We start from the raw sequence: 144,179 nt of genomic DNA on the forward strand, positions 1-144,179 counted from the left end.
GCTCAAAATAGAATGTTAATCAGTATATAGTCTTTGGTGAGAGGGTTCCTTTAGTTTATGGACTGCTGTTGGCGAACCAGTTAAATTCGTGGTAGGCAGTTTGTTCAAACGCTCCAGCTATGAGGTTTGTTTACACACTGTAAGGTTTTTTTTTTTTTTTAATCCTAATTAGTTTTTTTACATATAATGATGATATTTAAGTAGCCTGAAAAGAACATTTTTTTTTATTTCTTATGTATTAGAGATGTTCAAATGTTTATGAATTTACAGACTTTCCCTTCATTAATCACTTTTCTTTACTTTTAGGAGCTAGGAACGCATGTAATATGTTTGGTATTTATATATATTTTTTATCATAATTATTTCTATGATAGTCATTATCATATTTATATTTTATGAGATAAGGCTGAGAATTTTGGGCTCATATTTGTTGATTTTATTAAAAAAGAAAAAGAAAAAAAAACAACTTCAAGTCAGAAGTCTAAAAAGAAACGTAGTAAATAGCAATAGATAGGTTGTGTATAACCCTGAAATTCCTTCTTATGATTTTTTTTTTATTAATATTATCAAAACAATGGCTTAAATGAAGAAGTGGTCTTATCAGTGGAGGAAAAAAAAAAAAAACATTCTGAATTTTGTTTTGCCACAACAGAAAGCCATTGGGATTATGCTTTTTGTTTTCTTTTTTTTTTCTTTTATAAACTGGAATCATTGAACTGTTAAGAAATAAAAACAACATCAGCAAAACTGCTTGTTGAATAGGCCTAAATGTAAAATTTTCAGTCTTTAACGCTCAATGTCTTAACCTAACCTAATAAAGTACACATCTCCTTTAAAAACTATTGATGGACAAATGGGTTGTAAATTAATTTCTTGATGTTGCGATAAGTTTACAGGTGTATGCCTACCCGATTATCAGGGTTAAAATCTTTTCTTGAGAATATCCAGTCAGACTGTACTGTATTGGGATGATAGGCTCAGCCACCTAACATTCTCAAAAAGTTTGATTTTCACAAATTTATGAATTTGAGATCTATAGCCTAGCATTGGGGTCTGTGAGGCCGTTCAAACCCAGGGAGACCAGACATCTTGTGTTATATAGGATGGTCCCATATTTGACATTTGCATTGTGTCCCATATCAACCCTCCCAAGTTAGTAGTTTGTCCTGTATTTTCAATACAATATATGAATTGATAGTGAAATTTTAGTTATAATATCCTTCAAAGCAGCAAAACATGCTTGATTGCAATATTGTAATGCTTTGACACATGTAATGAACAGCTGCTTGTAACAAAATCTACAATGAACATGCTTTAAAACAAAAGAAGTCAATGGAGTAGGTCCTGGAAAATCTGGATCCAGCTGAGGACTTCACTTCATCCAAGTTGTTTCTTTATTGTTCAACTACCTCTCCAATTTCGGTGTTCCCTATTTCAATTTTCAAAATCTGGTCACTGTTCTATCTGCAAGATCCTCGTTTGTTACCATTTGATTTGCGGCCTGCTGCAACCATTCCGTACCTGCTTTACTCCCTCATCTTTACCCCCACCACACTTGTCTGCCCATTAAGCAGTCCATTACCCATGGATATGTACTTGTTCTTCCTAAATGATTCTGTTCTTATTAACTGACCTAATACACAAATAGTTGCAGCATGTACACATACTTTACTGTTACAGTGGTGACCAAACCTCAAGCCCTGTCTGTGTATCTTCCTGTGACTGCACCTGCAGCGAAAACCTTACCTCAGCTTAAGCTAGAGAGTTGGGCTACAATGATAATACTATATATGTGGAGATCCCGTAATAACCAATTAATGGAGTCTTTAAAGTATATTAAAGAAGAATAAACCTGCCCTCACCAGAAGCTGCACTTCCAGATAACACAAGTGTCAGCTGATATATCCAGACACCAAGACAGAGACCACCATAGCAATGACCACTTGATATTCTACCTTCAGTTATAATAGCAAGGACCACACCAGTAATCAAGATACTGTACTGTAGTGAGCTACCATAACCAGTATATTGTTAGTGTTTGAAGTAGTGACTGTATTTTGTCTTTATTTACAAAAAGCAGTAGTTGTTCTTAAACCATAAACAGCATTTAGAGTAACAGCTCTAAGATTAATCTTAGAAGAGTTGAAAGTGATAAGCCAGACAATCACCCTCGTACAGACCCAGACCACAGACTTTTTGCTGTCAAGTTGAAGTTGGAGGGTAAAGAGCATAATATATACACAGCTTTCCCTCACTATCTGAACAAACTTAGAGGTTCTGTTGCACCCAGGGCTGTTCCTCACAAAATTTGGATTTAAATTTTTTATTTTGGACCATATAGCCCAGTGCTGGGTCTTGAAAGGCCACTTATTGCCAATGTGTAACTGGAGGAACTCCACAATTGCACTAGAAAGAGTTATAGGATGTTGAGTAATAAGATGCAAGACAGTAGGAACTGAGGTAAAGTAGCAAGCTAAAAGTGGGTGTAGTTAAGGGACAAAGGGATGTTGCAAAGGCCTTGTAATACCTACAATACATGGACTGCTCTAACTACTACTGGTTGTTCACTTTAAATACTTAGCTAGACTTCAGTTTTTCTCAATCCTAAAAACCTTCAGTGCGACTGAGGCTGCTTGGCAGAAAACTGGTTTAGTGTACCATCAGTAAATTTCAAGAGAGGACTTAAATCATTGAGAAATTTTGCCAAGTTGAGAAAGATCGTGTTGCCTGTCATGCATTAATTCTTCATGATAGAATGGTTTTCTTATTATTTAGATATGATAAAGTAGGAGGACATGATTGAGGAGCATCTAATTGTAGTCACTGGCTATGATGAACCGCTATAAGACGATGACATAACTATGAAGGATCTTTCTGAGCCATTTCTCTCAGATACTGAGGACTAAAATCTTTTAAACCATTGCTATTCCCAGAGAACTTCAATGAGAAGTTACCAACTTGACACTGAAAAGGGAAGCAACACTCAATTTGATCAGGGTGAGGTCCACAAGGCAGCAAGCTACTCCCAGCAGAATTTAACGAGGTTATATTTATTCCATAGACCAGATGGAAGAGGACACAAAGTGTTTCCAGATAATCCCAAAAGAGGCAGCTATTTCCTTTTCAGCCCAAGAAAGGAAGCTGACCTGTGAAATTCCATGGTATAAGGTAGTAGAAGAAAGTGGGGTGTTTTCCTCATTGACAGGGCTGTTGTCTCCAGAAATGCTTAAGATTGTAACTGAAGAAATAAGCAGAGATGTGGATGTTAAGACATTAGTCAATCACCAGCTTCCTTTCTCTGGACACAAGCTTGACTCTTGTTGCAACAAGTAGACCTCTTGCCAAAAAGAGAAGTTTAAGCATTGTATAAGGAGCCTTGGAACAGGTTGCCTGGATTCTCATCATGGATTTTGGTACTGAAGGCTGATAACCAACCACAGCCAATGAAACTAAATTTCACGGCATATGTTCCTTCAAGACAGGAATTTTAACAATGACCCTCCAGGAAGACTTTCAAGTATAACTTCTACACCTAAAGGTACATACTTTCACATCTTATTCTATCTGTCAATGACATTTTTTTACCTTATTTAGTCTAGGAAAATTTTTCAATTTCAAGTCATGCGCTAGTCTAGCACCTACAAGATTTTACCTGAATCTTGGCAATAATGACAGCATGGGTAAATCAAAATATCCCAAGACTTTGGAGACACTTGGACACCTGGGTTATGATAGCAACAACAGCAGAATGAAGACATCCATGCTTTATCAATTGTCTGCGCTAGGAACTCTGTATAGGAGGGGACACACCTAATGCCTTTGAGATACACACACTACAATCATGGACACTAATATGGAAGTATTAGTTTGCTTGCCAGAGGGCAGGATTGGAAGTGTCCTCCATGCTCCAGCAACATCTGGATATTTCATCCAAATTATAGCTATTCCTAAGCAGGAATTTTGATTCATGGGAGAATTGCTTCAATGCAGCTTCTTCAAACAATAGCCTTTTTTACAGCTTGTGAGGCAAGGGTTGGAAGTGTTTCAACTAGATGACTACAAGTTGTAGCATCAGAGGACAGCCAGATCTTCATTGTTGGCAAGATCTTGGTATTCTATTGGAAAGTTTTGCTGGTCCATTTACCTAGGAATATTGAGGTCCATTGAAATATTTTGTCATGTTTGGGAACATACTAGATTAAATCACAAAAACTGAACATGACATCACTTCCTAACAAAAAAAAAAAAAAAAATCTGGGCCCTACTTTTATTCTTCTAATGAAAGAAAAATTTGCAGATGTAGTGATAGATAACTGGGGAATATTGGATTAAATGTCAAAAAAGATTTATGGAAAAGACAACAGACTGTTTCCCAGAGAGCAAAATACTTATCAAAACCAAACACAATGGCCAAGCAGCAGTCAAGTTATGGTGGCAGACACATGTAGTGAGAGAAACAGAGTCACTGGGTAGGGTTCACAGCAATAAACAGTTGGTGGAGCCAGAACTATATGAAGAAAAGTCTGATAACAGGAAAGGTTGAGCAGTGGGCAGTGGCACACCAATGTCTTGATCTTAGCGTAAAAAATAGAAATAGGGTACAGTCATACCTCTCGACAAGAAAGATTCTGCTTACAAAATTTTCACGCAGTGAAACGAGATGCGAAGAATTTTACGACTCGCATCATGAAAAATGTTTCGGACAACAAAATGAGGTACGGTACGAGAGCCCGACCGTGTCAGAGACTGATTTTAAAATTTGCGCGCCACCAGCCCGTAAACTTGGCACCATCTTCCCGCACTCCCATTGGTTATCTCCCTACTCAGTTGCTAATTACCACCATAAGATCCTGCTCTCCTATTGGTCAGCATCTACTGTACTGTATCCCATTATGCATCTTCGCATTGGGGTTCCTATTTCTTTTCGTTTTAGTAGCAATATCGTACGCATTGACTTAGTGTTTGTGATTTTACTTTTGTAACTACTGTATTATACTGTATCGTGCGTGATATTACGTTACATTATTAGCCATGGTTCCCAAGAAAGTTTCTGATGTCCAGGAAAAGAAGAGGACGATGCTTTCTATGGAGATGAAGATGGAAATATCAAGAAATACGAGGCTAGCATGCGGTCAAGTGTGATCGCGAAGGAATATGGCCAAAATCCGTCTATGATAGGGATGATCCTGAAGCAGAAGGAAGCCATCAAAGCACCGACCACGTAAGGACGTGACTGTTTTCTCCAGCAAGAGGAGCCATGCCCACGATGAGATGGAGAGACTGCTGCTTGTCTGGATAAAGGACAAGGACATGGCTGTAGACACTATATATCACCGAAGCGATAATCTGCCAGAAGGCCAGCGCCATTTTTGGTGATCTCGTGGGTGCTCAGGCTGAAGCCGATGCAGGACAAGGAACATTGAAGCAGGCACCCCCAGAGTTCAAGGCTTTTCGTGGGTGGATGAGAAAGAGACGCTCTGGCATTCATTTGGTGGTGCATTATGAGGAGGCTGCAAGCACGGACAGGAATGCAGCCGAAGTGTTTAAGAAATTTGATGAGTTGCCTCTCCAGAAAGGCTAGTCCCCAGCAAGTTTTCAACTGCGACAAAACCGGAATTTTTTTGCCCCGTTGAACGTATATCATGACAGAAGAAAAGAGGCTACCCGGGCATAAGCCTATGAATAACAGGCTTACCCTTGCACTCTTTGCAAATGCCAGTGGGGATTGTAAGTTGAAACCCCTGCTAGTATATCACTTCAATACTCCTCGAGCCTTCAAGGCCCACAAAGTCATTAAGGAGAATCTTCAGGTGTTGTGAAGGGCTAATGCAAAAGCCTGGGTAACAAAAAAACTTGTTCACCGAGGGGGTAAAAGTTTGTTTCGGTTCAACTGTGAAAAGGTATTTGGAAGAGAAGCGCCTCCCTCTGAAATACCTGCTGGTGTTAGACAATGCCCCTTCTCATCCTCCTGCCCTCGAGGAAGATGTCCTAGCACAGTATTCCTTCATCAAGGTTCTCTTTCTTCCACCTTAAACCACCCCTCTCCTCCAGCCCATGGACCAGCAAGTGATTTCAAACTTTAAGCTTATACGAAATATCTTTTCAAGAGACGTTTCGAAATCACTGAGAGCACAAACCTCATCCCTTGTCAATTTTGGAAGAAGCATTTCGATATTGTGATATGCCTCAATCATCGATCAAGCTTGGCAGGAGGTTTCGAGGCGCACCTTGAACTCTGCATGAAAGAAACTGTGGCCTGATGCCGTCTCTGCATGAGATTTCAAGGGCTTCCACGAGGCCCAAGCTGAAGACGAAGCTGAAAATGTTGACAATCCTGAACCTGTTGCTCAATCTGTGGTTGCCGAGATCGTTACACTCGGGACGAACATGCGTCTGGAAGTTGATGAGGCTGACATCAACGAGCTTATCGAGGAGCACCAAGAGGAACTTACGATGACCTGGAGTTGGAGGCCATGCGACTGAATGTCGTTCAGGAAGAGTATTCTAGCGGCGAGGGGGAGGATGACCCACTGACAACGGCAGAAATTGAGGGGGTTCTAGATGACTACTATAAAATGGTGGCTCTTGTAGAAAAGACTCGCCCAGAAAAAAGTATCACATTTCCTGCACTTGAACACTGTAATGAATTTTGCCAGTCATTTCAAGAAAATTTTAAGCAGGCAGAAACAAGCTTCTTTGGACAATTTAAAAAAAAAATAGGCCTTCGGTAGAAGCAGACTAAGTGCTAGATGAAGAAAATATGTAATGTAGTTGAATTTAAAAAACAAAACGTAAACTAAAAAAAATTGGAAAAAGGCAAAAAAAAAAAAATTTATCGTAAAGTTTATCGTAAAGTTAAGTGATATTTCCTGCCATTTGTTAATGTTTCTTAAAATTAAATGTTAATGTTTTCTGTCATTTATTAATCTGTTTTGTAAAGTTGAGCGTTTACGTTTTCTGCCACGTGTTAACGTTATCCACCGTTTGTCGTCCTCCTCTACCGCCCCCACCACTTCGCTCTCGGACATCGCCTCACTCCAAAGGTAAGGTTCCACATTTTTGTTACTGTATTTTTACTGTTTGCTCTAATTATAGATTTCTTTTACAGGTAACCAATAGTCAAGCTATTATTGAATGATCCAAATAATTGTAGTCATACATAGAGTACTGTATAGTGGAGTATATCGTTTTCATTATCATTTAATGTGTTTTTGTAGGGTCTGGAAGAAATTAGGCAATTTACATGTAAAAGGCGACTCACAAGACGAAAAAATCAAGTTACGAAAGCCACTACGGAACTAATTAATTTTGTGATTTGAGGCATTACTGTAGTGGGGAAAATGCAACTTGAAAACAGGTCAAAACATCAACAGCAGAGTATACACCATTACTGGAGTAAAATGACCATTGGTTTGCAACACAGTTCCAGCAAACACTACTGGTAAAACTGGAAGAGAAAAGCATTGGCATGCCATGTCATAAGAGCAGATTAGGCTTGGTCTCCAAAGCAGTCACAAACATCTGTTGAAACCCAACCTGGCAAGGCTTGATAGACTTTGAATAATGCAAAACAGCATTGGAAAAAGATAAAATTTAATAAGGTGAGAAATAAACTGAAATATTTACATAGATCTGGCAATACAATCCAATTCAAATAAAGCTTACTAGTTAGTTAAAAAAATATTGTAGATTATTAATAAAAGGGATGAAAATGTTAATGAAATGAATGGACCCTAAGTCACAGCAGCAAAGCTGGGGAATATTATCTACATGAAAGTGCACAAGGAAACACCATATAATGAGCTCTGTAATTACTGTCAACCAATGGTTAACAATGTGCATGTACATACAATTACTTATAAATCTCTTGCTTCTGCCTTTAGACTTAATAATCAGCATGTCGGGACAACCATGCCTGCAACTTTGGATCAAGATGATAATCGAGAATGCCAAGAGCAAGAGCAAATAGTTTTGTGCTAATAAGCTTCTTCTTAGCACTTTTCACATATGAATTTACTTGATTTATAGGATTTGAGTCATAGGACTCAAAACTGGGCCCTTGGATAATTTCACATGAGTATTCTCCTCTATTTTAATTTGCTGTGCAAACTCTGCTAGTTCCCTGACTTATAAGAACTCCTTTTTTTTCACCAAGCAAACTAAAATACAAAAAGTATACCAAATTCTAGCTGACATACAAATATGCAAATAAACTTTTCATTTTCTGTTGCATACATTCAAAATGGAAACCCACAAGACTGAAAGCAGAGCTAATAACGAGATTTTCATACCTTCATTTCAAGGAAATTTCTGTAATTGGTTCAATATTCAACATACTAATTGTCATCAGTGAAAATGTTTGATATGACACAGACATATTGTTGGTAGATGAGTGGTGATTAAAATGAATCCTGTTAACTTATTTACTAATTGTCGCTCTCAATGCTTTTGTAGTTGTTACTCAAAATTTAGATCCTACAGCCAAACGTACTATTTGATGTAGAGTATTTCAAATGAGGCAAAACTATTACGGAAAAAAAAAAAAACATACTACGGTACAAGTATCTCATAAATTAGTATTGTAACCTAGTTGTTTGCCAACAGGATAGTAGTGTAGTAAGATATGTTAATGTAATTAACTTAGATTGAAAACATAATCTAGGAATTATAAAGATAGCATATTTTTCTAAAATCATTTCATAGGGTCTTCAATAAAAAATGCTTTAAATCCTTTTAATTACAGACTTTATCTATATAACAATAATATGGAATACCATAAAGTCTGATGATATTCTACAGCAGACCTGGTATATAATACAAATGTACCTTGGCAAAAAGGACATCTGTTAGTGTACTTTTTATCTTGTATCCCAACCAGGAAAAAAAAAATAAGTGCCTTTCTTCAGACAGCTAAAAATCTTCACTTATTAAATAGATCACATCTTTTAACTGCTGTACTAGTAGAAATTTATTATGAAAGGTAGGCCTTTACAAAATGTCAACTGGAAAAGCTTTGGCTATATTAAGGTAAAAGTTTTCTACCCTGAGAAGTGGAAAACTCTTGGTTATCTTACGGAGAAAATTTTCTACCCTTTCATAAAAACGGCTATATTAAGGTAAAAGTTTTCTACCCTGAGAAGTGGAAAACTCTTGGTTATCTTACGGAGAAAATTTTCTACCCTTTCATAAAAACAGTCTCATTTTATTCGTTTCTAAGATTTTCCAGTGAACCTTCATTTCATTAAACATAAAAGACTAGTTGTTGATATTAAAATTCTGAAATTCTCGAGTTCTGAGCTACTGCTTTCCAAAATACCCTTTTATGCAAAAACAATTAACTCTATATGCTCTTTCTCAACAATGGAGAGATTTTTTAGAATATTCTTTTTATGCAACAACCTTTCAATTGACCTATCCTCAGTCATTTACAGGGTTGGTTTAAAATGACATAGAAATGGGAGCATTCTTAAAATCTTTTCAGGAACATGGTAATTGCTCATTTCAAAGTTATTTTCATCTGTCTAGATAGATGGTCTTACCAATGAAGCTCAAGAACTCTACAGGAAAAAAAAAAGGGAATGCATATGTCCAAATTGAGACAAAAGGGCATTAGAAATCAAAATAATAATTTTCCTACAAAAATATCTAAGGATGGCACAAAACTCCCACTACTATATCTATATAAATTCCTAAGCCAAATAAAATATAAGAAAATGTGAAGAGCACATGTGAGCTAAATCTTTAAATAGGAATGTGAACTGTACCACATAATACTCTTGAGCTTCAAAAGTATATAGAAAAAACAATATAAGTACAGCAGCACAGATGAATATTACTCCTTACACCTTTTACAATAATATGAAGCCTTTTAAGGAAATAAAATTAATTCAATCCTAGTATGTTTCTCGTGTTTGAGGGAGAAACCAGATCTCATAATTTGTGACAGGAAAACTATGAACCTGAATGCATAGGTCTAGTCCTTTGAAATGTCAATTTAAGCAATTTCCATTAGTTAAAACTTCATCATATGCTTGTAAATTTTGTAAAAGTATTGACATAAAAACACAAACCCTACATGTGCTGTATCCATTCAGGACAAAATAAGCAAAAAATGGAATCCAAGCAGTCGGGATTTACTTCACAATACCCATGGTACTGTACCAAACACTATAAGTTCCCTTTCCACTGTCTTTTGCAAGATTACTTCATTTTGCATAGGTAACGAAGCTGTAACATCTTTACGTCAGCGTGATCCAACTTCACCACTCCTTCGTTATGATCAATAGAAAGCAGATTACCAGTCTGTTCTCTTTCCTCACCAAATATAACCTGCAAAAGAGAAAATTACATTTTGCAAATATTTCTAATAAAAAATGACAAGCCAGCATGAAAATGTTATTTTTATTAATAAAATAAATTTTTGAATATACTTACCCGATAATCATGTAGCTGTCAACTCCGTTGCCCGACAGAATTCTATGGAGGGATACGCCAGCTATCACAATACTAGAAGGGGGTGTACTTACCAGCGCCACCTGTGGCCAGGTACTCAAGTACTTCTTGTTGACACCTCCTCAATTATTCCTCGGTCCACTGGTTCTCTCTGGGGAGGAAGGGAGGGTCGATTAAATCATGATTATCGGGTAAGTATATTCAAAAATTTATTTTATTAATAAAAATAACATTTTTCAATATTAAACTTACCCGATAATCATGTAGCTGATCCACACCCAGGGAGGTGGGTGAAAACCAGTGTACAAGATTAAAGGATAGCTAAGTATCCCATATTTCATATAACAGTTATCTCAAATAACAATGAAATAATAAGTACCTGGTAAGGAAGTCGAATAGAACCGTTACTCTGCCTCTTTATTTAAAGTTCGTCTTCCTTACTGAGTGCAGCGTTCCTCTTGGAGGCTGAATCAACCCAAAGGTGCCAAAGTACACGGGGTTGCAACCCCTACTAAAGGACCTCTACCAAACCTTTAACCCAGGCGCTTCTCAAGAATGAATAGACCACCCGCCAAATCCAAGGATGCGGAAGGCTTCTTAGCCTACCGTAACAACCATAAAAACAACAATAAAAGTATTCAAGAGAAAGGTTAAAAAAGGTTATGGGATTAAGGGAATGTAGTGGCTGAGCCCTCACCTACTACTGCACTCGCTGCTACGAATGGTCCCAGGGTGTAGCAGTTCTCGTAAAGAGACTGGACATCTTTCAGATAAAATGATGCAAACACTGACTTGCTCCTCCAATAGGTTGCATCCATTATGCTCTGCAGAGAACGGTTTTTATTAAAGGCCATCGAAGTAGCTACAGCTCTTACTTCGTGGGTCCTTACCTTCAGCAATGCAAGGTCTTCCTCCTTTAAGTGAGAATGTGCTTCTCTGATCAGAAGCCTTATATAATACGAAAGCCCATTCTTGGACATGGGTCTCGAGGGTTCTTGATGGCACACCATAAGGCTTCTGACTGTCCTCGAATAGGTTTAGACCTCTTAAGATAAAATTTGAGAGCTCTGACAGGGCAAAGAACTCTCTCTAGTTCGTTACCTACCATGTTGGAGAGGCTAGGTATTTCGAACGATCTAGGCCAAGGACGTGAAGGAAGCTCGTTCTTTGCTAGGAATCCAAGCTGAAAAGAACATGTTGCAGATTCGGTTGTGAAACCAATGTTCTTGCTGAAGGCATGAACCTCACTGACTCTCTTAGCTGTTGCAAGGCAAACGAGAAAAAGAGTCTTGAGGGTAAGGTCCTTGAAGGAAGCTGACTGGAGAGGTTCGAACCTAGATGTCATAAGGAACCTTAAGACTACGTCTAGATTCCAGCCTGGAGTGGAAAGACGACGTTCTTTAGACGTCTCAAAAGACTTGAGAATGTCTTGAAGGTCCTTGTTGGAAGACAGGTCCAAACCTCTGTGGCGGAGAACTGAAGCCAACATGCTCCTATATCCTTTAATCGTAGGTGCTGAAAGGGATCTCTCATTCCTAAGATGTAGAAGGAAGTCAGCTATTTGGATCACAGAGGTATTGGTAGAGGATATAGAATTGGCTCTACACCAGCTTCGGAAGACCTCCCACTTAGACTGGTAGACTCTACGAGTGGAAACTCTTCTTGCTCTGGCAATCGCACTGGCTGCCTCCTTTGAAAAGCCTCTAGCTCTAGCGAATCTTTCGACAGTCTGAAGGCAGTCAGCCGAAGAGCGTGGAGGTTTGGGTGCAACCTGTCTACGTGAGGTTGACGTAGAAGGTCCACTCTTAGAGGTAGAGTCCTGGGGAAGTCGACTAGCCATTGAAGTACCTCTGTGAACCATTCTCTTGCAGGCCAAAGGGGAGCAACCAGCGTCAGCCGTGTCCCTTCGTGCGAGACAAATTTCTGCAGAACTTTGTTTATTATCTTGAACGGAGGGAATGCGTACAGGTCGAGATGGGACCAGTTCAGTAGAAAAGCATCCACATGAACTGCTGCAGGGTCTGGAACATGGGAACAATACAGCGGAAGTCTCTTGGTTATGGAGGTGGCAAACAGATCTATGGTAGGTTGACCCCACAAGGTCCAAAGTCTGTTGCACACACTCTTGTGGAGGGTCCATTCCGTGGGAATGACCTGATTCCTTCTGCTTAGGCGATCCGCTGAAACATTCATATCGCCCTGGATGAACCTCGTGACCAGAGTGAGGTTTAGACCTCTTGACCAAATGAGGAGGTCCCTTGCGATCTCGTAAAGGCTCCTCGAATGGGTCCCTCCTTGCTTGGAGATGTAAGCCAAGGCTGTGGTGTTGTCTGAGTTCACCTCCACCACTTTGCCTAGCAGGAGGGACTTGAAGTTCAACAGGGCTAGATGAACTGCTAGCAGTTCCTTGCAGTTGATGTGGAATAATCCTTGTTCCTCGTTCCATACTCCCGAGCATTCCCGTCCGTCCAAGGTTGCACCCCAGCCCGAGTCCGATGCATCTGAGAAGAGATGAAGATTGGGGGTCTGAATGGCCAATGATAGACCCTCCTTGAGAAGGAGATTGTGCTTCCACCACAGGAGAGTGGTCTTCATCTCTTGGTTGATAGGGATAGAGACTGCTTCTAGAGTCGAGCCCTTGTCCCAATGAGCTGCAAGATGGAATTGAAGAGGGCGGAGGTGGAGTCTTCCTAGCTCGACAAACAGGGCCAGTGATGAGAGGGTCCCTGTGAGACTCATCCACTGTCTCACTGAGCAATTGCTCCTCTTCAGCATGCTCATGATGCACTCTAGGGCTTGGCTTATCCTGGAGGCCGATGGAAAAGCCCGAAAATCCTGACTCCGAATCTCCATTCCCAGGTACACAATGGATTGGGAGGGAATGAGTTGAGATTTCTCTATATTGACTAATAGACCTAGGTCTCTGATTAAGTCTAAAGTCCAATTGAGGTTCTCCAGACAACGACGACTCGTGGAGGCTCTCAACAGCCAGTCGTCTAGGTAGAGGGAGGCTCTGATGTTCGACAAGTGTAGGAATTTTGCTACATTCCTCATCAGATGAGTAAAGACCATAGGAGCTGTGCTTAGGCCAAAACACAGGGCTTGGAACTGATAGACAACCTTTCCGAAAACGAATCTCAGGAAAGGTTGGGAGTCTGGATGAATGGGAACGTGAAAGTATGCATCTTTCAAGTCCAACGAGACCATCCAGTCCTCCTGTCTGACCGCTGCTAAGACCGACTTGGTCGTCTCCATCGTGAACGTCTGCTTGGTGACATACTCGTTGAGAGAGCTGACGTCCAGCACCGGTCTCCAACCTCCTGTCTTCTTGGCCACAAGAAAGAGACGGTTGTAGAAGCCCGGGGATTGATGGTCCCGGACTATAACCACTGCCTTCTTCTGCACAAGTAGCGACACCTCCTGTTGCAATGCCAGCCTCTTGTCCTCTTCTTTGTAGTTGGGAGAGAGGTTGATGGGCGATGTGGTCAGAAGTGGTTTGAGGCAGAATGGAATCCTGTAACCGTTCCTCAGCCAACTGACAGACTGTGCGTCTGCACCTCTCTTCTCCCAGGCTCGCCAGAAGATCTTGAGTCTGGCTCCTACTGTTGTCTGGAGAAACGTAGAGTCAGTTTTTTCCTTTAGATGTCCTGGATCCTTTCCTAGACTTGCTCCTGTGAGAGTCTGGACGGGAGCTTCCTCGGCTGGGGGCTCTACCACGAAAGGGCGGTATGAACCTCGTAGCAGGGGTATCAGCCACTGGGGAGCGATAAGTCTTGGGGACTGAGGTGGCAACCTTAGACTTACGAGCCGATGAGGCTACAAGATCGTGCGTATCTTTTTGTATCAGGGCAGCAGACAAGTCCTTAACTAGCTCTTCGGGAAAGAGGAACTTCGAGAGCGGAGCAAAAAGGAGTTGTGACCGTTGGCAAGGTGTAATGCTGGCGGAAAGGAAGGTACACAGTTGTTCCCTTTTCTTCAACACCCCTGATACAAACAACGACGCTAGCTCGCCCGATCCATCTCTGATGGCCTTATCCATGCAGGACATTAATAGCATGGCAGAATCTTTGTCCGCAGGAGAGGTTTTCTTGCTGAGGGCCCCCAGGCACCAGTCGAGAAAGTTGAACATTTCAAATGCTCTGAACATCCCTTTCAGTAAGTGATCCAGGTCTGAGAAGGTCCAACAAACCTTCGAGCGTCTCATAGCAGTTCTCCGAGGCGAGTCCACCAGACTTGAGAAGTCAGCCTGGGCAGAGGCAGGTACTCCCAAGCCTGGTGCTTCCCCTGTGTGGCATACCAAACGCTCGCTTTCGAAGTGAGCTTCGTTGGAGGGAACATGAAGGAAGTCTTGCCAAGGTGTTGTTTAGACTGCAGCCACTCCCCTAAGATCCTTAAAGCCCTCTTAGAGGATCTAGCTAGGACAAGCTTAGTATAGGAGGACTTAGCTTGTTGTACGCCCAGCGAAAACTCAGATGGCGGAGAGCGGGGAATAGCAGAGACAAAGTGGTCTGGGTAAATCTCCCTGAGTAGAGCCAAGACCTTACGAAAATCAATAGACAGTGGAGAAAGCTTGGATTCGTCCACGTCTGATGAGGGATCAAGGTGTGCCTCCTCATCATCCGACACCTCATCACCAGAGTGTAGCGAAGAGATCGGACAAGAATGCTGAACCGCAGAGTCAGAACGGGTAGGAACAATAACAGTGGTTTCCTCTTCCAGTAACTGTTGAGGGAAAACCTGAGGCTCAGACTGCAAAGGCTGAACAACAGACGAAGCAGAAGGAAGGCGCATGGGTGAAGGAGGTTGACTCCTAGCAAGAGAGGTTGAACCCAAGGATTGCGCTTGCTGAGCGGAGGACGGAGGCGGAGTAGCACGTTCCTGTTCCTGTGATATGAGCGGAGCATGATGAGGTTGAGGCTGCGCAGAACAAGGTAAAGTTCTCGCAAGCTGAGGCTCCTGAGGCGCAAGTCCAGGGTGTAGAGGAGCTTGCCTTGAGGAGGGTTGAGCTCGCTGCAGCGATGGTTGAGCAGACTGACTCATGGACGGGAGAGGTTGTTGTACCTCAACCGAGAGTTGCACCACTGGTGGAGCAGCAAGGGGAGGCGGAGGAAGAGTGGAATAACCCTCCTGATCCCAAAGTAAAGGTTGCCTTAAAGAAGGCTGAGGCTGAACACCACTGGGAACAGCGAACTCAGAAAGTGGCTCAACATCGTACGCCTGGCAGATGGTGCTGCGACCAGGCGGAGCGAGCGCAGGCGGGGCGAGCGCAGGCGGAGGGAGTGTAGGCGGAGGCGGAGGTGCAACACTCTCAGCCCGACACTCACGCATCAAGTCCGAAAGCTGTGCTTGCATGGACTGAAGCAGAGTCCACTTGGGATCGGCAGAAACGATAGTAGACTGAGGTAAAGCCTTAACAGTCGAGCTCTGTTGTGGCAGAACCTTACTCCTCTTGGGCGGAGTACAGTCGACAGATGACTGAGGCGAGTCAGAGCTGAGCCAATGACTGCAACCTGGCTGAGCACTCGCGGACTGGACTCTACGTTTAAGCGGTCTCGAGACCTGAGACCAACGTTTCTTCCCTGACAGTTGATCAGCGGACGAGAATAAGACGGGCTCAATCGTCTGCAGGTGGGAGTGACGGTCTTTGGAAGACACGCCCGCAACCACCGAGGATAGTTCTGTGCGCCTAACAAGGCCTGCCGAACCCTTATGCCCTTCGACATTGCTTCTCCCCTGGGCATGGGAGCTTGCAAGAGGTCCCGGACTGGGAGGACGACTGGCTCGCACAGAAAAATCCTCACGCACCACACTGGCACTAACACTAGCACTTGGCACTGCACCGACACTAGCACTCGTCACAGCACTGGCACTAACTCCACCCACTGCACTCTTGACCTTCAGTTCTTTAACTTCGGCCATCAGAGACTTATGGTCACTTACCACTGACTCTACTTTATCGCCTAAAGCCTGAATAGCACGCAAAACAACTGACATATCAGGCGGAGGGCACACAGTAGGTTCGGGGGTAGCCACTACAGGGGTAGGAAAAGGTAGGGGATCATGAGGTGAGGAAAACAGTGAAGAGTGAGAAGAACTCCTCCTAACTCTACCTCTCTCTAACTTAGTTGAATATTTTAAAAGACGGACAAATTCCAATTCCGAAAGTCCGGCGCATTCCTCACATCGGTTTTCTAACTGACAGGGCCTGTCCCTACAGTCAGAACAAGCGGTGTGAGGATCTACCGAGGCCTTCGGAATACGCCTATTGCAAGACCTACATCGTCTATGGGAGGGGGCTTGCGAAATGTCAGACATCTTGTAATCCAAAGTTAGCCAAAGGGGGTTCCAAAAACAAGCAAAAATCGTTAACCGTTATATCAGAACTATATAAAAGCTATCTAGCTAATATAAGAAGTTTTCCAGTAAAGCGACAGCCGTTAATCTGAGAGAATACTTCACCAAATATCCGTGAATAAACTCGAAGACCATAAGCGTATCCCAGAACGTCTTGCCGGAAGCACGACAGAGGAATAATTGAGGAGGTGTCAACAAGAAGTACTTGAGTACCTGGCCACAGGTGGCGCTGGTAAGTACACCCCCTTCTAGTATTGTGATAGCTGGCGTATCCCTCCATAGAATTCTGTTGGGCAACGGAGTTGACAGCTACATGATTATCGGGTAAGTTTAATATTGAAAAATCTACGATGATCATTACAGTAAAAATGTATTTCTTCTAACATGCATTATCATGATTTTACTTTAGCACTCATTAGATATATAACTTAGATTCTGTTGCACAGAGGCTGCAAATCAAACTAGACATAAAAAAAAGATGAGAACAAGTAACTGACTAAGACTTTGTTACAAGTCACATGCTAACCATTAGGATAACTCAAAATACAACTAGCATAGCAGATACACTGCATAAGAAATTATATGAAGTTCTGTAAAAGATGGGAAATAAAATTGAATACTTATCAGACATGAATGATAGTTATGGTTTAATTTGTATTTTTAAGGAATATTAATGAATGCATTTGTAAAAAATATTCAGTTAGCAATTCTCAAAGCTAAACTAGTTTTCACTACTGACTCCATTTTAAAGAGATTTTAATTTTTCTGTAACAAACTTTCAATCTCCTTTTTTGCGCCATATTTCCAGAAATATGTCCAGTTATTATTATTATTATTACTTGCTAAGCTACAACCCTAGTTGGAAAAGCAGGATTCTATAAGCAGGGGCTCCAACAGGGAAAATAGCCCAGTGAGGAAAGGAAAAAGGGAAAAATTAAATATTTTAAGAAGAGTAACATCACTAAAATAAATATCTGTATAAACTATATAAACTTCAACAAAACAAGAGGAAGAGAAATTAGATAGAATAGTATGCCCGAGTGTACCCTCAAGGAAGAGAACTCTAACCCAAAACAGCGGAAGACCATGGTACAGAGGCTATGGCACTACCCAAAACTAGAGAACAATGGTTTGTCCTTCTCCTAGAAGATTAATAGAAAATTATACAGGGGAAAATATGAATTCGCATTCCAGCAACTTCTATGAATAGACTTACTTTAACTCTGTCTCCTTGAGCTGGAGTAACTGGCTCAAGGTGAGGTCCTAGGATATTAACAACACGATCTTCTTTGGGAAGGTAAACGGAGCACATACCACCCTACAATGAAGAAATTGTCAGGTTAGAATAAAAGTTTAATCAAATCATGATTCTGTATCTGAAAATCAAGTTAATAATGATAAAAATATTGTCAAAAGCTCTATTCAATGACAGCTAGATTTAAAACTTATAAATACAAAATCAGTTATTTACCGGACAAAAATATTATATAACAGAGCACAAAATTATCTTACATTTTATGAAACTGTAACAACCCATCCCAAAGTAATACTTACAGATACACCACGAATTTCACCCGTTTGGCCGATAAGACCTGAATCATCATGGGTCTCCTTAATCCTAACTTCAATATCAGAAGCTTGCCAATCGGTCATACCTAGGGCATCCATGCCTGTAACGAGGGCATAAAAGTTTTAACTATAATCACACCACACAAAAATGGACTATGAACATTAATAAATTACAAAATAGATTTCAAAAGTATATTAATTTTTTAGCTACACATTCCTAGGTCCTTTAAAATAGGGAATGACTTGAATGGAGCTGGAGCGGTCACTGAAATTGTTGACATAGTACTGCAGTTAATACTAGGTGATGAATGCGGTCGAGTAGTCCTGCCTACTCTTCTTTCAAAGACTGCACTTTTGATCTTTGGTTCAGGACTGAAAGAAGTGGTTTCCTTGACATGTTATGGAATGCTAAAATGTACTTATGACATATTTTATGAAAACTAGATACATAATTAAGATTTCTTGTGATGTACAGTACGTAAGTGTTATTACTGTAAATGACTTAGAGACCAACATAAGATGGGATAAAACAACATGGATATTATCTTTGTATTGAATATTTAAGGAGAACAACAAAGTTGTAATTGACGTATGTTGAACCGACATATCAAGGGGTAATACTGCACAAGGAGTGTGAGAGTTACAGGTCCTAGAGTGACAGGCACAGGGATAAACAGCACTGAAGCTTTAAGTACTGGGGTGATAAGCACCTTGGAAACATGCACAGGTTTAACAGGCCCTTGTGCCTTCATAGGCTTTGGCATTTTCACTTCTACAAAGGCAGAAGCACTCTTAGCAATCTTTTACTACCATTCTTTGGCTTGAGCCCACGGAAGGGATCACCACTGGGGTCAACAATACTGCTAGCACTAGGATCACCACTGAGGTAAATAACACTGTTGGTGCTGGGATCACCACGAGTCACTTGGAACAAAGTAGCCATGGCTACCAACTCCCACAAAATATAACATCGAGGGCCTACCTGCAAGACCTAAATTTGCAAGGAAGAGATTCCAGGACTTGTTTGAGTGTGGTGATCACCTAACACACTACAAAAACTGGAAATATTAGACAAAGTAGATACCAGTTCCTCTGCTCATGAACCATACTCCCCATGACTAAAGAAGGGACATAGTATACACAGAAGCTTCTGTGATTGACGAATTTGATAAGGAGAGCAGTGCTTAAACAGTCTCTCTGGCTTTGACTTAGGCATTGCCAAGAATGACGCCTGAGATGACAACCTTCCTGCTCCTCAAAGGATACGCCTGCTAGTAACAGGGGGTCACGATCTAAACTAAGCATACAGTGATAATTACAAACCAGCTAATAAGTGCAGAGTGAGTGTATATCTATTGCAGATTTAGTAAAAAAACTGATAGGTGTCCATCCTTTGAACCGCATCCGAATTCCTGCTTCGTTTCATCATTAACATGATGCCAAAATCAACCATTCAAACTAAAAATTTTGAGGAAAAGATTAATCTGACTTGGAGAGGGGACAAGACTACAACTGTACTCATTGCAGCGAAAACAAATGTGAACAGTACAGTATTGACAGGAGAATAAATGGGTCCATTCGCTAGTATTCACCACCCATCATTAACTACCTTATTAAAGATTTCACCACCCATTCAAGCTCCACTGAAGACATTCCCTATTTCAAAGGACGAAAGGTTTATATACACATACTAACAAGTTACAACTTTATCCATTTATGAAAGTGTAATGCTTTACAGATTAAAAATAAGACAAGCGTTGCTTAACTTACCAGCACCAGGCGTTTGAGGGTTGTACGGTGATGGCGCACCTGGAGTCATGGGGCTATAAGAAGCAAGAGGCGACGGGGAAGCGTAACCTGAACCTGGAGACGGCGATCCCTGGTATCCAGTTCCAGGGCTTGGAGTGCCAACATATCCCGATGGGCTGCCTCCAGCTGTAAAAATAAAGATGCAAAGTCCTTAGTAAGAAAAAATTAAATTCTCATATGAATAAATCTTTATAATTATAAGGTATCTATAACTAATAAAGACCCTTGGTCCCATTTGCAGTACTTGTGAGTTCATAATACAGTACAGAAGTCATTTTAACAAGCTCTCAAAATAGACAAATCTGAACAGGTTTAAAAAGCAGCGTAAATATTGTGTATTCTATAATGAAACACAGATATTACATAAAAGAAAACCACGGTTGGAATGACTGACATGTGTTTGAAGATTTAAAAAGAAAGACTGAAAAGCATGGTTGAGGATATAATCAACTTGTCCGTCATCATCATCATCATCTCGAACGCCTACCAACACAAAAGGGCCTCAACTTATCCTTCACTAAAACAAAATTATGAATACTGTACACAAAATACAAATAGAATACATGTGAAAATTTCAACATATTTATTTCAAAATCCTTTATCAAAATGACTATGTAGATATCCCTACATAAATTACAATATTACCATACCCCCTCTGCTTAAACCCTTTTGGTGTTTTAGGCATAGTAATGAGCCAGTCACTCTTCCTTATTTACTGAAGTAAAAAATAGTAGAACTTTTCTGGAACTTACATTATGCAACTGCTATCTTGATGTTTACATGATACGCGCACTAAACCTTCTTCTTTCCCCCCTTATCCCTACATTAAGGTGTCAGTTGCCTGATGTGTCCTCTCCAATGCCTTTTATCAGACATCTTCTTCTCTCCATATCATTCTTCACTTTAGCTCGCCATCTACTTCTATGCCTCCCTCTCAACCTTCTGTCCCTAACAGGTTCTTCCCACGCCCTCTTCATTCCCTCCCCACCAGAAGTCAACACATGCCCACACCATCTCAGTCGTGACACTCTTATTGCCTCTGTAATCTTTACTATGCTTGTCATTCTTCTATTTCATCACTTTCCAATCTTTCAAGCAGAGATATTCCCATAACCCACCTCAACATTCTCATCTCTGTTCTCTCAATCATGAAAGAATTAAGATTATACTACTGAGAGATATTTGACAGTCGAATTTTAGAGCATGAAAAGGGGAGTTAAAATATGGCTAAACAGAGATAAAATATTAGAATAAGCATACAAATAGAACACTAGAAACACTGAGTGAGAAATTTAGTGGAAGTCAAGCTACAACCTTAATTGGAAAAGCCACATGATACAAGCCTTAGGCACCAACAGGGAAAGCAAACCAGTCAAAAAGAAATTATTATGAGAAAAATAAACTATTACAGAAATGAAAAGCTAGTGTGGTCAAGCTGTAAAAATTAGAACAAGCAATTGATTACAAGGAAAATTTAGCTTCATAGTTTATAAATGACTGATCTACTTTAACATTGTTACTAATCTTAAAAACTTTATATTTTTCTTATTCTGTATTTCACATATATAGTTTACTGTATTCGTCATTTCTCAATTCTTTTCCACACTGGGCTACTTTCCCTGTTGGAGTCCTTGGGCTTGTAGCATACTACTTTTCCAGCTAGGGTTGTACTGTAGATAGTCATAATAGTAATAAAGGAGAATACGGCAACAAGACACCATTAACAACACAGAGGGAACAGTAGTGAATGAAGATTAAAGATAAAAATAAAGATAAGGAGAAGGCAATATCTTCAGAATTCACCAGGCATCCTCGACCCTTTTATTAAAACTGTCCAAAAGACCATTTGAAATAAAAAACAAGAGAAAGAGCAAACGAAAAGAAAAGTGGCTGTACAAACTGTACTCAAGATATTTCAAAATGCCGTTTATACAGTTTTTATTGGAAATTTAGTTAATTTCCCTTCCCAAAGAGAATACTGAATGGATGGATCTAAAGAATTTGGGCCACAAGGTCTGTGACCCAATCATATAAAGTAGCATAACTTACCACTCTAAGTCCTTGACTATCATCATAACATATCTAACTTCTTATCTGCATTATAAACGTTGATAGAATCAGCAAAAGTGCTGTGGGTTTATTAATTATATAGATTAGCCTAAAATATAGTTGTAATGATATTTCACAGTGGTCTGAGCAATCAAAATTAGTTCACAGTTCTTCCAAACAATTTATAGAATTCCTCTTATCCTGAATTAGGTAATAAGGGGTTTACTGTAGTACAGTCAGCCCTCTTTGTTCGCGTGGTAGATAACAGAGACAGAGCAAAGACTGAGAATCCGCGAATACTCGCTGCCTGAGGATGGGGTAACTCCTAACCTTATTAACTCACTGCCCATTGCCTACTTGCAGTCGGCTAACACACTAAGTATTGCCTAATGTTGTTTTTACCTGGTTTCTATTACAGTATAAGCATGGTGTAAATTAAAGAATACATTTCAGTAGGTGTACAGTACATGTGCACACTACATACTATACATGGTAAAGCTATGGCTCACTACAGTATGTAACACTACAGTAGTCATCGGGACACTTATAACAACAAAACACTGTTGTTCCTACTTAATATAAAACTCACTGATACTGTAGCGTATACAGTATTACTGTAATATATTCACAATACTATCACTACAGTACAGCTTAACTGTTTTCGTTCGGACGAATCGCACTGTTTGACACCTCACCACACACGCAGTCTACATTCACATGATGTAGAGTACAGCAGTAATTTATGTACAGTACTGTACACTATAGTTAATAAACACTACTATACATTACTGCAATACTGTACTGTACAATACATGTATGTTTACAAGGATACTGTACTCAAGTTTAGCTAAAGTGTACATATTTTATACAAAGACCACTAACTATTTTTGTACAAAGTTCTACACAGTCTTGAAGGGCGACGCAACTCCTGATGCGTTGTCTCTTGCACAGTACTGTACAGTATAGTTTTTAACACTAATATACATTACTGTAATACTGTACTGTACAATATGTATACAATGATACAGTATTTAAGATTAACTAAGTACATATTTTATACAGACCACTAACTATTTCTGTACAAAGTTCTACGCAGTCTTGAAGCATGACGCAACTCTGAAGCATCGACTCTTGCGCAGTATTGTAGGGAATCGCACTATCGTACAATGTTTATATTTATCGGGTAATATACTGTAGATGTACGTACTACTGTGCACAAATACATCACTTTTTTACACGAAAAAGTTATTCTGCTCATAAAGGACTGAAGTGGGAGATGCACTTGTGAGAATAGACAATGCAAGACTGATGATGAGTTAGTTTTAAATGGGATGTTCTCCTGGGCGGAGAAAAAAGTGGCACGAAGCGATCCAGGTGCAAAGGAACACAGGCTGTTTGAAAATTGTAGCACTGTGAGAGTACTTCTCGCGAACCCACAAATATGTGATATTTTATTTAATAGGTTATACCATTCTACGTTTTGTGAAAAAGCAAAATCGTGAAGAAAGACCCCGTGGATATGGAGGGCTGACTTATATACAGAACATTGTGTATTATTATTAAAGAGATGAAGATTTACCAGCCTAACGTGAACACTGTGTAGAACGTAATGAAGGAAGAGTGTATCTAAATGGATTTTATTGATAGATCAACATGTACAGCAATTAGGAAGAAATACGGTACTCACGTTGATATCCAGTTGGTGATGGTTCAGGCTGATAAGGACTGTAGTTGTGATCCGAACTATAAACAGTGCCTGGAGTCTGTGGAGTGTATGGCCCTTGTCCTGCATCCGACTGATAACCTGGAGTTCCTGTTGCCAAAGGATAAATATATTAATCATGTGATACAATTATGAGCATGAAAAAATTTAGATATTTTTCTTGTTTTTTATTACTGCAACAGTCTAGATTACTATACATCAATGGTATGTTAAAGTTAATAAAAAAAAGTATATGTTTGCTTAATACAATTGAAAATCTGGTATAAAAAATTCCAGTATTACAGCAATGTAAAAAAGGACCCGATAGATACACAGCAATGGTAATGAATCTCCTAATTTATTACAATGCAAAAGACTTTCTCCAATCAAGTACTGAAGCTTCTGAGTAACCCATATCAAGACATTATACTGAACTACACATTAACATGATGCTGATTATGGAATGGTTAAACTTACTCATCATAAAATGCTACTAGAATGCTAATACATTCATCATTACTGATCTCAAGACAGATTATTCACTGGAAATCTAATTTTGAAAAATGTGCAATCAAAACTGAAGTATTTTTCCACCAATGTAAATGATAAAAAATAATGACTACATTCTCATTTTCTACAAATACTTACAAATAATGATTCAAGATAATTTTCCTTAACTTTGATAGAATAAAAGTAATTTCAAACTTTACTATACTGTAATAGATTCAAGGTAATTCCTAACTTTGCTAGATCGAAAGTAATGTACTTCTCAAAATTTGATGCAGTTTCATTATGGCAAAAACATTCTAAACTACAACAAAAATTAAAACAAACCTGGATTATATGCAGGGGATGGAGATGCTTCATCAAAGGAGTAATCATCAAACTCATTATGTCGTGCTGGTGTATTAGTAATTGTGGGATCCCAAGCCGACTGCCTGTCACATTGAAGAATGACAAACAATATTTTAGTCAGAAGTTTAATGTAATTGAATTTTACTAATGATATCAAACACTCCTAATAATTCACACTTGGAGAATAAAGATGAACCCAGACAAAGATACTGTATTTTACAGTAGCACTTTTTTTTTTTTAAATATTATTTTAAAATATACAAAATTCTTCTAAGAACACAGACCTTTATCATTTACCTAGTGAATAATATATACATAAACGAGAGGATATTTTACTGCAGTATTATATTCTTCAATCTGTCATTTTATAATGAGATATACTGACCTTCCAGGTGTAGCTGACCCATCATGGGAGGGTGTCATGCTACCATAATGAGGTGTTCGAGAACCATCGTACTGTGGTGTCTGAGAACCATACATTGGTGTGCGTGAGCCAGTGTTGCCATACATTGGTGTCTGTGACCCGCTCCAGGTAGGAGTACGAGTGACAGATGCCAAAGAGCCAGGCTTGGATGGTGCCCCTACTACGGCCACACGTGAACGATCCACAATAATAGTCTGGCATTTTGAATGTAATTCTACACGTACAGTTGAGTCTGTTGCATCCTTAACAATACCAACGTGACCTAAAAGAAAAATAACCGACTCATATAAATGACATTAGGAGGAATTAAAAACACAATGGATTATCCTCAAAGTAGTTTCTAAAATAATGAGGTTCACCAATAACACGAAATGTATTTCAGAAATTTATTACTGTGATTATAGATTTAAATTGAAACCCACCTTTATAGGGGCCTTGAGTAATCTTTATGGTCTGGCCAATAACACCACGATCTCGTCCAGCACCCCGTCCTCGACCTCTTCCCCGATTTCGTTCTCCGAAAGCACCCCGGTCTGCTCCGCGGTCGGCAGCCCCACCGCCACCACCTCCTCCTCCACCACCACCGCCAGGATGGGCAGGGGAATTCAGCCGAGGAGACATAAAGCCCATGGTCATACCCATACCACCTGAGACGGTCTGATGGAAAATGCCAAAAATAAGGTCAATAATGCAACTAAAAAAACTGCCTCTCCTACCAAAAATACTCAAGTCCTAATCAACATTCCGTGGATCCTTCAAGAACCATTTCTGCATGATACCGAGCCTTCTTGAAAGACAAAATTATCAACTTCATAAGTCATAAAATTCCAATAATAGTCACTATTGTTAGAGCAGATATAACTTAAAAGATTGTAAACATTTTACACAGGACTTTGGGTATATTTCTTTGTGACCTCTGCTGAAAGGCAATAGATTCTTCCATTTCACAAGCATTATTCATGTTAAATTTTCTTTTTCATTTTTTTCCAAGGGAACACTAACCTTTGCACCTCCTGCAAGGACCAAATGCCTTGTTTTGCATACAAAGATACCTCCATTTTCAATCATCATTTTAGAATGGAGGAAGGCAAAATTTCTGTACAAATGTCGGATTTCTCCCTGTCGACCCTGAAACACAATACAGAAATGTTAAAAAAGGCTAAAATTATTATTAATGCCAATTAAGAAAGGTACCTTGTATTCTTAATAACAGTTATTATTCAATCAACACGCTACGAACAATTTAAGACAAGAAACAATATACTTAGAACTGTTAAAACAATAATTTAGACATGATTTATAAAAATAGCTGCATAACAGCTTGAATAACTAGATCTTTCATTAATACAAACATGCTTGATACCTCCCATCTGATGAAAAATTTCCAAATAAAATTGTAATCTATTTCCCACTCTAAACATTGATCAATTTCAATTGCCCTGAACTATTAAACTGCATGGAAACTCAAGGTAATAAAAACCTAACTGAAGAGTTTTTATCAAAAACATTATACTTTGAGGTGAAAAAACAATTAGAACTTACAGAATGAGGTCCATCTATGACCTTCACAATGTCTTTTATCTGAAGTGTGTTCTGCTCAGAATCAAGAACCATGGCTCGTCTCTTCTCTTTTTTGTGTACAGCCTGTGGCTTGACCTGCACTAACTTCCCATGCATATTAAGGACTTGGAAGTTTTCCTTCTCCAGTCTAACTATCACAGCAACAGTCTGAGCACTTGAAAAGAAAAAAGAAAATCGATGAACAAAAAAGCCATACTTATAACATTCTTGCCATCCCTAATATAAAATATTGATCCCTATGAATTTAAAAAGCTATCTATATGAGTTTCACATGAAAACAAGAACAGTAGAAACGTACTCTAGTGACACAAGATCTCCCCACTGGAACTGACCGAGGGAATCAACACCAGTTGCTACGTCAGCACATAACTGCAAGTCTCTCGGTAAAACCTGAAATGAAATAAGAATTCTTCAGACATCTAAGAACTAAATTCTAGTCATTTTATAGATGCCATAAAAAGGATTAAAGTCATTAGTTTAGAAAATATTAAATACAGTACCCGGCTTTACGTCTGTTTGACATACAGTACAACAGTTCTGACTAAATTTATATAACTCATCCTTAAGTTTTAAATACAAAAATATAATCCCTGTTACTTTCATTTTCCTGACCATATATCAGATTCTACATCGCAATGATTAAGTTCTGTACTGTATAATAATGCATTTCACATAAAAGTTTATTAATAAAGATACAGTATCTGGTTTCTATAAAATGATAGCAGGTCACAAGTATTTTTTGTATTTAGTTCATGTATTGGGAATATATAAGTCAATAAGGATAAAATCCTACCTATCTCGAAAATTTCTTTACGTTAGGTCTCTTAGAATCAATTAACAACGTAGCGCAGGGTATTACTGTAAATATGATACAAAAAGGAGGAATTTTACTATTCATATATAAAACATAGCTTACCTAAGATAATATAAAACCTCTAAACAAGCAGTAAATAACAGTACTTTACAGCATAACAATTCTTGCAAACTGCATCAACTCAAAAAAGGAATAAAAGAATAACTGGAATATCAGAGCTAATAGAAATGAAGAGGAAATTTACCTTCAATTCGTGCATAGTAAGATCAGAGAATAGAACAATCATATTCTCCTCTACTCGAACAATCAGTCCAGTATCTCCTTCGTACCGTCCAGCAATAACCTTCACGTGGTCGCCTTGATTAAAGTACTTTCTCAATTCATGAGCCATGAACTCCAACTCGTCTTTCAAATCTTCGTGTTTAGGAAGAATTGTAATCTTGTTGCCATCTATTCTTGTTACACGACCCATTAAGTTCATCAATTCACCTTCATGTACTTCCACATTGTCTCCTGGGGCAAAGCTGTGAGCCTCTTCTTCACGTCCAGTTGTTGTCAGCTATTGTTAGGAAAACATAAGTATGAATAAACAAGAAAAAATATGGAAAACATGAGCTGAATGTTTTATAATATAGTATTGCACTGAAAAGTAATATGGTTGAAAAAATGAAACGCCCAAAACATACTTCCATGTCAGCCAAACTTTGCTCTTCAAACTTTTCAAGTTCACTGAGTGTTGGCTTAACACCATCTGCCATTATGGCAGACATGGCAAAGATCTTGTACAAGTAACCTTTGCGAGTGAAACGGTTTCCTTCAAAGATGAGGAAATCACCATCCTGTGAGACTTCGCCTCCAATGGCCCTGATGGCATCCATATCGAAGAGCTTCTGAGGTGGTCGACGGAACTTCTTCCTCTTCTCGTTTTCAGACTGAGTTCCTCTGTTGAAAAGAAAAAAGTATGAATAAGAAACTAACAAAAATGATCAAACAAGACATTCTATACACGTTATCAAACATTAATCAGGTAACTCATAATGAAGATATAAATTTTTCACAAACGGTTACAGAAATGAAATTTTAATAAAATCTATTTCCATACCTGTAATAACTTGATGTTCATATTACTTCTATCTCTGTAAGCTTGGTATGTTGATGTTATCCATTAAATATTTTAAAATTTCCCATCGACTTTTCTTACCATATACAGTATTATACTGATCCCCCTCAATTGCAGCATGGTTTGACTATGTTTTTATAATGTACTGAACTTTTTTTTTCTTTTTCTTTTTTTACCCTTAAATACCATTATGTATCCAAATACCCCTTCTTTTCTGGTTATTTTGTATTCAAATATCTCTTTCATCATCAAGAGCTGAAAATAACATGATTACCTTGAAATAAAGGTAATTTCTAGGGATGTCAATGACAAACTTACCTAAGCGCACCTCTCATACGAGTGTAGTCAATTCGAGGAATAAGTTTCAAGTGAACGTTATTGTGCGACGAGTCAACATAATCCACTTGAGCTAAATCATCTTTGAAGATACCTGAAACATAAAATGTGTCAATACTGATTATTTCTAAAGTTCACCCAGTTACAAAATAATGTTAGTCTGCTATTCAAAATCTCAATGAAAAGAATGGGAAGGGTATTGTAAAATTATGTGTAATTTAAAACATTTACTCAGCTCAAAATACTTTCAAAGTTCATAAACAATGTACAAAAAGATACAAATGCATCCAATTTCTTTAATCCACACTATCAATAGCATACCAAATGCATTATTGACTAAACAAGTAGAGTATGTATTGTGAACCAAGTTCTGATTTATGATTATGAACCATTAGAAAATGGCTAATTAATTTCAAGACGATGTTACGTATCCTTTTGGTAAGGTTATTTTATTACAGATTAAGCCATTATAAAGATAAAATCATCTAAATGTCATTTTAAAATTTAACTACTATTGTATTTTGCTGAATGGTCATTTTTGTTGTGTTTTGAACATGGTAACTAGCCATTGATAAATAATGTAGTAAAATAATAATAATAATGTACTATAATTGCTTTTTGGAATGATTAATCCTCACAAATACATTGATAGAACAAATTAAGGGGACACTATAATAAATCTAAGTTTGTCAATTGTGGTACAGTATCTGATTGTTTTGATGATAAGAGTATCTGCATAAAGGTATAGTACTTGTTAAGTGGTATTTTCTATCCTTTTTTTTTTTTTTTTTTACAAAGAATACCCAATATACTAAAGTAAACAAATAAAAAAAGTGTAGATATCAAAGAAGAGTAGAGATTTCTCACCTCTCTTTAGTCTGACCCAGGCACCACGCTTCAGTGTCGGAACTTCTTTTGAGACTCTCAAAACGTCTGTCATTTGATTAATGGGAACCATCTGTAAATTTCAAAATGCCATGGAATATCATCTACAGTAGAGAGTACAGTACTACCTTCATAATAATTCAACAAATTAATCAATAATACCAACAAAACTTAATAAACGGCAAATTGAGGAACTTACCGTCTGTTTCCATGTACCCAGCTTGAGGTTTGATATACCTTCCATGGCAGCTTTGACATGAGTCTGCTTGTACGACTCAATGTATACATAACCCTTGACACCTTCTGGAGCTACTACGGATTTGATTTGCAAAGGTTCTTCAGTGAACTGGTAAGCAATCATCTTTCTCATCAATTGCAGGGCAGTCATCTTCTCTTCACCAATGCGACACTTTACCATCCAAAGATTAGGATCCCTGGAAAGATTATTTTGATCATGTAGGATGTTTATAACAAAATATATGAGAGAGAGAGAGAGAGAGAGAGAGAGAGAGAGAGAGAGAGAGAGAGAGAGAGAGAGAGAGAGAGAGAGAGAGAGAGAGAGAGAGAGAGAGAGAGAGAGAGAGAGAGAGAGAGAGAGATATCCTTATAAAAAAATAAGCACAACATATTTCAAAAAAAAAATTGTCGGTAAAAATGACAAGTCGTTTGTAAAATCACCCAACTTACTTGACACCAGGAAGGAGAGTGAGTTGGGTAATTTCCTCACTCATTTCTTCGCCTCCCTCACCAAAACGCATGGCTGCAGATGTTTCCTCGGCATACTTGCGTCTGTAGTACTCTTCAATCTCTTCTTCCCGTTCATTACTGGAAAAAAATAAGTTTTGCTTCAACATCCAAAATAAAAATGAAAGATTAAAATTAAAAGCAAATTACAAATAAGCTATAATTACAAAGCATTACAGTACTACAATAAAAGATCAGATATCACTATATAAAAATGAGAAAAGGATCGCCACTAGAAGATTGGCCCCTCATAAAAAAATTTACTCTGCTACTATATCAGAAAATTCTTGAAAATTTTTAGAATCCTCTACTTACTCCCAAACACTATGTGCTCGACGGTTTGCTTCAATTTCTCTGGCAGTCACGCCTACCTCCTCTTTCTCATTTCCAAGCAAATCGTAGTCATCTCCCTGGAGACATTTATGGTAAATAAAATAACTCAATGTAGATACTGTAGTTTGTTATGCATACTAAATTTACCTCAAAGTCTAACAACATAAATCTAAGATATAAAAAATTCAATGTAGATAATCAATATAACAACAAACTACCAAAACCTGATACTGTAATGCTACCAATCAACCCTCCTTACCTCCTCATCTTCGTCGTCTTCCCCTTCATCATCGTCAACCTCGGCCTCATCTAAGAAGTAATCAGAGACGATGCCTCTTTTTTTCTTTTTCTTGTGGTGCATATCATCATCCTCCTCTTCTTCACTATCATACTCCTGATCAACGAAAAAGACTTAATAAATATAAACGGTATATTTAATTTTCTATAGCACCATCTAAATAACAATCAACAAGTTTTGTATTCTGAATAAAGCATGACCAGGTACAGTGAACCCTCGCTACTTCGCGGTTCGACCATCGCGGATTCACCACTTCGCGGATTTTTTCCATAACCCATATATATACAGTAATATATATATGTATATATGTATGCATGTATTTATGTATATATGTAGGTATGTATATGTGTATACATATAAATATATATATATATATACACACACACACACACACATATATATATATATATATATATATATACATATATATATATATATATATATATCTATATATATATATATATATCTATATATCTAAAGTAGGAAGATGTGATGTAGTTCTAAGGGAAAAGTATGGGAAATATGTCTGGGTAATAAGCAAAGCTCTACCTCCAGTTTGTTTCTACATTATGATCAGAGATAAATGTAAACAAAACATTGGTTGCCATTTTTTATCGTGCTTTTTAGCATGTTTAGGAAATGCATGATATAAAATCACCTTTAATATTTGTGCCTGTTTTAGTTTAGGGTACTGTAGTACATGCATTAAGTGTTCTGTACATTAAAGGGTAGTTTGTTAACAGTACTACGTACAAGGGAAGGTTTTAAAAGTCTGAATATACATGTTGAATAAATAGGTAAATATGTTATTTTTATTAATAAAATAAATTTTTGAATATACTTACCCGATAATCATGTAGCTGTCAACTCCGTTGCCCGACAGAATTCTATGGAGGGATACGCCAGCTATCACAATACTAGAAGGGGGTGTACTTACCAGCGCCACCTGTGGCCAGGTACTCAATCATTTGTTGTTGACACCTCCTCAATTATTCCTCGGTCCACTGGTTCTCTCTGGGGAGGAAAGGGAGGGTCGATTAAATCATGATTATCGGGTAAGTATATTCAAAAATTTATTTTATTAATAAAAATAACATTTTTCAATATTAAACTTACCCGATAATCATGTAGCTGATTCACACCCAGGGAGGTGGGTGAAAACCAGTGTACATGATTAAAGGATAGCTAAGTATCCCATATTTCATATAACAGTTATCTCAAATAACAATGAAATAATAAGTACCTGGTAAGGAAGTCGAATAGAACCGTTACTCTGCCTTTTATTTAAAGTTCGTCTTCCTTACTGAGCGCAGCGTTCCTCTTGGAGGCTGAATCAACCCAAAGGTGCCAAAGTACAAGGGGTTGCAACCCTACTAAAGGACCTCTACCAAACCTTTAACCCAGGCGCTTCTCAAGAATGAATAGACCACCCGCCAAATCCAAGGATGCGGAAGGCTTCTTAGCCTACCGTAACAACCATAAAAACAACAATAAAAGTATTCAAGAGAAAGGTTAAAAAGGTTATGGGATTAAGGGAATGTAGTGGCTGAGCCCTCACCTACTACTGCACTCGCTGCTACGAATGGTCCCAGGGTGTAGCAGTTCTCGTAAAGAGACTGGACATCTTTCAGATAAAATGATGCAAACACTGACTTGCTCCTCCAATAGGTTGCATCCATAATGCTCTGCAGAGAACGGTTTTTATTAAAGGCCAACGAAGTAGCTACAGCTCTTACTTCGTGGGTCCTTACCTTCAGCAATGCAAGGTCTTCCTCCTTTAAGTGAGAATGTGCTTCTCTGATCAGAAGCCTTATATAGTACGAAAGCCCATTCTTGGACATGGGTCTCGAGGGTTTCTTGATGGCACACCATAAGGCTTCTGACTGTCCTCGAATAGGTTTAGACCTCTTCAGATAATATTTGAGAGCTCTGACAGGGCAAAGAACTCTCTCTAGTTCGTTACCTACCATGTTGGAGAGGCTAGGTATTTCGAACGATCTAGGCCAAGGACGTGAAGGAAGCTCGTTCTTTGCTAGGAATCCAAGCTGAAAAGAACATGTTGCAGATTCGGTTGTGAAACCAATGTTCTTGCTGAAGGCATGAACCTCACTGACTCTCTTAGCTGTTGCAAGGCAAACGAGAAAAGCAGTCTTGAGGGTAAGATCCTTGAAGGAAGCTGACTGGAGAGGTTCGAACCTAGATGTCATAAGGAACCTTAAGACTACGTCTAGATTCCAGCCTGGAGTGGAAAGACGACGTTCTTTAGACGTCTCAAAAGACTTGAGAATGTCTTGAAGGTCCTTGTTGGAAGACAGGTCCAAACCCCTGTGGCGGAGAACTGAGGCCAACATGCTCCTATATCCCTTAATCGTAGGTGTTGAAAGGGATCTCTCATTCCTAAGATGAAGAAGGAAGTCAGCTATTTGGATCACAGAGGTATTGGTAGAGGATATTGAATTGGCTCTACACCAGCTTCGGAAGACCTCCCACTTAGACTGGTAGACTCTACGAGTGGAAATTCTTCTAGCTCTGGCAATCGCACTGGCTGCCTCCTTCGAAAAGCCTCTAGCTCTAGCGAATCTTTCGACAGTCTGAAGGCAGTCAGTCGAAGAGCGTGGAGGTTTGGGTGCAACCTGTCTACGTGTGGTTGACGTAGAAGGTCCACTCTTAGAGGTAGAGTCCTGGGGAAGTCGACTAGCCATTGAAGTACCTCTGTGTACCATTCTCTTGCAGGCCAAAGGGGAGCAACCAGCGTCAGCCGTGTCCCTTCGTGCGAGACGAATTTCTGCAGAACTTTGTTTATTATCTTGAACGGAGGGAATGCGTACAGGTCGAGATGGGACCAGTTCAGAAGAAAAGCATCCACATGAACCGCTGCAGGGTCTGGAACAGGGGAACAATAAAGCGGAAGTCTCTTGGTGATGGAGGTGGCAAACAGATCTATGGTAGGTTGACCCCACAAGGTCCAAAGTCTGTTGCACACACTCTTGTGGAGGGTCCATTCCGTGGGAATGACCTGATTCCTTCTGCTGAGGCGATCCGCTGAAACATTCATATCGCCTTGGATGAACCTCGTGACCAGTGTGAGGTTTAGACCTCTTGACCAAATGAGGAGGTCCCTTGCGATCTCGTAAAGGCTCCTCGAATGGGTCCCTCCTTGCTTGGAGATGTAAGCCAAGGCTGTGGTGTTGTCTGAATTCACCTCCACCACTTTGCCTAGCAGGAGGGACTTGAAGTTCAACAGGGCAAGATGAACTGCTAACAGTTCTTTGCAGTTGATGTGGAGTAATCCTTGTTCCTTGTTCCATACTCCTGAGCATTCCCGTCCGTCCAAGGTCGCACCCCAGCCCGAGTCCGATGCATCCGAGAAGAGATGAAGCTGGGGGGTCTGGATGGCCAATGATAGACCCTCCTTGAGAAGGAGATTGTGCTTCCACCACAGGAGAGTGGTCTTCATCTCTTGGTTGATAGGGATAGAGACTGCTTCTAGAGTCGAGCCCTTGTCCCAATGAGCCGCAAGATGGAATTGAAGAGGGCGGAGGTGGAGTCTCCCTAGCTCGACAAACAGGGCCAGTGATGAGAGGGTCCCTGTGAGACTCATCCACTGTCTCACTGAGCAATTGCTCCTCTTCAGCATGCTCATGATGCACTCTAGGGCTTGGTTTATCCTGGGGGCCGATGGAAAAGCCCGAAAATCCCGACTCTGAATCTCCATTCCCAGGTACACAATGGATTGGGAGGGAATGAGTTGAGATTTCTCTATATTGACTAATAGACCTAGGTCTCTGATTAGATCTAAAGTCCAAGAGAGGTTCTCCAGACAACGACGACTCGTGGAGGCTCTCAACAGCCAGTCGTCTAGGTAGAGGGAGGCTCTGATGTTCGATAAGTGCAGGAATTTCGCTACATTCCTCATCAGATGAGTAAAGACCATAGGAGCTGTGCTTAGGCCAAAACACAGGGCTTGGAACTGATAGACAACCTTTCCGAAAACGAATCTCAGGAAAGGTTGGGAGTCTGGATGAATGGGAACGTGAAAGTATGCATCTTTCAAGTCCAACGAGACCATCCAGTCCTCCTGTCTGACCGCTGCTAAGACCGACTTGGTCGTCTCCATTGTGAACGTCTGCTTGGTGACATACTCGTTGAGAGAGCTGACGTCCAGCACCGGTCTCCAACCTCCTGTCTTCTTGGCCACAAGAAAGAGACGGTTGTAGAAACCCGGGGATTGATGGTCCCGGACTATAACCACTGCCTTCTTCTGCACAAGTAGCGACACCTCCTGTTGCAATGCTAGCCTCTTGTCCTCTTCTTTGTAGTTGGGAGAGAGGTTGATGGGCGATGTGGTCAGAGGCGGTTTGAGGCAGAATGGAATCCTGTAACCGTACCTCAGCCAACTGACAGACTGTGCGTCTGCACCTCTCTTCTCCCAGGCTCGCCAGAAGATTTTGAGTCTGGCTCCTACTGTTGTCTGGAGAATCTGAGAGTCAGTTCTTTCCCTTAGATGTCCTGGGTCCTTTCCTAGACTTGCTCCTGTGAGAGTCTGGACGGGAGCTTCCTCGGCTGGGGGCTCTACCACGAAAGGGCGGTATGAACCTCGTAGCCGGGGTATCAGCCACTGGGGAGCGATAAGTCTTGGGGACAGAGGTGGTAACCTTAGACTTACGAGCCGATGAGGCTACAAGATCGTGCGTGTCCTTCTGTATCAGGGCAGCCGACAAGTCCTTAACTAGCTCCTCGGGAAAGAGGAACTTTGAGAGTGGAGCAAAAAGGAGTTGTGACCGTTGGCACGGTGTAATGCTGGCGGAGAGGAAGGTACACAGTTGTTCCCTTTTCTTCAACACCCCTGATACAAATAACGACGCTAGCTCACCCGATCCATCTCTGATGGCCTTATCCATGCAGGACATAATTAGCATGGCAGAATCTTTGTCCGCAGGAGAGGTTTTCTTGCTGAGGGCTCCCAGGCACCAGTCGAGAAAGTTGAACATTTCGAAAGCTCTGAACAACCCTTTCAGAAGATGATCCAGGTCTGAGAAGGTCCAACAAACCTTCGAGCGTCTCATCGCAGTCCTCCGAGGCGAGTCCACCAGACTTGAGAAGTCAGCCTGGGCAGAGGCAGGTACTCCCAAGCCTGGTGCTTCCCCTGTGGCATACCAAACGCAACCTTTCGAAGCGAGTTTCGTTGGAGGGAACATGAAGGAAGTCTTGCCAAGGTGTTGTTTAGACTGAAGCCACTCCCCTAAGATCCTTAAAGCCCTCTTGGAGGATCTAGCTAGGACAAGCTTAGTATAGTTGGACTTAGCTTGTTGTACGCCCAGCGAAAACTCAGATGGAGGAGAGCGGGGAATAGCAGAGACGAAGTGGTCTGGGTAAATCTCCCTGAGTAGAGCCAAGACCTTTCGAAAATCAATAGACAATGGAGAAAGCTTAGACTCTTCCACGTCTGATGAGGGATCAAGGTGTGCCTCCTCATCATCCGACACTTCATCAGCAGAGGGTAGCGAAGCGATAGGACCAGAATGCTGAACCGCAGAGTCAGAACGGGTAGGAACAATAACAGAGGTTTCCTCATCCTGAGGGAAAACCTGAGGCTCAGACTGCATAGGCTGAACAACAGACGAAGCAGAAGGCAGGCGCATGGGTGAAGGAGTTTGACTCCTAGCAAGAGTTGAACCCAAGGATTGCACAAGCTGAGCGGAGGACGGAGGCGGAGTAGTCCGTTCCTGTTCCTGTGAGATGAGTGGAGCATGAAGAGGTTGAGGCTGCGCAGAACAAGGTAAAGTTCTCGCAAGCTGAGGCTCCTGAGGCGCAAGTCCAGGGTGTAGAGGAGCTTGCCTAGAGGAGGGTTGAGCTCGCTGCAGCGATGGTTGAGCAGACAGACTCACGGAGGGGAGAGGTTGTTGTACCCCAACCGAGAGTTGCACCACTGGTGGAGCAGCAAGGGGAGGCGGAGGAAGAGTGGAATAACTCTCCTGATCCCAAAGCAAGGGTTGCCTTAAAGAAGGCTGAGGCTGAACAACACTGGGAACAGCAAACTCCGAAAGTGGCTCAACATCGTACGCCTGGCAGATGGTGCTGCGACCAGGCGGAGCAGGTGCAGGCTGGGCGAGCACAGGCGGAGCGAGAACAGGTGGAGGGAGTGTAGGCGGAGGAGGAGGTGCAACACTCTCAGCCCGACACTCACGCATCAAGTCCGAAAGCTGAGCTTGCATGGACTGAAGCAGGGTCCACTTGGGGTCGGCAGAAACGATAACAGACTGAGGTAAAGTCACAGTCGGGCTCTGTATAGGCAGAACCTTACTCCTCTTGGGCGGAGTACAGTCGACCGATGACTGAGGCGAGTCAGAGCTGAGCCAATGACTGCAACCTGGCTGAGCACTCGCTGACTGAACTCTACGTTTAAGCGGTCTCGAGACCTGAGACCAACGTTTCTTCCCTGCATGTTGATCAGCGGACGAGAAGACGGGCTCAATCGTCTGCAGGTGGGAGTGACGGTCTAAGGAAGACACGCCCGCAACCACCGAGGATAATTCTGTGCGCCTAACAAGGCCTGTCGAACCCTTAAGCCCTTCGACATTGCTTCTCCCCTGGGCATGGGAGCTTGCAAGAGGTCCCGGACTGGGAGGACGACTGGCTCGCACAGAAAAATCCTCACGCACCACACTGGCACCACTAGCACTTGGCACTGCACCGACACTAGCACTCGTCACAGCACTGGCACTATTTCCACCCACTGCACTCTTGACCTTCAGTTCTTTAACCTCGGCCATCAGAGACTTATGGTCACTTACCACTGATTCTACTTTATCTCCTAAAGCCTGAATAGCACGCAAAACAACTGACATATCAGGCGGAGGGCACACAGTAGGTTCGGGGGTAGCCACTACAGGGGTAGGAAAAGGTAGGGGATCATGAGGTGAGGAAAACATAGAAGAGTGAGAAGAACTTCTCCTAACTCTACCTCTCTCTAACTTAGATGAATATTTTAAAAGACGGACAAATTCCAATTCCGAAAGTCCGGCGCACTCCTCACATCGATTTTCTAATAGACAGGGCCTGTCCCTACAGTCAGAACAAGCGGTGTGAGGATCTACCGAGGCCTTCGGAATACGCCTATTGCAAGACCTACATCGTCTATGGGAGGGGGCTTGCGAAACGTCAGACATCTTGTTTCAAAGAGTTAGCCAAAGGGTGATCCAAAAACAAGCAAAAATTCATTAACCGTTAACCAGTATTATATAAAAGCTATCTAGCTAATATAAAAAGGATTCCAGTAAAGCGACAGCCGTTAATCTAAGAGAATACTTCACCAAATATCCATGAATAAACTCGAAGACCATAAGCGTATCCCAGAACGTCTAGCCGGAAGCACGACAGAGGAATAATTGAGGAGGTGTCAACAACAAATGATTGAGTACCTGGCCACAGGTGGCGCTGGTAAGTACACCCCCTTCTAGTATTGTGATAGCTGGCGTATCCCTCCATAGAATTCTGTCGGGCAACGGAGTTGACAGCTACATGATTATCGGGTAAGTTTAATATTGAAAAATGGTGTCACTACTTCGCGGATTTTCACCTATCGCGGCCGCGACTGGAACCTATCTACCGCGATAAACGAGGGTTCACTGTATACCAATCTCCATACTTTACAAAAACAATAACAATGGTAAATTCATTGCATACAATACCTCAAGGACTCTGTAATTTATTCAAAGAAAGCAATCATATGAATGTCTAGCAATACTAGTATTGATGAATATGAGCACAGTTACAGAGCAAATGAAGATAAGCTAAATAGTCTCTGTGCAGGGAATTCTAGAGTATCTCAACATTTGAGGGTCACAAAAGCCTGAGTTTATAAAAATTGACTGATGTATAAAAAGCACCTACTAACAAAAGGACATGAAATGGTGCAGTATAACATTGGGAAAATTTCAGCAGTTCTGTCTTAACTTTTATTTTAATCTCTGAACCTCAAATCTCTTGTCTACACTAATTCCTCTTATGTATTCTGGCCATGAACTTCAACATTAAGGTAACACCTTTTAAAAAATACTTAAATCTTTCTTGCTAATGTCCTTATTTTGGCTAATACATCAAAAGAAGCAAAAGATGGCCTACAGGAGTACCAATTCAATCGGAGAAGGCCTGTAATAATGGATTCAGACATAAAAGAAACCAAATCAATATAAGGGTAAAATACTAATTATCCACTTATCAGTTTCTGCTCTTTAGCTGACCAATAAACTCAATTAAAAAAAAGTTGGGAGCTGCAGAAGGAAATTAAGTCTGCATATACCGTACCTCTAAACACGGGACCTCACATCTAAGGCTGTGAAAGATTATAGAACACCTCAAGGTTTCAGATTATGTTACCATGAAGTGTGATTAAGATAGTTAAAGTCACTACCAAAACATCAAAGCTCTTTTAAAAAATATCAAAAGAACTGAATGTAAGGAATACAGTGATAGACAACCCCATCTACACTCAGGTTTTCTACAGCAATTTTTCTCGATCATCCATTATTTATCCTGTATCTAGAATTTCAGACTTATGCTTCCTTTAATAGGAAAATTCTTTGGAATAATTGCCTAGGAATAAGAGGTGAACCTTTCAGTAACACTTGGAGGACAGCTTTACCAAAGAATGTTACTTTTTCACATATAATTACAAGAGCAGCAACTGCCTATTAGGGTTTCATTGACTACATCAATATAGTACAAAAATACTTAAAGTACAGTACTGTATATCCCTCACCGAATTTGCAAGGTCTTCTCCATCAGCTGGTTCTTCATCTCCACTGACTTCCTCCTCTCCACTTCTAGCTTCCATCGCTTCATCTGACCTCACAGATCGGCTCCTGCTCCTACTCCTGCTTCGGCTTCTACTGCGGCTCCTACTCCTACTGCGACTTCCAGAACGGCTTCTGCTGCGACTTCCTGAACGACTTCTACTGCGGCTTCTGCTCCCACTTCCACTCCGGCTCCTACTTCTGCTCGGAGAACCCTGCCTGCTGCCACTACCACTACGGCTGCGACTACGACTTCTCCTTGTTTCTCCCTATTGCGTGGATGGAAATAAAAAATAGTCTTTGATTAGTAAAATCCTTCAACAATATGTCTTTCCTATGGTACAGGCATTAAATTATTGGTTCATAATCTTTAAAGGAAATCAACAATCCACTAACAGTCAAATCTTAAATGAATTTCAAAAAGAGGAATAAGCTTACTTCGCTGTCACTGCCTCCTCCGGATTTCTCCCCCTCGGAGTCCGAGTGGAAACTTCCATCACTGTCTGACATCCTAATAATAAAATAGAAAAAAAATCATCAACATAAGATCCTCATAGCATTAATTACAAAAACTGTTAAACTCAATTAAAAAAGACAGAACTATGGCAATACCATTACCCAACATTTCCACGAAAATGGCAAGTGGCAGCAACAAAGCTGTACAGTGTTAACAAATTACTAGAAATAATACAATGTAGTAACCACACTGGATTGAAAAATGCTGGCAACAAACAAACAATTTTTAACAATCAATTCAGTTTATATACATAACATAAAAGGATATTGGCATTAAAGTATATACTGTACATGGGTTTTGAATTCTTCATATGAAAATAAATTCTAAAACTTAAGAGAGGTTTTTATTGACATTTAAAAGTAACACTAGGGTCAACAACTTGATTCATTTTAATCCTCTTGTGATTGTAATAAAACAAAAACCATTTATAAATATGAAATACTGTATTCCCAATTATACAAACCTGAGTCTTTTACAAAGCACAGATAACAGCCAAGCAGGAATACACGGCTGTTAAAATTTAGAGCCTGTAATTACCAATCAGTAGTGGGGGGGAAGCACTGGCTCACTGACAAACCACTTTGAATGCCGCTGGGACTTCCTATGGGGTTGGTGATGGTGGGCCAATACTGTAATAGTAAAGGACTCAGGTTTTTATAGTTTAGAAAATTACAAATTACTTTCAAATTTGTCATTTGTTCCAGTACATATATAAACCCTCATCCTTAAGTGGAAGAAATTGGAAACTTTAACCCAGGAAACCCATCTTCAGATGCTATATAGCATACAGAGTGAAGGATCCTTACACCTTGTGTTCCAGTTTAAAGGTTTAAAGGCCACTCATGAATTGCAAAGGCAAGGGGCAGTGACATTGCCATAGAGACTAACCATATATAAATATGATCAGCACCCATGGCCCCTCCCCACCCAAGCTAGGACCAAGGGGGACCAGGCAATGGCTGCTGATGACTCAGCAGATAGACCTATATGCTACCCCAACCACCCACAACCTTAGCTCATAAGGATGGTGAGGTTGCATTGACCAAAGAAACTAACGAGTTTGAGCAGGCCTTGAAACCTCGAAACCCAGTCTGGCATTCACCAGTCAGGAACGTTACCACGTCGGCCATCACAACCCTTGTTCTAGTAATACCAGCAACAAAGGGTAATGAGCAGAATTACTCTGTTGTAACTTTATCTAGCATTAAGTAATGGGTTGGCATACTTTTAGCAGTTATAAATAGATGGGCTTGCCTAGTTACATCACACTCCCCTTCACAAGGAGTGTGAGGTCAGCACTCCTGTAACAATATATAGAATAACTATACGCCGAGCGGGGCTTATCTGCAGACAGATCAGATCTGGCTGACAGGGTATTAGATGCTATCCCACAAGAGAGGAAAGTGAAGGAAAATGACAGTCATTCTTACATTCACCCTAGACTAACATGTAACATCTGTCCTTGATCTGGCACTAATGGTAGAGTGAAAAGAGCTAAGGTAGCTATAGTACCTGCTGTGGTGCTACAACAAGGTTTATAGAGAGCGTAGCTGGGGACCTGTTGGTCTTTGTCACCTTTTTTACAATTCCCGTACTCACGAAGAGATGTTTAATGTGAGCAGAGCATGTTTGCTTGGCATAGAGCCTTAGTGCTCTCACAGGACACAAAAGCATCTGATCAGGATCATCAGTTAATTCTTTGACTAGTTATCTGAAAAGAAGAGAACCTAGACCAAGGAACCAATGGGTTTTGGGTCTTCACAATAAACTCGGGGACAAAGGAAAACGAGACCTGCACCATCTCCTTGAATGAGGGTTGTCAAAAGAGGGACCATACAACACGCCAACCCTCTTGGCCGACATGAGAGCAAGCAAAACAACCGTTTTCAAAGCGAGGTTTCTATCTGTAACAAGTCTTAACAATTCACAAGGAGCCCCTTTGACATATCCCAGGTTGGTGGTCTTCCTTCCGACACGGGGCAGAACTATTTGAGGCTTCATATAAACAAGAACAACTCCAATGAGGAGGAAACATCAACTCCTTTCCACCTAAAGACCTGGCTCAGGGCTGAGCGATAGCCTTTCACCACTGATACTAAGAAGAGGTTTTCTTTCCAGTGGTAAAGCAAAAATTTGGCTAACAAGAGTCCAGTATAGTGACTCCGAGAAGAGAGACACCTCTTCTAGGACACCAACCCCAGAGGATGGCCGATTTAGCCTGGTAGACAGAGGCCGATGATTACCCGAGGCATTCAGACATCTGTTTTGCAATTTTCAGCAAAAATCCTCTCTCCGAGAGGAAATGCTGGATAACCTCCAAGTGTGATAACATTAAAAGCTTTCACTGCGGTGAAAAATCTGGGCATATGGTTGGCATAGTAGGTCGGGAAGGGGAGGCAATTCCCTCGGAGGCTCCACGAGTAGCAGTAGAAGGTACCATTCTACCTGCAGCTACCTTGAAGCAATTAATGTCATGCTGAGGTTAGGAGTTACTTGTACCCTGTTGAGTACGCTCGTTATTAGGCAAAAGGGCAGAAAAGTACATATATGGAGGCCGTCCCAAGAATATTGAAAGGCGCTTTTAAATGCCACATCCAGATCCGGAACCGGGTAACAGTATACTGTACTGGTAGTTTCCTGTCGAATGAGGTCGCAAAATGAACAAGGTCGTGATCATGTTCGCTATCCGAGGATGCAAAGATCACTCAGCTCCAACTATTTGTATCTTCCTACTCAGCTTGTCTGACAGATTGTTCCTTTTGCCTGGAACGAAAAGGCCTGACAGAGTGACTGTATTGATCTCCGCCCATTCCAAGATTTCCACTGCCAGTTGGCAAAGCTGCTGGGAAATGTTACCGCCTAGATTGTTTATGTACAGTATAAACTATTTTTCCTGTTGGGGCCCCTGGGCTTATAGCATCCTGCTTTTCCAACTAGGGTTGTAGCTTAGCAAGTAATAATAACAATAATAATAATAATACCACCATGGTGGTGTTGACGCTCATCAACACCATTGAGTAGCTTTTCAGAAGAGGACAAAAGTGTTGCAAGGCTACCATCAAAGTGACTACACAGTGAATAAGCTGAGTGACGGGGCTTCCCCAGCCCCAGCCAGGTAATTACCGGTCACCTGTTTATACCTTGTTATAAAGGTTTAAAGTGACGTAATATCCAGCCTCGCTGTTATCTCTCATATAAAGGTTGAAGGTTTGTACTTGTACTAGAACAAATATTTAGTACTGTATATAAATAACATTAACACAATTTACCAAAAACATCTCTGAATTATCAAAATTGTCTTATAAAATTGCTTTGTATTAAGTGAAAAATATGTCTACAGTACTGTATATAGTCTAAGAGGCTATTTAAATTGACTGGCATTAAAAAACTTTGTTTCAATTCTGTGAAATTGAAAAACTTATCTGTTTAATAACAAGAGTGGTATAGACTTGAAACGAACTTTATGTTTTTTCTACAACAAACAATGTTTTTTTTTCTACAGCAGTCATTAAGAATAGCATATTAGCCCTCAATATATTTAACAGGAATTCATGGCTTTTTTACTTCAATATACTTCATAGGCCACTTTCAGTGAATCTCATTTTTTTGGCATTAGTAATAAAAATAATCTAAATTTCTTAACATCAAAACAAATTACTGTAAGTTTTTCAACAGCAATCAATTAGAATAGGATATCAGGAAATATCCAACACAATTTTAATCATATTTTGCAATTTAACCTACTTTTCTAGTCCACTTCTAAGTCTTTAACTGTAACCATATCACAAAGTCTTCTTAATACCCTATTCTGACTTGGGTACTCTAGCACTTTCCAGTCATTCACACTTATTCATTACCGTTGATAAATTTGCGTTGTATTAGTCCCGCTGAATTTTACTAACGAAGCCCCCAAAATGCACTGACATATCAGGAGAGCAATGTATTTCCAATAGAAATTTCATGTATATGAGAAAATGTCAAATTCTACCGACTAGCCTTCTAGGCATTAGGTTACTATACAACTTAATTGTACAGCCTATTAAAAAACTTAGGCCAGCCAACGACCATCTTTCATATGAATAAAAGATTTACAGATAGTAGATTAGGATAGGACTGAGAGAAGTTACGTTAGGACGTTTTTACATAATTTCGAACTGTAACCCAACCTCCTACAAACACCTCATAAGGTAGGTTAGGCATCCTCAATATACCCTTATACGTACATACAATGTTCATTTATACTGAGAAGTATGATGAATAAAAAAAATTACATCCTTACAATAAGTCAGTTTTGTCAAGTTGGGGCGTGGTGAGAAGCCCGGATGCATTGTCCTGTAACTAAATTAATGCCAATCATAGCATGACTTTGCTCAGCAGAGACAAGTATTGCCAATTCTTGGAATCATCACCTATAACATACTCATTACCACTTGGCCAATTGCTTTATATCATGTCAATCAAATAGTTTTTATTATGTTGTGGCTTGCTTCACTCACAACTGAATATAAACTCATAACTACTCTGTCCTGTCAAGTGGTACATGGAAGCAAAGCTTGTAACGGCTGAATAAGCTCGAGATGTGATCGACTCTTACTTCATCCGGAACCAAACCCTAACAGACTTCGCTTATATGCAGCCTGCATGAGTAGGGGCTAAGCATCATATGTTACAATAATGAACCATGAGAGGGGTGTATGTATGCTAACGGCCACCTGTATGTATTATAATGGCTAACTTATAATACGGCAGTGTAAGGGGTCGCAGGGGGGTTAGCCCCCCGTTACCTATGTAGGTAAAGACACGGCTTGTAGGTTAGGTTAGGGGGGAAAGTTTATGTCCATTTTTAATCATTGCATGAGAAACTGGCCGCTGATATACAAACGAACAGGCTATTTAACTAGTCCCGGTAAAATAGACAAACCTACTGTACTTTTAAGCTTATTTTGCCGGTCCGGTAAAATAGACAAACATGCTTTGAAGCTTATTTTGCCGGTCTCAAACAAATATGAATATTTTATGGTTTTATTGGTTCCTGGCAATGTTGTAGGCAAATGTATAAAAAAAAGTAATAGGCAAGAAATTATCTTACAATTATATTTCAAAATAGTTGTTGAGTAATTCTTGGCAAGAATTCATCACATTCAACTAGTATATTATGTACCTTTACAACCCAGAATTTAAGTTTCTTTACAAACTTCAGTATAGCAGCACCCATGGATTTCAGTGTTGGAGATAATTTTAGTTCATATACAGAACTAGAAGAAAAACTGATTTTTCTTCTTTAATTTGAAGTTAACAAGATTCAAAATTGTCATTAAAATTAAATAAATAAATGTTTTAAGTGTTTGTAATTTTTTAGTTTTATTGTCATTATTTATATTTACTGGCAAAATAAGCTTAAAAGCAGGTTTGTCTATTTTACCGGGACCGGCTAAATAGCCTCTTCCATATACAAAGGCTTCCCAGGAGATTTTGATTTTCACTAGTGACAGTGAACAAGCACTGTACAGATTTACTATATTCACTTCTAGCACGATCAAGTGTAGGTAGGTCTGAATTCCTAGGAGCTTTGAAAAGTAGTTACAGAAGATGCATTAATTTATTTTTTTTTTGGTATAGTCTACAGAGCAAAAGTTGTCTAGAAAGTGTATTGGGGTCTATGTATGATAGCGACCACATGTATGTAATATTGTCTAACTTAGAATACAGCAGTATGTGGGGGGGGGGGTCGCATTGGGGCGTTAGTCGGCCCCCTCCCGTTCGGTAAGTAGGTGAGGACACGGCGTGTAGGTTAGGTTAGGTTAGGGGAGAAAGTTTAGGTTAGTTGATTCCATTCTTATTCAAAACTTGAGTAACTGGCCGCTGATATACAAAGGCTCCGAAAGTGTATTGGGGTATACGTATGATAGCAGCCACCTGTATTTATGACGACGATAGACTATGAATACGGCAGTGTAAGGTAAACCACCCCTCCCACTTGTGTACGCAAGGAAATGGCTTGTAGGTTAGGTTAGGTGGGGGAAGTTTAGGTTAAAGGGTGTCTAATTTTTTGGCACACGGAAGCAACTGGCCGCTGATTTACAAAAATTCCAGGGTATTTTATGGTGGAACAAATGTTGTCGGGCAAACACCCTAATGGCTTTGATAAGATCACATTCGGTTTTTAAAAAATCGTTGAAAAAATATTCAATAAAATATTTTGACAATTGAGAATATGGTACTGTTGACACCGTTCTGCAAACGGCCTAATTTGTGAGGAAATTCTATATTGCAAAATTTAGAAAAAAAAAAAAAGATAAAATAATACCGGTATATATGAGGAATCAACTGCCGTCTGTAGTCATTTAAACAATCCGTAAATCTCGTCTTGCTTATTGACTAGGTAAGCCAATACTAAAGCCTCCTATGACAACATCGTACATATAAAAATAATCATGTAATTCAAATAAATCAACAAGTAATTTAGTGTTTTACTGAGACATAAATTTTAACATATACGTCACAACACGATATCCAGTGAACCTAACATCGGGAAAGTCTTCCCTATTTAAACGTTTATAACTAAGAATATAAATGATTTTGATAATGAAAACCCGACAAAATTGAGTCAGTACCTTACGCGGTTTTATCGGGACGCTTCAGAAATGACAAATAACCTCTCTTCCAAGATGTTCAGTCATAAATTACAGAAGCAGCACCAATATGCTTATGCTCATTTCCAAGATGGCTGAGCAACTGTTATGATTAGTGGCGGCCATGTTGATTCTCGAATGGTTCTGATTTTATATGCTTGCCCGTATATAATAAATCTCACAAAAAATTACAACTTCTACTTATATGAGTCACATTAAATACTTTAAATCAAATAATATAAGATAAACTCCTATTATTAGCCTAATTATTTATTTAATATTTTATTCTAAACTTGGTTATTTCTGGCATCAATCGTTTAAAAATTCCTAAAACTTCACTTCCTTAGTATTAGGAAATTATTATTTTTTTTTTCTTGACCCGCTTTTCCGGTCTTATTCAGCAGGGGAACTCTACAGGACCTCCACTGTCATTTTATCTTGTTCGTTCGGTTAATATAGTAATTGCACAGTCGACGTTATTCACCAATTGATATGATTCCAATAACTCACTAAATACTAAAGTATCAAGATTTGGTGCGTCATCCATCCAAAGATGTAAGTCTCTACAAATAACTAATTCCTTTTTCTCCATGATAATCATCTCAATGCGTTCACTGAATTCTTTAAAGGATATACTGGCATTTGTTCTCGGAGGTTTGTAAATTGATATGATTAAATATCTTATTATGAAAAATTACTTCAGCGTCCTATAAATAACATTTGAGAAAATTTATGCCTTTCATTTCCTTGTATAACATCAGAGTTTAACCTGAATTTAAAGGAATCGTGCACCACACACACACACACACACACACACACACATATATATATATATATATACATATATATATATATATATATATATATATATATATATATATATATATATATATATATATATATATACATGTATATATATATATATATATATATATATATATATATATATATATATACATATATATATATATATATATATATATATATATATAATATATATATATATATATATATATATATATATATATATATATATATACATATATAAATTATCGACTCTTCTGTAATGAAAGCCATTAACCCTTTATTGAGAGCACACTTACCTTTATTAGATTTTTCTTTCCATTTTCGGCATTTCAGAATTAACGCAGCTCTATGATTTACAAAGCTTCTTTATAGATAAGTGGAAAGTTGCCATAGGTAACTTTTAAAACATTAAACCTCAATTTTTTTCTTTGGCAATAAGGAAATTTAAATCTTTTGAGTATGAGAACATTAGCCTATTGTGTATAGTTTCCTTACAACAGATTCAAACGTAGGCTATTGTAGTTTTCTCCACGTTGTCATAAAAAAAATCTGGTCATGATGTTGATATTTTGTTTCAACCAACTCATTTTTAGGTTATCATGATATTTTTTTTCCAAATAGCAGTCAAAGAATATCTTTATCAGTATTTGATATTTTGTGATTTGTACTGTTTAAATAACACAAAAGACTTAATTAATATTTCTCATTATTTTGTAATGAAGTATCTTTGTGAAAGTTTGTTTCATTCGTTATGAAAGATTAAGAGACGTATTGTCAGACAAGTTTTAGACTTTATATGCACTGGTATACATAGTCCATGTATTCATATGTATCCACTATAGTATGGTGGCATGGGTCTTGTTTTTGTAGGAAGTTTAAAGAGTTTTTTTATGTATTATAATGAATATAGTCTTAAAAATTCAAAGGTTTAATCTTTACTGTTACCCTCTCTCTCTCTCTTTGTCTTTTAATCAAAACCAGTTTCCGTTGAGTTTTCTCATAAGTCATATTTTCTGGATAAAATCTTATAAAACTAAAGACTGTCTTATTTGTTTCCTTTGTCAACGGAAAAGAACAGAACGTAATGCGAGTGGCTTCAAGATATTATAGTTTATGCTAGAGTTCTAAATTAAGTTTTCTTTCTCACATACATATTAACGTTTTCTTTTATATTATTACTTGTATGCTATGGAAAAGAAGGAACGGCGTGGCATTTGTTATGTCAATGTAAAAGGCTTCTGGAACAGCGCGAAATGTCTCACTTAGTTTAGTAGATAATGCAAGGAAGCAGATAGGAATAAGAAAATGAAATAAAAATCACAGGTTGAGTTGAATGAAAGACTAATGGAGACGCTATATATTATAAAAACTACTGTAGTAGAATTTAAGAACGAAACGCCATGGAAGATTAGATTTAAAACCAAACATTTAAGTAGAGGACCTTATGAAAGAGGTTTAAACATAAACAAAAGCCATATTGGGAAAAAAAGAAGGAAAATAAAATGATGGTAAATACTGTTGAGGAATGCATAAAGAACAGAATAATGACACGAGAGAATGGAAGTGTGATTATGACCTTACAGAAAATATTTGAGTAACAGGAATGTAGATAATAAAAACTAATAGGTTAGGGTAGAGACGAAGTATCTAGTTTTAGGGTAAATGAACAAAATAAATATCTAAGCCAAGTCTGAGAGTTAATAAACATCAATAATTGAACAATTGAAAATTAGTAATAATTAAAAAGCTAAGGACATAAAAAGTATTGCCAAGAGACAAGGAAAATAGAACCTTTGTAGCACGAGAGAGAGAGAGAGAGAGAGAGAGAGAGAGAGAGAGAGAGAGAGAGAGAGAGAGAGAGAGAGAGAGAGAGAGAGAGGGGTGGGGGGGGTGGGGGCATAGAACATGTAAATTGTACAGAAAAGTTTAAATGGTCTTCGGTTCGATCTCAGCCTGTATTTACTATTAGATGAAAATCGGAGAAGAAAAAGTGGTGGGAAGCTGTGTACGGACATCCATAGGAACATTCTTTTCATTATTTATTTTATTTTTTTTTTTGGGGGGGGGGCACAAAACAGACACCGTCCACTGAAAATTGGCACGCATGCAGTCACAGAATCCACGGCACTTTACAAGAAATGTCCCCAAAGATAATCATGTAATAATAGAATATTGATTAAGATTAAGTAGTGATGTATGGTGACCAGAAATTGATAGGTGTTAATCACGAGTTGCTTAGGATAATTGTACAAGTGAAGCATAAACCCTTTAAGTTTAAGGAAAGTTAGCTTTGAATTATTCATGCAATGGATTCATGTGCTATGCATATGCCTTTCATTCATGCATCGTGACTTTTCTAGGTCTAGGGCTACATCATTATTTTCCTGCATACAGTATCTAAAAACACACGAGAAATACATGGATTTGAAAACTTGTCACATTTTTGCGTATAGTTTGTCTGTGCTAATCAACGTTAAAAATTTGGATGGTCGAGTAGTACTATATGAAAGATTTATTTGTTATAAGTCACATTTCACAATAAAAAGTTTGTTTTAGAAGTGCACAGAAACATGTGTATGTACATTGACTTATTTCGTATAAGTTTAATTATAACTTTTTTTCCTCTGCATAAGGTTGAATTCATAAAACCAAACACATTATAACAACAAACTTTATTCCTTGATGCTCATGGAGTATTCTGCTTTTGTGAGTAGTCTCTCTAAACCATGATGCACCATTTTGATAATCAAATCAGAATTTTAACATCCTAGTCATTACAACATTAGCAATGTAGAAACACATCCATAACAACATAAAACTCCTGTCTTATAGATGAACTTGCTTCTGCAGTCAATGAAAATATAAAACCCTTCCATAAACATAAATACATGTACATAAACAATCTATTTCCCTGTCTTTGCAAACGTTTTCTTCTTGTCTGAAGACGTGGCGATACTCTCAAGTAAAAAGAAATTCTGTCTTAAGTACTCTGTGCAAACACTGGGTTTTGGACAGTCTGAAGAGGGTCCCTGTACAGTATGTTGTCCTGGAAAAGGGAGAAATCATGTGGGTTAAATATACTACTAGGAGTGCTTGCTTTAGAAACTAATACCATTAGTCCACAGCTCAGAGATGGCAACGATTTTTGCCTTCAAGGGCCTTTAGGATAAGTATAACATCATTTGCTGCCACAAGGTACTTATGATTATGCAACTTTTGAGTCTAGGAAAACAAAGCTTTTGGTGTGGGTCGTTTCAGTATTAATACCTAAATTAAGTCACTTTTTCTTAATGAAATTTCAGTTTCTTTTATTACAAAGCACCCCTGTCTTCACTTGATAAATTAACGTATAAAAGATCATGTCTTCAATATAAGATGCATAACTAAAGACTGCAGTAATTGAGGTTTTTTTTTTTTTTTTTTTGAACAAGTTCAGATCCTGGGGAACTTTAGATCTTTCGCTTAGCATTTGATCTTTGAAAGAACTGTTGGCGTCAGGTTCGCCCTCGTCTCTCGTACACCCACAGTTTGTCTTTGAAAAGTACTTAAGGATTAGATTCCGTCTTATAAAATAATGGGCTGTTAGTTAGCTACAACTTTCATCTGATCAAAACTACCAAGCAAGATGCTACAAATTGTCCCAATTGAAAAAAAAGCAAAGGAATGGCTTATATTTTTTCTATAATCATTTTTTTTTACTGAACTGCAGTTTGAAAACAAAACAAAATGAGCTAATCACTTGTAGCTTCTGTAAAATATAATTCTGTAACAAACAATGTTCTCTTGTCTTCCATTAAGAATTCAACTTATGCAAAAAGGCCACCGTTGTTCAACAAATATGAACGGTGTTGTAGATTATATGAAAATAATGAAAAATCTACCTAGGTAAATCCCCGAGATGTCAGCTCTGTTTAAGTACTTGGTCAATTGTTTTGAGTGATCATAATCTTTCGAAACCTGTACAGTATTAATGATCTTTTCTCCCCTTATTTTTCCCATTTTTTAAACTTCTTATTCACTCAAGGTACTGTCTAATCTCAGAAGGTATCTGAGCTGTAACTGGTGTTTTAAAATTTGAGATCAACGACCATTAATACGCACACAAAAACATAAGGATTAGTATCATCTCGTAAAACTCCTGGGCATTGAATAGGAGGATTCTAAACTATATGAACTACAACAACAAAATAAAAAAAAATGTGTAATTACTATGTACTTACATTGCTCCAAGTCCCTTGCGCGCTCTCCTTCTTGAAACGTTCATATTCCTTCCGATCATGGACCACTGTAGCAATCTTCCAGACAATGAGAGCTAGTAGGCCAGCCGCTACGATACCACTCACCAGTCCCAGGACGATTCCTGCCAGTGTTGTAATGTTTGTTAGGTCGTAAAAAAATTGGATATGGCTATCATACCCAAAAATAGATTTTTCCTACGTCAAAATCCGTTTGTTTTATTCATGTATATATAGTCAGTTTTAGGACATGTTTCAAGGTCCACTTCTTGCTCGGCTATGCTAACTTTGCTCACTATATGTTATTTTCCTCTCTCTGTTTTTTTTTTTTTTTTTTGACATACAGCATTCTGTTAGGTGGAAGCATTTTATTTGGAAGTAATGAATTTTTTGAGTTAGCTTGTTTGGAATAACAATGATAATAGATAAAAAAAAAAACAAAGTTTACAAGAAAATTAAAACTAAAAGCTTAATGATTGACAGATTAAAGGAATTTGGGCCATCTGATCAACTTCTGGGATAAGGGGGGGGGGGAGCAATTCGGCACCAAGATGCCTAGGGAAGGAAAACCCCGTAGATGCACTATGAAATAGATAATCAAAAGATCTTGGACAGTAAGATCGCAGAATGATCGTAAGGATAGCGGTCAAATACTATGCTAAAAAGCTAGAGTAGCTAGGAACAGAAGGAAGGGGTTGTGGTGGCCTGGTGTTAGCGTCCGCTCAGACTCGTTAGTTCCCTTGGTCACTGCAACCTCACCATCCTTGTAAGCTAATATGTCTATCTACTGAGTCATCTGCAGCCATTTCCTGGCCCTTCTTGGTCCTACATTGGCTGGAGAGGGGGCTTGGGCGCTGGTTATATGTTATATGGTCAGTCTCTAGGGCATTGTCCTTCTTGATAGGGTAATGTTACTGCCCCATGCCTCCGTCATTCATGAGCGGCTTTAAACCTTTAAAGGCTCTTCAATGACTTGAATTACTTTTCGCTACTGCTTAACAAAAAAAAAAAAAAAAAAAAAAAAAAAAAAAAAAAAAAAAAAAAAAAAAAAAAAAAAAAAAAAAAAAATAAATAAATAAATAAATAAAAATTTTTTTTTAAAAAATGTCCCATTACTCATGACAGGCGCCTCCTCTGGACATTCCTTGTTCTTCAGCACGTGGATGTCATATTCCATGTCGTAGTCACGGTACAGGTAGGAGAACTTGAAGAAACAGTTGCCTGATTCGTCGTCGAAGGTGCATTCTTGGGCTCCTTTCTTTGTGTAAGCTGCAGAAGAAGAAGAAGAAGAGGAAAATAAGTTTCAAGAACACAGGATGCCATTTTTAATGTCAGCTGGAGGGATGACAAAGAACAAACATTATGATTCCTTATTGCTGATTGAAGAAAAAGAGAGGAAAACCTCAAAGTGGATGTTCTTATTATGGGCTAAATAGCAGAGCTACTAGATGTCCTCAGTGTAATTAAGAATAAATAGAAACAAATAAAGCACTAAAGTAACTGGATATTCTCAATGTGTCGTAGGTTGGCCATGGCACCAGCCACCAGTTGATATACTATTGCTAGAGAGTTTGGGGTCCTTTGACTGGCCAGATAGTACTACATTGGATCCTTCTCTCTGTTTACGTTTCATTTTCCCTTTGCCTACATATAAACCGAATAGTCTGGCCTATTCTTTATAATATACTTCACTGTCCTCATACACCTGACAAGAATGAGATTACCAAACAAATTTTCTTCACCCAAGGGGTTAACTACTGCACTGTAATTGTTCAGTGGGTACTTTCCTCTTGGTAAGGGTAGAAGAGACTCTTCACCAATGGCAAGCAGCTCTTCTAGGAGAAGAGCACTCCAAAATAAACCATTAATATCTAAGTCTTTGTACCATGGTCTTCCACTGTCTTGGATTAGAGTTATCTTGCTTGAGGGTACACTAGGGCCCACTATCCTATCTTATTGCTCTTCCACTTGTTTTGTTAAAGTTTTTATAGTTTATATAGGAAATATTTATTTTAATGTTGTAACCGTTAAATTATATTTTTCCTTGTTTTCTTTTCTCACTGGGCTATTTTCCCTGTTGGAGACTTAGGTTTATAGCATCCTGCTTTTCCAACTAGGGTTGTAGCTTAGCGAGTAATAATAATAATAATAATAATAATAATAATAATGATAATAATAATAACAGGTATATAATGGAAAAAATAATAAAATTACTGTAGGTTATTTTCAATCTTAGTAAAATAATGAATATATATAAACTCACTAAAATTCATTGTTAATATTAGTAGAGAAATTATAATAATTATAAACTTGTTTAGCAAATCCTCTAATTATATTCATTAACCTTTGAAATCCGAATAAAATGACTATGATTCATTGTCAATCTTAGTAGAGAAATTATGATAATCATAAAATAGTTTGATAGATCTCTTATTGCCATTGATTAATTATTATTATTGTTACTAGCTACGCTACAACACTAGTTGGAAAATAAGATGCTATAAACCCAAGGGCTCCAACAGGGAAAAATACCCCAGTTAGGAAAGGAAATAAGGAAATAAATAAACAATATAAGTAATGAAAAATTGAAATAAAATATTCTAAAAACATTAACAACATTAAAACAGACATTTGAAATCAAAAGGGTCAATTGACTTACGTGAGAGCGAGTCCACTGGAATGGTAGACAAGTTGCACTGGCAAGGAGGGTTGTTGAAGAGACACTGAATGCAGTCACGAAATTCTATACATCTCCCAGTTTTGCATTCCTGGGAAATGGAGAGGAAATGATTTGCAGGGCATCGGATGTAGAACACATGAACGCACATTGGAGAGAGAAAATTTTACGGTTCATGACAAAATAAGTTACAATATATGTATATGTTGGGTTAGGTATGGAAAGTTGGCACATTTTATATACAGTTGGTTAAGTTACAACACCCTTATTATTATTATCATTATTATTATTATTATTATTATTATTATTATTATTATTATTATTATTAGCAAAGCTGCAACTCTAGTTGGGAAAGCTGGATGCCATAATAAGCCCAAGGGTTCCAACAGGAAAAATAGTCCAGTGAGAAAAGGTATTAAGGAAATACACTACAAGATAAGTATTGAACAAGTAAAGTAAAATATTTTAAGAACAGTAACAATATTAAATTAGATCTTTCATATATCAACTATAAAAACCTAAAATAAATAAGAGGAAGAAAAATAAGATAGAATAGTGTGCCCGAGTGTACCCTCAGGAGCTTAAAGGACTTACCAGCTCATTGCAGGAGACCCCTTTAAATTTAATAAAGCAAATTAATATCAATAACTACATCCAATCAAATTCATAATTGGCCTACAAGATTACTAGACAGGACCTTATCTAGTTGTCTGTTAAAAATAAGTTTTTTTTTTTTTTTTTTGTATATGAGGAAGTTTTTAAATTGGCTAGTGATAGACATTTCTTTCTAAAAATTTCCCTCTGTTTTATCTAATTTGCTTAATGACCTTAGATGTCAGGATGCCAGATAACTCATAATCAATCAATCAATCACTGGTTAAGACAAATAGCTTCCTATAGTCTTTTAATTATACCTTTAACTTTGAGTATCTTAAATGACTCTATTGCCTGACCTCTTAACGGGCTCTTTCCTAGGTAGTACATAGTGACATATTTCAGTTATCTTTAATATCCGAAGGTTTTGATTCACGATATTAGTTTGGTTTCTCCAATGCTCTAGCATGTACTACTTTAATCTCTGTAGAGAGAGAGAGAGAGAGAGAGAGAGAGAGAGAGAGAGAGAGAGAGAGAGAGAGAGAGAGAGAGAGAGAGAGAGAGAGAGAGAGAGAGAAGCTGTAATTTGACAAGATTCTTCAATATGTCAGCCAAAGAAAGTAGGTAGCTTTTATCTTGATTAAGACGTGTCTCCAATCTTATATATCGGATCATATGTTCATAAAAAGAGGTCTGATAAAGATTCAGGAACAATCTTATGCACACACATTAAATCTTGTTCCTTGTCTTTAGCTTTTACCACTTCTATATATATATATATATATATATATATATATATATATATATATATATATATATATATATATATATATATATATATATATATATATATATATATATAGGGTCACTGCTGTTTCCTATCGATCCTTTTGAACACATCGTCTCAGAGTTGAAAACATCCTTAGAAAAGATATGGTCCTAAATTTCAATTTATTTTTCCAAAACAATGAATATTAAAGAATGATTTTACAGGTAAAAACGATTCTACAGACGACGGGGTCGTGCTGACATAGAACGAGATGATATACAGTAGATAGTCTTGGGTAGTGCCATGGCCTCTGTACCATGGTCTTCCACTGTCTTGGGGTGGAGTTCACTTGCTTGAGGGTACACTCGAGCACACTATTCTACCTAATTTCTCTTTCTCTCGTTCTCTTGAAGTTTTTAGTTTATATATGAAAGATTCATTTAATGTTGTTATTGTTCTTAAACTGTTCGTGTTTATTTCCTGATTTCCTTTCCTCACTGGGCTATTTTCCCTGTTGAAGCCATTAGGCTTATCGCATCCTGCTTTTCCAACTAGGGTTATAGCTTCGCAAGTAATAATAATAATAATAATAATAATAATAATAATAATAATAATAATAATAATAATAATAATAATAATAGGTTGTAGTAAGCTCAGGGAACATATGAGTAGAATCAGAATTTGGAAAAATGTCAATCTTACCAAACAGTCGTCACAGAACTGCCCACTGTAGGTCTGGTTGCATTTACAGCGTCCGCATTCACAGGTCCCATGTCCAGAGCAGACCTCATATGTACCTGTTTATAGAAAATAATAGTTTAGAAACGCTGTCTCGGATTATATGAATTTGTTGGGTGACCAACTAAACAGTATTTATCTTATTTCTTAATTTTCAATTTGTACTTTTTTTTTCCATGTTATCATACAGTTACTACAATGGTTCCCCTTACTTTATAGTTCGGGATTTAATACTATGAAAATAATAGCTATTTAGACATAGGCTAAAAAATCAGATTTTCGTTTAAACCCATATACACATATTACCATTAAAAAATATATTTATATACATATATATATATGTATATATATATATATGTATATATATATATATATACATATATATATATATATGTATATATATATATATATATATATATATATATATATATATATATGTATATATATACATATATATATATATATATATGTATATATATATATATATATATATATATATATATATATATATATATATATATATATATATTATGGCTAGAAAATAATGATAATTCTAGTACTTGGATCAATGCCAAAAACTTAAAAAAAATTAGTTCGTATTCAAACATAAAATGAAATTTATTAAATATGATATAGAATGTTTTCCTTACCAGACTATAAATGGTAGAAATGGACTTGATGGAAATCTGTATAGGGACCATTTTATTAAATACAACAAATAAAAAACAACTCTTCCTCGGGAGTACGATACCTATTGGATTTGATGAGACATTAAATACTGTACTTACCTGGTTTGGTGCATTCTCTTTCCGGAGGACACTCGCAAAACTGTCCGTCATACCCCTGGTCACATTTACAGCGGTCACACTCACATGACCCATGACCGGAACATTTCAGTCCATCCCCGGTCAAGCATTTGCGACGGTTGCACTGGCAATACTTTCCAGTGATCTCCTGTTAGGGATTGTTATTATTAGTAGTAGTGTATGCAACCTGTCTAATTGTTATCATTATTACTAGTGTTTGCAACCTAATTGTTACTATCATTACTAGTGTATGCAACCTGTCTAAGTATTTACATATGCACACACACAGATTCACCCTTTCCTAACTACAGTACATCACGCTAGGTTTTGCAATTCGTTCAATTAAAGGTAAAAATGTCTGGTTTCAGTTTGTTTCATCAGAATAGATGCTCATCGGAACGTCAGCCGGGAAAGCCCAAACCCCTACTGTGGTGCCCTAAAACAACAGTGGCCTCCCCAGTAAACAGCTTAAACTCACGGTCCCGGGCAGGGATCGATCAGCTGCCATGTGAATGCTAGGCGAACACGTTACCACTATACCACTGAAACTTGAGTATTATCTTACCTCCTCTCGACAAGCACAGGCTCCACACCTGCAGTAGCCTTGACTTGAGCACACTCTGTCTTCACCTGGAGCTTTACACAGCTGTTCGTCTTCGGGACTTGGAAGAAAAAGTAAAAATTGAGGTCAAAGACGAGAGTAATATTAATAGTAATAACAATTATAATGGATAATTAAAAGAAGAAATGAAAGTAATTGAATAGAAACAGGAGCATTATAAGTAGGCTATAGATATGAAGTCAAAGATGAGAGTAATATTAATAATTATAATAAGTTATAATAGATAATCAAAAGAAGAAATGGGAGTAATCGAATAAAAACAGGAGAAATAAAAGTACACTATAAAAATTAAGTCAAAGATAAGAGTAATATTAATAATAATAACAGTTATGATAGGTAATTAAAAGAAGAATAAATTCAACTAACTTATAAAAACAGGAGATATATGTTCGCAAATACTCTGTAGTAGTAATTATGAAGAAAAAACAGTAACAATTTCACGAAAATGATCTATTGCAAACGACACGTCACCATAGATTTGTGTTTCAATAATAAATTATCCAAAAAATAAAATATAACAATGTCATAACGATCAAACAAAACACAAATTTGAATGCTATTGCAAAAATCTAGAATTATATACTTTTTATATGGCTAGTTCAGGTTAAATTTTACAGCCTTTTTGACAAAATAAGTAACAACATATGTATATGTTGGGTTAGGTATGGAAATTTAGGGCACATATATACAATGGGGTTAAGTTATAACACCCGTATTATTATTATTATTATTATTATTATTATTATTATTATTATTATTATTACAAGCTAAACTACAACCGCAGTTGGAAAAGCAGGATGCTATAGGCCCAAGACCTCTAACAGGGAAAATAGCTCAGAGAGGAAAGGAAATAGGGAAATAATTAAACTGCAAGAAAAATAATGAACAAATTCAAAGACCTTTACATCATTTGGGGGGCTGGATTAAACTAGTACCTAAATAAACCTGCTTTCAAAATCATACATATCCAGTGTAGTGTTAAATAAAGAAATATATTGAGACATATCTAAGGACATTTTAAGATACTGTATATTATATTGGCTTTCTCCTCAATGTATGGCAGAGATATCAGTTAAATTCGGGCACAATATGCTAAATTTTGAATTAAAATATGATTTCTGCCTTTTTTTTTTTCTCTCAGAGCGTTTCTGTTTTCCGAGAGATGTAAATTTTCATCTATCATGCTCAGTGTATGCTTCTGAATGCTTGGAAAACTCAAAATATATTGACTTTCTCTCTCTCTCCCTCTCCTCTTCTTCATCTTCCCCATCATTATACCTACATTAAGGGTCGGTTTCCGGATGCGCCCTCTCCAATGCCTTCGATCAAAGGCATCCTCTTCCACCAAACCTCTTCTTCCATATCATCCTTCACCTTATATTGCCATTTAATTTTCTACCTCCCTTTTGATCTTCTCCCCCCTAACAGGTTCCTCCAAAACCTTCCCTCACTCCCTCTCAACCATCCACAATAAAATAATTTCTCTCTTGACACAGATCTACCAAGAGTTAGGATTCTTTTATACGATTTTATCCCTGGACTATATTGAGGGCCCCAATTGCAAAGAGAAGGCAATGAGTGATTCCCGTTATTTCAATTTCATTCATCATCTAATAATAGCAGTACTAGCCAAACTCGGCTGAAGCCCTCGTCAGGCTGGGGAGGAGCGGACACAGGAAAGGTCCCCTTTTGTTCCTTTGTTGAGATGGCTAGCCCCCAAAAACCGGGGGAAGTGCCTTAGTAATTAGAAAGATCTAATAACATTACTTGTAATTTTCATCTCTCTCTCTCTCTCTCTCTCTCTCTCTCCTCCTCTCTCCTCTCTCTACTCTCTCTCTCTCTCTCTCTCTCTCATTTACCTGCCGTCCTGAGACATCTTCCGACGAGCACATACACTGCTGACCCTGGTACCCAGGGAAGCAATCACAAACACCACAAACAAGGTAACCGTGGTATGTGCAGGCGCTGGAGTTGTCTTTTTGGACCTGTTGGGATGAGAAAAAAAAATTGCTATATATATATATATTCCAGGGGGTTAATCACATAAATAAAAAGAATAAGAAGTACTCTTGATACAGTACAGATCATTCAAGAATGTAAAATGGCATAAAATGCACGAGAGAGAGAGAGAGAGAGAGGAGAGAGAGAGATGAGAGAGAGAGAGAGAGAGAGGAGTAGAGAGAGAGAGAGAGAGAGACTCTACTTGTAAGAATTCAAATAAGAGAGAAAGAATTACAAATGCAAATTTCTTTAGAATAACATAGTGAAGAACAAGTTACTGCGCAGTACGTAAAAACAGTACAACCTATATAAAGAAACAATACTTGGCACCTGGATTCACAAACGAACAAAAAAATAATTGGCCATCTTGGGACACCTTTCATGCAGATAAAACTTCCAATTTACCCCCAGGGTGATAAAGCAACGGTTAAAAATACCTTAAGTAATAAATGAATTAACAAAAATTAAAAAAAAAAAAAAATTGAAACTCGATGGTTCATTTCTACTCCTGCTTAATTCAAAGAGATGAAGAGTCATTCAAATGAAAAAATAAATTGATTTATTCATCTATGCATTTATTCTGCCATTTAACTCCCAATGAAACTATAAGAGAGATTACTCGAATCCGCCCTATGTGGATGAGATCATGGTGAGGGGTAGATGGAGATGGTTTGGGCATGCTTTTCGCACTCCCAAAAGAGAGATTTGGTTTCACCAAACGTTCAACTGGGCTCCACGAGGCACTAGGAGAGTTGGAAGACCCCGACCCACTTGGGCTGAGGACTATGGAATGCAAAGAAGATAATAGTGAATGCAGAAGTATTGAATTAAAAGCTCAAGATTAGAGGACGACTGGCGAAATCTAAACTGAGGCCCTTTGCGTCAATAGCCATAGGAGATGATGATGATGCATTTATTAATACTTACCACTTTCTCACAACCACAGGCGCAGTCGAATTCAATTTCGAGGAGGAGACTGTCCTGCAACGTTTTCACCTCCACGATGACTCTTCTCCTGGTCCTTCGGGCACTCTCTTGGCCTGTCAAGGGTCAAGGGGGTACAAAAAATAGAACGTTTTATTTACTGGAGGATACACTCGGGCACACTAGACTCAATCTTTTTTAAATGAGACGCATTTGCACTGACTCGCAGGGGATGCCCGTTTAGGCTCGGATGAGTTTCCCTGCTATCTGATTGGTCTAGAATAATCTTGTCCAACCAATCAGCTAGCAGGAAAACTATTCCCAGCTAAAAGGACACCCCTGCAAGTCGGTGCAAATGAGCCTCGTTAAAAAAAATATAGTCTATCTTATTTTTTCTTCCTCTTGATCTTTTGAATATTTTATAGTTTATATATGAAATATATATTTCATGTTGTTACTGTTCTTAAAATATTCTATTCTAATTGTTCATTACTTATACTGTAGTTTATTTATTTCCGTGTTTCCTTTCCTCACTGCGGCTATTTTTCCCTGTTGGAGTCCTTGGGCTTATAACATCTTGCTTTTCCAACTAGGGTTATTGCTTAGCTTGTAATAATAATAATAATTAATAATAATAATAATAATTAATAATAATAAGAAGTATGAGCTAAGAAGCTTTGCACCTATCTATTCTGTGATAGAGTGGCCACAAACCAGGATTCTTGGATCGTTCATTCGTTCAGATTGCCCGGCATTCACAGCCGAGCATTGGGCTCCTAGGCACAAGGCAATGGCCTCTAATCCTTCTTTGTTTCACAATTAATTGATAAGACTAAAGTTTTAATCTTCCAAACTACAGTTTTACGACTCTTACCGTGACTTCAAGTTGAAACGTCACTTCGGTCCCTTGGCTGATACCGGAGCACTCCTGTGGGTCACCGGTCCTTGTTACGGCAGTCGGAGCTGTATTGGATAGACACGGGGGAATTCGTCGAGTTGTCTGTGAGGCGAACTTTCGATGATATTTGCTGTGGTGGAGGGGAGTAAATACGTAGCAGTGAGAATAATGAGGAGAGTAAATCAGTAGCCGTGAAAATAATGAGGGTAAATAAGTAGTAGTGAAAATAATGAGAGTAAATCAACAGCAGTGAAAATAACGAGGAAAGTAAATCAGTAGCAGTGAAACTAATGAGGAAAGTAAATCGGTAGCAGTGAAAATAATGAGGAGAGTAAATAAGTAGTAGTGAAAATAATGAGGAAAGTAAATCAGTAGCAGTGAAAATAATGAGGAAAGTAAATCAGTAGCAGAGGAAATTATGAGGAAAGTAAATCGGTAGCAGTGAAAATAACGAGGAAAGTAAATCAATAGCAGTGAAAATAATGAAGAGTAAATCAGTAGCAGTGAAAATAATGAAGAGTAAATCAGTAGCAGTGAAAATAATGAGAGAGTAAATCAGTAGCATGAAAATAATGAGGAGAGTAAATCAGTAGCAATGAAAATAATGAGGAGAGTAAATTAATAGCAGTGAAAAATGATATGAAGTGTATTTCATTGATTAATAACCCGAATACCTAAATGAGGATGTCAGTTGATTATTCAATTTTTCACATTTAAGAAATTACCAAATGACATATTTTCTAAAAACAAAAAAATAAACAAATTAACATAGTAACCACACACAACAAAACAATACTGATTAATATATAAGTTGGTGATCTACATTCATAATATTGAAGATCTGTCATAAGTTTAGGCACTTTTAAGAGATTGAGGTGACACGTAACTCAAAGAATATGTTCTTATCTAAACCACTAATCTCACATCATTTATTTCCAATGAATTGTATGAATTATCTATAGATTTACTTACTGTTATATAAAAACATATAAATAATTCATGAACAAAATATAAAACTAACAATATTCACTTTTTTTTTAATGAGGCGCATTTGCACTGACTCGCAGCGGTGCCCTTTTAGCTCGGGAAAGTTTCCTGCTATCTGATTGGTTAGAAAAATCTTGTCTAACCAATCAGCGATCAGGGAACTTTAAAGAGTTAAACGAGCTGGGGTCCCCAGCTAGTCGGTGCAAATCAGCCTCTCTAAAAAGAATTGACTATAGAGAAAGATGGCAAAACACTGAATTGAACATGACCTGCAATGGAAGTCAGGTTTAAAGGTCACTCATGAATGGCAGAGGCAAGGGACAGTGAAATTACCCCCAGGAAGCAGGACAATGCCCCTAAAGACTGACCATATTCATATGATCACTGCCCATAAGCTAGGACCACGAAGAAACAGGCAATGGCTGCTGATGACTCAGCAGGTAGACCTATAGGCTCCTCCAAAACCCCATCCTCAGCTCACCAGGATGGTGAAGTTGCAGACACTAAAGGAACTAACGAATTTGAGCATGACTCGAGCCCCAGTCTGGCGATCACCAGGCAGAGACGTTACCAATAGGCCACAATAACTGCTTGATTTGATATTCATTATTATTTCCTACTTTGGACATTATTCACTTACATTGTATTGATTGACCACCAGCTCGACCACATTGGACGAATCGTTGTTCATGAGACCATAGGAAGAGGTTTCGATCAGTTTCGAGATGTCCTCGTACAACTCCACAGCTCCGGAGACAGCGAAGATAATGTTGATGTTTTCTTTCTTGGCAACTTTGTTAATCTGAGGATCGATGTTTAGCGTAAGTTTTTTGGAAAAAAAAAAAATAAATAAATAAATAAAAAATAAAACATAAAAAAAATGTTTAAAAACAGGTATTTTGTGGATGTGGGAACGGAAGACTAAATATATTTCATTCTCAGTAAGAAGGTTAATTTAGTTAAAGATGTAAGTGTTAAACAAGCTAAAGTCAGGGGAACATAGAATGGTAAGAAGTAGAATTTATCTAGATCTAAAGAAAGAAAAGAAAAAACTAATGTTAAGAAAGAAAATAAACACTCCCTGTAGGATCTTTTACAAGAAACGAGTATTTCAAAGACTTAAAAATTTCCTGTCGAAATATTAAGAGTACCTTCAGAGTTGACTTAAACACAAGAAGTAAATTCTTAAGATTTTGAGAGCATTCACAGGGTTAACTTGAACATCACAAGATTTATCAATGTTATTTGGAGCATCTAAAAGAAAATCTTACGGAAGTTAGTAAAAGAAACCATCATCATTATAATGAAGACAGCGAAATAGATTTTTCTGACTCCATTAAGAGTTCCAAAGAGCTTTTATATATACATAGAAGGAAGACTTCCTTTTATAATTATGAATATGTATGAAGAAATCTTTTAGTAATTAGTCATGGAGCATACTAAGTTTAATAAATCTAAAGATCAGTCAAGATAATGGTTATTTGAAAGACAGCTGGTCAAGGAATCTAAATAATACTGGGTAATGGTATCAAACAAATAGGTTGGTGGCCTGGAAGGAAAAACATCAGCGATATGAGGGCATAGAAATGCAGGAAATGAAAGTGAAAATACTTGCGAGCTGAGTGCAAGTAGAAACGTGGTTTGAAAGCAAATAGATCAGGAACTTGGAAGAAGGTACCTTTAATAGAATGCATTTGGCAACAGACCTCTTAATGTAGGAATAATGGTGGGAAAGAAGAAAAAGAAAAAGAAGAAGAAGAAGAAGCCCAGGAAATTGAAAGGCAACAATAAGAAAAACAACAGAGACTTGAATATAGATTACTCGAAGATATGCAAGCAATTAGTTCAGTCCGGTCACACTCCAGTCTCAGTTCAATCTAGGTACTGGGTTGTTCACACCTTCGGTTCGCTCTCGGTCCGATCAGTGTCTTGGCAAAATTATAGATTATGGAAAAAAGCATAACTGTATAGAAATATTGTTCAGTGATACTAGGAAATGTATTTACACAGTGGACATTATCCTATTATTGTGCATGTTGATATTTTCCTATCATGACCGGAGCGAGACTGGAGCGAGAGCGGACCGCAGCGCCAGTGTGAATGCTCCTATTTAAAATCAGTTAACAACCGTGACTGTAGTATTACCTGGGCAACAGAAGGATAATCATAGACGTCGAAGGCGTCGTATTCGTTGTCTTCATTCAGGTGACATTTTTCGTCATTTGGAGCAATAATCCCAGCCAGCTGGAAAAAGATGTAAGTATGTTATGTCTAACTACAACATACTGAATACAGGACGTATCATACAGTCCTTGCATGCATATACATATGCATATATGCAAAGTATGTATATATATATATATATATACACGCACAGATATATATATATATATATGTATATATATATATATATATACACGCACAGTATATATATATATATACACGCACAGATATATATATATATATATACACGCACAGTATATATATATATATATATATAAGGAGTTACTATCTGAACTTCAACTATTATGCTCTTAATCACAGAATGGTGACTGTGACCTATTTGATGATGCAACAATTCTCTCCTTAAAGTGAGTTTCCAAGTTAATGGATTCTACAGCTGGAGGTTCTCACTCTTCTTCTTCAAAAGTTCAAACTTGTAGCAAATGTTTTTATGTTAAACAGGCTAACATAAGTCTCCTTTTTCTAGTTGTATATGAAAGATCTTTTTACTGTTCTTAAAATTAAATGATCTTAACTATTTCTTTATTTCCTTTCCTCACTGAGCTATTTTTCCTCTGTTGGAGCCCTTGGGCTTATAGCGTCCTGCTTTACCAACTAGGGTTGTAGCTTACCTTGTAGTAGTAGTAGTAGTAGTAGTAATAATAATAATAATAATAATAATAATAATAATAATAATAATAATAATAATAATAACAATAATAATAATCTACTGTGTATTTCACGGACCATGACACCCTCTTTTTTTAATATAACTAATGAACTAGGCTTCTGATTAATGTGAAACTGAAACCACCAGAGTTTGAGACACCGACCTAATTAAGAAAAATGGATTCAAGCATCTACTCCGCATTATTGTCTTACTTTATATAGAGAAATGTCATCTAAATTCTGTGGTTATGGCGAGAACGGAAATTAAGACCTGGCAACTAGGCGTAGAATGACGTATGTCAACCATGACGTGAGCCCCTGACGTTTACACCTGTCACGCCCCCCTTTCTGTATGGTTATTAAAAGATATATAAGTTGTAGTGAATTATATTGCTCTTTGATGGAATCTAAAGATACTGATTAGTTATTATATTTAAATAAACTAATTTTTAGACTCACTTGTGTTTATTATTTAATTAATAGTTAATTTTACGAAAAAAAGACAGAAAAATTAAAATCTCGGAAGGCAGTCAGAGAGGTGATCGCGCTAGGGAAGGTACACGCCTGTTACATATGGTCATTGACAAGGCTCCTGCTGACACTTTGCTCACTGACTACTATTGACATTTTATATCATGTCTAGAATGCTTCACCATTGTCCACAAGGGTTGTCGTAATGCTTTTGTGTTGCGACTCTTAACATATTTCAAGAGGGAACAACACAACAATAAACTGATAATTGGATTGAATAGGTTGGTATCATGTTGTCATGTTTAATGCCGTACCATCACGGACATATATAGTTGAATATGATGCATTATCAGATTCTCTCTCTCTCTCTCTCTCTCTCTCTCTCTCTCACACACACACATACACTGTATATATATATATATATATATATATTCTATTTCAGTCTTGTAACTTTATTCATTATAATGTTAGCTGTTATATTACTAATTATGTACAATACATTTATTGTTAATAAAGTATTACTATTCTTCCACCTCCATCCAATCCTCAGCCATATTAAATATTTATAATTACCATGTTATGTGCGCATCCTCGACAATCATTCATAACTTCAACACAATAATGACTGCATTCCTGTATTGAAAAATAAAAACACCTTATCTCTATCAAAGATATAATTATATATAATTTCTTGTACTGATATAATGAGGGGGCGTGGCAGGTGTAAACGTCACGGGCCTCACGTCATAGTTAACATACGTCATTCTGCTCCTAGTTGCCAGGTCTTAATTTCCGTTCTCGCCATAACCACAGAATTTAGATGACATTTCTCTATATAAAGTAAGACAATAATGCAGAGTAGATGCTTGAATCCATTTTTCTTAATTAGGTCGGTGTCTCAAACTCTGGTGGTTTCAGTTTCACATTAATCAGAAGCCTAGTTCATTAGTTATATTAAAAAAAGAGGGTGTCATGGTCCGTGAAATACACAGTAAGTGCATTGGCCCTATGATTCAAACACTCTCTCTCTCTCTCTCTCTCTCTCTCTCTCTCTCTCTCTCTCTCTTACCCTTCCATCACCAGCAATGTGAAATTTGTCGTCTGTAGAGTAGACGATGATCCTACGAGACTGCTGTCTCCAGCCAATCTCCTCTTTACACACCATCGTTTGCATCAGGGCATCCAGTCCTCCCTCGGGAGAGTCCAGATTTCCCGAGATGGTTGCCTCTTTGACGCGTTGCTGTAGAAGAGAGAAAAGGCAAAAGGGTCAGCTTTCTTGCCACTACTTCCAAGTAGAAAAACCAATGTTTATAAGACAGAATCAATGATGTTTTCTAGATAAGTCCAGACAGCACTCGAAGTTTCATCAGAAATATTGGGATATTTTTTGATCACCTGATTAGTTTTGAAAGTATTGGAATGTATATATGCATGGTTCAAAATTAAAAATAACGAAAACAGGATACAGTAGTGTTGAAGGATCCCTAGTAAAGATCCTAATTTTCTAGTAAAAACGTGTGTGTTAAAGTTTACATGAAATGGAATTTCAGGAGTTTGAAGTTCTCTATTTTCTCTACAAGGCAAATATGATTTTGATATATAAGTTAAATGTTAAATTGATGAGAATAAATTTTCTTATGATCAAGAACACTATGTTTTTGTAATCCAAAAACACAAATTCAACAAACATGTTTCATTTACACTTGAGTGTAGATAGAAGTCTTTTTTATATGTTCTAAATTTTCCATATTATTCATATAGATCTTTTGTTCCCACTAGAGAGTTATTGGGTCCTTTGACTGGCCAGACAGTACCATATTGGATCATTCTCTCTGGTTACGGATCATTTAAAAGTTTTATAGTTTATATATATAAGATTTATTCTTAAAATATCTTATCTTAATTATTCACTACTTTTCTTGCAGTTTATTTATTTCCTTATTTTCTTTCCTGAAAAGGGTTCTCTTTTCCTGTTGAATTCCTTGGGCTTATAGCATCCTGCTTTTCCAACTAGGGCTGTAGCTTAGCAAATAATAATAATTTCTTCCCTCTGGTAGTTTACTCATTTCCTTATTTCCTTTCCTTACTGGGCTATCTTCCCTGTTGGTGCCCCTGGACTTATAGCATCCTGCTTTTCCAACTAAGGTTGTAGCTTAGCTAGTAACAACAATAACAGTACCAAACATCATAACTTACCGTAAATAGATGCTCGTCCGTATTGAGAGGCATGTTGTTCTTGAAAGCGTAACCTCTGGTACAATTTTCGCATGGTTTGTTTATTCTGTAAATTCAGGGGAATAACCTTTAAAAAGTATTAAAACGGGAAAAGTAATTAAAAGAGGCAGGAAAAGATATTATCAATATTATCATTATCATCAAAACCATTGTTCTCTAGTCTTGGGTAGTGCCATAGCATTTGTACTATGGTCTTACACCTGGTAACACTGAGATTACCAAACAATTTTCCTCTAAAGGGGTTAACTACTGCACTGTAATTGTTCAGTGGCTACTTTTCTCTTGACAAGGGTAGAATAGACTCTTAATTAAGCTATGATAAGCAGCTCTTCAAGGAGAAGGACACTCCAAAATCAAACCATTGTTTTCTAGTCTTGGTAGTGCCAGGGCCTCTGTACCATCGTCTTCCACTCTCTTGGGTGAGAGTTCTCTTGCTTGAGGGTGCACTCGGGCACACCATTCTCTCTTATTTCTCTTCCTTTTGTTTTGGTGAAGTTTTTATAATTTATACAGGAAATATTTATTTCAAAGTTGTTACTATTCTTAGACTATCTTATTTTTCCTTATTTCCTTTCTTCACTGGCTATTTTCCCTGTTGGAGCCCCTAGGCTCATAGCATCCTGCTTTTCCAAATAGGGTTGTGGCTTAACAAGTAATAATAATGATAATAATATTAGCTAAGCTACAACCCTAGTTGGATAAGTAGGATGCTATAAGCAAAAGGGGTCCAACAGGGAAAAATAGCCCAGTGAGAAAAGGAAATAAAGAATTGAATAAACTACAAGAGAAGTAATGAAAACTAAAATAAAATATTTCAAGAACAGTAACAACAAAATAGATATTTCATATATAAAATATAAACACTTTAAAAAAAAGAGAAATCAGATAGAATACCCTGAAGCAAGAGAACTCTAACCCAAGACAGTTGAAATACATTGGATATAAGAAAGTATTATAAATGTGTAAAGTTGTTTGTGAAATATGAAGAGATCGAAAAGGAACAGAGAGAGAGAGAGAGAGAGAGAGAGAGAGAGAGAGAGAGAGAGAGAGTTATAAGGATTTTGGATGTCTAAGACTTTTTAGATACTATTTACTACATCCGCTGAAATTCTATTCCAAGTATTTGCTATTTCGTATGTAAAGAAATTGCTACATTGAGTGGTGGTGTATCTTTTCAATTCATTTGTATCAGGTACTTCTGGACTGATTTGTGCTAAGCGTGAATAGATTGTTGTATTCTACATTTGTTATTCCTTAGTCGTCGAGTTTGTAGATCAAATAAGTTTAAACGTTCCATCCTTCGTCTGTATCTAAATTGCCTTAGTGTTGGAACAAGTTTGTTGACCCTAGCTTGTACTGCTTCCAGCATAACTATATCCTTCTGAATACTGGGCTACGTATTCTAGATAGGGTCTTACTGGTGATGTGTACAGTTGTAGTACACTGTCTCTATTTATGTAACCTATTAGTTTTTGTGTGTTCTTTTCAGCTTTTATGCTCTGTTTGGTGAACTTCAAATCCTTGCTGAAAATAATACCGTGAGAGAGAGAGAGAGAGAGAGAGAGAGAGAGAGAGAGAGAGAGAAACTACTAAGATCATTCTTATTCCAGTAAGAGAGAGATGAATTTGAAAAGGCATTTGTTTTTAGATACACTCATAGCTCCATAAGCTAAAATTAAAGACCACTATTGACAAATAATTGTCCAAGCAAAACTGTCAACAATACACAGGGAACTTAACAAGGTCTATATATGGAACATAATTAGCCACTAACTTATTCGGCGAGGTCTCGGCAAACGGCATCATAATCTTGTCCACGAAACTGCCGAAGCCAATGGTAAACTTCCTCGTGAGGTTCCTCAAGGTGTTGGTGAGCTTGCCTCCAAGCGCAGCCAGTTTTTCCTTGTCGTCTGCCATGGAGTTTGAAACATCCATCAGGTAATACAGATCGACTGGGTAGCTCTGAGCTTGTCGGAACTTCACGGTTATAGTCTGAGGCGTAGCTGGGGGAAGAAATTACTGATATTACTACTACTAGCTAAGCTACAGTCATAGTTGGAAAAGCAGGATGCTAAAAGCCAAGGAGCTCTAACAGGGAAAATAGTACAGTGAGGAAAGGAAATTAATAAACTGAAATAGAGGGAATAAATCATTGTTATTATTACTACTAGCTAAGCTACAGTCACAGTTGGAAAAGCAGGATGCTAAAAGCCCAAGGGCTCTAACAGGGAAAATAGTACAGTGAGGAAAGGAAATAAGGAAATGAATAAACTGCAAGAGAGAGAATAAATCATTGTTATTATTACTACTATTATTATTATTATTATTATTACTATCCAAGCTACAACCCTAATTGGAAAAGCAAGATGGTATAAGCCCAGGGGCTCCAATAGGGAAAAATAGCCCAGTGAGGAAAGGAAATAAGGAAATAAATAACTGAAGAGAACAAATTAACAATAAATCATTCTAAAAAAAGTAATGTCAATAGAGATATGTCATATATAAACTATTAACAACGTCAAAAATAAATATGTCATATAGAAACTATAAAAAGACTCATGTCCGCCTGGTCAACAAAAAAGCATTTGCTCCAACTTTGAACTTTTGAAGTTCTACTGATTCAACAACCCGATTAGGAAGATCATTCCACAACTTGGTAACAGCTGGAATAAAACTTCTAGAGTACTGCGTAGTATTGAGTCTTATGATGGAGAAGGCCTGGCTATTAGAATTAACTGCCTGCCTAGTATTACGAACAGGATAGAATTGTCCAGGGAGATCTGAATGTAAAGGATGGTCAGAGTTATGAAAAATCTTATGCAACATGCATAATGAACTAATTGAACGACGGTGCCAGAGATTAATATCTAGATCAGGAATAAGAAATTTAATAGACCGTAAGTTTCTGTCCAACAAATTAAGATGAGAATCAGAAGCTGAAGACCAGACAGGAGAACAATACTCAAAACAAGGTAGAATAAAAGAATTAAAACACTTCTTCAGAATAGATTGATCACCAAATATCTTAAAAGACTTTCTCAATAAGCCAATTTTTTGTGCAATTGAAGAAGACACAGACCTTATATGTTTCTCAAAAGTAAATTTGCTGTCGAGAATCACACCTAAAATTTTGAAGGAGTCATACAAATTTAAAGAAACATTACAGCCCTAGTTGGAAAATCAGGATACTATACACCCAAGGGCTCCAACAAGAAAAATAGCCCAGTGAGGAAAGGAAATAAGGAAATTAATAAACTACAAGAGAGGGAAGAAATTATTAATATTATTACTTCTAGCTAAGCTACAGCCCTAGTTGGAAGAGCAGGATGCTATAAGCCCAAGGGCTCCAACAGGGAGAATAGCACACTGAGGAAAGGAAATAAGGAAATAAATAAACTACAAGAGAGGAAAGAAATTAGTAATATTATTACTACTACCTAAGCTACAGCCCTAGTTGGAAAAGCAGGATGCTATAAGCCCAAGAGCTCCAACAGGGAAAATAGCACAGTGAGGAAAGGAAATAAGGAAATGAATAAACTACAAGAGAAGTAATGAACAATTAGAATAACACATTCTAAGAACAGTAACAATATCAAAATAGATCTTTAATGAATAAACCATAAAAAGAGGCTTATGTCAGCCTGTTCAACATAAAAAAGTCGCTACATCCTGCTTTTCCAACTACAGTTGTAGCCTAGCTAGTAATAATAATAATAATAATAATAATAATAATAATAATAATAATAATAATAATAATAATAATAAACGGAGAATCAATACAACGAAACGAGAAAAGGGAATAGTTGATACACATAAAAGATATATTTAAGGATAAACATAAAGGAGTTGAAAGTATAATTCTTTACCTTTACGTAGTTTGAGTTTCATTCCTTGAGGGGCCAGTTGTATGATGTTGTCCGATGTCAGCTCATCAGAGGTACCTGCGATGTAAATCAAAATTACTCTAAATGCAACAGTTTATGATAAGTTACATCTAATTCTAAATGATACAGTTTCTGCAACTGTTACTTTGATCTTACGAATACAGTTCTCAGTTGCCAAAACTGTCTGGCATTTTCATTATCTCAAGAATAAATAGGTATAGCAACTCGTTCAAGTAACGTCAGAAGCCAAAAGCCTATTATTCCACTTGCATTCTTAAGTCAAATAGATCAGTGACCGTATTGTTCAAATTGACGTTAAATTGGGAGAAAGCAGCGAGAGTATAATGATTGAAGACATTAAGGCTTTCTTATTTCATCAGTCATATAACAGTGACGATTTAACAGTAAATGAACAATACGTGATATAAAACATTAAATTACTCTGAACGAACAAGGTAAAACGACAGTGGAGGTCCTGTAGAGAGTGGGGTTCCCCTGCTGTATGGGACCGGAAAAGCAGTCGTCAAAGTAAAGTAAAGATATTTGGCCCCGAAAAAATGGGAGAAGAGAAGAGTGTGAAAAGCTTATAATCTGTAACAGAGAGAGAGTATTAGTGATACGAATTGTTTGTTTGTTGTATTGAATCTCAGAGTCTGACCAATCAGCATTGTTCTTAGATGCTTTAAACTTTCTAACAGCTTTAAAATCATCATTACGCTTTTCGTTATAAAGTCAGCATATAAATGAAGAAGCTACACGCATGATTCATTTGTCAGGAAACGAAAGAGATTAAATGTCATAATAACAAAGGAGATAACAAAGCAGTTGCTTAAGTTGAGAAAGCGAAATAAGTTTTGTGACTCTAACTCACAGTAATCCTCTTCGAGGGGAAAACCTACAACAGAATATCTAAAAGAATTACTACATATTGTCCTGACACGAGAATAGTTACAGATGGTTTCAAACTATTAAAACCTAGATACATGTATACTGTAGGCTCTAGAACCTTAAAATATGCAGCCCCGAGACTATACAATAAGCTCCTACGAGACATCCGAATAATTGAAGATATTAAGACTTTCAAGAGAAAACTGAAGACTTTCTTATTCGATGGTGATGATCGAACAGTAAGCGAGCAATACGCATTGTGAAATGTTAAATGCTCCCCGAATGAACATCATAAAACGACCGTGGAGGTCCTGTAGAGAGTAGAGTTCCCCTGCGGTACAGGACCAGATGAGCAGCCCTTAAAGTAAAGTAAAGTATTCAAAGTTTACCTTATCCCAAAATGTAGATTATGAAAATACAAAACTTTCTTAAGAGACTACTCAAGCATGAGTCATCCGAACAGATAATCCAACTAAATGTTTTCTGGATGAGTTTGCGGATGATAAACATAGGCGAAACACTTACTTGTTAAGGGCTCATTGATAGTGATGGTGTACTCGTTTTTGGGGTCCTCGAGTTCCTTGAGATCGCAGAACGAAGAAGAATCGATGCTTGTCGGTTGACAATGATCCATGACTTTTCCATCTTTCCCTTTCTGTGAAAAAAATAAATGAATAAATAAAAGTAACAATAATAATAATAATAATAATAATAATAATAATAATAATAATAATAATAATAATAATAATAATATCCCCTGTATAATAAAGAGCAAGTGCATGTGTATATCCTTGTGGCTGAGTTGCTAAGTCAATGGAAACTCAGTTTCTTGGGACGAGGTTCGATACCCCGGCCGACCAGAGGCTATTATCTTTGAGTTGATTCCCCCTTAGGTCTCTGATCAAGAAGTAGAGAGAATCCAGATATTAGGAGTATGATACATTGATTATATGAATATGAAAGACACGTTTAAATGTAAAAAAATAGCCTATATTATATATATATATATATATATATATATATATATATATATATATATATATATATATATATATATATATACATATATATATATATATATATATATATATATATATATATATATATATATATATATATATATATATATATATGGTCACGCTTAGATCTCCCCATCCCGAAAAGATATAGTCATACCCTGGTGAGAGGGTGGGTGGGTACGTGTGTGTGCATAATCATATTAATATTATCCACCATTTTTGACAGGTCACGTACACGAGCAATAATAATAATAATAATAATAATAATAATAATAATAATAATTCTACGAGAAGTCAATAACAAAATATCACCTCAGTGACGATCCCATTTTTTCTTTACCCTACTGGAAAAGAATTAGTTACGAATAAAGATGTAAATGAAATAATAGATAAATATACGAAGAGAAGGAGTGAGAATGTGACGAAAAACTGTAGGCATTACATAATATATTCAGCTGAGCTCGGAAATCAAAAGGATGTGGACTAGCTTGATAAGAACATCCTCTGAACGATGGACATCATATCTTCATACTTTCTAAAGGTCGTCTTTACCACTAAACAAGTATATGTGTATATATATGTGTATATATATGTGTGTATATATATATATATATATATATATATATATATATATATATATATATATATATATATATGCTACACAGACACACACACACACACACACACATATATATATATATATATATATATATATATATATATATATATATATATATATATATATATATGATTAGAAATGAAACTATAAGAGAGATTAATCGAGTGCCATATGTGGATGAGATCATGATGAGGGGTAGATGGAGATGGTTTGGGCATGCTTTTCGCACTCCCCAAGAGAGATTAGTACACCAAACGTTCAGCTGGGCTTCACTAGGCACTATTAGAGTTGGAAGACCCAGACCTACATGGCTGAGGACTATGAAACGTGAAGTAGGAGATGATGAATGGAGAAGTATTGAATTAAAAGCTCAAGATATAGACAACTGGTGAAATCGAACCGAGTCCCTTTGCGTCAATAGGCGTAGGAGATGATGATGATATATATGAAGTAGGCTGGCCAGGGCACCAGCCACCTGTTGATGTACTACCGCTGGAGAGTTATTGAGTCCTTTGACTGTCCAGACAGTACTACATTGGATCCTTCTCTTTGGTCACGGCTCATTTCCCGTTTGCCTACACATACACTGAATAGTCTGGCCTATTCTTTACATAATCTCCTCTGTCATACACCTAACAACACTGAGATTACCAAACAATTAATTTTCACTCAAAGGGTTAACTACAGCACTGTAATTGTTCAGTGGCTACTTTCTTCTTGGTAAGGGTAGAAGAAACTCTTTAGCTATGGTAAGCAGCTATTCTAGGCGGACACTCCAAAATCAAACCATTGTTCTCTGGTCTTGGATAGTGCCATAACCTCTGTACTATGGTCTTCCACTGTCTTGGGTAGAGTTCTCTTGCTTGAAGTTACACTCGGGCACACTATTCTATCTTATTTCTCTTCTTGTTTTTTTAGTTTTTATAGTTTATATATGAAATATTTATTTTAAAGTTGTTACTGTTCTTAGATACTTTTTATTAATTGTTAATTACTTTTCTTGTAGTTCCCTCATTTTCTTTCCTCACTGGGCTATTTTCCCTGTTGGAGCCCTCGAGCATATAGCATTCTGCTTTTCCAACTAGGGTTATGGCTTAGCAAGTAATAATAATAATAATAATAATAATAAACGTGTGAATGCGTCTGCGTATTGGCAAGTCTGTCTGATTTTGTTTGCATAAGTATCCATATATTTCTGTAAAGACCCCAAAAGAACACTAAATTCTCGTATAATAACGAAAACCATAAAATTGAACGTCTATCATTAAAATGTATTTCAATAGAATCAGTATCTTACCTATTGGACGTTTTCACAAGAAGAAGAAGAAGAAGAAGAAGAAGAAGAAGAAGTAGTAGTAGTAGTGTTTTATAATTCAAGCGTACAAAGAAAGGGATTATCGGCGTAATCTGTTGCCGTACTGACGAATGATTTCAAACAAAGAAATGGGGACATGAATCACCCCTTGGTAACGAAATGAGAGAGAGAGAGAGAGAGAGAGAGAGAGAGAGAGAGAGAGAGAGAGAGAGAGAGAGAGAGAGAGAGAGAGAGAGAGACTGTAATTTCCTAAAAGCAAAAAACTCATTTACAGCTCAGTTGATAAAGCCTTTGTCTCAACAACTAGCCCTTAAACCCATCACACAAAATGGATAAATTAATTGAAAAAAAAAGTGCTTTTTTCGGTATGTGATCTCATCTATGGCGTAGTCTCCGAAATTATTCTTTTGCTTTGGTATGCGACCTCCATATTTTCAATAGGTAAAAATAACAAGAATGATAGAAAATCTAATGGTTCTTGCTTCGCCGTGGGCTCGCTTCGCTCGCGAAAATATAAAATCAAGCTCCGTATGTACTGGCAAGTGGTAATATTGAGCTGCGCACCCTAACATCAATGATTGATTATTATTTCTTAGATAATTATTCCAGGTGTACATATATTTTCTTCTTTAGAAAAATCCAATGGTTTTTGCTTCACCGTGAAGTGAAGTGAGATCGCTACTATCAAGGTGAGATCGCATACCAAAGCAAAAGTACGACTTTGTGATCGCATACCAAAACAGCACTGAAAAGAAGAAAAAAAGAAACTCTTGGCAGAATCCCGCTTACCTTTGGGTTTGGACACCACATGCAACCCTGGGTTTGAATGCAAGCGTCACATCTTTCTTGGCCTTGGCAGTTGGTCTGCGCCTGCGCGAAAGGAGACACCAAGCACAGGGCCAGGGCGAGTAGGCCTAGGAAACCTCCCTTCTTCCAAGAGACTGCTTGGCCAGATGATGTCATTTTGGCCATACACCTGAAATGGATATTTGTAGGTTTTAAAGAAAGATTTTACAGAGCAATGTATATAAATGGTAGTTTCATTGAGTGGATAATATTTGTCAGATATAAATAAATGTAAATGATAAAGATTTATTTTGTGACATTAATACGAAGAGAAAAGAAAGCAAACTATCTTATTTCCAACAGCATATTCAGTACGTCATCAGCTTGACAAAGGCAAACAATACCAATCTAAAATGACTTAAAGTATATTTTTTGTTTTAGTAAATTGCCCTTCAATTAAAAATCTAATCTTCATGCTGTATATCAGTCAAAGAAGTACTTTGGTATATATTTCGGAAGTAAACCAGCTCTTGAATATATATATATATATATATATATATATATATATATATATATATATATATATATATATATATGTATATATATATATGTATATATATATATATATATATATATACATATATATATATATATACACACACATATATATATATATATATATATATATATATATATATATATATATATATATATATACATATATATATATATATATATATATATATATATATATATATATATATACATATATATATATATATATATATATATATATATATATATATATATATGTGTGTGTATATATATATATATATATATATATATATATATATATATATATATACTCTAGTAAAGATATTGAAAAATATACTACTAATTATTTGAGGAAAATCTTTACTTCTTGGAATACTCTATAAGTAGGCTACTTATTCAAAGATCATTCTATCATCAACGGAAATTTAGTGAAAGGCCAAGAAACTCTGGAGTATTTATACTAACACCACAATCTCCGCTAATGACAGAACATGGAAATGTTCGAAACCATCCCGATTTTGTACTTTGAGAAAAATTTTGAAAAGTTTTTTTTCCATGAGGAAAAAAATCCTTCAAATATTTGTCGTTTTACTTTCACACTACCTACGGTAAAATATCTTTCTACCCCTGATATAAATGCGGAGATACTATCCTTCTCCTGTTGTTGTTATTATTATTATTATTATTATTATTATTATTATTATTATTATTATTATTATTATTATTATTATTAGTTACTAAGCTACAGCCCTAGTTGGAAAAGCAGGATGCTTTAAGCTCAGGGGCTCCAACATGGAAAATGGCCCAATGAGGAAAGGAAATAAGGAAAATAATAACGTTCAAGAGAAGTAATTAACGATAAATTAAAATAGTAATAAAAAATATTCATATATAACTATAAAACTTAAAAAAAAAAAAAAGAGGAAAAGAAATGATACAATAGTGTGCCCGAGTGTACCCTCAAGCAAGAGAACTCTGCCCCAAGACAGTGGAAGGCCATGGTACAGAGGCTATGGCACTACCTAAGATTAGAGAGCAATGGTTTGATTTTGGAGTATCCTCCTAGAAGAGCTGCTTACCATACCTGAAGAGTCTCTTCTACCCTTACCAAGAGCAAAGTAGCCACTGAACAATAACAATGCAGTAGTTAACCCCTTGAGCGAAGAAGAATTGTTTGGTAATCACAGTGTTGTCAGGTGTATGAGGACAAAGGAAAATATGCAAAGTAGGCCACACTATTTGGTGTATGTGTAGGCAAGGGGAAAATGAACCGTAACCAGAGAAGGATCCAATGTAATACTGTCTGGCCAGTCAAAGAACCCAATAACTCTTTAACAATAGTATCTCTCCTGTTCTTTGTTCTTTTTTTTTCCCTTTAACTCATCGTAAATGTTATCTATTGATATGTGAGTAGACACAGGAGTAATGCATTACAACGAGAATGCCTTTAAATACATTTTACACAGGGAATTTTCCATTGATCTTCTCTTCCATTCGAGTATATATGTAATATATGTTTTAATGTTAGTTTTTAAAATATTTCATCTTAATAGTTCATTACTTCTTGTATCGTTTATTTCCTCATTTCTTTTCCTCACTGGGCTATTTTTGCCCTGTTGGAGCCCTTGGGGATATAGCATCTTGCTTTCCCCACTAGGGTTGTAGCCTAGCAAGTAATAATAATAATAATAATAATAATAATAATAATAATAATAATAATAATAATAATAATATCTGTGAATATCGTTGTCAATGCTATCGTTTATACACCAGCCAAGCTGCAAATCTAAGCTGGAAGATTGATTGATATAAAGTTTTCTGGCATCCTGACATCTAATATGCTGGAAGAGCACCGGAAAGCTAATAAGTTAATGTCAACGTAAGGTTAACAAAATAATAGCAGATTACCTAAGTAAGAGAAAGTTAACCTGCTCAATAACAAAAGGCTTTGTCCTAAAGCAATCTTCTGAAGTTCCACCAACTAGGTAAGTAGGCAGCTCTTCTAGGAGAAGGACACTCCAAAAATCAACCCATTGTTCTCTAGTCTTGGATAGTGCCATAGCCTTCCACTGTCTTGGATTAGAGTTCTCTTGCTTGGGGGTACATTCGGGCAGGCTGTTCTATCTTATTTCTCTTCCTCTTTGTTTTCGTTTTTTTTAAGTTTATATATGAAATATATAATCTAAAGTTGTTAATGTTCTTAAAATATTTTACTTTGATTATTCATTAGCTCTCGTGTAGTTTGTTTATTTCCTTGTTTCTTTTCCTCACTCGACTATTTTTCTCTGTTGGAGCCTTTGGGTTTAGAACATCTTACTTTTCCAACTATAGTCCATTTCTTTTAGCGATGCATATTTGCACAGACTCGCGGCGGTGCCCTTTTAGCTCGGAAAAGTTTCCGGATCGCTGATTGGTTGGACAAGAAATTTCTAACCTATCAGCGATCAGAAACTTTTCCGAGCTAAAAGGGCACCGCCGCGAGTCGGGGCAAATATGCATCGCTAAAAGAAATGGACTATAGTTAGCTAATAATAATAATAATAATAATAATAATAATAATAATAATAATAATAATAACACTATCAACTATAGCGCCAATAAACTTATTAACGATTCTCCGTCTTAAAAACAAAAGACGGCGGACTCTGTCTGATCATCGCTTGGTGTTCTTAAACACGCTAGGATGACATGCACGATTAGAGCACACCACGTCGTCTAGTTTAAAAAAAAAAATATTTTTTTTTACTTCTCGAAGATACTTTATGCGTGTATTTTGAGAACTCATCCTCTTAATTCTATTTTATATGAAACAAAAGCATGCATACATATGGAATCCCGTATGAAAATAGTTTTCGTAACACTTGCATCGTTTTAATTCTTCAATTCTGCTTGATGCGACTATAGGCTAAGCACAGAACGGAAATCGATAGATATAGAAATGGGTTAAAGCTGGGAAGAATATGAAGATATGCTGACTAAGCCTTTCAATTTAATGACTATCGGCTGACTATAAACTTAGTTTGGGGATTGTGTGCTGCACTTAAAAGGTGTAATATACTACTGAAAAAACTATGCATCTTGTTCCGATATTATTATTATTATTATTATTATTATTATTATCATCATCATTATTTGCTAAGCTACAACCCTAGTTGGAAAAGCAGGATGTTATATGCCCAGGGGCTCCAACATGGAAAACAGTTCTCTGAGGAAAGGAAACAAGGAAAAATAAAACATTTTAAGAAGAGTAACATCATTAAGAATAAATATTTCCTATATAAACTATAAAAACTTTAACAAAACAAGAGAAAGAGAAATAAGATAGAATAGTGTGCCCGAGTGTACCCTCAAGCAAGAGAACTCTAACCCAGGACAGTGGAAGGTCATGGTGAAGAGGCTATGGCACTACCCAAGACTAGAGAACAATGGTTTGATTTCGGAGTATCCTTCTCCTAGAAGAGCTGCTTACCATCGCATTTATTGCTGAATGACGCGAGCAAATTTTCTTCACGAGGACTAAAAAGTTAAAGCTGGTAATAATTTCAATTTCACATCACAGTTATCGTTTGAGAATTTCGAAACATTTTGTTCAGTTTCTCCGAGACAGTAACGAGACTTGAGACGGAGCGAACGAACCAAGCGTGTCCGTTGAAAATGAACGTGATTCTTGCATCTTTTCGAGTATTAGCTCCAAGTATTAACAGCCAAATGCCAATGATTCAGATAACTTGACACAAGGAAACATGTGCTAGGGCTATACGTTGTGGCGACGTTGTTTGGTTAAATGGACTTTATTATGGCATCAAGACTTGTTTTTATGTTTGTACAACATTGTCAGGTTTTGGGTTGAAGGGGGGGGGGGGGTGTTGGCATTTACCATCGATGTACTACTGAGAGAAAGTTAAGATAGGTTGTACAGCAAAATAGAATTAAGGAAGTGGGAAAGGAAATTAAATAATAAAAGGAGTTACTTATAACATGGATGAATGACGGAAAAACACAGAGAAAGCACTATAAACGAAGGCTAATCGCTGACCCCTATTGGAGGATGAGGAACAAATTTGGTAAACTGTTAATTTCTTTCCTGTCAAGGCCTTCCTTACGAGAATGAAGCTGTAAAAATTGAAAACCTATAACAAACCTGAATTACTTCTAGACAAAAAAGAAAAAAATAAGAAAAAACAACAACAGTTTAACAGGATCTCCAAATGTTGCATATACGAAGACACTAAATACACTATGGTAACTACAGCTATACCGTAAGCAGAGGCCCATAGTCTTGCAACCTCACTTCTTTGCGGTTACACTGAAACAGAGGGGTAGGTCTTTCTAACCATCATCTCCTAGAGAGGGATAGACACACAAGCATATATATATATATATATATATATATATATATATATATATATATATATATATATATATATATATAGATAGATAGATAGATAGAGAGAGAGAGAGAGAGAGAGAGAGAGAGAGAGAGAGAGAGAGAGAGAGAGAGAGAGAGAGAGAGAGAGAGAGAAAGAGATCATAAACAGATGTGAGTGGAAGTACGTGTCAGGCCTTTGTCCAGCAGTGGACTAGTTCTATATATATATATATATATATATATATATATATATATATATATATATATATATATATATATATATATATATATATATATATTATAGTTGGCCCAAGAGATAATTTGGCCTACCCAGATTTTTAACCACCTGGTACTTTATGCACAGCTTATGTGCATGAACAAATTGCATTTTCCAGGAACAGGATCACAAATTATAAATAACTGAATGTAGTAATGAACAAATAAAACCTTGTCTCAGCTTTATTTGTGGACATGAAAAACGATGGTAAACACACATCGGAGTGTGACTCTTATAACGATTTCAGTTAATAATCAAAACGCCTTGAACACATTTCTATTTAACGGATACTTTACAATGTCATTCATCATTCTTTTTTCGTGTGTAATAAAATTCTCCGCATAATTGGCTAACAAGAAACAAGAACTTATTCGCGCCGACTTCTGGATATACTATTTATAACATTCACATTATATATTTATTTCCATTGTGCTTATTAAATTCACCTAGCACCGATACAACTCACCACGTTTTGCGAGTATAACATTTATCTAAATGAATAAAAAAAATAAATAATGGAAAATGTCACTTTAAAAGTTCTATCTAGATAAATAAATGTCATAAGAGAAAATAATACTTACGTATATGAATCTTGGCTTCCTTTTTATTGAACTCAAAGTTCAAGAAACTTATAAACTAACCTTTTTTTATATGTCAATTTATTCTTTACAGGCTATAGATATGCACAGTCGCTAGAGTATAGCAAAAGATACCCTTCCTTGAACAGGGCATGCTAACAACTAAACAAGAAAATCTGTCCAGTGTCCACTCGTCTCCAGTCCAGTACATACTTGGGTCAGTCTCTGCAACGGCCACCCTTCGGTTTATTTTTCTTTATTCTATACTTTCACTCACTTTTGCTTTAGTTTACTTTAGGGCTTGTCTAATATTTCTTTTATGGGTTTCCAAAGTTTGTAAAATGATTTTTCGTTATTCAAATATGTTTTCCTAATTCCCTAACTCAGAAAGTAGTTTTTTTTATCATGTTTTCTCTATTTTCAGGGTGTGGTCTCATAAGTAGGATGTTCTCGTTTCCTATTCTATCATTTTGTTTTTTAATCCTAGTATAAATTGTGCCAATGTTTCTTCCTCTTCATCACATAGTTTGCCTTTCGTATAGACATTTTCAAATTTTGCCCTCCCCCCCCCCCCTCCCACAGTGTATCCATAGTGTGTTAGTGCGTGCTCTAAAAACGTATGACTGAATCATGTCCGTTTCTAGATACGTTTTCTTCTTCCTTTATTTGTGGTTTCCATCTGTAGAATAGTTACAGCGTGCTTTATATATATATATATATATATATATATATATATATATATATATATATATATATATATATATATATATATATGTATATATATATATATATATATATATATATATATATATATATATACATATATATATATATATATATATATATATATATATATATATATATATATATATATATATATGTATATATAATCTTCCCATATTTTTGAGTCCAGTGCTTTTATTTCTCGATCGAGATCTTTGCATTGAGAAGGGTCTGAAGGTTTAAAGTCATAACTTGATAGTCTTCAATAGTTTTTCCCATTTCGTTTGTTGTTTTTTTCAAACATATCGATAATGATTTCTTTTTACCAGTGCGTTTCCGTTATTCTTCATTACATATTTAACGTTATATAATTGAGTTTCGTAACTTTCGTCTAACATTTAGTGTTGTAATTGTTTCTGTTTATTCAGTCTCTGCAACGGGACCTCTTCCCAATACTCCTTCATTTCTTCCAATAACCTTTATGCTATCTATCATTCCAGATTTAATAAGTTATTTGCTTTCTTTTTAATACTCCTTTGTGGATATTGTAGGTAATTTTTATTCTTTCTTTAAAAATTTCACCAAAGTACAGCAGGCAATTAAATTATCCCACTAGTGTCTCTTCTTATCTTTCAAACTTAGCAGTTTGCTCTCGCTATGTCTATTAGTATCGCCTGATTTATTACTATAAAATAATGTGATTTGTGGGCACACCACTGCAAGTTTTGGGACAAAGCGCTGCAATTATTCATTAATTTTAATGACTGCCTTATATTTTAGCCAAGTTCTTTTGTTGGCATTTCCGGCATATTTATTATTAAAAAAAAAAATACTTTAACTTAAAAAAAAATTTCCTTACTCCCTACAACTGAACAAATGCTCAGTTGCATCATCTGCCTCTGAAAAACTTATATAGCCTATGATTTTACTTCGTGTTTCTATAATTTTCTTTTAAATCTAGAATGCAATTTTAATAATTTCAACAGCAGACAAGATTAAAACTTATTTTGCGTGAAATCAGAGGCAGAAATATATTGGGAGTTTCCCTTTCCTCTGCAGATAATGCACCATATCTCACCTGCCTAGATTTTCGTCCAATATGCTATAATGAAGGCTTGATGTGATGACCTGGTTTGTATGTGTAATTCTTTTAGTTAACAACAAATAATACATCTTAGCATTTCATTCCTCAACAATAGAGTAAATTCTACACTCTTTGGCTGCTTTCTTCTTTCTAGACTTCTACTCAATCTTCATTCCCCTTTTCTTTCTTTCAACTTTCTGTCAACCCTCTTTTGATTTCTAATACATAAAGCTTAACTGCACAGTATTCCCCCCAAAGTTACAGATTACTGCCAAATACCTAACCTACGCCAGAGGAATTCCATTAATTCATCAGTTAGTTTTAAAGCTTATATAAATCTGCTTCGTTTATTGGAATCCCACAAATTTTACCTAAACCTACGGTATTCCTCTTCTCCCGGAGTCCCGATATACTTTAAAGACACTATGCAAGCTCCTGCTTAATATCAAGCTAATGAAGACGACATCCTTTACATAACAAGACTCAAAGTCTAAGGCCTCCGAGTGCCGTAGTAAAACAAGTGAACCTACTCTGATCTGTGCCAGTTGAGAGATATGACTAAAATCTTCTTACAATGCCTTGGGTGATTCATTTTCAAGGATTAGGTCAAACTGATATTGTCTGGGTACCTACCATAATCCCATAGAGACCTGAACTGTGGGTTATCCTCTTCTTCAAATCCTGTTTGGTTGCTATGTATCTACAGGTTCTGAAACCTCCTTTAGAGGTGACCACACTGCATCTATAGCCTAACTACGTTATGTCTAACATAGACCTTACTGTAGAAGAGGCTGCCCAAGAAGGATTATGACACTTTGTTCCCCAACATCAGGATGGCAAGAGTTGAAGGGGTAATAACCAACTGCCATAGTATGGACATTTTTAAAAAATTCACCCATATAGTTGTAACAAACCAGATAAGTCAGAAGTGTTGGTCATTGGAAGCAAGGAAGACAATAAGCATGTAAATGGGAAGATTTAAAATGTAGGTGATAAAAGAGCACCTGAATCAAATATTTGGGGGAATGGCACAATGAAAAAGGACACCATGAATTGAACATTAAAAAATGGGAAGAAAATGTGGAAATCATGAGGCATTAAATAATGAATAATGGAAATGTGGCAAAGGTGGGAGATGTGGCTATGGATATAGATTTTAGAATATGAGAAGCAGTATTAATCTCTACTATCTTGGCCAATGCAGAAATATGAGGAAGAATAAAAGAGAAATTAAGGAATTGGTAAGCATACAGAAAATAATAAAAGGAATGGTGGAACAACCCTAAACAATACCACACATCTACTGAGGCCGAATAACAGATACAAGAATTTGGGCAGTGGAAAACAGGGCAGAATATAAAAAATTATGTTACTATGATTTTGAAGTAAAATCATCTTGGCTTAAAAGCTATAATCCCTTCAACCAGTAGCCTGCAAACACTGATTTCACAAATTAACTTGGGCTCTTAACTCTGCAGTTCTATGTTGCATTGTCGTCTATCATGTGGTTATCAAAGTATCGATGCAAAATTTGACTTGACTAAATTAACAGCCTACCTAGTACTGTATTTTGTTCCCCATCCACACTCTCCCACCAAATTATATCACAAAATCCTGGTAAAACTTAATCAATTTTAACATATTTTTACACCAGAAAACTCACTTGGTCCTACACACAAATCTTGGTATGTCCTCTCAGGTTGTAGGCAGGTCGACAAGAACTCACTTTTCCTCTCCTTGTTCCTTTCCCATTAATATCGATCCTTTTCATTCACTTTTTACACAGGGTCTTCCTTAGCTCACACCACAGCTATACCACAATATTGAAAGATACAGAAAGAAACTGATTAGTGCAAGAGATAGAAGATCAATTAAGGAAAACTCATAAAAACTGCTAGGGTGAAAGGTGGAAAAAGTAGAAATGCATTAAAAAGAAAAACTTGGAAATAAATTAAGATACAATAGTTAAGGACAGAAAATAGTGGCTACCAAAAAGAATGAGATGACAAATTTAAGTCACTAAAGGTAAGCACAGAATAGAATATACAGTACAGTATAGAGGGATTTAGTACAAGATGCAATTGTAATGAAGAAAGCTAAGCTTTATGTGCTAGAACTAAAAAGTAATTTCAAAAGAATAAATGTAGATGATTTAGACTGAGTTATGGGGGTTAGAGTTGGAAAGAATAGAGCAAAAATTTACATGCAAAAGCCAAAATACTTCAGGGGTTAACAATAAACTTTGGTGCCATGGATTTAGAATGCCCAACGTAAGAAGTGGCTTGGTATGTAATGAAGGCAATTGAAATAAGGGAATTACAGGAAAGTATAAGGTAGGAAGGAAGAGTACTCATGATACATTAAAACTGTTATTCATGCTCTGTCCTCGGGTATCAATGCTTCACACCTGCTCAAGTAGTGGCCACAGTCTTTTTGAGCTGTGGAGTGAGCATCGTGGAACCAAGAAACGGAACACATGGGAGAAAATACTCCACTTACTGCACTGGTTCAGTCTTCTGCTGAGATATATTTCCTGCTGTGACATCTGAAGGTGAATTGTATTAGATAATGAATTTGGGACATGACCCAGCACTGGCACCATGGAAGCCATTAAGTGCCCCAATGTAACTGGGGGAAACCCCTGCAGTTGCAGTATGAAATAAAAATTAAAAGGTTGGACAATAAGATGGAAGAAAAGTAGCAGGAATGGAAGTATAATAAAAGGCTAAAAATCAAGTGCAGCTGGTGGACAAGGGGATTATTAATATTAATACTACTACTAACTAAGCTAGTTAGTTATAAAAGCAGGATGCTATAAGCCCAAGGACTTCAACAAGGAAAATAGCCCAGTTAGGAAAGGATATAAATTAAAATAAACTATAAACGAAAGCAATTACTAAAGAATATATCTTAAAATCAGCAACAAGGTTAAAATAAATCTGTCATATATAAACAATGAAGAGAGAATCATGTCAGCCTGATCAACATAAAAACATTCCCTGCAAGTTTGAACTTCTGAAGCTCCACATTTTTAACTGCCTGATTAAGATAATTTTACAATCTAGTTACAACTGAGATAAATCTTCAAGAATGCTGTGTAGTGCTGAGCCTTATGGTGGCAAAATCAAAACTATTAGAATTACCTGATTACCTAGTACAATGTACAGGATGGTACAGTCTGGGAAGATCTAACTGCATAGGTTGGTCAGAATTATGAAAAATGTTATGCAACATGCATAAAGAACTAACTGATTTTTAACTTTTCTATATTCTCTGAAATAACTTACATTACTTACTATGATCTATAGAGTGCTTTCAATGACGTCACTGGAAATCGCCGGCGGCCATGCTGGAGGGCATACAAAGCGAAAACATGGCGGCTGCTACAGCGAATATGGACAATGAGAGCGACTTTGTCAAACAATTGTCGGCTGATGATAAGCGTTTTTACAAGCAGAAACTCGATCTAATTGATGGCCTAGATCCATACCAGATGCAGAATTCATTCAGTCAAAATATTGAGGATTTTTCCAGTATTTCATACATTGATATGGTGAACTGCTTGGTACTGTCGGCCAACCCAGAACATGAGTGGGCATACATTTCCATTGAATAATCTCCTTCCAAAATTTGTTGTTTTTCCCTTTAATGCTTTTAAGTCCAAAATTAGATAAACACTGGGCCGATGAAGAGAGTGTTTATAATTATAATGCTAATATTGATCATTTAGCCTAACCTTGTGTATTATAATTTTTTATTGTCAAAATGTATGTAAAAGTTTTGCATTATTATATCAAATCTTTATCAGTTCATGCCTAACCATTGTGTTTGTGTTTGGTTACAAATGCTATAATTTCTTATATACATATAAACATATGATGGACAAACTCTATTGTAATGCTCTTGGATGGTCGTTTTGCCTCCTTGCAATTATATGCGCAAGTTTAATTATTTCTTCGATGTTTCATATATAAGCTGAAGACCCCTTCGGGCTAAACCAGCTTTCAGATATTATTATTATTTATAATCAATGTTTATTCATCACATAGGCCTGTATGTCTGCACAAATTAATACACAAATTAAAATAAATATAAATATACACTTAATTATATATAGGCATGAGCACCTTGACGAAATAGAGACCTTTGACGAAATAGAGACCTAGGTAAGTAGCCTTTGTTAATATAGCCAATATGGGCGCTTTTAATTTTTGTTTTGAAAATCTGAGATGCCCCTTTGATGTTTAAAAATTGAGATGCCCCCTGCCCCCACACACACTACACACTGAACTGACGATGATACTTGTGAAGTCACCTATGCGATCGGATATAGCATGTTTACACAGGAATAATGATACTTTTAGGGCCTAGCCGAGACTGACCTGATATGAAATGATCAGAACAAATACCTGCGTAGGGTAGTGAGGATTCACGTAAATCAGCCCGTGATATTCTGGTCAACCACAAGTCACGTCTGCGCTTGGATAATTCTTCTGTATCTTTGTCCTGATTCTGAATAACTGCCGGTATGCAGTAGAAACTCTTGTCATCTCTTCGTCCTCGATTCCCACAGCCAGCAATAGCGCAAAAACTGGGCATTGTGTGAATGTGAATGTGATGAAATGGCTAAATATTCAACAGTTCAACCATAGCTATTCACTGAACGTGTCTTTGTATGCCCTCCAAGATGGCGGACCGGAAGTTTGATGACGTGTATTGAAAGGACTCTATTGCTAAAGGAGTGAGAGGAGGGATTCCCCAATGAAGGACCAGGGGAACTACAAGGAATCCTGATAACTGATTTGACATCATCAGAAGACACGCTGGCACTAACAGATTCTCATCTTCTATGGTTACTATGTCTTTCCTGTATACTTTTAATCTGACAGGAAATCAAATACACTTAAATCATTCACTGAACAAGGGATACACTCCTCACATTTATCTTCTACGCTATTTTTCCTGCTTTCTTGGAAGACATATGAAGAGATGATTCCAACCATTGTAGATCAAACAATTCGACTGACATTTACTACAAATATCAATCATAACATGTTATTTTTATTAATAAAATAAATTTTTGAATATACTTACCCGGTGATTATATAGGCTGCAACTCTGTTGCTCGACAGAAAACTCTACGTTCAAAATACGCCAGCGATCGCTATGCAGGTAGGGGGTGTACATCAACAGCGCCATCTGTCTAGCAGGTACTCAGTACTCAATGTAAACACAGAACCAATTTTCTCCTCGGTCCACTGGGTCTCTATTGGGGAGGAAGGGAGGGTCCTTTAATATATAATCACCGGGTAAGTATATTCAAAAATTTATTTTATTAATAAAAATAACATTTTTCAATATTAAACTTAGCCGGTGATTATATAGGCTGATTCACACCCAGGGGGGTGGGTAAAGACCAGCATTACTTGTTTACATTATTATGAGCTAAGTATTTTGTATTTCATTTTAGCAGTTATTCAAAATAACAAACATAAAATAAATAAGTACCTGGTAAGGAAGTCGACTTGAACAATTACTCTGCCTTTTTAAGTACGTCTTCCTTACAGAGCCTCGCGATCCTCTTAGGATGCTGAGCGACCCCTAGGATCTGAAGTATCAAGGGTTGCAACCCATACAACAGGACCTCATCAAAACCTCTAATCCAGGCGCTTCTCAAAAAATGACTTTGACCACCCGCCAAATCAATTAGGATGCGAAAGGCTTCTTAGCCTTCCGGACAACCCAAAAACAATAATAAAACATTTCAAGAGAAAGATTAAAAAGGTTATGGAATTAGGGAATTGTAGTGGTTGAGCCCTCACCCACTACTGCACTCGTTGCTACGAATGGTCCCAGAGTGTAGCAGTTCTCGTAAAGAGACTGGACATTCTTAAGATAAAAAGACGCGAACACTGACTTGCTTTTCCAATAGGTTGCGTCGATTATACTTTGCAGAGATCTATTTTGTTTAAAGGCCACGGAAGTTGCGACAGCTCTAACTTCGTGTGTCCTTACCTTCAGCAAAGCTTGGTCTTCCTCATTCAGATGGGAATGAGCTTCTCGTATTAACAGTCTGATAAAATAGGATAAAGCATTCTTTGACATAGGCAAAGATGGTTTCTTAACTGAACACCATAAAGCTTCAGACGGGCCTCGTAAAGGTTTTTAAATAGAACTTAAGAGCTCTTACAGGACATAAGACTCTTTCTAGTTCATTACCAACCATACGATAAGTTTGGAATATCGAACGATATTGGCCAAGGCCGAGAAGGCAGCTCGTGTTTGGCTAGAAAACCAAGTTGTAGAACATGTAGCCGTTTCGGATGAGAATCCGATGTTCTTGCTGAAGGCATGAATCTCACTGACTCTTTTAGCTGTGGCTAAGCATACCAGGAAAAGAGTCTTTAAGGTGAGATCTTTCAGGGAGGCTGATTGTAGCGGTTCGAACCTGTCTGACATAAGGAATCTTAGTACCACGTCTAAATTCCAACCAGGTGTAACCAAACGACGCTCCTTCGTGGTCTCAAAAGACTTAAGGAGGTCCTGTAGATCTTTATTGTTGGAAAGATCTAAGCCTCTGTGACGGAAGACTGATGCCAACATGCTTCTGTAACCCTTGATAGTGGGAGCTGAAAGAGATCGTTCTTTCCTCAGATATAAGAGGAAGTCAGCTATTTGAGTTACAGAGGTACTGGTCGAGGATACGGATACTGACTTGCACCAGTTTCGGAAGATTTCCCACTTCGATTGGTAGACTCTAAGGGTGGATGTTCTCCTTGCTCTAGCAATCGCTCTGGTTGCCTCCTTCGAAAAGCCTCTAACTCTCGAGAGTCTTTCGATAGTCTGAAGGCAGTCAGACGAAGAGCGTGGAGGCCTTGGTGTACCTTCTTTACGCGTGGCTGACGTAGAAGGTCCACCCTAGGGGAAGTGTTCTGGGAACGTCTACTAGCCATCGAAGTACCTCGGTGAACCATTCTCTCGCGGGCCAGAGGGAAGCAACTAGCGTCAACCTTGTCCCTTCGTGAGAGGCGAACTTCTGCAGTACCTTGTTGACAATCTTGAACGGAGGGAATGCATATAGATCTAGATGTGACCAATCTAGTAGAAAGGCATCTATATGAACTGCTGCTGGGTCCGGGATTGGTGAGCAAAATATTGGGAGCCTCTTGGTCATCGAGGTTGCGAAGAGATCTATGGTTGGCTGGCCCCAGGTGGCCCAAAGTCTCTAGCATACATCCTTGTGGAGGGTCCATTCTGTTGGAATTATTTGCCCCTTCCGACTGAGACAATCTGCCATGACATTCAAGTTGCCTTGGATGAACCTCGTTACTAGTGATATGTCTAGACCTTTTGACCAGGTGAGGAGGTCCCTTGCAATCTCGTACAATGTCAGAGAGTAGGTCCCTCCTTGCTTGGAGATGTACTCCAAAGCCGTGGTGTTGTCCGAGTTCACTTCCACCACTTTGCCTTGAAGGAGAGACCTGAAGCTTTTCCAGGTCAGACTTACTGCCAGTAGCTCCTTGCAGTTGAAATGCATTGTCCTTTGACTCGAGTTCCATAATCCCGAGCATTCCCGACCGTCTAATGTCGCACCCCAGCCTACGTCCGATGCGTCCGAGAAGAGAACGTGGTTGGGAGTCTGAACAGTCAGGGGAAGACCCTCTCTAAGGTTGATATAGTCCTTTCACCAAGTCAGACAAGACTTTATCTTTCCGGAAACCGGGATCGAGACCGCTTCTAGCGTCTTGTCCTTTTTCCAGTGAAAAGCTAGATGGTATAGAAGAGGACGGAGGTGTAGTCTTCCTAGTGACACAAATTGATCCACGGATGACAGTGTCCCTACCAGACTCATCCACAGCCTGACTGGGCAGCGTTCCTTCTTCAGCATCTTCTGGATGGATAGCAGGGCTGGGGGCTGATCGTCTTGTTCAGCAACGTCCTCATCAGAGGGTTCCTCATCCGAAACTGATGAGGAAACGGCAACGGAGTGGGCAACGTCTGACTCGCTGAATCCGGTCGCACTGGTGGATGCGTGACGGAGCCGGACGCAATATCATGGAACTGCTGCACAGTCTGTGAACTGTCAACAACCATGGGTGCGCGAGGAAGTACAGCGTCAACCCGAAACTGTCTAGACTGTCTGGGTTGTGCAGTCAACACCCTACCGGGTTGCTGAGGTTGACGCACTGCGTCACAACAAGTCACCTCTGCTGGTTGTTGAACGTCCTGAATGTCAACAACCACCTCCGAGCGTCGCTTAACGTCAACGTGCGACTGGCAACCCACACTGGGTCGCATCGGTGGAGGAACCACCTCAACTGGCAGACGTGAGTAGGTTACCTCAGCGTCAACAGGTCGCACAACCGACCGGTTGGAAGGTTGTTGGCCAGAAGGAGGAACCACCTCAACTGGCAGACGCGAGTAGGTTACCTCAGCGTCAACAGGGCGCACAACCAACCGGTTGGAAGGTTGTTGGCCAGAAGGTTCTTCTCCGCATTTAAGTCCTCTATCAAGGACACAAGCTTGGACTGCATGTCTTGCAGCAAAGCCCTTTAGGGTCTACGGGAGCAGGTGTGGCAACAGACGGGGTTAGCGACTGAGGCGGAACCATTTACCATCCCTGAAAGCCTTGTTATGTGTGAATTAATAGTACAGCAAAACTTCAAAGGCTCACAAAAGTTGAGAAGTTGACCTGTAAACAACTTGGAGCGTCTCCTGGCTAGGCGCCAGGGCGAGTCTACCAGAATTGAGAAGTCTATCTGGGCAGAGGCATGAACTCCCAAGCCGAGAACTTCTCTCGTGTCCTATCAGACTCTCGCTCTATAAGCCAGTTTAAAAGAAGGGAAATCAAAGGCTGAATCCCTAAAACTCCTCCTGGTGCAAAAACCAGTCGCCTAGCCAACGTAACGCTCTCTAGGAGAGCGAGAGAGCACTAGCTTAAAAACAACGGCTTCGAAGTAGCTAGGCCTAGTGTAAGTTCTGACGTTTAGGCGAACGAGGAGCAGCAGTTACAAGATCCGGACGAAGATCCTTAAAAAATCATCATGATTTAATTAAAGTCCATAGGAGGCTAAGCAGCTTAAGGCTCCTCTCCAAATGACAGAGTCCTCAAGGGAATATCAGTAGGAGGGAGAACAGCACTTTCTCAGCTACAGGAACCTTGTCCGATAAAAGCTAGGTTACCTCAGTGAGTCTCTCACTGGTGCATTAGTAGCAGACCAGAAGGCAACGTCATGTAACTGCTTGACAGTCTGTGAACTGTCAACAACTGAACTGTCAACCACAACAGGTGCGTGAGGACATACAGTGTTCACTTGAGACTGTTTTGACTGTCTATACTGAGCAGTCAAAACAACTCTAGAATGCGGAGGTTGACGCACAGCGTCAAAACAAAACAACTTAGACTGTTGTTGTACCTCGCGAACGTCAACGGAAGGTTCCGTGCGTTACTAAACGTCAACATGCGGCTGGCAGGGTACACTGGAACGCATGGGTGGTGGGACTCTCTCAGCTGGAGTGCGGCAGAAGGTCGCCTCAGCGTCCAGAGGACGCACAACCGTGGTTGGTTGTAGGCTAGAGGTTGGTGCAGTGTCAACCTTCTCCGCACGAAAGTCCCGCATCAATGACGTTAACTGAGACTGCATGGTCTGCAGCAAAGACCACTTAGGGTCTACAGGAGCAGGTGCGGCAACAGACGGTGTGACTGCCTGATGCGGTACCGCTTTGCCTCTCTTAGGAGGTGAGCAGTCGTCGGAAGACTGCAGCGAGTCCGAACTGACCCAGTGGCTACAACTGGGCCGTTGGACTTGCGCAGAAGGGACCGACTTGCGCTTAATAAGCTGCGAGACCTTGGTCCATGGTTTCTTACGAGAAACCTCTTCCGCAGACGAGAAATAAATGGGCTCTCTCGTCTTTGTGTGGGTGGGGCGATCTTGGGTAGATACGCCCGAAACCACGGAGGGAAACGTCTGTTCGTTGATCAAGGCCTGACGAACCCATAAGTCGTTCGACATTACTTCTCCCCTGGGCTTGGGAGCTTGCAAGAGGTCCCGGACTAGGTGAACGACAGGCACGAACAGACGAACCCTCGGACGCAACACTGTAACACTTTGCGCATATCACTTTATCACTTTGATTTTCTGTTTTGCACTTATTTCACTGAAATCGAAACTTTTACTGATTTCTACCTGAAACACGCAATTCTACCCTAATTTAAAAGGTAGTAATTGCGAAATCAGTCGTATAATGCAGCTCATTAATACTAGCAAAAAACAGAAAACATATATAAAGATAAAAATTTCAGTGGCTGGGAAAGAGACTAAACACTAGTTCAAATAAACTACGTTTACAATCTCTCACCGCACATAGCCTGGGGACAAGAATAAAACCCTAGAAACGTTTTACCTTCTTCCCCGTACAGCGACTAGGGACGAGAGTAACGCGAGAACAACGTTACCCGCTTGAACGGAACGTTTTCTCTCCTCTCTCTCCCTCCGTCTCTATCTCTCTCTCTCTTTCTCTCTTGATTTCGCACCTAAGAGAAGAGCCCAGTTATATATCGTCAAAAAAACATGTTATTTGACTAAAGGAAAAAAAAAAACTGAAAGGTTTTCCAATAAAAAGTTCCTTTAATTTAGAATTCAAAACATTAAAGCTAAGAAAGAATGAACAAAACGTCAGAATCGATTTACTCTTACTGCAAAGTGAAACCGTGATACACTCTCTCTCTATCGTAACGATAGAGCGCATGTTGAACGTCCTGAACGTCAACAACTGCGTAGTCTAAAAAACTAAACGTTAGTTCATCTTTGAAAACAGTACGAAGACTATCAAAGAAATTCTTTCATAAAACATTAAATTTAAAAAGTTTTAAATTCTTTAAAGGCTAAATACGATATAACGGGCTCAACGTTGATTAACTTCGGTTCCAAGTTAGGACCGCCTACTATCAGGAAAGGTCGCATATAAACAAAACATAAAAATTATCTTTATATGTTTATAATAAATGGAAAGTTAATCGAAGAGGCCTAATAAAGGCGGAGAGATATAAAATATATAGATCTATAACGTGTTAAAAAAAATTACTAAAAACCTAAACACACTTCCGTCTAAGGGAAGGGTCGGCCATTTAAAAGTGAAAGAAAGTCCATACTCTCTTTGTCACCCTAATTAAATCTATCCAAAACGAGTTCAAGTTTTGAGATGAAGATAAAACACCTGCATAGCGAAAGCTCAAAACTAGAATAGTGTACTTCACCAAATAGTTGTGAAAACAAATCCAGTTAGTAACAGCGTATTAGTAGGTCTTGCCGGTAGCCCGACAGAGAGAAAATTGGTTCTGTGTTTACATTGAGTACTGAGTACCTGCTAGACAGATGGCGCTGTTGATGTACACCCCCTACCTGCATAGCGATCGCTGGCGTATTTTGAACGTAGAGTTTTCTGTCGAGCAACAGAGTTGCAGCCTATATAATCACCGGCTAAGTTTAATATTGAAAATAATAAACCAAAACAAGCTCTTTCCCAAGTCAAGCTAAAATCAACAAGAAAAGAACTAGCAAGGAACAGAAATGGCACCGAGTGATATCGATCGAGAGCAATTGCAGTTCGATGCTCATTGGATGGCAAACAGAAAAGATACGAAGAACGAGAGAAACTGAGCATCAAATGACGCTCCATGATAAAAGCTACCTTACAGTTAGAGCAAAAATTTTATTTCTATCATAATTCATGTTGGGAATCTCACGCTTTAAAAGCATTATAACACATGGACACAAGGTAAGACATTGAAATATGTATATCAATGTTGTAATCCACTGTCTACAGACAGATCTGGGTCATGAAATTAGCCTCAATTCCACAATTCTTTTTAGTATCAATGATTGGCATCTAACAATGAGTTATTCTTAATTTTATATTACCTACTTTATCACTCTACAAAACCCGTCATTTATTCATTATACTGTGCTTTACTTCAGTGCATTCATATAATTGTTAATTGGAATATTTAGATTGTAACTTGTGAACGCTGGTGAAAATTTGGCTGGTTTATCTTCACCTTTATTGTCATTTTAAGATCACATGAACAAATATCCAGCAGTTCCACATTCAAGCAATTTATAAAATGATAATTTTAACTGCTAGATAAGGAAATTTAGAATCAATAATTTTTCAATCTTTCTACAGCACTTCCAAAACTACTGAAACTTGTAATCTTCTAAGGTGTATTTCAAATAATCTTAACAGCAGAAAGAATTGCCTATAACCTACATTGATTTGCTTCAAAAACACTTGGAAATCATGTAAGGTCAGTGGCTTACTGAAAGAACTTTCAACTCAGGGAAAGTTCTCTGTGTCTCTACAAATACATCACATCATATGTCATAAGCAAACGAGTGTATAAACATATTGAACATCCTAATCTGCATGCTTCCACACTTGAGGATTTGCAACTGTAGCAGAAAATCCTAATTGCAAAAGGGGGAAAGTAAAAAAAAAAATCTAAAGGGAATACCTAACATATCCTAATATTTGTTCTGGGAAAGTAATAAGTATCATTTATCACTTGGGATATAATGGTTCTTTAAAGAATCCCATCCATATACCAAAGGCACCTCCCCCAATTTTGGGGGGTAGCCGACATCAACAAATGAAACAAACTAAAAAAGGGGACCTCTACTCTCTACGTTCCTCCAGCCTAACTAGGGACTCAACCGAGTTCAGCTGGTACTGCTAGGGTGCCACAGCCCAACCTCCCACATTATCCACCACAGATGAAGCTTCATAATGCTGAATCCCCTACTGCTGCTACCTCCACGGTCATCTAAGGCACCGGAGGAAGCAGCAGGGCCTACCGGAACTGCGTCACAATCGCTCGCCATTCATTCCTATTTCTAGCACGCTCTCTTGCCTCTCTCACATCTATCCTCCCATCACCCTATCCTATCATCCCTTCTCGTACATCTCATAACCTTACTCTTACCCACATTAACTCTCAACTTCCTTCTCTCACACACCCTTCCAAATTCTGTCACTAGTCGGTCAAGCTTCTCTTCTGTGTCTGCTACCAGTACAGTATCATCCGCAAACAACAACTGATTTACCTCCCATTCATGGTCATTCTCGCCTACCAGTTTTAATCCTCGTCCAAGCACTCGAGCATTCACCTCTCTCACCACTCCATCAACATACAAGTTAAACAACCACGGCGACATCACACACGACTGTCTCAGCCCCACTCTCACCGGAAACCAATGGCTCACTTCATTTCCTATCCTAACACATGCTTTACTACCTTTGTACAAACTTTTCACTGCTTGCAACAACCTTCCACCAACTCCATATAACCTCATCACATTCCACATTGCTTCCCTATCAACTCTATCATATGCTTTCTCCAGATCCATAAACGCAACATACACCTCCTTACCTTTTGCTAAATATTTCTCGCATATCTGCCTAACTGTAAAAATCTGATTCATACAACCCCTTATAAATAATTAACTTTAAAAGATGGATGTCTGAGCAGTCAAATTCTATTTTCTTCCACTAACCTTTATCCCGTCAAGCCTTCTTCCAAAGTGGTAATAACAGAATATGCAAAAAGTATGTACTGTAGAGTAAAATTAGGGGTCACATTCAAGTACAAACAAAGCACTGGTGTTTCTACAGTTCAACTGATGGCTATAAATATATAAATAAACAAAAAGGACATAAAAAATTAGAAAGCAAATTTATATCACACTTCATTACCTTGAAAACATTATACTCTACTGAAAAATACAATGCAAGCAAGTTCTTATAAATATAAGGTTTGCCAAAAGCACACAATGTGTGGAATAAGCTATAAAAATAACAATGATTCAATTTGAAAAATATGATAATGTACGGCGAGTGAAAATTTTCTATTCTTTTCCAAAAATATCACTTATCACATTTCCTTGAAAAATACAATACAGTATGTGGTTAATTTCACTTTACAAATTCATGAATATAGAATCTAAATGCAGTATCAATAAAAGTTGTCAGCTGTAACATGATGCTCTACAGAAACACAGTAATCTCTCAACAATTTCTATATCGCCTATAAATCTTATAAGTTTGAATAAATATAAAAACTAAAGTTTAAATATTAGAATAAAACCCAAAGGAAAGCCACAAGCATCTTCCATACTGGATAAAATTGTACCAGATTAATTTTATGTCACATAAAAGCTTTCTTAAACAAAATAAAATTTCATCTACTATTTCTTCAATAATGTATAAAAGGATAAAAAATAAATTCTGATGATAAATATATTTTATAAATATTTCTTAAAAACTTCAGAACATTTACTTCTTTAGAGTATAAAATTCATAACAGGCTTAAGACCAATTACTCTTATTCCAGGAAGTATTACCATTTTAAATACAGCATACTAATGATACAAAAAAAAATTACAAGACAAACGTACCACTTACAATACAACAAATCTATTCTCTAAAACATACATTTCTGTTTATGATGATTCTAGACTTTAGATGAATTTTTAATTTCAGAAATCGGACAGAACTGCTACTTCCTGTAAACATCTCCTGTATACTCAACGTAGCAAGAAATGGATGATAGGGTAGGGCATCTGGTTAGAAAGGGATTCCACCACTGTGCTACTTTTCCAAAGATCACTGGCCTGCTCTCCAATTCCTTCTCCTTACTGCTGTTTCTACATAAATTGGTTTATTTCCAAAATTATATTTCTTTATTTGCCTTTTCTATTAAGAAGTACCTCTTCACATTGTAAATAATTGTCTTAGCGGTCATAAGGCCAGCTTGTAGCAAAAGAACAGAGTATCGCAATAGTGTATACTGTATGATATAGTGTGTGTAGCGGAAGCATCTGGCATATGGGCATGGGAGGGAGGACCCCCCTCATATACCATGCTTAGGATGGGGGAAATTTTTACACAGAAAACACGCCTTGAATTTTACCTCATTGATGGTGTGGAACAAAAGTTAGAATAATTTTGTATACAATTTAACAAGTACACAAATTTATATAGCGACAGAGAGAGAGAAAGAAAGAAAGGCAGACGGTAAGGAGGTAGAGCAGGGTTAGAGAAAGAAAGCAACCCAGTGGTTTGTGATGTAGTAACAGTAGGGGGGGAATGCATTTAAAACCAAGTGCCCTACTCTATCATCTGTTTCTCGCTGCGCTGAGTATAGCAGATAACACAAGCTTCCGATTTCAAGATTTTCACAGAAGACAAAAGGCGAAAATAAAACTTATGAAAGAGAACAGCCATTCACACATGAAAGATAAAATAGGTTTCCTAATTACTTTCTAAAACAACCATGGGTTATGAAATTCAATACTGTGCCAACCTTTGATATGCAAATTTTTCCCTACATTCTCATTACAGATAATGCTAAAAAAAACACATTACAATTGATGTCTAAAGTCATACCTGAAGCATAGATGGGTTCTCTATGACTAAATACCAAGAAAATATCTTATGAACAAAAACAGACTACAAATGGATCACAAGGGGAACGGAGAATACATTTTAAGATAATTATCAAGAATATCACCATGAAATGTCAGTACTGTAATGTAATTATTCAATGCAGATGTCCCCTTTTTTTGTAAGAACAATAATTCAATTATACTATGTGACCATTTAGTTCTCCATTTAAATATCTACTGATCTGTCCTTTTCCCCTACCTACAATTTGTGATGTCATGAGCACTTATAAAGAAAAACTGTAAACTATATGAAAAACTTGGAGAAATGAAAACAATTTTTAATAGAACCTGTAAATCTCTAAACCCTATGCAAGCAGGATTTGCATAAAGAATTTATCTCTATTTGCTGGTTATTATATAGTTTTCCTAGGTTCCATGTTACAATACTGTACACAAACAGCACAATTCATGGGTTTATCCCTGTAAGTGGCAAAGTGCATTTATCAAACTACTATACTGCCAACACTATCATCCAAACATAAGTACAGTACCAAACACTCTAATAATAAATTACTTTTCAGTCATAATCTCACCACAAACCAATCTATATTAATTCTCCATTGTTTTGTTAATCAATTCAATACTTCTCTGTATCAATCTCTATTATTCCTATAACTCACTTTGAATAAACAAGGAACATTCACTCAAAAGAAAAGATAAAAATATTGATAGAGGTGCAAGCCCACTAAAGGGACAAAACGCAAAACTAAGAAGGAAAACTGTGATTGTATTCCACACCAGGTGCAAAAAACTGGCTACACCAGCATGTGACTCCTCACAACTCAACATGTAATTGAACTCTACAAACAATATACTGTTTTGTAAAAACCTGGATCACTGCGTAACAGCAAAATAGTAAAACTGAAAATTCCCAAACAAATATTGAACAATATCACTTTAAATTGAACTTTTATTACCTTGATTAGGAATGACATCATCTCTACATATTGATATCAGGTTATACTACTAATTTTTCACTGTTTCAACTTGAGGAATTAAAAAAAATGAATTAAACACATGTGTACTTGTTTCCTTAAAACACATGGCCTCCTGTGAGTAAAATGAAAGTACAGTACTATGAACACAACTGCTCATAAAATGATTGTTTCCAAAACTTCATTCCTCTCTGGGACACATTTTGTTCCATGTGATCTTATGAAATATAAGAGCTTCTGAGATGGCAAATGTTCCTTTTCCAGGTTCCCATAAATCATTGACATCATATAAGATTGTTACTGTACTACTGACCAATCACAAATAACTTTTCATCTGACGATATTACCCTCTTACCAACGAAATACCTTGTTATTATCCTAATTATGACAACTTTTACCCATATACCCAACCACGTAAATGGACAATGAAAACCACTACAGTACTTTTTATATAGATGAACAGGAAATTTTGTAAACTTACAAAAACAATGAAGAACTGATAGCAAATGTGATGTTGATTATAATACAATGGATAAGGGAGACAACTTTGAATGCTATGTAAACTCGCCACTGAATTCTATACCTTCAAATTAATTTTCTGAATCGCTCTACCTTTTTCCTCATGTAATTTTATTTTCAATAGTATAATTTCTTTAGTTAATTGTGCATGGGTGTTTTAGGAAAATATTAAAAAAAGAGAATAAGATTTTACTTCATATATTTTTCATTTTAGGACAATCTTTATGTATTCATCTGATAACGTGTATAAATATAAACGGTATGACATCATTACTATTGAAGCAACAATAAATTGAAACTCGCCCTAAGATCTTAATATTGGTCATCAGTTCTCGGTACAGGGTGGGGGCGGGTGAGGGGGATAAAGGGGCAAAAGGTTGCGGTTGGTACCAACGGGATAGTTCAACACAAAAGTAAATTTCAATGTTTATGAGGATAAGGTAATGGCATCTTTTGTAATGCCGAGTTGATAGTCGTAAGAACCAGCATAAGTATCTTAAGTTACGAGTGATTGCTTGATGCAGTTTTTGAAGCGATTCTATATACATAAACAGTGCTGTACAAATACTCAAAATGATTATAACAATGAAAAGTGATGAGCCTTTGATGTTGGTTGGGACAGATCGGGTGTAAACTTTCAAAATATATGACTGAAAAACCACTTTCTTAAAAGGTAAACAAATATGAAACCACCACCTAAACTATGAGCCGTATCCTTACCTACTTACCTACCGGGGGGAGGGGGGAGGGGTTATGTATCCTGCGACCTCCCATTAGACTGCCGTATCCTTAGCCTACCCTAAAACTAAGCCTCAACCCCATGTTTGCTCTCCAACCAGCTTCACTCATCGCAAGGTAACACTAAATCATAACATTTTGTAAATCGTAAACTAGCTTCATATCGTATTTCAAACCAAGTTAAAAATTTTCCCCATAAAGAAAATTGATCTGACAAGTAATAAGAAAGTTTATGCCCTGTCCCAACAAACTACATTCACCCCGAAAAGGGGAGACTGGCAATGTAGAATTCTGAACCTTTCTCAAAGCTCATAAACCAAATTAAATAAAATGCTTTCAAAGTAAGATGAAAGTACTTAATCCCCAGACTTATATGTAGATTATAAACTTCATAACAACAGACTTAAGGCCTTCCTTTGATCTAGATATCTACATAGAGATGTTGATTCAGTGTATAGAAACAAAATTAGGAGCTTCTATTTGTATACTGACCAAGAGTAACTAACTAATTACAATTAAAGGTCATAAGAATGATTGTTTGGTAACTGAAACAATGGCAATATACATTACAAAGTTATGGCCAAGTTTGGTATTAATTGATTAAAAATACATCTTAAAAATCAGAAAAAAAGTATTTACTATTACAGTACTATAAATAAAATCTTTGAATGTTCAATATTATAAGAACTTCTTCTCCTCTTTAGTGCAGAACTCATAGTTACTCAATGGATCACAAGTAAAATCCATGCCTTTTTTAATAACCTAGGAAATAAAAACTTTAATTGAACCTTAAGCTCACAGCCACTAAATGTTTTGATAATTTCAATTTGAAAACTTAATTTCAACATTCAAAATAAAATGGAAAGTTAGTTCCTTTATTTCTTTAAAGTAAAATGTTAATGCATAATGATAAGAGCTACATTCCAGCACATTCAGGTAACAGGGCTTTCTAAAATGCACAAAAAAAGCAATAAATATTGGCTAACAACGTACACCAAATAATTGTTACAAAATATCCTTAAATAAGGAACTAGTTGACACTATATGTGGGGTATTAATAATGTAACAGGAATATAAGAGATAAAGGGGTTAACATCAGATTAAAAAATTGATAAGTAAATTATCTATCATGAATTTGCTAAGCATATTTATAACCAAGAGAGAAATGATAAAGACAGCTTTTGTATTATCAAGTTATTTACCTTCATCTGTGTATGGTACTGGAGGTATTAAGATATGTACATGTATTTACTTTTAGATCAAGTATTTTGCTTTATATTTACACTCATTCACAAATAAACAGCAAAGAAGAGAAGCAATAGTTTCACTATAGCAGGAATGTAATTTTATGCCTACTGCTGCTGGTTGCAACATCACAGACAAATACAGGTATGACAATAACTGTACTGTACATGATATAATAAAATGTAAGTCCCTAATTCTACTGAATTGACTGGAAAGAAAAAATCTAGAGAGTCCCACTCTAGCTCTGTTACGAAGAGCAACTGCACCTCCATGCAATTACAGTACTGTATATTGAACTGTCAAGTACCTACCTAGTCACACTAAGTGGACATGTGCCGTGCCGTCCCACTAATTTTAACAACATCCTGCTAAGGACAAACCAACAGTTCTAAATCTTATTAGTGAAATCACAGTTCTTTCTAGTCTCTGTAACTATATTTCTTACTCACTGTTACTCTGATGGACAAATTCACGTCACCAAAACTATTAAAACCTTGGCCACCGCCTCCACCAAACTACATGTTAAGAACTATATTGATAGTACCTCATAGCTACCAATTAGCAGCCACAGAATCTATCCGTTCCCTTTGTTTTTAAAGAATAACTTTAATCTCACCAACCTTTTCTCCAATACAACCTTTGAAGAATCAAAATTATCACAAACAACACTTTCTCTTGAACTACATCATTGTTCTAAAAGTGTGCTAAGGAGTAAAAAGTAGGTCACTAGTGGTTTAAAAGCTAATAAAAAGGGAGTTTGGAGTTGTCAAGATGAGATTTTACTTTGTTGTATAATTTCTTCCAAGTGACCTGTATCTCCTAAGGCTTTCATAACTTAATAAGAGGGTCCTTTTCGAACTTCAAAGATGTAAACCAAATTTTTTTTTATAGTCTATGGAATGAAAACGGTAGATGCACCGACAACCCAATAAAAATGGGTAACCCTTAGAAAATGGGAAATACACTTCCATACAGAAGTCTGTATTTTGTTTTGCCCAATCACTACCACAACAAACACGTGCTTTGTGTACTAACGAGAGCCACTTCCGGCTAAAAATATCCGAAGACTTCAAGATGAACACCGCATTTGCAAGTTCACCATGTCAAGTTTCTTACGAGTAAGAACAAGGAATTAGGATAGAAAGATGATAAAACTTGACCAGCAACTATTGTACTACTTTAACAATATAAATAAATCAGATTTAACAACAAAATAAATAATAAAACACCTTACAGTTGTGGCACCGAGGAGCTCCACCTGTATTTACCACAGATGAGAGTTGTATCATTCTATTTATATCCACGGCACTTTAAATGACTTAAATAAAATTTTAATAAAACTGCTACGTTCATTTAGCAGAGTCAGCGAAAGTACTGTATTGCAGCGTCTGTTCAAAATGGACAACTGTAAATACTTTAATCTAAAACTAAAACCACAGCTAGCTTCGTGAAAGTCTGAATGTATAAAGTTCCATAGGTAGCAGCGATAAAGGATATGATTTCGTCATGTCAACTCCTTCATACATCATAGAAAGAGACATCTGATGAACTTGCTCATTGAATACATTTGGGAAGAGATCCATCAACTGAACCTGTAAAAAAAAAAATTTAAAAAATAACAAAATAGTTTTCTGTCTGAATTGGTTCTTCATAAAAATTAAATCCATTTTCTTTTTTCATTAACCTCTTATATAAAAGAAGAAAAACAAAGTTTTTTTTTATAAAACCAATATCAAAACATGTTCGTGACCATCGAACCCTTTTTCGGAATCAACAATTGAAGGATTAAGAATGCAAGGTGATAGTTACTTGGCATACATAAGATAGTATTACTGTACAATATAGTAGTTACTTCACTAAAGAAGTATTAACGTCAACCAAACTTACTTGTTATACCAGAAAAATTGCTTGAATAATGAATGTAGATGTACGAGATTTGTGTACATGAAATGAAAATATTCTTTGATATCAACAAAGGTAATTCTACCAAAAACAAGAAGCCAATCAGCAAAGCCCACCCCATAGCAATAATTAAGTACCTAAACTGAAAACTGATGAAAAAATCTAAAATAAGTTTAAATCATACAATTCCTCAAACAAGTGTTGATTCTTAAGCAAATGAGTGGAAGAGTATAAAAAAGGCTTGATATAATGCACAATTTACCAAATACTATTAGGAAGTTTACAAGTCTTGCTTAAAGTATAGACAACAAAGTGAAGCTGGGACAGAAGATGTAAAAGTGTTCTACTACACTACTGCTAACAGATGAGTTTCTTTAAATTAATATTCAGGAATAGTGTCTGAGAGGAAAATATGTTATTTTCATTAGTAAAATAAATTTTTGAATATACTTACCCGATGATCATATAGCTGTCAGCTCTGCTGCCCGACAGAAAAACCTACGGGCGGAATACGCCAGCGATCGCTATACAGGTGGGGGTGTACATCAACAGCGCCATCTGTCAAGTAGGTACTCAAGTACTCGATGTCAACACAGAACCAATTTTCTCCTCTGTCCACTGGGTCTCTATTGGGGAGAATGGGTGGGTCCTTTAATTTATGATCATCGGGTAAGTATATTCAAAAATTTATTTTACTAATGAAAATAACATTTTTCAATATTAAACTTACCCGATGATCATATAGCTGATTCACACCCAGGGGGGTGGGTAGAGACCAGCATTACATGTTGACATTATTATGAGCTAAGTATTCCGTATTTCATTTTAGCAGTTATTCAAAATAACAAACATAAAATAAATAAGTACCTGGTAAGGAAGTCGACTTGAACAATTACTCTGCCTTTTTAAGTACGTCTTCCTTACTGAGCCTCGCGATCCTCATAGGATGCTGAGCGACTCCTAGGAGCTGAAGTATGAAGGGTTGCAACCCATACTAAAGGTCCTCATCAAAACCTCTAATCTAGGCGCTTCTCAAGAAATGACTTTGACCACCCGCCAAATCAAGTAGGATGCGAAAGGCTTCTTAGCCTTCCGGACAACCCAAAAACAATAATAAAACATTTCAAGAGAAAGATTAAAAAGGTTATGGAATTAGGGAATTGTAGTGGTGGAGCCCTCACCACTACTGCACTCGTTGCTACGAATGGTCCCAGAGTGTAGCAGTTCTCGTAAAGAGACTGGACATTCTTAAGATAAAAGACGCGAACACTGATTTGCTTTTCCAATAGGTTGCGTCGAATATACTTTGCAGAGATCTATTCTGTTTAAAGGCCACGGAAGTTGCGACAGCTCTAACTTCGTGTGTCCTTACCTTCAGCAAAGCTTGGTCTTCCTCATTCAGATGGGAATGAGCTTCTCGTATTAATAGTCTGATAAAATAGGATAAAGAATTCTCTGACATAGGCAAAGAAGGATTCTTAACTGAACACCATAAAGCTTCAGACGGGCCTCGTAAAGGATTTTAAATAGAACTTAAGAACTCTTACAGGACATAATACTCTTTCTAGTTCATTTCCAACCATACGATAAGTTTGGAATATCGAACGATATTGGTCAAGGCCGAGAAGGCAGCTCGTGTTTGGCTAGAAAACCAAGTTGTAGAACATGTAGCCGTTTCGGATGAGAATCCGATGTTCTTGCTGAAGGCATGAATCTCACTGACTCTTTTAGTTGTGGTTAAGCATATCAGGAAAAGAGTCTTAAAGGTGAGATCTTTCAGGGAGGCTGATTGAAGCGGTTCGAACCTGTCTGACATAAGGAATCTTAGTACCACGTCTAAATTCCAACCAGGTGTAACCAACCGACGCTCCTTCGTGGTCTCAAAAGACTTAAGGAGGTCTTGTAGATCTTTATTGTTGGAAAGATCTAAGCCTCTGTGACGGAAGACTGATGCCAACATGCTTCTGTAACCCTTGAAAGTGGGAGCTGAAAGAGATCGTTCTTTCCTCAGATATAAGAGAAAGTCAGCTATTTGAGTTACAGAGGTACTGGTCGAGGATACGGATACTGACTTGCACCAGTTTCGGAAGATTTCCCACTTCGATTGGTAGATTCTAAGGGTGGATGTTCTCCTTGCTCTAGCAAACGCTCTGGTTGCCTCCTCCGAAAAGCCTCTAGCTCTCGAGAGTCTTTCGATAGTCTGAAGGCAGTCAGACGAAGAGCGTGGAGGCCTTGGTGTACCTTCTTTACGCGTGGCTGACGTAGAAGGGCCACCCTTAGGGGAAGTGTTCTGGGAACGTCTACTAGCCATCGAAGTACCTCGGTGAGTTATTCTCTCGCGGGCCAGAGGGAAGCAACTAGCGTCAACCTTGTCCCTTCGTGAGAGGCGAACTTCTGCAGTACCTTGTTGACAATCTTGAACGGAGGGAATGCATATAGATCTAGATGTGACCAATCTAGTAGAAAGGCATCTATATGAACTACTGCTGGGTCCGGGATAGGTGAGCAAACTATTGGGAGCCTCTTGGTCATCGAGGTTGCGAAGAGATCTATGGTTGGCTGGCCCCAGGTGGCCCAAAGTCTCTTGCATACATCCTTGTGGAGGGTCCAATCTGTTGGAATTATTTGTCCCTTCCTACTGAGCCAATCTGCTATGACATTCAAGTTGCCTTGGATGAACCTCGTTACTAGTGAAAAGTCTAGACCTGTTGACCAGGTGAGGAGGTCCCTTGCGATCTCGTACCATGTCAGAGAGTAGGTCCCTCCTTGCTTGGAGATGTACGTCAAAGCCGGGTGTTGTCCGAGTTCACCTCCACCACTTTGCCTTGAAGGAGAGACCTGAAGCTTTTCCAGGTCAGACGTACTGCCAGTAGCTCCTTGCAGTTGAAATGCATTGTCCTTTGACTCGAGTTCCATAATCCCGAGCATTCCCTACCGCCTAATGTCGCCCCCCAGCCTACGTCCGATGCGTCCGAGAAGAGAACGTGGTTGGGAGTCTGAACAGTCAGGGGAAGACCCTTTCTAAGGTTGATAAAGTCCTTTCACCAAGTCAGACCAGACTTTATCTTTCCGGAAACCGGGATCGAGACCGCTTCTAGCGTCTTGTCCTTTTTCCAGTGAAAAGCTAGATGATACAGAAGAGGACGGAGGTGTAGTCTTCCAAGTGACACAAATTGAACCACGGATGACAGTGTCCTTACCAGACTCATCCACAGCCTGACAGGGCAGCGTTCCTTCTTCAGCATCTTCTGGATGGATAGCAGGGCTGGGGGTTGATCGTCTTGTTCAGCAACGTCCTCATCAGAGGGTTCCTCATCCGAAACTGATGAGGAAACGGCAACGGAGTGGGCAACGTCTGACTCGCTGAATCCGGTCGCACTGGTGGATGCGTGACGGAGCCGGACGCAATATCATGGTACTGCTGCACAGTCTGTGAACTGCCAACCATGGGGACGCGAGGAAGTACAGCGTCAACCCGAAACTGTCAAGAGTGTCTGGGTTGTGCAGTCAACACCCTACCGGGTTGCTGAGGTTGACGCACTGCGTCACAACAAGTCACCTCTGCTGGTTGTTGAACGTCTTCCTAGTGACACACTGAACGTCAACAACCACCTCCGAGCGTCGCTTAACGTCAACGTGCGACTGGCAACCCACACTGGGTCGCATCGGTGGAGGAACCACCTCAACTGGCGGACGCGAGTAGGATACCTCAGCGTCAACAGGGCGCACAACCAACCGGTAGGAAGGTTGTTGGCCAGAAGGTTCTGCTCCGTAAAAAGTCCTCTATCAAGGACACAAGCTTGGACTGCATGTCTTGCAGCAAAGCCCATTAGGGTCTACGGGAGCAGGTGTGGCAACAGACGGGGTTAGCGACTGAAGCGGAACCATTTACCATCCCTGGAAGCCTTGTTATGCTTTAATTAAAGTCCATAGGAGGCTAAGCACCTTAAGGCTCCTCTCCAAATGACAAGAGTCCTCAAAGGAATATCAGTAGGAGGGAGAACAGCACTTTCTCATCTACAGGAACCTTGTCCGAGAAAAGCTAGGTTATCTCAGTGAGGGTCTCACTGGTGCATAAGCAGCAGACCTGAAGGCAACGTTATGTAACTGCTTGACAGTCTGTGAACTGTCAAAAACTGAACTGTCAACCACAACAGGTGCGTGAGGACATACAGCACTGGTGCATTAGCAGCAGACCAGAAGGCAACGTTATGTAACTGCCTGACAGTCTGTGAACTGTCAAAAAACTGAACTGTCAACCACAACAGGTGTGTGAGGACATACAGCACTGGTGCATTAGTAGCAGACCAGAAGGCAACGTCATGTAACTGCTTGACAGTCTGTGAGCTGGCAACAACCAAAGCTGTGTGGGGAAGCCTCAACTCCTGACTGACTAGTCTGCTGCGGGCGAGTGGCGATAACCACAGTGGGTTGCGGAGGCTGACGCACCGTGTCAAAACACGGCAGCTTAACTCCACCCTCCTGTTGTTGTGGTAGCTCACGCACGGCAACGGAGTGCTCCGTGCGTCTGTGGGAGTCAGCATGCGTCTGGCAGGGTCGACTGTGCATGGGTGGAGGAGCTCTCACAGCCGGAGTGTGGGAGCAGGTAGCCGCAGCGTCTGCTGGGCGCACAACCGTGGCAGGTTGTAGGCTAACGGGTGCAGCGCCAACCTCTCCGCAGCCGGAGTGTGGGAGCAGGCAGCCTCAGCGTGAGCTGGGCGCACAACCGTGGCAGGTTGTAGGCTAACGGGAGCAGTGTCAACCTTCTCCGCACGAAACTCCTGCATAACCGCAGCTAACTGAGTCTGCATAGACTGCAGTAAAGACCACTTAGGGTCTACAAAAGCGGCAACAGACGGAGCTACTGTCCGTTGTGACTGAGGGTCTAAAACAGCGGGTGCGGCAACAGACGGAGTTACTGCCTGTTGCGGTACCGCTTTACCTCTCTTAAGAGGTGTGCAGTCATCGGAAGACTGCAGCGAGTCCGAACTGACCCAGTGGCTACACCTGGGCCGTTGGACTTGCGCGGAAGGGACCGACTTGCACTTAATAAGCTGCGAGACCTTGGTCCAAGGTTTCTTACGAGAAACCTCTTCCGCAGACGAGAAGTAAATGGGCTCTCTCGTCTTTGTGTGGGTGGGGCGATCTTGGGTAGATACGCCCGAAACCACGGAGGGAAACGTCTGTTCGTTGATCAAGGCCTGTCGAACCCATAAGTCGTTCGACATTACTTCTCCCCTGGGCTTGGGAGCTTGCAAGAGGTCCCGGACTAGGTGAACATCAGGCACGAACAGACGAACCCTCGGACGCAACACTGTAACACTTTGCGCATATCACTTTATCACTTTGATTTTCTGTTTTGCACTTATTTCACTGAAATCGAAACTTTTACTGATTTCTACCTGAAACACACAATCCTACCCTTCATTAAAAGGTAGTAATTGCGAAAACAGTCGTATAATGCAACAGAAAACATATATAAAGATAAAGAATTCAGTGGCTGGGAAAGAGACTAAACACTAGTTCAAATAAACTACATTTACAATCTCTCACCGCACATAGCCTGGGAACAAGAATAAAACCCTAGAAACGTTTTACCTTCTTCCCCTACAGCGACTAGGGACGAGAGTAAAACGAGAACAACGTTACCCGCATGAACGAAACGTTTTTTCTCCTCTCTCTCCCTCCGTCTCTATCTCTCTCTTTCTCTCTAGATTTCGCACCTGAGAGAAGAGCCCAATTATATATCGTCAAAACATGATATATGCTAAAGGAAAAAAACTGAAAGGTTTTCCAAATAAAAAGTACCTTTAATTTAGAATTTAAACCATTTAAGCTAAGAAACAATGAACGAAACGCTAGAATCGATTTACTCTTACTGCAAAGTGAAACCGTGATACACTCTCTCTCTATCGTAACGATAGAGCGCATGTTGAACGTCCTGAACGTCAACAACTGCGTAGACTAAAAAACTAAACGTTAGTTCATCTTTGAAAACAGTACGAGACTATCAAAGAAATTCTTTCATAAAACATTAAATTTAAAAAGTTATAAATTCTTTAAAGGTTAAATACGATATAACGGGCTCAACGTTGATTAACTTCGGTTCCAAGTTAGGACCGCCTACAATCAGGAAAGGTCGCATATAAACAAAACATAAAAATTTATTTTTATATGTTTATAATAAAAGGAAAGTTAATCGAAGAGGCCTAATAAAGGCGGAGAGATATAAAATATAGATCTATAACGTGTTAAGCAAAATTACTAAAAACCTAAACACACTTCCGTCTAAGGGAAGGGTCGGCCATTTAAAAGTGAAAGAGAGTCCATACTCTCTTTGTCACCATAATTAAATCTATCCAAAACGAGTTCAAGTTTTGAAATGAAGATAAAACCCCTGCATAGCGAAAGCTCAAAACTGGAATACAGTAGTGTACTTCACCAAATAGTTGTGAAAACAAATCCAGTTAGTAACAGCGTATTTAGTAGGTCTTGCCAGTGGCACGACAGAGAGAAAATTGGTTCTGTGTTGACATCGAGTACTTGAGTACCTACTTGACAGATGGCGCTGTTGATGTACACCCCCACCTGTATAGCGATCGCTGGCGTATTCCGCCCGTAGGTTTTTCTGTCGGGCAGCAGAGCTGACAGCTATATGATCATCGGGTAAGTTTAATATTGAAAAATATGATTTATGGTTGTATGGCAAAACATGGTAGGTTGAAACTATTTTTGAATGACATCACTACTGATATTTTTTTAAGATAAGAACAGGAAATTACAAAGAGAGAGGATTCAAATATATTTCCCTAATTTTCAACCCCCAAAACCATACACTCAGGATGCATAATATTCAGCTTAAAAAACTATACATAATAGAGTGAATCAAAATGTGTAAATTTTAGCTTCAACAAAATATAATGGAAGGAATAAGGCCATACACAAGAAGTATAAAATTATAGACCAAAAATCACCTGAAAAAAAGCCTACTATATATGGATATGAGGAAAAAAATATCAATCAGCAAGAGATGAAAACCTAGAGACTTACCTTTCCTCCATTAGTCGAGCAAGTTAACCCAGGAGATTTAAAGCCACAGTCAAATCCCATTCGGTGGAGAGTTAATGACGCAGTTGTGCTGGCTTCATAGTGATTAGCAAAAGTATTTTCGCTCGCTGGGGATAGCATTGTCCGCAAATTAACAAGGTGTACGTCACACGGCAATGAACCACCAATACTCCAAGAAGTTCGCATGGGACCGATCTACAATGGTAAAAATGCGCACATACATAACACAGTAGTAAATTACCAACAGCAAAAATTATCTGTCCTAGTTGTTGAAGATATGTCACAAAGAACTGCACTTATACAGTACATGGTATATTAAAATAAATTTTGACTTGTCATTACAGTACATCAACATCTTTCTAATGTGCCTACAAACTACAAGCTTAAATCAACCTACAGTATTTGATTATTGAGCCTAGGAAAATGTGTGAGACTATTTTAAAAAAGGATGAAATGAGAAAAAAATAAGGCTAAAACACTAGCAAGACATTTTGACAAGAGGAAATTATGAGCTTTCTTTATATCAAAATATTTAAAAATTATTGACATTCATGAATATAAATTGTTGCTTTCATAACTGTCTTTATTCATTGTTCACAACATATTACAGCAAGGGAGTTCTTGGGATTCACAAACTGCTAAAATATGAATGAAAAATATGAAGCATCATATGGAAGTAAAAACAAACCTTTGGTGTAGGTATAAGCAGAAAGAGAGGGTATAATATCCCAGTGAGTCCTGCATGAGCTACCAAGGAAGGATAAGCTGCCGATCCTTCATGACTTATACTTGATTCCTGAAGAAAAATTAAGAAAAAGTTCATACCACACAATAAAAGCAATAAAGTAATGCATCAACATTACACATCTCAAAAAGATGTTTAATTTTCACATATGAAGAGTACACAAACTGTTGCCACACAAACCTTTGTGCTAACGCGTGGTTCCAAAAGAAGACGGAAGACGTTCGGAGTTAAAAGGTTATCTAGAACTCCCTGACCGACTCCTCGATTATCATCTTGGTTAAGTCGCCGATCCATCATAATCTTGAAATAAATTAATCATGTACTGTACATTTTTCCTTTTGTTATTTAGAATTAAAATCCACTTAAGACAAACATAAGAAGTGGTTGAATACAAAACAAAAATGTAATTTTAATGATAAAATCTATTACCTGTATTTAAATACTTAACTGGTAGTCATCATGACGTCATCATCCAAGCCAGTGGCTTCCAGACCTCTAACAAAACAAAATGTTACCCATGTCTCTCTTCCCTCTCCCCCCTCCTCTCTGATGCCCAATAGACCTAGCAGCCAGTGCAACTGAAAAACTTACCATGAGCCTATACCTCCGAAGAACTTCATATGATCGAAGTCATCGTAGACCTATACATAACCTATCTATACTCCTTTTTTTTTAATGAGGCGCATTTGCACTGACTCGCAGCGGTGCCATTTTAGCTCGGAAAAGTTTCCTGCTATCTGATTGGTTAGAATTATCTTGTTTAACCAATCAGCGATCAGGAAACTTTTCCGAACTAAAAGGGCACCCCTGCGAGTCGGTGCAAATCTGCTTCACTAAAAAGAATTGACTATAGAGGAATCTTTTGACATCACTTACAGTGGGGAGAGAGGAGGGAATTAGACGACTTCTAGGCAAGTATTGAAATAATAAATTTTATTATCAAAATTAAGATTACTTAAATGAAACTTATTTAGAAGTCATCATTCTGACTACCACACTTAATTGGAAGTGGATTTTTGATGGAAAAAGATAAAATATATCTAAATATAAATCATATCACACTCAAACCAATTTGATGCACCTTACAGTATCTTATAAACCTTATTAATGTTCAGTGGCAGCTTGTGTATAAGCAATATAATAATAATAATAATAATAATAATAATAATAATAATAATAATGTTTATTGGACAAAAACATATATACATACAAAATATTTACAAAAAAAGATTCGGTCCAAGCCCATGTGGAGCAGAGCTCTTCGGGCAATAATACAATAAAATAATATCATCAATTAAAAAAATTTATAAAAAGTAAATATTGATATCGATAAACTAAATGTACTCATATATATATACATAAGAATATACATATGCATACACATACAAATACATATACACACACATGTACATATACATACACATGTACACATAGACACATATAAATGAGATTTTTAGCCTAAAAATAAATGGAAATGTACAGTATATTCGTATAATAAAGTATGATAAAGAAGGGCGGAATAATAAATAGTACAAATTTTGAATTTAAACATTGATATGGTAGAAATGCTAGACTTACAAATGTATACAAGCAATAAAGAATATAAGAATTAAGAACATTATTGCATTAATGGTTAGTTCATGAAGAAATGTCTACTAATAAAACTTAGTACACAGATAATAACATATTAGTATATGATTTTTTAAAAGATCGAATGCTAAGCAATGCCTTAAGATAAGCAGGCAGAGTATTCCATTGTTTAACTCCCTGATAGAGATAAAACTGTTCACATTTCTTTACACGTACGAAGGGAAGAGTTAAGTTAGAGTCTCTTGTTCCATATTGGTGTGCTGATTGTACCTGAATTATTTTTTGTCTAATGGATGGATATTTATGCAGCGAAAGGGTTTGAAACATCAAATTCATTAAGGAGAGTTTGTAGGTATCCTCCAACTTCAGAATCGAGAGAGACCGGAATAGAGGTGATGTATGAGCTAAATAATCACTCGAAGTTATTATTCTCACCAGTTTTTTTTGCATAATGATTAGCGGTTGCAGGACGTTTCTACTGCAACTCCCCCACGCTGTAATGCAGTAATTTAGATGAGGAGATACTAAAGAGTGGTAGAGTTGTTTTAATATATATAGCGGGAAATAATCCTTCAGCCTATATATGATACCTATAACTTTGGAAATTTTATTGACTATCATATCCACATGCTTACTGAAGGTTAATTTATTGTCAAACATTACTCCTAAAAATTTTCCACTGGATTTCTGGTCAAGAGTGTGATTTCCTATTGCAACTCTTATGTTACCGGGAACTTTGCGCAAAGAAAATATTATGAAATATGTTTTTCTCTCATTTAGGGTCAGTTTATTCGATAGTAACCAATTTTTAACATTATTTAAGTTAGCAGTTAAAGAATTACAAAGAGAATAAATATTTTTATGACAAAGATGGAGCGTGGTGTCATCGGCAAAAAGTATGGAATTTAATCTGCCAACTGAACGAGGCAAATCATTAATATAGATGAGGAAAAATAACGGTCCTAAGACTGATCCCTGGGGGACACCTATTTTGACATCCATAGTCTCTGAAAGATGACCATCGAGCGTGACAAATTGTTTTCGATTTGTCAGGTAGGATTGGAGTAAGAGTAATGCATTGCCTCGTATACCATAATGTTCCAGCTTTTGAAGTAGTATATCATGAGACACAGTATCAAAGGCTTTGCTCAAATCCAAAAAAACCGCACCAAGGTATTCATTTTTATTCATTGCATTATAGATATTTTCAAGGAGGTCATGAACGGCATCACTAGTACTTACGCCTCGTAAGAAACCATACTGACACGTAGAGAAAATGTTACAACTATTGAAGAAAGAGTAAAGTCGACTATACAATAGTTTTTCAAATATTTTATTCAACAAAGGAAGGCAGCTAATTGGTCTATAGTTATTAACATCTGATATATCACCGGATTTGTGTAACACAGTCACACATGCAATTTTCAAAATGTCAGGATAAATACCAGCATCTAAACAACGGTTGAATAGCATAGATATAGGAAAGGCAAGTAGGTTAGCATTGTTCTTATATAATCTTGTTGGAGGAGAATGAATATTTGCTTTTTTGTTTTTCAGTTTTTTTATAATGTTCATCACTTCAAATGGAGATGAAGGGGTAAAAAAAATAGACTGCTGATTTGAGGGAGGCAAATAGGTACGGAAATCTAAGTTAATATTTTGAGGTAAAGCATCCCTTAGAGTAACGCCTATTGTAGAGAAATGAAGATTAAAAGCATTTGCAATTTGTTTAGTGTCAGTAATGGTTTCCCCGTTTCGAATCAGTTTTCTGAGTGAGCTACTCTTTTTTCTGCCCGGCCTTAGTGACGAGTTGATTAAGTCCCAAGATTTTTTGGCATCTCTACGGAGTTGGTCAAAAGTACTCTCAAAATAGTTTTTCTTTGCCTTGCGTATTAATGTACATAACAGATTACAATAGTTATTGTACTGTTGGCTACTATAATTACCCAATTTCATTCTTCGGTACAGATTATGTTTAATATTAATTGATTTAAGAAGTCCTTTGGAAAGCCACCTATTCATCAATCTTTTAACACTAACAAATTTTGTTTTCAGGGGAAAACACTCATTGAAGAAACTGTCAATTTTGTCACTGAAAGAGGTCACACCTACGTGAGGATTTAAGGAGGCGTGACCATATTCTGCTGACCAGTCTCTACCCCGGAGTAGTTCTGTAAATTTTCTATCATTAATTTGGCTCATGTCTCTAAATTGAATTCTTATTTTGTCATTCATGCTGCTTAGTGCAGGCAATAAAAGGCTACAGAAAATTGGGAAATGATCAGTGATATCAGCTAAAAATATCCCAGAGTTACTAACGAGGTTATTATTGGCCCAAATGTGATCGATACAGGAGAGAGAGTCATTTGACCCGATTCTGGTAGGCCTAGTTATTGATGGTCGGTATTCGAAAGACCGCATTGTGTTGATCAGTCTCCGTGTGGTCTCGCTTTCCCCTTCCCTCATTAGGCAGATGTTAAAATCCCCTGTGACAACAGTATTCCCAGAAGAGATACCTGGACTTCTTAGTACCGCCTCTAGCGAGTTGAAAAACATATTTTCGTCACCTCCTGGACGCCTGTATATACCTAAGATAATAGCAGAATGAGAGGAATTGGGAACAGAAACTGTTGCCCCGGCACTTTCAAAATTATCCGTAGATATGCTTAACTCATCGAGAGGTTTAAACAAAAGTGAATCTTTAACAAAAATGCTCACACCACCGCCCCTCCGGCCCTCACGATAATTATGAAAAGCATTATACCCTGGAAGTGAATTCATGCAATGTGTTTCTTGCTTAGCCCAAGTTTCAGTTAGCACTATAATGTCAAATTCATGATTGCAATTTTTCAAATAACCAATAAATTCGTCGTGATTTTTCTTAAAACTTCTAATGTTAAGGCTTATTAGTGAAAGGCATTGCCGCATATGATCAGGGAGAGAATCATTAAAAGTATCAATGGTATAATATTTACAGGAAAATAGATCGGCTGCATTCACAAAATCTACAAAGTTCTCATCAGGATCAGCATGATTGACAGGATTAGCATTCATAAAATTAACAAAATTTATAAATGGGAAATATTAAATAATATGAACAGATAATTAGAAGGGAATTAAAATTAAACTTTAGGCTTATAATAATGAAATATTTACGACTGTATAAAAAGAAAATCGTTATGAAAGACGGAGAAAGAAAAAAAAAATAAGTAAAAAGTGCAATTGTGAAAGGATACAAATAATAAATTTATAATAATGGTGATGAATGTAATAAAGATAATCTAAGGCAATCTAAATAATTAAAAGAATATTTAATCAAGTAATACGTAGAAAACAATTTAAAATTCGAATCAAAAGAATCAAAAAAATGAAAAACTAATGAGTTAACTTATAAGCAGCTGCAAAATAATGTACAGAAATCATTTTGAAATTCACTCAGGGGCACTAAGGCCAGTACTATTATAAAACAGGTCCAGGTCCTTGCGGGTTCGGATGGCGAAGGTTTTACCCGATCGAGATGTTTTAACTCTGATGACACCATCACGCGTATGCAAGAAGAGACCGTTCAGTTGTTGTCTTTTCACTTGCCGAAGTTCGTAGTAAAGGCTATCGCGTTTCCGAGTCAGAGATTCGTTTATGAAAAGTCCTTTTGCAGTATCATTTTTATGTTGCAAACAGGAATGTCTCATATCTGACTTTACAGCCCGTGACATCACTTTCAGCAAAATGTTGTTGTTAAGTGGTGACCCATCGATTCCTCTCTTGCCAATCCTTCTTCCTTCAAGGATGAAGTGGTCGGGAAATTTCTTCTGGAGACACTTCTCTAGGAGATCCCGGCCTAATCTCCTTGTATCTTCGTCCGGCTGGGGAGCAGGCAAAGCAGGACCAGACAGAACCAGATCATTGCAGATCATTTGGGCCTCGGTCTCGTCTATCTTCTCCTCGAGAACTTCCATCTCCTTTGTTAAGTTAGGTCTGGACTCCAATGACGCAACTCTATTCGTGAGATCGGCAATAATTTTGTCTTTGTCACTTAAAATTCTCTCAACTTCTTCCTGGTGGTGACGAAGTTTATCCTCAAACGCAGCAGTCACCCTTTCCTCGATAGTAGCAATAGTGTTCTTTAAATCACTGACCTGGTATATGAGGTCTGAAATTTGAACTGAAAGGGAGGATTTAAGATCTTGAATTTCAGCACTCAGATCGGGAAGCGAGTTTAGCACACAAGATGCTTGGAGAACTCCATTTTCGTCTTTAGAAATTTTCGTCTTCAGCGGTTGGCCACTTACGATCTGAGAACTCACTACTTGAGATGATGACATTTTGGGTGTTGGATTAATAGCACAGCTAAATAGGACAACAGAAAAAAATACACTGTTCGTACGACGTGGAAAGGGACACGGACTTGGTTATTTTCACGGCAGTTCAGCAAACGTTTAGCAACTCATTAGTTTCACTGGGGTGACCGCTAATCCATAGGTCTAGTGGAACGAGAGGTCAGGAGAATAGATGACACGTCCGATTAGTAACCAGGTCAAGACCCAACTGAATAACCAGGTCAAGACCCAACAGTAACCAGGTCAAGACCCAACTGAGTAACCAGGTCAAGACCCAACAGTAACCAGGTCAAGACCCAACTGAAGTAACCAGGTCAAGACCCAACTCAATAACCAGGTCAAGAGCACCCACTATTTTCACTTGGCATTATCCATAACATTCAATTTAATCATTTCGTTTTAATTCTTTTTTTATCTTTGTACAATATATAATCCTCAAGCTTAATGTCAGTAGCTAATGTATTTCCCATTTTATGAAAAAAATACAAAATATTTGTACAGTATACAGTATAACTATACACTTCACAGTTCTAGTGGCGTGGTGTTTGGCTGTTGCGCGCATGCGCACATAGTTAGCTGCACACGAAACTGCAAGGGAAAGCGAGCACTGTAACTCCTACAGTGCCAACCTTGGCGTGCTAGAGGAAGGCAGTGTTTATTTTTTACTTAGTGTGTGTTGAGCTTGAGAGGAAGAAGAAAATTATTGATCGTTTTGCACAACGTAAAAACAGAGTAGATTTAATCTTTAAACGAATGGATCAAGCTTCAACTGTAACAATTTAGACTATAGCAATTACAAATGTTTGATTTTGTTCGTTTGGGATTTTATCAAGTTTCTAAATAAATTTTCTTTTACCCATTTGTTTCTTTTTACACAATATTAAAAAAAAAAGCTAAAGATTTTCTGGAGCAATGCCTCCACTAATTTTAGCTATGAGCACCACTGTTAACGTTCATGTTTCCCTTGATTATGATAGATTTTATATATTTTCTAGGCTTTATTTTCTATAAAGCTAAAAGCTTTCCTTTAGTAATTTATCAAAACTCCCTACCACACCACAAAATAAGTAAAAAAAAAAAGGGGATTTTGACGAAGGAAAAATCTATTTCTGGGCGAGGAACCTGTGTCACCCAGTGAAAAGTTCCTTAAAGCACCATTTTAAAGGTATAAATACTGCTAAATATACCAGAGAAAAAAGTTGCATGGAATGCTAGGAATATATCCAGCTCGCTCACCCCTACAGGGTGTCGGAAAATCAGTTTTCTAATACTTACCTGCACAATTAACATTAGCCAATACATCTTGTTGCAGCAAGTTGGTTCTAATTTAATTTACTCTAATCCATTTACGTTAGTATAATATACTCACTAAGTCCTAAATGAACTATGACAAATTCAGAGATAATTTGTATTTTTCTCTAACTAATACAAACCTGGAGTTATTTATTTGGACTATCTTTCGGCAAAGCTGGAAGGTAGCAATCAGACTTAAAGTGCGAGGTGGCAACCTTGCCTAACCGCTTGAGCGTAGGCTGGGGGTACCCTGTCACCACTGCATGTATATATACTCTCACAGCTGTGAGGTACGTCACTTTTTCTTTTGGCTCAGTAGAGAGTGGACGTAATCAGGGGCTGAAGATGGCCAGGGTAAGCCAACGCCAACAGGAGGGAACCTCCTGGTACGAGACCTAACAGCACTGGGAGAAGTACCCGTTACTCCCCTTACTACGGGTCGGGGAGAAGGGCAACCATGGCTCCATGCTCCGAGGCACAGAGAACAAAGCCCTACACCCCACATTCTTGACCTACCAAAGAGTGCATGCTCTTAAGTACGGTCTCAAATGTTACCATCTTCTCTAGCAAGCAGAGTGACAACTCATCTGTAGAGGGAGGAGTAGGTATCCAGCATCCTGGAAGGAAAGGAGATGGAGGTCACATTAGCTCCTCCATCATTCTTGGAACACAGTATACAAAGCTGTACTCCATTGTTCTGGCCAGCTACCAGGGTAGCTTGGGTAGCCGGAAGGCTGTGACACAAGGTCGTTAAGTTGTAATTCCACTTCACACCTTGTTCTGTTCAGAGGTATGATTCATGGGAATAGATATTTTTTACTTTTCATTAAGTGTATTTTGACTGCATCTTTTTTGCTAGCAGATAAATGTTTCTGCATAATTAGACTCCTCTCCTTGCTTCAGTAAGGTTTCTCATCACAGGATTAGTAAATTACAAGTAAAATACACGGAAGAAGGGGACCATGACTCATTCATTGACAATTGATAAGGCTCCTGCCAACCTAGAAAGGAAACTCCTCCTTCAGGATCAAGGATTACATTATGCCTGTCAAGTGAGTATTTTTTTATGAGGATTTGGAGGTGATGCACCATGTAAAAGACATGAACAGTAGTAAGGAGGGTCCATTAATGCATCAAGGTGAGGTATTATTTGATGAAAGCCTTTCCTGAATCTGTGTCATCTGCACAGAGACAACTGGTGCCCTGTATGGTAGTAAAAGAAGCAAAGGTAAATTACAAGTAAAATTCAGAAGAGGCCTTTTTCAGCCTGACTTTCCCACTGCAGTAACATCAAAGGATAATTCACATGATGTACAGGTGGGATGAAAAAAATATCTTCCTGGAAAGACCAATAAAAGCCGATGGTCACAACTTCAGTTGCTTTCTCACATAGCAGTCTGCCTTGGAAAATCTCATGAAATGATGGGCTGCTCCTAACAGGGTAGTTTTCCTCATGCAAGTTTGAAGGCACTTGTTAGGGCTACTGATTTCACAATACTTTAACCACCTGTGTCTGTTGCAGTGGCTACAACAGACATGACTGTGAGATTCCTCTTAAGTTTTTATTGAAGACTAACTAGGAAGTTTAGGGGGCCACTAACACTCTTTGATCAAGATATATGCAGGACCAAGTCTCATTACTTCATAGAGGAGAGCTTCAGTGAACTCCCTTGTATCATGACTTAAAATCAAGGAAATAGGATTCTGAAAAAGATGGATATTGTTCTTAAGGGGTTTTCCAACCTGTTGTCTGGTCATCCCTTTCCAGCAAAGTAGTAAAATCTTCAAACAGAAGTTGAACTTTGCACCAATGAGGGGTACCAAGAACAACCTATGCAGCTCCATCCACACACTCTCACTGGCAGTTTACACAATCCACAGTTTTAGCAAAACACTAAATCACTTCGATCACAAAATTTCTGGCATCAGAGGCCACAAAAGGCTCTACACGTAGTTAGATGAGCTTTCCCTTCGGTTCTTCGGTTTTTTACCACCTCAAGGTCAATGCTCACTCTTTCAGATGAGAAGAGGATACAATGATAGTTTTAAGGTGTCTGAAAGTGAGACAGAACGATGGCATTAACATTTACTCATAACTCTGTAATCGCCTGCTTCTTCTGCAGAACATCACAAGATTCTCCATTTTGCCAATTTTGTTTGAATCCTTTCAAAAGCAAAGTATTCGTTAACGGGCACTAAGCAATAAAAGAAGTAATAAATGATATTACAATTTCTACAGTAATTTATTTCTGGTTATAAAGCAAACGCAGGCTTTGAGATGTATTATCATATGCAGTCCGCTGAATTATCATCTACAGCAGTACCATTTTAAGATGGAGAAAGTTCTTGCAGTAATATGCATCTTTAGGTACTTATTTCTAAAAGATCCAGAGAGTTCTTTTAGTCTATGTGGAGGGAGAGGACCTTCAGTTTCAGGCCCTTTTCATGAGTCTAGCAAGTAATCCACTAGTCTTCAGCATCTGTTTTTCCTTTCCACTACTCACGTGTGAGCATCGAGTTATGAAGTTTCAATCAGAATGGTATGTTATTCTAGGATTTGGCGAATGCTCTGATAACATGAGAGCTACTGGCCAAGAAAATCAGATCACCATTTTAAATCTAACTGTCTCTGCTGTAAGAGTTGATCTCCAGATATTTAGAAGAGATTTAAGTTTATTTCAATATTAGTGAATAGACACTTCTTGTTAGGGACATTTGGGAATGAACACTTCTTGTTAGGGACATTTGGTCTCAATTTTTGATATTACAAGCTATAATTAAAAATAGTAATTTTTATCATTATTATAACAAGCTAAGCAACAACTCTAGTTGGAAAAGCAGGGTGCTATAAGCCCAAGGGCTCCAACAGCGAAAAAATATCCCATTAAGGAAAAGGAACAAGGAAATAAATAAAGTATAAGAGAAGTAATGAATTAAAATAAAATATTTTATGAACATTAACAACATTAAATTAGATCTATCATACATAAACTATAAAAACTTAAAAAAAAAAAAAAAAAAAAAAAACAAGAGGAAGAGAAACAAGACACAACAGCGTGCCCAAGTGTACCCTCAAGCAAGAGAACTCTAACCCAAGACAGTGGAAGACCATGGTACAGAAACTATGATACTTTCTGTGAAAATGAAAAAAAAAACACGAGACAATGTTTAACAAGAGCATTAACGAAGAAACTACAGATAACAAACAATCAACTGAAAGAGATCATTACCTCTAATTGTCCACTCTTGAGTGATGATCCCCCAAGGGGCTGGGCAGAGAGAAGACTTAACCGATATTCTTGGTCCTGAATAAATGCCTGTGAAGGTATTGGGTAATAATTTGCTTGCAAGGGCAGCTTGTTATATCTGGTCCTTCTGATAATCTGAAATAAAAACGAAATTTACTCAATACAACACAAACAGGTGATGTAAATGAAAAACCCTTAAATTGATCTACTTATAATTTCCAAATCAATGAAAGAATCACATAATCTCATCAATAAATACTTATGATTCATATTACTGAATATGAAGGATACATAGCACAATGAATTGAAGAAAAAATGAACAAGGGGTGAAATTAGTACAGACAAACAAGGAATTTAAAGTAAAAGGTGGATAGTGGACACTTCCATAAAGTTCACAGTAATAACGAAGATATTAGAAGAAAAGGTGTAATATTCTTTATAAAAAATGCTTATACAGTACTTAAAAAAATTCTTAAGATAAAGAATTCTGGAAACTACAATTTTACAAGAAAAACAGGGGACTGTACCTGGAATCCATTTAAATCGGTAAAGAATATGTTATCACTTTTTATGTCCGTGCTCAAACGCATAACAAACTCAAAATTGCGTTCTGCCGTAATATCAACGTAATTTGCAATGTCGATGCCAATGCCATCAATGCCTGGAAAACAAAACTGCGATAAAAATACAAAACTTATTTGGAAATTCATACTATGAATTTAAATGGGGAAACAGATAACAAGTCATGTCTATCTACAGGTATTCTCAATATGAAAAAAATATGTTATTTTCATTAGTAAAATAAATTTTTGAATATACTTACCCGATGATCATATAGCTGTCAGCTCTGCTGCCCGACAGAAAAACCTACGGGCGGAATACGCCAGCGATCGCTATACAGGTGGGGGTGTACATCAACAGCGCAATCTGTCAAGTAGGTACTCAAGTACTCGATGTCAACACAGAACCAATTTTCTCCTCTGTCCACTGGGTCTCTATTGGGGAGGACGGGTGGGTCCTTTAATTTATGATCATCGGGTAAGTATATTCAAAAATTTATTTTACTAATGAAAATAACATTTTTCAATATTAAACTTACCCGATGATCATATAGCTGATTCACACCCAGGGGGGTGGGTAGAGACCAGCATTACATGTTGACATTATTATGAGCTAAGTATTCCGTATTTCATTTTAGCAGTTATTCAAAATAACAAACATAAAATAAATAAGTACCTGGTAAGGAAGTCGACTTGAACAATTACTCTGCCTTTTTAAGTACGTCTTCCTTACTGAGCCTCGCGATCCTCATAGGATGCTGAGCGACTCCTAGGAGCTGAAGTATGAAGGGTTGCAACCCATACTAAAGGTCCTCATCAAAACCTCTAATCTAGGCGCTTCTCAAGAAATGACTTTGACCACCCGCCAAATCAAGTAGGATGCGAAAGGCTTCTTAGCCTTCCGGACAACCCAAAAACAATAATAAAACATTTCAAGAGAAAGATTAAAAAGGTTATGGAATTAAGGAATTGTAGTGGTCGAGCCCTGACCACTACTGCACTCGTTGCTACGAATGGTCCCAGAGTGTAGCAGTTCTCGTAAAGAGACTGGACATTCTTAAGATAAAAGACGCGAACACTGATTTGCTTTTCCAATAGGTTGCGTCGAATATACTTTGCGGAGATCTATTTTGTTTAAAGGCCACGGAAGTTGCGACAGCTCTAACTTCGTGTGTCCTTACCTTCAGCAAAGCTTGGTCTTCCTCATTCAGATGGGAATGAGCTTCTCGTATTAACAGTCTGATAAAATAGGATAAAGCATTCTCTGACATAGGCAAAGATGGATTCTTAACCGAACACCATAAAGCTTCAGACGGGCCTCGTAAAGGTTTTTAAATAGAACTTAAGAGCTCTTAAAGGACATAATACTCTTTCTAGTTCATTTCCAACCATACGATAAGTTTGGAATATCGATATTGGTCAAGGCCGAGAAGGCAGCTCGTGTTTGGCTAGAAAACCAAGTTGTAGAACATGTAGTCGTTTCGGATGAGAATCCGATGTTCTTGCTGAAGGCATGAATCTCACTGACTCTTTTAGCTGTGGTCAAGCATATCAGGAAAAGTGTCTTAAGGTGAGATCTTTCAGGGAGGCTGATTAAAGCGGTTCGAACCTGTCTGACATAAGGAATCTTAGTACCACGTCTAAATTCCAACCAGGTGTAACCAAACGACGCTCCTTCGTGGTCTCAAAAGACTCAAGGAGGTCCTGTAGATCTTTATTGTTGGAAAGATCTAAGCCTCTGTGACGGAAGACTGATGCCAACATGCTTCTGTAACCCTTGATAGTGGGAGCTGAAAGAGATCGTTCTTTCCTCAGATATAAGAGAAAGTCAGCTATTTGAGTTACAGAGGTACTGGTCGAGGATACGGATACTGACTTGCACCAGTTTCGGAAGATTTCCCACTTCGATTGGTAGATTCTAAGGGTGGATGTTCTCCTTGCTCTAGCAAACGCTCTGGTTGCCTCCTTCGAAAAGCCTCTAGCTCTTGAGAGTCTTTCGATAGTCTGAAGGCAGTCAGACGAAGAGCATGGAGGCCTTGGTGTACCTTCTTTACGCGTGGCTGACGTAGAAGGTCCACCCTTAGGGGAAGTGTTCTGGGAACGTCTACTAGCCATCGAAGTACCTCGGTGAGTCATTCTCTCGCGGGCCAGAGGGAAGCAACTAGCGTCAACCTTGTCCCTTCGTGAGAGGCGAACTTCTGCAGTACCTTGTTGACAATCTTGAACGGAGGGAATGCATATAGATCTAGATGTGACCAATCTAGTAGAAAGGCACCTATATGAACTACTGCTGGGTCCGGGATAGGTGAGCAAACTATTGGGAGCCTCTTGGTCATCGAGGTTGCGAAGAGATCTATGGTTGGCTGGCCCCAGGTGGCCCAAAGTCTCTTGCATACATCCTTGTGGAGGGTCCATTCTGTTGGAATTATTTGTCCCTTCCGACTGAGACAATCTGCTATGACATTCAAGTTGCCTTGGATGAACCTCGTTACTAGTGAAAAGTCTAGACCTGTTGACCAGGTGAGGAGGTCACTTGCGATCTCGTACCATGTCAGAGAGTAGGTCCCTCCTTGCTTGGAGATGTGCGTCAAAGCCGTGTGTTGTCCGAGTTCACCTCCACCACTTTGCCTTGAAGGAGAGACCTGAAGCTTTTCCAGGTCAGACGTACTGCCAGTAGCTTCTTGCAGTTGAAATGCATTGTCCTTTGACTCGAGTTCCATAATCCAGAGCATTCCCTACCGTCTAATGTCGCACCCCAGCCTACGTCCGATGCGTCCGAGAAGAGAACGTGGCTGGGAGTCTGAACAGTCAGGGGAAGACCCTTTCTAAGGTTGAAAAAGTCCTTTCACCAAGTCAGACCAGACTTTATCTTTCCGGAAACCGGGATCGAGACCGCTTCTAGCGTCTTGTCCTTTTTCCAGTGAAAAGCTAGATGGTATAGAAGAGGACGGAGGTGTAGTCTTCCTAGTGACACAAATTGAACCACGGATGACAGTGTCCTAACCAGACTCATCCACAGCCTGACAGGGCAGCGTTCCTTCTTCAGCATCTTCTGGATGGATAGCAGGGCTGGGGGTTGATCGTCTTGTTCAGCAACGTCCTCATCAGAGGGTTCCTCATCCGAAACTGATGAGGAAACGGCAACGGAGTGGGCAAAGTCTGACTCGCTGAATCCGGTCGCACTGGTGGATGCGTGACGGAGCCGGACGCAATATCATGGTACTGCTGCACAGTCTGTGAACTGTCAACCATGGGGACGCGAGGAAGTACAGCGTCAACCCGAAACTGTCTAGACTGTCTGGGTTGTGCAGTCAACACCCTACCGGGTTGCTGAGGTTGACGCACTGCGTCACAACAAGTCACCTCTGCTGGTTGTTGAACGTCTTCCTAGTGACACACTGAACGTCAACAACCACCTCCGAGCGTCGCTTAACGTCAACGTGCGACTGGCAACCCACACTGGGTCGCATCGGTGGAGGAACCACCTCAACTGGCGGACGCGAGTAAGATACCTCAGCGTCAACAGGGCGCACAACCAACCGGTAGGAAGGTTATTGGCCAGAAGGTTCTTCTCCGTATTAAGTCCTCTATCAAGGACACAAGCTTGGACTGCATGTCTTGCAGCAAAGCCCATTAGGGTCCACGGGAGCAGGTGTGGCAACAGACGGGGTTAGCGACTGAAGCGGAGCCATTTACCATCCCTGGAAGCCTTGTTATGTGTGACATAAAAGTACAGCAAAACTTCAAAGGCTCGACAAAAGTTGAGAAGTTGACCTGTAAACAACTGGAGCGTCTCCTGGCTATGCGCCTGGCCGAGTCTACCAGAATTGAGAAGTCTACCTGGGCAGAGGCATGAACTCCCAAGCTGAGAACTTCTCTCGTGTCCTATCAGACTCTCGCTCTATAAGCCAGATAAAAAGAAGGGAAATCAAAAGGCTGTATCCCTAAAACTACTCCTGGTGCAAAAACCAGTCGCCTAGCCGACGTAACGCTCTCTAGGAGAGCGAGAGAGCACTAGCTTAACAACAACGGCTTCGAAGTAGCTAGGCCTAGTGTAAGTTCTGACGTGAGGCGAACGAGGAGCAGCAGTTACAAGAGGACATACAGCACTGGTGCATAAGTAGCAGACCAGAAGGCAACGTTATGTAACTGCTTGACAGTCTGTGAGCTGGCAGCAACCAAAGCTGTGTGGGGAAGCCTCAACTCCTGACTGACTAGTCTGCTGCGGGCGAGTGGCGGTAACCACAGTGGGTTGCGGAGGCTGACGCACCGTGTCAAAACACGGCAGCTTAACTCCCCCCTCCTGTTGTTGTGGTAGCACACGCACGTCAACGGAGTGCTCCGTGCGTCTGTGGGAGTCAGCATGCGTCTGGCAGGGTCGACTGCGCATGGGTGGAGGAGCTCTCACAGCCAGAGTGTGGGAGCAGGCAGCCGCAGCGTCTGCTGGGCGCGCAACCGTGGCAGGTTGTAGGCAAACGGGTGCATCGTCAACCTTCTCCGCAGTCGGAGTGTGGGAGCAGGCAGCCTCAGCGTGAGCTGGGCGCACAACCGTGGCAGGTTGTAGGCTAACGGGTGCAGCGTTAACCTTCTCCGCACGAAACTCCTGCAAAACCGCAGCTAACTGAGTCTGCATAGACTGCAGTAAAGACCACTTAGGGTCTACAAAAGCGGCAACAGACGGAGCTACTGTCCGTTGTGACTGAGGGTCTAAAACAGCGGGTGCGGCAACAGACGGAGTTACTGCCTGTTGCGGTACCACCTTGCCTCTCTTGGGAGGTGTGCAGTCGTCGGATGACTGCAGCGAGTCCGAACTGACCCAGTGGCTACACCTGGGCCGTTGGACTTGCGCGGAAGGGACCGACTTGCACTTAATAAGCTGCGAGACCTTGGTCCAAGGTTTCTTACGAGAAACCTCTTCCGCAGACGAGAAGTAAATGGGCTCTCTCGTCTTTGTGTGGGTGGGGCGATCTTGGGTAGATACGCCCGAAACCACGGAGGGAAAAACGTCTGTTCGTTGATCAAGGCCTGACGAACCCATAAGTCGTTCGACTTTACTTCTCCCCTGGGCTTGGGAGCTTGCAAGAGGTCCCGGACTAGGTGAACGACAGGCACGAACAGACGAACCCTCGGACGCAACACTGTAACACTTTGCGCATATCACTTTATCACTTTGATTTTCTGTTTTGCACTTATTTCACTGAAATCGAAACTTTTACTGATTTCTACCTGAAACACGCAATCCTACCCTTCATTAAAAGGTAGTAATTGCGAAAACAGTCGTATAAATGCAACAGAAAACATATATAAAGATAAAGAATTCAGTGGTTGGGAAAGAGACTAAACACTAGATCAAATAAACTACGTTTACAATCTCTCACCGCACATAGCCTGGGAACAAGAATAAAACCCTAGAAACGTTTTACCTTCTTCCCCTACAGCGACTAGGGAGGAGAGTAAAACGAGAACAACGTTACCCGCTTGAACGAAACGTTTTTTCTCCTCTCTCTCCCTCCGTCTCTATCTCTCTCTTTCTCTCTAGATTTCGCACCTGAGAGAAGAGCCCAATTATATATCGTCAAAACATGATATTTGCTAAAGGAAAAAAACTGAAAGGTTTTCCAAATAAAAAGTTCCTTTAATTTAGAATTTAAACCATTTAAGCTAAGAAAGAATGAACGAAACGCTAGAATCGGTTTACTCTTACTGCAAAGTGAAACCGTGATACACTCTCTCTCTATCGTAACGATAGAGCGCAGGTTGAACGTCCTGAACGCCAACAACTGCGTAGACTAAAAACTAAACGTTAGTTCATCTTTGAAAACAGTACGAGACTATCAAAGAAATTCTTTCATAAAACATTAAATTTAAAAAGTTTTAAATTCTTTAAAGGTTAAATACGATATAACGGGCTCAACGTTGATTAACTTCGGTTCCAAGTCAGGACCGCCTACTATCAGGAAAGGTCGCATATAAACAAAACATAAAAATTTATTTTTATATGTTTATAATAAAAGGAAAGTTAATCGAAGAGGCCTAATAAAGGCGGAGAGATATAAAATATAGATCTATAACGTGTTAAGCAAAATTACTAAAAACCTAAACACACTTCCGTCTAAGGGAAGGGTCGGCCATTTAAAAGTGAAAGAGAGTCCATACTCTCTTTGTCACCATAAAACTATCCAAAACGAGTTCAAGTTTTGAAATGAAGATAAAACCCCTGCATAGCGAAAGCTCAAAACTGGAATAGTGTACTTCACCAAATAGTTGTGAAAACAAATCCAGTTGGTAACAGCGTATTTAGTAGGTCTTGCCAGTGGCACGACAGAGAGAAAATTGGTTCTGTGTTGACATCGAGTACTTGAGTACCTACTTGACAGATGGCGCTGTTGATGTACACCCCCACCTGTATAGCGATCGCTGGCGTATTCCGCCCGTAGGTTTTTCTGTCGGGCAGCAGAGCTGACAGCTATATGATCATCGGGTAAGTTTAATATTGAAAAAAAGAAAATTATACAAACACATCTTCTCTAAGGCTTTATCTAGTCCTTTTGTTCATGACTTTCCAAGTCTTCCTATTAGTACTAATTCTGGAACTTTTAAATCTAGTGATTTTTCAACTTACTGCTTCTCATTCCTTTCAATATACAGTCCCAAACAATTCCAACAGGACAGTTGTTTCAAGTAACAAGGGTCTGTGGCAGGATTTGTGTTGATAGCCCTGATGAGGAAGGTAAAAGCTGTGGGGTTGTCTTCTTACACTGGGGATATAGGTTTGTGGCTACGGATGTACCGTGACTAAGAGGAAAATTCCACATCAACTAATTCAAGCAAGTTATGCATTGCTTAGTATAGTAATATTTAATGGCATACCCTTATCTGATCTTGTAGTTTATCATATGTCAGATTCTGTTATAATCTTCTAAATAATATTGCAATTCATCTAAAAAATTACAAATCAGCAACTGATAGTTTCTCTTACTCGCCATTCTACACAATTCATTATGCCCCCGTTCATTATACTAACACTGTATAATGACATGACAATACAGGGTTCTAATTCCATAATGATTATCTTTGGTGCAATTATTACCAATACAAATATTACTATCATCATTATGGCAAATGATAATTAACTATTCAAAAGAAGCCAGTGAATAGAAAACAAAATGCCAAATTAAAAAATATACAGAAAAAAATATTTAGCCAAAATGCAAGGAATGCCACAAAAGCCAGTAGTCTGCTTTTATGGCCAATCACAAAGTGACCGACATATCGTCTGTCCAAACACAATGCCTCAACCTAACATCAGAGAAGAATGGTAGTAAGAGGGCAAATTGTGGTATTACAAAATATTGAGAGAGAGGGAGGAATCAACTCTTAACATTCTATCTGCTAATCACATCATGAGAGAGAGAGAGAGAGAGAGAGAGAGAGAGAGAGAGAGAGAGAGAGAGAGAGAGAGAGAGAGAGAGAGAGAGAGAGAGAGAGTTACTTGTTTCGCAGTTTAATTTATTACATGCCTGAATTAGTGTATGGCACAACTTAGTTCCCTGCTTAGACTAGGCATAATCCACTTGTATCCAGTTGATGTGGAATCAGTCCCTCTATCTTGTTAAGTTGGTAGGCAATAACTTGAATACCAACACACCTTCAGCCCTTTCTAAATCTCATTTCCGTTTTACCTTCCTTGTCAGGGCTAACAACAAAAATCCTCCCATGAGCCTTTTCTGATCGGAAAAGTGGCCCTGTTGGATTTGACTGAGCCCGTACATCTGAAAATTCTCAATCTTTAAGATCTAATGGTTCATTAGCATCTAGAGTTCTAGAAAATACATCTTTCATCAGTTTCCTCACTTGTAACACCAGCTTCTCAACTAACTACCCATGAATCTTGGCATTTCATAGTCAAACCAGCTTAAATTATAATCCATTTCATATGAAATTGACCATATTTGCTATATAATATTCAGAAATATGGGTCAAATACATGCATCATAAATTTCAGCTCTAATGTGAGTCAGTACTTTTAGTTACCAGTGGTCTGGCCATATCTTTCCAGTGCAGCTACTATGTTTCCTACGGCCTTCTCACAATATCTATTTCTGAATCAATTTGCCATTGAAATAAATATATAATCTACCAGTTCTAAAATTTGTCCTTTTCCTGGAACATAATGCTCATTCTCCCTCTTCCTCTTACACATATCTGACAAATTCATTATAGTCTTTACATTTTGCATACCTCAACATCTGTGAGACAAAGTTTCATTGAAAATAAAAGATTTACTCTACACATACATTGCTTCTTAGTTTCCATGTAATCAAATCTTTAATGATATTCTACCCTTCATTTTCAGTCACCATAAACTAATTTTCTAATACTAATTTATCTTTCAAGGTATTTTGGAAAAGCCTGTTTCATCACCAGCTCACGAGAATTTTTAAATATAAACCCCCCCAAAAAATAAAAATCATTTATGCGAGGTGAATAAGTAAAACGAAATCTTTCTGATAAGTCCTGGGAGAGTTTAGAATGTTAGAACAGCATCCTGGTTAACATACAGGAACTGAATGTTTACGATATACTGTAATTAGGTTTTCGTATCTGAAAGCTTGTCCCAGCAAAATCTTCATTGATACATTTCAAAGAAATTGAGACCTTGAAATAATACTGAGGGAAAAACTGAATTACATTCAATACAGTACCTGGAGAGTTTTTAATTTTAACAGTGTGCAGGACATTCTTCATCTGAATAGACACCGTCGACATAAGGCTTCCTTGTACTAACGTAACACCTGGCTGACCCACAGGAACTGGTACTGCTTCTCGATCTGGCAGGAACAAGTATGCACCGCTCGTCTCTCGGTTGTTCCTGCAATAGAACTCAGTTTTAATTCAAACTAACAACGGAATCTTATACAAAAATTTTCAACACTTACAAACTGAGAAATAATCATGTTTTTAAAAAATTGCAATCTACCAAATAACATGTTTTTCTTAATCAACAAACTCTTTAGGCCAGAACTGGGAGGCCCAAACTTTGTTTCTATGGTCAGGTCAAAATAACTTAAATAGAACAAAGTACAACTGTGTAATCATGAAAGGAAATTCAAATTTCTAGTTATATTTCCGTAACAGAATGAACTCACACCGATCATTTGGATATAACTTATGAAGCACACCGTTCCAGTATTTTATGTATAGCTGAAGCAACCTACTAAACCAACATACTTTGAACCATCAAATTCCAATGTTTGAAGAGTTATGGCAGTTCACTTGAATATAAAAAAGTAACAAACAAGCACTTTGCTGTGTCAATTCTTTAAAATCCTGAATAGAGAGTAACCCACTACCTGATTTTAAGTCCAGATTTCTTTTATTACTTTTTACCTTGCCATTCAACACTTTTCCATCTTATGTATCGGTATAATTGCTATGTATCGATCCTTAACAAATGTTACTGTCCCCTACTTTTTCTCTAACCACATACTTTTCTTAATTTCTCTTTCCATTGTATTTCCCTATATTACATTAATTATTGAGAAGCTGTATCCTTTATTTTTCATTAAATAAAAACTTAAGTCAAAATAAAAAATAATACAAAACATGCCAAAGAACTAATCGCTACAAATCACAGAATGACAGAACTTTGTGATAACAGAATAAACTTACTCTCTCCTGGATTTAAAAATGAGATTCCCTAAACTTCTTTGAGATGAAAATTCTGGGACTATAAGCAAAAATTGCATATGCTTTTCTATCTGTTGCTTCTCTTTCACAAACTTTATAAATGACAATCAAAACCTGACAGAACTTACTTAACACCATATTTAACAAATTCAAGGGCAACCGGCACCTTGTGCCCTTGTACTTTCAGTGACTGAAGAAAACCGTTGTCTCCAAACGTAGCCTCTAAATATTTGTTCTGCACAGTGAATGAATCCCGCGACTTTTCTTCGACGACGCTGAATACACTCGGGATGGACGATATACTCAAGTCACGGACAATAACGTTAGCAAAGCTTCCATATCTGTAAAGAAATAAATACTGAAAATTGTAGATGAAAATTCCTATTCCAGAGACGCAAACATATTAATATACTGTACTTTACATGTATATGCATTCTCAAAATCTTTAAAAGTACATATTTCTACGGCAAACTTACTTCGAATTTACACTGCCTGGTTGCACAGCCTTGATAGTATAAGTCGTCAGAGACAAAGACGGTAAGTCAACAAAGAACGTAACATCAAACATGTTCTCTGAGGCTTCCCCAGACCCTATGAAGACTGGATCAACTTGGAATGGAATAGGTGTCTCTTTTCCAATCAGAATCTGAAAAATACAGCCATGGTATAGAGTACTGACAATATATTTTCTAAGTCATTAACCACATAAACCCTATACTCAGTAAATTGTTGAGATAGCTCTGAAAAAAGAAAAATTAATATATTACTCCAAGTACATTAGTCCTATATTTATCAAAATCCATGCTGCTTACAAAACAAATGAGAGGGGCACTCAGTAAAGAGTATTATTATTATTATTTGCTAAGCTACAACCCTAGTTGGAAAAGCAGGATGCTATAAGCCCAGGGGCTCCAACAGGGAAAATAGCTGTCTTATTTTGGTCTTAACTCCAGTGCGTATTTGCACTTAGATGTATTTTTTTAAAGTTCAAATGGATTTTCCTTGGGTTATACCTCACATGTCCACCAAATTTCAATGAAATTAGTTCAGTAGTTTTTGTATGATGTTCACACAAAAAATAAACTAACAAAATATTTGCCATCTACTAAACATTGCGATTATTTTCTAAGTACTGCTGCATACCTGTACTTTGATGTAATTTATCCTAAATGTTACTGATTCATCCTTGGGGTCATACCTGACATGATTACCAAGTTTGGTCAAAAGCAGTACTGTAGTTTTTGTGTAAAGTTGCTCGCAAACAATCAAAAAAATAAATAAGCTAACAAACAGACAGGTGAATACATACCCTTATGCAAAATGTTTAATTATGGCAAAGGCAAAAATTAGGGTTGCATACTAAACGGAGCTCCAATGTACTTTTCAGTAAAATACAGTTAAAATGGGTGCCTTACAATTGTGCACATTGCTCCTAAAATTGCGCTAAAAGACCATTTCCATTGCGAGCATCTTTCCATTACTATTGTGTGCAAACCCCATCTGAGGGACATGATATAAATCACAGGTAATTATGATACTTTAATAGCAACCCATGGGAATGCTGTGCGTAGCACATTCATGTATCACTTGCCAGAACAGTGATATTATGTTTACTAGCGTAGCACATTCATGTATCACTTGCCAGAACAGTGAGATTATGTTTATTTGTGAGTGAAGTGAAACACAGCAACGCAAATAACCACCTGAGGGATGTGATACAAATTATAGGTAATTATGATACTTTATCTTATCATCATCACCATATGCAGTAGGGCAGTTTGACAAATATTACTAAAATAAAAAAAGGAGAAAAAGGCATGCAACTGTAATAAACTTAAGCTCGTAATCATAACACTTCCTAATCCTTAAAAGCATGCAAATCTAATACTGTAAACCTATAAAATTACTGTAGTAGAAATACACATAGATTCAAATAATATAAAACCTTCAGTATATCAACAATAAACATGTGTTCAATACATAATTAATAGACTCATAAGATTGTTTAAGAACTACAAATTTTTGTTATTCAAGGATGTGTAGACAACTAACATTAGTAAACCATATACAAGATATGTAATAAATTTAACTCCTTACCTCTACATGAGGGCTCGAAGTTCTGACCGTGAAAAGCTCCCGACGCTGGTGACCGTCTGGATTATAAATAACGACTGGCACAGTTGACCCATCGCGCAGAGCGACAACCATATGAGAAGCAACCTTGTTGTGCTCAATAAACTTTTCCCCGAGCTCGTAATATAACGCACCTTTATCGCCAGAATAACTGCGCTGTAAATATTGATATGTTTTCGTTATCACTCGTACTATCATTCTTACTTAGTAGTTTGACAAAACCACTAATCCAACTGGAATAATTTATTTTTCAAAGGGATACTAAAATAGGAGCAAAACAGAATGAAAGAAATTAGGCAGATAGAACATAATAAACCAAAAGGATTAAAATACTGAGGGATTGATTGATGTCTGCAGAGTGGGACTATAAGGAATTCAGGGAATACTGTAAATGAAATGTAACATAAATTTGTAAAACACACAAAAGAACCATAAATGCAAATGTCTATTCCTTAATAACCAAAGAAACGCTACAAATTAAAATGTCTTTCATTCAGTATACAGTAACAATGCCAATGTCTACTTATCAATATAAAATTGACTAACTTTAACTTGAAGCTTGATCATAAAATACCTGCTCGATATTCAGAAGGTAATGCGCAGTCTGCTGTATTACATGCTGGCAATTATGAAGAGCCTCTAACATCCTGGAAGAAAGGAAATTAACACTTACAGCAGATGCTTAAAGGATGCTTTTAGGAAATACTTAAGAAGGAGTAAATAACATTGATACACTCATACAATAAACTCGAAAGACTTTTTCATATACAGTATACACTATGAAATGAGACTTGCAACAAAAATGAGCTTCTGAAGTTCCACCGATTCAATACCAGATTAGGATGAGCATTCCTCAACCTGATCAGTTGGAATAGAATCTTCTAAAATATTGTGTAATATTGAGACATGATGGAGAAGGCAAGACTGTTAAAACTAACTGCATACATAAAGCTATGTACTGGATGGTACAGTCCAAAAAGATCTCAATACAAAGGATGGTTAGATTTAAGAAAAATCTTTTCCAATATGCACAAAAAACTGAATGATGGTGCCCAAGATTAATATTCTGATCAGGAATAAAGAATTCAATAGACTGCAAGTTTGCTCCAACAAATTAAGATGAAAGTCAGCAATTGAAGACTAAATTCACAATACAGTATACCAGTTTTTCGTGTAATTGAAGAAGAAACAGACAAGATGGATTTTTAAAAATAAATTTGAAATTAATAATCACGCAATTTTAATGAGTTATACAGTCAGTAATTAAAGAGCCATTAGCAGTGAAAAGATCTGGATATTGAGGAGCCACTGTCCCTGATCTACTTACAATCATACTTATTGTCCTGTTAGGGTTCAACTTCTTCCGCCTAATTTGCACCATGAACTTATTTTAGACAGATCTATCATATACATTAAGGGATTCAGCAACCAAGGGTCTACAATGAGGTGGAACTGATGCAAAGAGAGAGTAACATCATCTTTATATGCAACAATTTTTTTTTTAGACCAAACCAAATATTTTACATACATAAAAAATAGAGATATTAATCATTCAAACAGTTCAAGTTATCAATAAATAGCTATAAATAGTATGCTGTTTTCAATATACAGTAGGAGTCTTTACTTATTCGAATGGAATGACACTTTATGAAAAATATATTTGAAAATTTTGATGTTGACCCATTTTTTATATTTTCAAGTGAAATTAAAATGAAGAAGAGTTTACAGACTTTCTAATTATGCCCATTAAAGAAGGATTCAGCCTGAAAAACACACCTGCTACACATTTATCCACTCTCTAGCATAGTTAATGACCACTGCTATAAACATCATCTTTCAGATATGACTAATAACTCACCACAAGAAAAACAACCAAGTTGTCACAATTCCTAACCACTGCAATAAGCCTCATCCAATTTCTGGCACAACCAATATCCACAGTGATAAACATCACTCACTTTTTGGCATAATCAACGACCACGTGATCCTTTGCAGTACCCGTGATCCCATCATGATGCTGGAAGAGAGCAAGGTGTCGGCGAGCAGATACAAGGTGATCCATCAGAGAATTGGTTACGTCTGTCGCTGAAGTTCCGATGACACTTTGGGTAGCCAGCATTGTAGAATAGATTATCTCTGCTCCTCTGGAAAAGTAATTTTCATAAGATGTGTTTAATATTGCTATCGAAGCTGTGTGCATTATAAACAAATATGAAATAGTTGTTATAGTAGTATATGAAGATTGAATAAAAAAAGTTAAAAAAAAAACAGTATTTACGGAGCTATGGAAAATGATAGGATAAAATCTTGAGCAAATAAACATTTTTCCATTGTTAAACTGTACAGTAAACTGGATCCTTATTTTTCCCCTCACATTTTTCATTAAAATGTCTAGCCATAAAATGAGAGGAGGTAAAACAGGTACTGAACTAAATAGCCCTCAAAACTTTTTAATTGTCATAATCAAAGTAGTTAAAACTACAATAAACAGTAATAAACCTTCTTTTAAACAGCCCTTAGGTATCATATACATACTCTTTTGTATATTGAAAGAACCTTTGATAATAGAGTAGCTTTAGAAAACAAAAATTATAATTTCCTACCTTAAATAAGCTTCAAGAACTCTATCTAGTTTCTTGTGGAAAGGACGGGACGTGTAATATCCACTCCAGTAATGGTCATCTCGATCTGCGTATGTGAAAAAGTCACCAGACAGTGATGGGAAAATTCCATGTTCGTCCCCAGTTGGTGTATCGCTTTCTTCATGTACAGCCCTGAAGTAATCGGCCAAGGTCCCGAACTGAGCCTGTAAGAAATTATTAAATATACATGAGTTATCAAATGAGTACCCGGTAGGTATGCTGTGGTATCAAGTTTCATTCAGTAACGGCACTCTTACAGCCTATTTTGAGCTTATGAGATTTGTTATCAATAACAATGTAATGCAGAGTATACCTCATTACCCCAGAGTCTGACATTGGTACAGAATACAAAACAACACAATCTTTCCCATTATTAAATGAAATAATGTTTACCTCCCATTACGGAACATGTGGATTTAATCAATCCATTACTATGGGATTATAGCTAATGAAAAAGAACGAAAATTAAAATACACTTTTCATTAAAATATTCTGGAAACCGTTTAATTGGGGGAAGTGCCTTGGTATATGTATGTATGTATTATGAGAATGAAACGCAAAACTAGGACAAGAAGCAAATACATTTGTCTCAGTAATAAAAGTAGAATAAAGCTGACTTTGTGTGATTATAAAAGATGGTGACTGAACCAAGCTAAAAAAAATCCAAATATGACAAATTCGAAGATAATTTGTATTTTTCCTAACCATACAAACCTTAGCTATTTACATTGGGTTTACCCTTTAGCGCAGCTGAAATGACGAGCCAATAGTTTTAACGAGGGTTATTTACCCCCGCGCTAGTTAGCGGGGGTAGGGGAAGGGTAGCTAGCTACCCCCCCCCCACCACACACACACACCGGTGACTTGCTTCACATCACTTAGAGGTAGGACTTGACTTGGAGGTCAGGGATGGCGGGCACATATGTGTAAATAGCTAAGGTTTGTATGATTAGGAAAAATACAAATTATCTTCGAATTTGTCATTTGTTCCGTAACCGAAATACAAACCACACTATTTACATTGGGTGACTTACCCCTTAGGAAGGGTGGAAAGTCCCCAGCCTTACTGACTTCGGCTTGCCCGGGGGCTCGATCCCTCAGTGAGCAGCACTAGAGAAAGGGAGCCCCTGTACCTCACAAGTTCCTAGCATCGCTAGGAACGAGTGGCCTACATAAGCAGTGTGTGGAGGAGAGTGTGACTCATCCTATGAAGTTGACCTTGAGACCTTCAGATAGGAATTCTAGGATAGGACGTTCCCAATACCACCTCGTCAGGGTATGGGAGACGCAACAGTATTAAGCTTAATACTAGGAGCACAAAGAAGCATGGGTTACCTGCAGAGGTCGAGGTCAGCTATGCGAGGACCAGGATGCTGCTTCCCCAAGAGAGGGGAGAATGAAGAAAGAAGTAAGGGTCAGACATACTCTTTCATTCACGCAGACTAAGACCGGGTAACAACGCCCTCAACCTACTGCTACTTGTCCAAAAAGTAGCCTGAGGTTAGACCAGCTGTTGTGCAGCCACCACAGGGCCGATAGAAAACGTATCGAGGCTCCTGTGGGTCACGTCTTGCAGGTAGTGGGCTGTGAAGGTCGTCTGACGCTTCCAGACCCCAGCTTGAAGTACCTGCGTCACAGAGAAGTTTCTCTTGAAGGCCAGGGATGTAGCAATACCCCTGACATCGTGTGCCCGAGGGCGACGTGACGGAGGAGGGTCCGGATTCAAGGCATGGTGGATAACCCTTCGAATCCAAGCTGAGATGGTGTTCCTGGTGACCCTCCTCTTAGTCCTGCCTGTGCTCACAAACAAAGCTCGCACTTGAGAACGGACTGCAGCCGTTCTCTTCAAGTAGTGCTTCGATAGTGCTTCAGACACCTCACTGGACATAGTAGCAGCTGGTCTGGGTCGCTTGTTACAGAACGGAGACTCGCGATCCTGAAAGAGTCGAACCGAGGATCCGGCACTCCAGGATTCTGAGTCTTGGCAACAAACTCAGGGACGAACCTGAACGTTACCTCCCCCCCATCCCTTTGAATGGGCGATGTCGTACGAGAGACCATGAAGTTCACTAACCGCTTGGCCGAAGCCAAAGCGAGTAGGAAAGCCGTCTTCCAAGACAGGTGGCGATCGGAGGCCTGGCGTAATGGTTCGAAGGGAGGTCTCTTAAGAGACCTGAGGACTCGAACCACGTTCCAAGGAGGAGGTCTCACTTCCGACTGGGGGCAGGTAAGCTCATAGCTACGTATGAGTAAAGAGAGTTCTAGCGATGAAGAAATATCCTCGCCCTTCAGTCTGAAGGCCAAGCTTAAGGCTGAGCGATAGCCTTTCACTGCCGAGACAGAAAGGCGCATTTCTTCCCGCAGATAAACGAGGAAGTCCGCTATTGCTGGAATAGTGGAATCGACTTGGTAGACTCCCTCAGAGGACCTTCACAGGTGCCGAGACATTCTCTCCGCAACCTGTTGCGAAAAGCCTCTCTCCGCGAGGAGACGCTGGATAGTCTCCAGGCGTGAAGCCGAAGCGAGGCTACGGCCCTGTGAGGGACGCCGGAGTGGGGTTGTCTGAGAAGCTCGTGTCGTGGAGGAAGCTCCCTCGGGAGCTCCGTCAGGAGCTGCAGAAGGTCCAGAAACCATTCCGCGTGATGCCATAGCGAAGCTACCAGAGTCATCGAACAGTTGACCGATAGTCTGGTCCTGTTGAGCACCCTTCTCATCAGACAGAACGGTGGGAAGGCGTACACGTCGATGTTGTCCCACCGTTGCTGGAAAGCCTCTTGCCAGAGTGCCTTGGGGTCCGGGACTGGGGAGCAGTACAGGGGCAGCTTGAAGTTCAAAGCTGTCGCGAACAAGTCCACAGTCGGGGAACCCCACAAAGTCAGGACTTTGTTGGCTATCTGAGGATCCAAAGACCACTCGGTACTCACTATCTGCAAGGCCCTGCTCAGACTGTCGGCGAGCACATTCATCTTGCCAGGAATGAAGCGAGCTGATAGTGTTATCGAGTGGATTTCGGTCCACCTTAGAGTCTCTACTGCAAGATGGGATAGCTGCTGCGAAAAAGTGCCTCCCTGCTTGTTGATATAAGCCACTACCGTGGTGTTGTCGCTAATCAACACCACGGAGTGACCCGCCAGGGACCGTTGGAACTGCTGAAGAGCTAGAAAGACGGCCTTCAATTCTAGCAGGTTGATGTGTAGGCACTTTTCTGATTCTGACCAAAGGCCTGAGGCCCTCAGGTTCAGAACGTGCGGCCCCCACCCTTCTTTTGACGCGTCCGAAAACAAGAGTCAATTGCGGGGGAGGACGAGAAGACTCACTCCCTTCTGCAGGTTCTCGTCGACCAGCCACCATCGCAAGTTCGTCTGTTCCAGAGACCCCATTGGGATCAGAATGTCCGGGGAATCGGATCCTTGATTCCACCGGGACTTGAGCCGCCATTGAAGGGATTTCATCCTGAGGCGGCTGTTTGGAACCAGACGAGCCAGGGAGGATAGGTGACCTAAGAGATGCAACCACGATTGGGCGGGGAGTTCTTCTCGCCTGAGAAAGGGTTCCGCCACCCTCCTCAGCCTTGCTATCTGGTCGTCTGATGGAAAGGCTTTGTGGAGATTGGTGTCTATTAGCATGCCTAGATAAAACAGTCGTTGGGACGGCTGCAGACAGGACTTCTCGAGGTTTACCACGATCCCCAGATCCTGGCAAAGATGCAGAAGCCTGTCTCGGTGCCGAAGAAGGGTCGACTCCGAGTCTGCTAGGATCAGCCAATCGTCCAGATAACAAAGGAGACGAATGCCGTTCCTGTGCGCCCAAGATGAAATCAGGATGAACACTCTGGTGAACATCTGAGGAGCTGTGGAGAGACCGAAACACAGCATCTTGAACTGGTAGATCTTGTCGTCTAGGCAGAATCTCAGGTACTTCCTGGAAGATGGATGGATTGGGATCTGGAAGTACGTGTCCTTTAGATCCTGTGTGCACATGAAGTCTTGTGGTCTCACCGCAAATCTGACCGTGTCTGCTGTCTCCATGCTGAACCGGGTTTGCTTGACAAACCCGTTCAGAGCTGAGAGGTCGATGACAGGTCTCCAGCCTCCAGTAGCCTTCTTTACAAGATAGAGTCGACTGAAGAAGCCTGGGGAGCCGTCGACGACCTCCTGGAGAGCACCCTTCTCGAGCATGGTCTCGACTTCGGCCTGAAGGGCCAGCCACTTTGACGATCCCGTGGCATAGGAGCTCACTGGATTCGCTGTCAGGGGAGGTTGAGATGTTGTGAACGGGACGCGATAGCCTTGGCCGATCACTGAGACCGTCCAAGCAGCAGCCCTGTGTTGCTACCACCTGCGGACGCAACGCTGAAGGCATCCCACCACAGGTGGACACGCAGGGGGACTGCCATCCCTAGGGCTTGCAGCCGCGGCCGCCACCCCTAGGAGTCTTGCCTCCCCTGGAGGACTTACCGCCCCTCTTGACCTTGGCTGGAAAGGGCTGGGGCTTAGACACCACCTTCTTAACTGCCGGTGCCTGCTTTGGAGCCTTACGAGGCTGCTGCTGCTGTTGCGGCGGAGCTGGAGGCTTATAGGGCTAAGCTGTAAGGGCCCTATGGAGGAGGGAGTCCGTGCTGGATTTCCTCCACCTCTCAGCTGTTCGCTCCATGTCCTGAGGCTCAAACAGGTTCTCCCCAAGAAGGGAAGCATGTCTGAGCCTACAGACATCTACGGCGGGGACCTTCGGATGGAATCTCTCGGACACAGCATCGCAACGCTTCAACACTGAGTTGGCCCACAGGGTGGTAACCTGGTGCGCCAAAAACTCGATGGAGCGGGTGCCCGAGAGCAAGAAGGTCTCCAGGGCCTTCCTATTGGTCTCTTTGGACAAGTCCTCCAAGCGCAATAGGATGCCCAGAGATCCTAGCCAAAAGTCCAGCCACGAAGTGGCCTGCATGGCACACTTAGCGACCTTCTCGTGGCTAAGGATCTCTGCCGCCGAGAACGACACCTGCCGGGCAGAGA

The 144,179-nt window shown here is 38.4% G+C and overlaps 2 protein-coding genes and 1 pseudogene across 4 annotated transcripts in view; all 3 read right to left on the reverse strand.

Moving 5' to 3' along the window:
• Positions 1-7,620: 7,620 nt before the first annotated feature.
• Spt5 (Transcription elongation factor subunit Spt5) lies at positions 7,621-47,393 on the reverse strand. Of its 2 annotated transcripts, none has more exons than XM_068352003.1 (22): positions 47,257-47,383; positions 40,559-40,631; positions 40,087-40,389; positions 31,287-31,421; positions 31,010-31,104; positions 30,638-30,775; positions 30,150-30,384; positions 29,933-30,023; positions 29,048-29,159; positions 28,296-28,551; positions 27,854-28,168; positions 27,094-27,185; positions 26,757-26,949; positions 26,217-26,342; positions 25,637-25,871; positions 25,176-25,476; positions 24,770-24,873; positions 23,921-24,046; positions 20,146-20,310; positions 18,361-18,476; positions 18,023-18,124; positions 7,621-10,329 (listed from the first exon to the last, which is right to left on the reverse strand). In XM_068352003.1, exons 2-22 carry the CDS (start codon positions 40,628-40,630, stop codon positions 10,201-10,203), a joined length of 3,441 nt encoding a protein of 1,146 aa, XP_068208104.1. In that variant the 5' UTR covers position 40,631; positions 47,257-47,383; the 3' UTR covers positions 7,621-10,200. The 2 variants fall into 2 exon arrangements, with proteins under 2 accessions (XP_068208104.1, XP_068208103.1); XM_068352002.1 differs by having other exon boundaries at positions 7,622-10,329; positions 47,252-47,393.
• A 3,339-nt stretch (positions 47,394-50,732) lies between these two features.
• On the reverse strand, positions 50,733-83,416 carry LOC137621593 (integrin beta-PS-like; annotated as a pseudogene).
• An 18,745-nt stretch (positions 83,417-102,161) lies between these two features.
• The window catches only part of LOC137621594 (alpha-mannosidase 2x-like), a 98,591-nt gene continuing 56,573 nt past the window's right edge, over positions 102,162-144,179 (reverse strand). For both annotated transcript variants that reach the window (XM_068352005.1, XM_068352006.1), the window contains exons 11-23: positions 139,132-139,334; positions 138,487-138,672; positions 137,103-137,175; positions 136,493-136,684; positions 134,872-135,041; positions 134,524-134,736; positions 133,411-133,577; positions 124,673-124,806; positions 124,128-124,280; positions 113,858-113,977; positions 113,621-113,728; positions 112,915-113,127; positions 102,162-105,554 (exon numbers count right to left, since the gene is read on the reverse strand). In XM_068352005.1, coding sequence (XP_068208106.1) covers positions 105,402-105,554; positions 112,915-113,127; positions 113,621-113,728; positions 113,858-113,977; positions 124,128-124,280; positions 124,673-124,806; positions 133,411-133,577; positions 134,524-134,736; positions 134,872-135,041; positions 136,493-136,684; positions 137,103-137,175; positions 138,487-138,672; positions 139,132-139,334 — 2,085 coding nt within the window. In that variant the 3' untranslated portion in view covers positions 102,162-105,401. The remainder of the gene's footprint in view (positions 105,555-112,914; positions 113,128-113,620; positions 113,729-113,857; positions 113,978-124,127; positions 124,281-124,672; positions 124,807-133,410; positions 133,578-134,523; positions 134,737-134,871; positions 135,042-136,492; positions 136,685-137,102; positions 137,176-138,486; positions 138,673-139,131; positions 139,335-144,179) is intronic.

This window comes from Palaemon carinicauda, chromosome 28 (assembly GCF_036898095.1).
Source record: "Palaemon carinicauda isolate YSFRI2023 chromosome 28, ASM3689809v2, whole genome shotgun sequence".
NCBI classification, from domain to species: Eukaryota; Metazoa; Arthropoda; class Malacostraca; order Decapoda; family Palaemonidae; genus Palaemon; species Palaemon carinicauda.

Excerpts from the sequence above, each read along its gene's own strand:
- Spt5 (XM_068352003.1), bottom strand. The coding sequence starts at position 40,630 with ATGTCAGACAGTGATGGAAGTTTCCACTCGGACTCCGAGGGGGAGAAA. Across the intron at positions 24,874-25,175 it reads GGGTCAGCTACACCTGGAAG|GCAGTCGGCTTGGGATCCCA; the intron begins GTCAGTATATCT and ends TCAATGTGACAG. Across the intron at positions 18,125-18,360 it reads GTGAAATTCGTGGTGTATCT|GGTGGTATGTGCTCCGTTTA; the intron begins GTAAGTATTACT and ends TCTTCATTGTAG.